This window comes from Leptodactylus fuscus, chromosome 10, assembly GCF_031893055.1.
Source record: "Leptodactylus fuscus isolate aLepFus1 chromosome 10, aLepFus1.hap2, whole genome shotgun sequence".
NCBI classification, from domain to species: Eukaryota; Metazoa; Chordata; class Amphibia; order Anura; family Leptodactylidae; genus Leptodactylus; species Leptodactylus fuscus.
The window spans coordinates 33,604,361-33,748,539 of NC_134274.1; the positions used below are offsets into that span (position 1 = coordinate 33,604,361).

At 42.6% G+C, this 144,179-nt stretch overlaps 1 protein-coding gene across 1 annotated transcript; it reads left to right on the plus strand.

Annotated features, from left to right (window-relative positions):
* The first annotated feature begins 1,457 nt into the window (after positions 1-1,457).
* On the plus strand, positions 1,458-82,024 carry HECTD2 (HECT domain E3 ubiquitin protein ligase 2). Its single transcript, XM_075257934.1, has 21 exons — positions 1,458-1,773; positions 15,373-15,502; positions 23,633-23,771; positions 37,463-37,565; positions 38,233-38,322; positions 39,337-39,401; positions 40,437-40,482; positions 40,571-40,680; positions 55,086-55,234; positions 56,072-56,195; positions 60,717-60,813; positions 64,633-64,740; positions 66,606-66,738; positions 67,965-68,053; positions 68,423-68,581; positions 69,436-69,510; positions 72,290-72,377; positions 72,453-72,559; positions 73,044-73,159; positions 74,310-74,453; positions 75,660-82,024. Exons 1-21 carry the CDS (start codon positions 1,639-1,641, stop codon positions 75,778-75,780), a joined length of 2,328 nt encoding a protein of 775 aa, XP_075114035.1. The 5' UTR covers positions 1,458-1,638; the 3' UTR covers positions 75,781-82,024.
* The last annotated feature ends 62,155 nt before the right edge of the window (positions 82,025-144,179 follow it).

Below are 144,179 nucleotides of genomic sequence, written 5' to 3' on the forward strand. Positions count from 1 at the left end.
ACATTCACATCACAGCTGTTTAATCTGTTCCGTCATATGAATAGAAAGGCTGAGGCCCCATGTTGCCGAAACGCAGCTTTTATAGTTGCAGATTTTGGTGCATTTTTTTTTTTAGCCAAAATGGCTACAAAAGGAATAGGAAATATATAGAAAGGACTAATACTTCTACCTACTGCTCAACCCACTCCTGGCTTTGGCTCAACAAACCGCAGCAAAATCTGCAACAAAAAAACTGTCTTAATGCAACGTGGGGCCTAAAAAGTAGAAAGGGACCCTGTTGACTATAATGGGGTGCACTGGATTTCTCCCTCATGTGCTTCCAGGACTTTTTCATGTGGGACTTTTGATGGAATCTTTGGAGACACTGACACAGATGTGAACAAAACCTAAAGGGTGCAAGAATGTGTGACACTACAACTCCCAGCAAGTCCTGATATAACCATTAACACTGTGGACTGGAAACCTTGTTTATTGTAATGTAGTGAAACTACAACTCCCAGCATGCCCTGCTAATGTTCAGTAGAACAGTCAGCAGTGAGATGTGCTGCAGCTGGTGTGATACTACAACTCCCAGCATGTCCTGCTCAGTAGAACAGTCAGCAGTGAGATGTGCTGCAGCCGGTGTGATACTACAACTCCCAGCATGTCCTGCTCAGTAGAACAGTGAGGAATGAGATGTGCTGCAGCTGGTGTGATACTACAACTCCCAGCATGTCCTGCTCAGTAGAACAGTCAGCAGTGAGATGTGCTGCAGCGGGTGTGATACTACAACTCCCAGCATGTCCTGCTCAGTAGAACAGTCAGCAGTGAGATGTGCTGCAGCTGGTGTGATACTACAACTCCCAGCATGTCCTGCTCAGTAGAACAGTGAGTTATGAGATGTGCTGCAGCCGGTGTGATACTACAACTCCCAGCATGTCCTGCTCAGTAGAACAGTCAGCAGTGAGATGTGCTGCAGCCGGTGTGATACTACAACTCCCAGCATGTCCTGCTCAGTAGAACAGTGAGGAATGAGATGTGCTGCAGCTGGTGTGATACTACAACTCCCAGCATGTCCTGCTCAGTAGAACAGTCAGCAGTGAGATGTGCTGCAGCTGGTGTAATACTACAACTCCCAGCATGTCCTGCTCAGTAGAACAGTGAGGAATGAGATGTGCTGCAGCCGGTGTGATACTACAACTCCCAGCATGTCCTGCTCAGTAGAACAGTGAGTTATGAGATGTGCTGCAGCCGGTGTGATACTACAACTCCCAGCATGTCCTGCTCAGCAGTGAGCTGTGCTGCGCTGATACTAGTGCTATGAGCCTGCTGGGCGTTGTAGTCCCCGCACACAGATGAGACCGGAGAGATCAGCTCCTCACATAAACACAGCAGCGCAGCAGAGCCAGGCCCCGCCCACACGGTCATGTGACTGATCCAGTGACCATGACGTCACCGGGGCTCCTCTAGCTGGCTGGATGGCTCTTCCAGTCTAGTGAGTTGTGAGTTCCTTTCATGGGCAACTCAGTGCAAGCGGGAGAGAGCGCTGGCTGTGCCCCATGGGGGAGCTGCGGGCCCCGGTGACATGACTGCTAGGGGGTCTCCTCCTTATCCTCTGTGCCCCTGGATTGTAAGCTCCTGTGCAGGAGACCTGCTGTGATGAGGATGTCTCTGCAGAGCTCACTGTCTGCTGGATCTGCCGAGAGCCAGATGGAAGAGGAGCAGCAGCAGGGAGCCCAGGAGGAGCGACAGAGGGACAAGCTGCCCCCCATCCTGTGCGCAGCCTCCTCCGGGGTGAGTACCCATCTCTATTACCCTGGGACACTCCTCATCTACGTCTATGAGAAATCTTATTCCTTATCTGGGAAAGTTGGGTGACTGGCAACCGTGTCCCATAATATTGTATTTTACTACAATCATCATCCTGATCATTGTATGTGATACTAAATACATTTGTGTCGAAGATGTAGCAGTGCTGAGTTTGTTACTAAGTTTTATGTGTTGTCATCCAGCTTTCCTACAATTCTGCATGTGGAATCTTACTAGGTATACAGATACATGATAGCAGGGATTATATTCCTGCAGAACTAGGTAGATGTGGGAAAGCTGGGTGGCAACCTTTATTGGAGCTGCAGAAAAGTTCTGCCAGGAGGAGAAAGGGCTTTATAAGAATTGTCTTCTGTCTGCTATCACATGTCCTATCTCTGACAGTATAGTGCAGGCTATTGGCTATTGCTATCTGGTATCAGCCATTTACACTGACTGTAGTGTCATTCAATGACAGAATCCTTCCCTGTGTGTATATATATATATATATATATATATATATATATATATATATATATATATATACACTGTATGTGTAGAATTACCTAGTAACACTTTAATATGTCAGGGTGGCTTGAGATACTTGAGAATGAGATCCATCACCCAGGTGAATGGATATCAATATCTTAGATGTCTTCCAATAGTCGGAACCAAGTGGTGTTTATGTTCCAGAGGAGAAAGTGGACCATATAGCTTTACTGCCTGTGTATAATGGCTGCCATGAGCCAGTGGAATAATGGATCCTCAGTGATCCAGTCACCAGTGTTCTGGTCCTGGGATGAAGAATAGCTTTGGGTTGTTTTGCTACCATTTCTAAATAATTATCTATATTATTTCAGATGTTTCTATTAAATGATACAGTTTGTAAATACAGTGCTTTAATGCAGAAGATGTAGCAGAGGTGAGTTTGCTATTTGGTACAAAACACTGGCTCAGATTTAGCAATCGCTAGACAGTGTGAACTTTAGGCAGGCTGGTACTACACCAGATTTATCACAGTGACTGATGCTGGATGGTAAGTCTGGTTTATCTGCGGACTGTTTATTGTATGTTTATTCCAACTTATAATTTCCTTACGCTAGCTTCACACCTACGTTTGGGTTTCCGTTCGGGAATGGCCCCCCTGAATGGAAATTTAATCCGATTTAAAAAGCGTCTACCTGCGGACCCCACAGCCTACAATGGGGTCCGCCTGCGAGAAGTGCACTGCTTCTCTCCACATTTTTCAAGCAGAATGGGTAACGGAATCCCCAGGCGGAGACGTGAACCTAGCCTTACTTTGAGAAAGTTATGATGCTATTGTGATGCATTTAAGCCAAGCCCCCTTTTTCTGAAAATCCACACCCACCCCAAGTAGGACTCACAATCTACATTCCCTATCAGTATGTCTTTGGAGTATGGGAGGAAACCAGAGTACCTGGAGGAAATCCACGGAAACATGGGGAGAACATACAAACTCCTTGTAGATATTGTCCTTGGCAAGATTCAAACCCAGGACTTTAGTGAGGCAAGGCATCAGTGCTAACCACTGAGCCACCGTGCCTCCTAGTAAGTCAAAACATTATTTTTTTTTTTTAATGTAGATTGTGAGCCCCACATAGAGCTCACAATGTAATTTATTTTTTTCCCTATCAGTATATCTTTGGAATATGGGATGCAAATCCATGCAAACACGGGGAGAACATACAAACTCCTTGTAGATATTGTCCTTGGCAAGATTCAAACCCAGGACTTTAGTGAGGCAAGGCATCAGTGCTAACCACTGAGCCACCGTGCCTCCTAGTAAGTCAAAACATTATTTTTTTTTTTTAATGTAGATTGTGAGCCCCACATAGAGCTCACAATGTAATTTATTTTTTTCCCTATCAGTATATCTTTGGAATATGGGATGCAAATCCATGCAAACACGGGGAGAACATACAAACTCCTTGCAGATGGTTTTTTGCCCTTGGAGGGATTTGAACACCAGGACTCCAGCGCTGCAAGGGTGCAGTGCTAACCACTGAGCCACCGTGTGGCCCCAGGTCAAAACATTTTACCCCAATCTAGATGCACAACACTGTGCCAAAGATGTGTCATGTTTATGCTTGTGTCTAGTTGGACTGTTGTGTTTTAACAGTAGATTTCATAAGAATGGAAGAATGGAGGTCGCGTGTGCCCTTTGCCGCTCTATTCCAAGTCTATGACTGTCTACAGCATCACAGTTCTTTGACAGGAGCAGCAGGGTGCATAGTAGATCACCACTCCATTACATTTTCCCAAGCTGTGGGGAACAATCAGCAGGGGTCCCAGCAGTCCCCCATCCAGTTAATAAATGTTCCAGGTAATGCAACATGGTGGCCCGGTGGTTGCTGCCTTTCAGCACTGGGTCCTGGGTTCATCAGTATGGAGTACATATGCCCTTGTTGCGCTTGCGCCTCTTGGTACTCCACTTATGTAACAGCCTCCAAAAAGATACCTGGAGTTTAATTTGGAGTTTAGCTTTTGAGTGTAAATGGAAAGTGGAATCAATATGTGAGTGATGAGAACCGTCTGTACAGTGCTGCAGAATATGTTGGTGTTATATAAACTTAAAGGGGTTGTCCCATCACAAGGATCCTATCTATACTGCTTGTTAATGTGGATGTAAGACTTTTCCTAAATACATTGCTTCAGCAAAACTGCTTTGTTTGTCCACTATCTTACTTTATTTACTTCTCTGTTGACACATCCCTTGACTTATCTGGTCAAAAGTCAAGTGATGTATCTGCTGCTCTCAGGGGGGAGGGAGTGCACGGGAGCGAGCCTGGAAGGGGGGTAGTTTACACTTTGGGGGGAAGGGGCCACCAATACAAACCCAGTATCCGCTGTAATAGAGAGGAGGATGCCGGGGAGTGTAGACGCCGGTACAGGTGCCTGCAACATCGCTACGCTCCTGCCCTGCATGAAGCCAGCAGCGGCAGAAGCGATGCTGCTATTCCGGAGGGGAGGGGAGGGGAGGGCAGAGGAGCAGGTCTAAATTGCATTGTGAAGGCTGTACATCTGATGTCTAACTGCATTGGGAGCGCACACGCAGGGCCAGTGGCATAGAAGCGACGACTTCTCGCCGCTGGCTTTGCATATGTGACTCTACCCACCAATGACGCAACAAAGCCGGAAGAAAGAAGAATTTACATAATTGAAGACTGGTGAGTGTGCGACGTGGGAATACCCCTTTAATAATGTGTGCTTCTCCTACAGTTGGAAGTCAACAGACCTTATATAACAGGTGCTTACTAAAAAAAAAACAAAAAAACTTTCACACTAGCCTTGCTGTGCGCACAGCAGTGTCCGTGGCTATTGTCCTTTCAAGATTTTAGCAACTGACACGAACTGTGTCCATTTTATCTATTGCCTTTAGTCTCTGTTTGTGTCCTTTAGTGTCCAGCGGACCAAAAAATCCTACATGCAGGACTTTCCTGGCCATTTGAAAAAATGTCAGTTTTTTTTAATTTATATTTTTAACATCGAGGTCTATGGGCAATGGACATATAACAGATAGTAACTGATAGCTATCAGTTACTGTCCATTTATGTCCGTTATGATGGGTGTCCTTTTTTTTTATTATTTTTTTTTTTTTAACGGACACCTTCTGTTCTCCAATACTGTATACAGAGAACCAAGCTGTCTGCTTCCTGCTCCATTCTCTGTATATGAGCACAGCTGGTTGATGGGGGGTGTCAGCCCTCACCGATCTGATAGTAATAACCTAACCTTAGGATAGATCATTGATATTTTTGGCCTGTAAAACCCCTTTTTAAATCGTTGAGGGTCTAACTATGGGGAGCACAGCAGGTCAGCTGTTACTGGACTACAGCTCTGGGCATTGCTTACATGAATATTGTGTACAAGTGTATGCAATAACTCACAACCACCACTATGAAAGACCAGATGGAAGCATGGCAGCTCTCTGCCAGAAGCCCCAGTCAAGTAACAGCTGATCTGCAGGGGTACCTGACTGTTGGACTCTTCCCAATCTATTAAATGAAATTTATGAAAGTGGATAACTCCTTTGATATAGATGGATACAAATGGAACGTGTTCTGTTTGTATCAATCAGTATATAAAAAATAAATTTTCCGTTGTTCTGATCCTCTGAACATTAGACTTTTAATAGCGGTGGTGTAAAACTACCTTAAAGCCTGCATTCATATTCCCATTCATTTGTCGCCTGTATCTTACTGACACTTATTCAGTGCAAGAGAGAGACAGACTACGTGACATATGTTTGTAGTCTATTACAATGGAGACCCATGTCTGTATACTATCTATAGTCACAACATTCTGAAATTATTATTATTATTATTACTCTTGATTTTCAATGGAGACATTTGACATAGCTTCGTATTGGTTGCAATGAAGCTATGAAAAATATGTAAAAATTTCCTTTCTCTTTGGATATTGACAAGTTCCATAACTTTCTAATATACCAAAACTTCTGCTTACTGTCAATGATAGTAAACTGTGTATGGGGACAGCGATTCGTACAGGGCTGTGTATTATGTTGGCCCTATATATACAGCAGGAAATAAGTAAATTCGGACAATAGTGCTGACCTAGTCCTGCTCACACAGCTGAAAGTTTAAAGAGGACCTTTCACCATATCTGGGCACATGCAGTGTTATATACTGCCAGAAAGCTGACAGTGCGCTGAATTCAGCGCACTGTCGGCTTTCCCGATCCGTGCCCGGTGTAAAGCGCTATCGGTCCCGGTACCGTAGCGCTTTACAGTCAGAAGGGCGTTTCTGACCATTAGCCAGAGACGTCCTTCTGCCTCGCGGCGCCAATCGCGCTGTGCTGTGGAGCCGGGAGGAACGCCCCCTCCCTCTCCTGATAATGCTAGTCTACGGACAAGCTGTGTGAGCAGAGGGAGGGGGCGTTCCTCCCGGCTCTCACAGCACAGCGTGATTGGCGCCGCGAGGCAGAAGGACGTCTCTGGCTAATGGTCAGAAACGCCCTTCTGACTGTAAAGCGCTACGGTACCGGGACCGATAGCGCTTTACACCGGGCACGGATCGGGAAAGCCGACAGTGCGCTGAATTCAGCGCACTGTCAGCTTTCTGGCAGTATATAACACTGCATGTGCCCAGATATGGTGAAAGGTCCTCTTTAAACTTTCAGCTGTGTGAGCAGGACTAGGTCAGCACTATTGTCCGAATTTACTTATTTCCTGCTGTATATATAGGGCCAACATAATATCAACGGAACTCAGCCTGGTTCTATTTCTGTCTGGTTCTGCAACCTTGTTTCTGCGTCTCCTATTCGTTGAATGAATGGAAAAAAAAACAAAAAAAACCCTGAAATAGTCCCAAACCTTTAGGGACTAATGTCACAAATATTGCCAGAATATCAGGCGTTGTTCCAAAATTTTAGGTACACTTTAAGTAAGCTTTTACATATATTTATTATTATATGGCTGAGCGTCTCTTGCATAATGGAAACTGCCATTGTGTGATATCACATCTGTGAACTAACCATAAAACCTCTTAGGCTTTATCATGTCCAGCCATCTTACTGGGCCGGCACCCAGAGATAAATGACTGCCACGTTTGGCCATGTCCCCCGCGGGTATCTTTGCCCTTTACCCCGCTGCTTCCTTGCTCTTTCTATATTTTCTCTATTATACTTGAGTTGCCTTTTTTGTTTTGTGAAAATAACAAGTTATTAAAAGAATCCTCGGAGACAATGAGCTGCCACTTGGTTATTGAGAACACATGCTGGAAACGTGGCAGATTGTCGTATAGTCGCTAAGTAACAGCTGACTATAGGAAGCTATACAAGTGCTTTCAAGTGAATGCAGGCAGAATTCTATCTAGTGATGAGCTAAAGACATGTTATACATTTATCAATGGGATTAGAGCACTAAGACCGCTACTCTTTGCTGCAACTTCCTAGTGGTCACCTATCAGGCACTTATGGGTACAGTATAGTCTGACAATGTGGCATTGAAGTGTCTGGTGGGGAAACCCATTATATTGAATATTATATATAGACCAATGACAGGATATGGTCTTATATCTGATAGATTGATATGGTTTAAAATATCAATGCAAAACATGAAAGGTTTATTAAATGTCTTAAGAGTTGAGATGCCACCACTGGCACCTCAACAGATGGGGAGAATGGCCACCCTGTATGTGAGCTGCTTCATTCAGTGTGACAAAAGACCTGATCCCATGTATCGAAACTGCCCAAGACCCGCTTCACATCTGCATTCTGTATTCTGTATTCACATCTGCATTCTGTACAGTCTGCTTGAACTACTTTCCTCTCCACATGACTCATGCGGACACCGAGCAGAAAACACACGGACCCATTATAGTCTATAGAGTCCGTGTGCTTTCATTGCTCACCGCTTTTTAATGCGTTCGGTATTCCTTTTGTGAAGTCCCCAAGCAGACTCCCGAATACCGAACACAGATGTGAACCAGGCCTTACAGTGTTCTGTTTGTCTGTAACAACCCTACAGCTTTTATTTCCCACTGCACTGCTGATAGATGAACTTGTGTTACTGGGTCCTGAGGACAACAGTGAGATTTGTTTTGTTTGAGACTCATCTACATGAAGGATATTATATCAGTTCTAGAAAACTCTGGATTTCAGGCAGATACATTGTTACCTACACTGGTATATTGTAGGAAACTGTTACAGAGAATACCTGCTGCTGATGTGTTTGAGTCCCAGAAGATTACCTAGACTGTATACAGCCTAAACAAGCTCTTAAAGGGAGTCTGCCCACTAGAAAGTTGGTATCAAACTAATGACAGCACCTTGCAGAGTTGTCTCTACATTTTCCGAAGTTGCCTTTCCTGTTCTTCTTTGCAGCTCCATTTTCATGAAAATCAGCAATTTTTTTTCTCCTCTCTTCCCTACATTGTCCCTAGCTGCTGTTCTGCTCTGTCCCTAATTCCTTGAGTGACATTGCCCAGTATGTCACACTTTGTTTGCAGTTTTGGGTGGTTAGTTAGAGCGGAGAACAAAGCCCTATCAGGAGAAGAAATGTCCCAAAGCAATTTTCTGAGAATTTACATAAGAATAAAATGCTGAAAATGGAGCAGAAATGTGGAGCAAGGAAAGGCATGTTTGGAAAGTGTAGGTTACCTGTTTTTTTTTTTGTTTTTTTTGCTGAAAAACTCCCTTTAAATGGGTTTATAGATGACACAATTTTCCAGTCTACTTGCTGTATCCATTTCTCCTTGTTCCTAAGTTCTCTGCTTGGATTGTGTAGTTTTCTATAATATCTATATAATACATGTAATAGTATGGGATACAAGGAGTATTAATCTCCTGACCATGTGTGTGCAGGGTATTCTGGTTAATATACAGATTTCCGTGTGTGCATGGGGCCTATCTAACTGGGTTTTATAAAACTAGAATGTTCCTATTCACTAACAGCAAGCAGAGTTCATGTAAATTGTAAGGATTTAAATCGCAGTGTGGATGAGAATGTTGCAGACATTGTCCCTGGGAAATTGTAATCCTGTATGTGAATTGACAGGAATGTGCCGCACACGCCAGACCTATGGGGTATAATATGGATTGCTAGCTTTTAAGGTGGTTCTGATTCCACCCTATTATTGCTTATGGAAATCCTATAGGTTGTGACTGCTCCTATCCATGGCTCACATCCATAATATGAAGTAAAAATGTCACCCTTCTTCTCCTTCTGCTCACCATGTGTAGCAGGAAAGTTATGGTGGGTTGCTATGGGAGGCAGTGATGGAATTCTCCTGCAGTCAGTACGTGATTTATGGTGTTAGCTCATCGCCCTAACGTGAAAATGTAAGACGGCAAAGCTGGAAAAACAAACTATGCAAAGAAAGTCTTATTGGCCAACGCACCCATAAAGACTCACTTATCAGCCGGCTTCATTCCTCCAGCAGCATATACGGGAAGAATAATGTTGTTTTTTTTGTTGTTGTTTTTTTAAATCATTTATTTAAACTTCTTGGATAGTTTGTTTATGTGGAACATTAATATTGGATTGCTCTTAAATAAAGCTGTATATACTGTGGAGAGGGTAGTTCGGTAGCAGCAATGGTGCGAACCCAACCAGTCAGAGACAGGGACACAAAATCTGGTGCAAACAGGTTTATTTAGAAAAAACAGCAAAATAAATAAACCAGAAAAAAAATAAATAAAAAAAATAAGCAAAATAAAATACAGCCTTAACTTCAGGCAAAAACGTTAAATAAAACCCTGCTCGTCCGAGCACTAACTAAACAGTGTGAACCTAATTATACACGTGGCTTACTACCAACCAGACAAACAAACAAAATCACACAGTACGGTCTCGCCAGACTCTCAGTATTGCAGGACAGACCCTAGCGCCTCCTCCTCCCTCCCAGGATCTGCCCTGAAGTACAGACTCTACAACCTTTTATGGCCCAGTAATGAGCCAAGGACCCACACCAGGGGCTGAGGCCTACTGAAGATCTGCCCTGGACTACACATATATCAGAAACCTGATGAAGATATACTGTGATTCCAGCACTCTGCCTGTCACCTTCTCACAGAACATAAGTTGCATCATGTAGGGAGGCTCACTGCGGTCTTCATGTAGCACCATATAGTTCTGCATGTGTTGGACTACTACCATTGAAATAACCCCGCACTACAGCATCCAGTGGAGCATGCCACAATTTATTTTTCTGTCCAAGTCATATGAGGCATGTGGAAAAACAGTCGCGCTCTGTAGGAGTCTAAAGGGGCCATATTAGGGTTCACTAAAACTCAGAGGTTGCCTGGAGCTGTGATATACTTGTATGTGTTAATATTAAAGCAATACATTCTCTACAAAAGTTGTCCATCACCAGGAATTGTGGTGAAATAAAATAAACTATACTCGTCCATATACCTGTGCCATCACTGCTCCTGTACCCCCCCCCCCCCCCCCCGCCTGGCTTCGTTCACTGGGCTGTGGCAAAACTAGAGGCAGTGGAGTCGAGGATTTGGCCTGGTGACCCCACAACCCTGATATCAATATGCCTTCTCTTATGTGCAAATGTGTCTAGGTGGGCCATGCTATGATCATATCTGAATTTTTCTCCCCCATCAGAGGACCACAAGAACGACAAGAAAACAAAAACTAATATGTTCTATGATGGATGTGCCCAAGGGACCCCATTGACTATAGTGGGGTTTGCCAGGTGTCTGTTGTGTGCACATTTTTTTTTTCAGAAATAGCCAGATGAGAGAGTTTGGTTTCCAGCACTTTTTCATCTGACAATTTATGACAGATCTGCATCAGACACCCGGTGCAGATGTGAACTTGGCCTGACTTTGTTGCCTAAAATCAAACTTTACAGATCTCAGCAAAGCATATGGGAATCTCAAGATTTCACTGGCGTTTGTCTTTAAGCAAAAGATGTCCTTTGTAAACATCTTTTGAGTTTTCTCACGATGACTCTTTTCCTTTCTGCATTACCAGGTGGCGCTGCATGATATGAACGCAGCGTCCCCTGCTGGGCCGAAGCGAAAAGCGTTGCGATTCCATTTATTCAATTGCTTCCCAGTTCGAAGTTTCTTGTGATTTAGATTTGCACAGTATGGATTTCATAGCCGCCTGTTTAATGTGGTTCTGAAAAGAAGACTTGTTCCTGTAATTCCTCCATGATTAGTTTTCTTCATCTGTAACACGTGCAACCAGGAGCCTTTGTGTTCTTCTCAGTGTTCTTCACTACTCCGCAGGCAATGGAGCACATGATCTTCACCACAATATACCATACAGCTCGAGGAACTCTGGCAAATAAAAGACTTGCTCCGTTATTGTTGTTCGGGCATGCTGGAAACCGCGGTATTCAAGAAAAAATTGATTTCTCGCCATAGGTGTTGGCTTTTTAATGGGACTAATGTATTTTATTCTGTTTTTGACTCTTCCTAGGACACAGAGACATGGGCTGTCTCTTAATAGCGCTCTAAATATACCCCAAGGACAGTATAACTATACATAGACAGGCAAGCTCCTTTATGGGCTAAGAATTGTATCAAGAATGAATAGATTGTTGGCTTTCAGAATGGTAATCTATCACTTTTTGTGAAGGAATTTGTTATAGTTTTTTATATAAAGGAACCCCAAGCTTACTCTTTTGTGTTGGGTGTTACATCACCTCCAATTTTTTGGATGGTCAGAAAGGTTTTTTTCATGTATTGCTATACAAAAAAACCTTTCAATTATTATAATATAATATTTGAATACTTGCACCACCTGTTCCTTGGCCCCCCATGGTCTATATAGTGTAGCAGTGACATTACCGTCATCGCCGTTGGGACAACGTCTATTGTAGTGTACAGAGCCTGGCGGGGAGGACACACTGTAATAATGGATAATAACTAGTATTTCTATACAATTCTAATGCACAGAGTGCTGAGAAAAGTCTTGTGAAAGGTTTTACTATCCTCAAATGAAACTTCTCCCCACCCCAAGTGCCGCATTTTATAGCAAACATCTGATCTTTTTGGAGAAAGTACAAGTTGGTGGCCACTATAGTGGTGTTATTAGTCATATAGAGAGCCATTATTGTCCAAAATGCACCAAACAAGACCCAGTGGTTTTCATCTTGGCTTTCGGTTCCTAAACTATACTGTGGTGGCTTCATAGAAGACTAAGAATACCTTCAGAAACTACCTGTAATAACAATACTGTGAACCTACCCTTACTGTGTTTAATGCCAAGGAAAAGGATTCTCCATAGCGGTCTCTTATTTATGGTTAGACTAGGGTGCAGAGACTGATGAATCTCCAGTTGTTCATCCCAAACACTCTCAAGGAAGTATGGACTTTCCCAATTGGAGTTACCTTCAATATTCCATACCTGTAAGACATACAACCTACAACCATATAGGGCCATCCATATCCCATCACAATATCCAGATGCCCAACAGACTATAACACGTCACAGGGCATTTCATATACTTGTTTGCCTCAAAATCACTTCTTCTTGAGGGTTTTCATGAGGACATTCAGCACTGGATAAGATATGGGATTTAGCCCTTTTTCCATGTTGAAGTTATGGCTTCTGGTCTACAATTCTGCCATTAAATTAACTTTATGGTAATAGATCGTCCATTTTCATCAATTACATACCCATGCCAATATTATCCAATGCCATGAATAACCTTGGCTTGTTCTTTCATCATTGCTTACTACTTGTTGCCATACGTTCCTTCTACTAGCAACCAACAAGCGAGGGCATATGGTGAAGGGGTGGGCGGGCAACTGGTAGCAGAGCATTGTTGATGTCAATAAGGTTTTTTTTGCCAGAGATCAAAAGAAAGCAGTTCAATTGTGCTATTCCAATTGGAAATGGAAAGTTGGGTTCATGCCATAAATCTTGTACTCTTCATTATTACCCTACAGTACAACATGGTATTAAGTATCGTTTAATAAAGAGCTGAAAGACACATTGGCTTCCTTCAGCCTTATCAATGCTATGGCTGGTGAGTTTCTTGGGCACATTTCCCATAGGCTACAATATGACTATGTAACTCTGGGACTTTGCAACTGTAATTTTCACATTATGGTCTACAAAGGAGGCTGGAAATAAATTGAAATTCTTATTCCCTTCCTCTGTTTTGCACTATTTTTGGAAGCGGGATCCTGATGATTAATGTGTAAAATATACATGTATTAGAGAAGGATGATGTTGTGTTTTGTATTATGTCACCCTCATAAAAAGGGTTTTATGTCCGATCCAGATTGCGGCATACTCTTCTTCAGATCCAAAGCGCCTGTAGCCAACGGTTTAGTTACAGACATAACATCTGGTGTCTTCAGCTCCACAACGGAGACAATCAGACTGTATTTCATAGCAACAGGCGATGTGAAATAGAGACTTGGAGGAGAGGAAGTCATTTGCAAATTATCTGTCTTGTTTTGGTTTTTTTCCTTCCTTGTGCTTTTTTCCCATAAAGGACTTGAAGTTGGAGAGATAAATATGGTGTTAGAGGTTTATTTCCCATGGTCCGGGCTCATTTGTGTTAAAACCAATTGATCTCCGTGTAAAGAATAATAATCTTTTGATGTGTTTGGCTTTAGTGCTTCCATGTTCATTATTATTCCTCTCTCTCCATCTTATATTCAAGTCATTTACATGGCCACTTTCATGTATACATGACAATATAGCACAGAACTATTATTAGCGATCGTACTTTACAACCCTATGCAACAAGGCAGTGAAGGTTATGTAAATTTAGACCTGGACACATACAATGTCCCTATATCCCCTGTACTGGTGGCTCATGTTTGCCGGGAGCACTTTCACCCGCGGCCTGCACTTGCATTGATGGTTATGCAATAAATGTCATAATTGATCAGAAATCTGGTGTGAGCGCAATCCGATCTAAGTATCACCCTATTGAAGTTCGAATTAATAAAGTTGATGTATAAGCTAGCTTAGAGAGACACACATACACACACATAGCTATGGTGTATATAGTGGGTTATGCTTTTATGGAGGGAAAGAGGTAGTTGCATACATTGTATAGACAAAGAACAGGTTGGACTAATATGATTAGCATAACATGATCGGTGGCAAGGTTGTAAAATAGTTCTGGCACATGGCTATTGGACAAGAAGCAGGATAGGAGTCACATCTCATTAAAGCTGAGGATGTAAGGTCTCTAAACAAAGAGGAGTGTGAAATGGCTACAGGCATGGCACCACATGGCCCTGGAGTCCAAAATGAAGGTTACAGAAGCTGACATCCTCCACACTGGCAAGTCCCTCGACATGACTCCTTCCAGGAAAGTGGGAAGTGTGGAGCAAAAAGATGACTTTTTCTTGCCTTTTACGCCACAAAAGTGGCATACAAAGTGTGATAAATCTGCCCCACTTCCCCAGTAGTCACAGCTGTTCCTTCCTCTAGTGATGACCATAGGGTTAAACCCCCACCTACTCTGCAAGCAGTTATAGAAGGACTCCTTTAGCCCACCTCCCGTCCAGTAGTCAGTCTACAGTGGATAGCTCAGTCACCAGGGCCAATTCTCCAAAGTCAAGTTACCCTGGCAGCTTACTAGGCTAGCTTTGCACATGTGTTTAATTCTTTGGTTTTTCTTGTATTTTATTTATTTACTTTTTGTTATTTTTGCACCCTTATTTGTTTTTGTTATCGTTGCACTTTTTTCTTTTATCTGGTTGTTTCAGCTAATGGCATCGGTTGATTGGGCAGATGATGGATACATTTATACCACTTTGCATCAGTAGTTTCATAAAATATTCAATAAGACAATGCTTTACCTTATTCTTTCTCAGCCACATGCCTGACATCAGCATTATCCAGCAGCAAAACTGCCAGAACCCTTCCGACATCAGGCATTGCAGATGTAATCCCAGCATTACAATGCCTTTGTGCGGAGTCATCTAACATTGCATAAGTAATAGCACCCCTGAATATTACATCACACTATCAAAATGACACTATGTGAAGGTGTCAGTATTCTCGTAATGATACTCTGTGTGCCACTTTGTTCGGGTGGCAGCACAGTACTAGTCATGGGGGAGATGTGCCGTAAGACCTATCCTGTAGTAATTGCTTCCTTTTAATTGCAGGGGATGGAGAGAGCAGCGAAGGGCCAGTTCTCAACGTTCAGCAGTTTCATTTCAACTATCAACCAAAAGAAAGAAGCCGCTGGGAACAGATGCTCACCTACGCAGCTTGTTATACCCAACAACAAAAATGGTAAATAAAAGTATTATGTACGCAGCTGTTTCCGCAAAAACAACAGCATACACCATGGTGGGAGAACTGTTCTGGATGAATAGAGCTGTGATCAAGTCTATAGACTGGCTGTTTGGGATTGTTCTTACATTTTTTTTGTGTGCGCGAATTAAGTTGGTTTATTTTTCCTTAGTTAAGTCCTAATGATAGTTGTATTAAAGGGGAACTCTACATTTGGAGTTGCTTTAAAGACATTTTCTGGGGCTAAAATCGTCATGACTTGTCCTTAGGACAGGTCATGAATATAACATCACTGGTGGTCCGGCACCTCCACTGATCAGCTGTTTGGATGAGTGCTGCGGCATCTTCACTGCTTAGGGGGGAGTTCACACTAGTATTTGTTGTCTGCTCATGGGTTTCCGTCTTATTCCCCAGAAAAACTGATTAGGGGATGGCTTGCCGGCGGTATGTTTTAAAACCCATTCATTTGAATGCGTTTTTAAAGCAAACTGCCATAGTCCTTATGTAGCCTCTCCGCGGTGAAGGCTTTTTTTTTTTTTATAGACACCGTTTTTCTGCTGCCAATATCCCCATTATGGCTGCAAACCTTTTTTTTTTAAATCTATGAGCACAGTCAGGAAAGCTTCTTGTTGTCTATGAATAATATGCCAATTGTAACCACACAAGGAGCCAGAAGTAGTTCCAGTCCCATAAATAGTCTTTTCTTACACTAAGATGTGAGCTTTGCAGAATGTTCACTCCATGCATAGAGAAAGCTGTTTACAGATGTAAATGTGCAGGCTGTGAGGAAAACAACCTCTCCCCTCTCTATTCACTTCTATTCTATTTAATGTATCTGTGGACGGGAATTCCTTGGTAACAGGCAATGAGCTGCCAATGAGCTAGGATGGAGACCCTCAGTAGCAAGAACTTTTAGAGGTTTTCAAGCAGAAAGCAGCCATATTTTTGACTGAAGTGCATTACATTTTGGTCCAGAGTCTCTATGCATGCTCTATGAAATGAGACTAAGCTGTCTGAAAATTGAGTGACTATTTAAAGATATATTGGTGTTAATGATTCACATGAGCAGTGTCGTAACTAAAATCTTGAGAGCACCGGTGCAATCTTTTGTCCGGGGCCCTGTACCTCATCCCTACCGCAAATTCTCGATAGTGATGGTTACGGGATCTAAGAAGTTTAATCAGCCTTAGTGTGGTTTGGGGAATCTGTGGGTTTCCTTGGTTTATGGGCCAGATGGAAGCTGCAATCTCAATACTGATGCCAGTGCTTAAGGGCCCACGTGCGACTGCACCCTCTGCAACCCATCAAGTTACGCCCCTGCATGTGAAAATAAGTAGAATGGGGGCCACACGGTGGCTCAGTGGTTAGCACTGCAGCCTTGCAGCGCTGGAGTCCTGGTGTTCAAATCCCGCCAAGGACAAAAAAAAAAAACCCATCTGCAAGGAGTTTGTATGTTCTCCCCGTGTTTGCATGGATTTCCATCCCATATTCCAAAAAAGACATACTGATAGGGAAAAATGTACATTGTGAGCTCTATGTGGGGCTCACAATCTACATTAAAAAAAAATAAAAAATAAGTAGAATGTTATAAATAGATTGTAGGCAAATTAGTGCCTCTAGTGCCCCCTGTTGGAAAGGAGAAATCCCAACCTTTTAATCCGCTTTAAAACATAACTTGGATGTAAGAAAAGCATCTAATCACATGCAACACTTTCTGATTTTTTTTTTTTTCTTCACTTATACTTACATACTTACTCCACAGTCCACTCCCAGACTTGCAGTTCATACATGCACTTGTGCAAAAATTGTGGTTAATTTAATTCCATAGAAGATTGTATTACCGGTGTCAGTATATTTTTGTATTTAGCAAGTCTGTCATAGCTGAATTTAGCCGTCATTATCAAGCCATTCAATACCAGTCTGCAATCATGTTCTTCCAGGTGCCAGGATAAAGTGCACAACATATGGTAATGAGCAGTGTGCTATCTCTGCCAGCCCGCTACAGCAGGTTTTAATAACATGCTGACAGATTTACTAGGAGGAAGGATTTAGGGAACAGATTATGAACTATTGATTGTGTGAAAGTGATCACTGTAGTAAATGGCGCTGATTCATGTACTTATAAGAGGGGACACTTCAAAGAGGACTTTTCACCACCTCCACCAACTCGAACTCTTTTTCTTCTTCTTATCAGTCTCCCCTCCACTGATTCTGGGGCAGATGGTATTTTTCCTGTAGCCTGCACTGTTCCCAAGTAATCAGTCAAGTTAATTTCAATGCCTGATATGCTACCTAGACTCTCTATGGTCAAGTGGGAGGTGCCGGGCAAAAACAGACAGTAGGGACGTGATTGAGAACCGCATCTAGAATTAGACGCCTCCTTACCTACTCCTGGCTTACACTACCTACTTGACATCAGAGAGCCTAGTTAACTTATAACTAACTACACCAATTGCTCAGGAATGGTGGGAGTTAGAAAGGTGAAAGGTTCTCTTTGACGTTGTCTTCATTAGCTCCGTAGACTATAAATAGTGGGCAGTGAGCATGTTTGACCACTTCACCACTCAAACTTCCCGTTATTACAGTTATGCTGGGAGGAGAATACGAAGATCAGAACCCCCCGCCCGTTCTAGTTATTAGTAGGGGTCCCAGCTTTGGAGCCACCAGTGGTCAGACTTTGAACAGTGAATGAGACAACCCTATTCATCTTATTAGTTTTTGTGATTAGGTCACTTTATAGCAAACTCCAAAAACTTTAATAGTTGATCCTCAGGATCCCCATCAGTTAGCAGAACCTGGCAAACTGCTCTTTTATCCTTGCACTGTGGTAGGTCTGTACCTGTGGCTAGTGGCTACGCTTGGCTCTGCAGCTAAGACCCATCTCTTCTAATTTTTGGCAGTAGTTGTGGTTGGGTTGGACCTGCACTGATGAATTAATGGCCTATCCTAAGTAAAGACCACTATTGTGTTTTCTTAGAAACCTGTTTCAACTCCATTTTGCCTGGAACAGTTTCCCAAACCACAAATGAATGATCTGTGGTATACACTATATATCTGTGGTATACACAGTCATTTTTGGGGTTATGTTGGACATAACAATCCTCATAGCCAGAAAAGAGCTTCATTGGTGGTGCCTATTGGCGTCTATCACACAAGTCATGTTTGTAGTATTACAAGCAAATCTTACATTTACAAATCCTGTACTCTATAAAGATGAATACATTCTGCTTTTATTGATATTTAAGATACTAATTAAAAGTAATTATATTTGCCCTATGTTAATCTAATGGGGTTATTATTACGGATTCCCTTTTACAAATTCTCCACTCTTGAGATGTCTCTTCTTAGACATACAGTACTATGTTTCAATTTTGGAGTATTATTTCTTGTTTTGCTATCATATATCCTACAAGAAATTTACGAAAAATGTAACTTCTGATAACGTCTTGTAAGTGTTAGAGGATTGTATACTGTTACACTTTGACAGTGTTACTTAATTTCCACTGCTCTTCAGGGGCCCGGGTGTTGGACCCTCACCGATCTCTTATTCTTTCATTATCAAACTGAGAGGTCATCAATGAATTGTTAGCTTGACAACCCCTTTATATAAAGCACAGAATACAGTTTATCACAACATGTGAATGGCTCAGGTGTCTCGCTCACTTTGGTTTACCAGTACAGACAACTGAGTCTTTGATGCAGAGGAACTCCTTCCCCCAACCACTTCACAGCTGGCCACATTACTCTGCTCAGTCCATTTCCTGCCCATATAATGGCCCCAGTTAACTCCAACCCATGGCACTTCACTTCTGGATCACTTCTGGCTATCACCTTGAATTCAGGCTTATACCCCCTGCCACCTCCATCTTGAGCCACATCATATGTTCCTCTGCTGTCCTGTGGGAAGGAAGACTCCCTTCCCTCACCAGTTATCTTGCTTTCTTACTATCTTGTTTTCACCCTAGTTGGTGGTCTGGTTGTCTGAGCCTGTTCTGCAACCTATTGAATGGAGGGAATTCCCTTTCTTCCCATACATTGAACTCTTCCATCACTCCACACCACTCGACATTATCAGATGTTCCTCTTGATCTCCATGGCTCTTCACTTGCATAAGGGAGACTCTTTCTTCTGTCCTGTAGGCCTTTCTCTGTTATTGCAGCCATTTTCCTCCTTTAATACATACAGGAGATGTAAATACCTCAGGGACACTGGTGATCAATACGGCTCAGTACAGAATTTTTTTTTCTTCTCTCTCTAAGGGCCCCTCGCTTCTCCTGAGATTTGCCAAGATGTTCCTCACTCTCTTTCTCCATTAGTAGTGCAGCAGTCATGGACAAGTGCTGGATAGGGGCACAAGGGGTAATGTTGGAGCGACTGTGCCAAGTTTAAGAGGTCAGCTCAGTCCAAAGGAGGGCTTTGCATGTCTTACAAATTGGTATTGTCAGTGCACACCTCTTTGACAGAGGGAACAAAACAATACAAAGCTGTGAGCAAAGATATTACAGAATTCTAATGTCATGGGCAATGCAAGTATGTACATGTCAGGAGTGGTGACCGATCCACGATAATGGAAGATCCTTAAATATGGATTATTGATTCCTGTGATAAACTATTAATGGAGGCCACAGATCTAATGATAGATATGGGATGCAGGAAAGTGCTCGGGATAGTGCTGTGTGCAGATGGCGGTAATATCTGACTAGTGCTTGGTAATCTCTTTCAGCTCGGGTTATATAAATCCTGATTCAGCAGCTCCAAAGCATCGAGGGGAAAATACACGGCTTTTAATAGAACGCCATAGAATACATACACAAGCCGCAGGCTCTGCCACGTGTATATTTAACGTTTCCTGCTTTTCCACATTAGCCTTTCTTAATACAAAAGGGGCAAGTGGGTTAAGGCTGAAAAAAACCCAATGTTTACTCCAAAGTCTTTTTTTAACTTTAAGTTTAATCCAAATCCCTGTGATGTTTTTCCAATTTCTAGCTGTGAAAGCAGAGGGGGAGCTTTCTGTACGATCAATGGCGCTGATGGCTGGCTGCTAGTGTGTGGGATTGTGTGATTCATGTTCTGTACTCTGTGGCTGTCGGCCTCCCATCTGTAATATTGCTCTCATTCACAAATTCGGAACAGTCTATATAAACCATCATGATCTCCCACTCGCCATCACAGCGTATTGCTCAATGCTTGCGTGAAAAAACGCTGGAGCCATCTGTACCGGCAACAGTTATGGGGAATTGAATGAAAACAAATGTGCAACGTTAATTTTTTATTTATTTTTTATTTTTCCAACAATTTTTAAATTAACCCTTCAGGGTCAAGTCTCCTTTATTCTTAAATGGAAAAAAAAATCCAAAAAGTAAGTAAAACTTTAGCTCTTCGGTAAGCGCCACTGGATTGTACCACTTGAGTCCTGAGTGGGAATCTGAGCAGGGCAACATCTGAATGGTATGCTCTGGTATCCTTCCAAGTTATAACGTAAACTATTAAACTGATCAGGTGGCTCTGGGCGTTTGCTAGGTTTAGTTTGTGCTTAGTGAGAGGATAGTCTGTCCCTTGGGGGGGGGGGGGGAAATATATTTAAAGAGCCCCTCGGGTTCCATTTCTCATCTGATCTGACACTAGTGTGGGGCAGCACAGGGGGGGGCATACAGGGTGGAACAACAGCTGTAGGATGCCTGCTGAGTCTCATGCATGGGTCCTATTAATTTTTGTAGTCATTTTGGGCACTGTGTAATTGCAGTGCTAGATGTGGCTACTTCATATCCTACTTGCCAAGTGTGGTTCAGACTATGAGGATCACGGCACACGCCATGCACTATGAATGTTTTCGACCAAAATCACAACCCTTCTGGGAATAGTAACCCCCTTTTGTTGTATGATACCGTGCCTATTTCTTATGACTGGGCATTAAATGGGCTATGATCCCTCTTTGTATGTGATTTGGGCAATTTACGTGCCAGTCATGACCAAAGTGACAGCTGTCCTGGCGATTTGCCTCTTTTTTTCTGGAAATCCAGGAAGTCACCCTGTTTTTTGGTCGCCTTCTGTACCTTCCAGGGAAGTTGGAAAGTATATATAGGACTTGTTTTATTTTAGATTTCGGTTCTCAGTAGCGTTACATTTATTCCAGTCAATGTTGCGCTGTCGGAAGTGCAGCTGTTGAATCATGCTGCTTCAGAATCTATATACCCCACTTAAAGAGGAACTATCACCACCTTCACCAACTGTAACTCATTGTATCCTGCAATAGTTGTAGTTCTAAGGATTCTGAGGCAATTGGAATTTTTTTTCTAGCCTTCACCATTCCTGAGAAATCATTTATTAGTTTCAGCGCAGTTCTGCTCTCTACTGTAATGTGGGCGGTCCTGGGCTGGAGCAGAAGGTAGTCTGGGACTGCCCACCTGACAGCAGAGATCATAACTGTGCTGAAACTATCAGCAAAGATTGCTCAGGAATGGTGAGGGCTAGAGAAAAAAATTCCAACTGTGCCAGAATCCATGGAGCTGCACCTATTCAAGCATGCAAAGAGTTGGAGTTTGTGGAGCTGGTGAAAGGTCCTCTTCAAGTGTTATTTTGTAGTTGTTTCACCATTGTATTGTTAAATCATACTCTAGTAAAGCAGTGCGTTTGAGCGTTTGTTTCATCGGCCTACTCTGCTTATGACTACATGTTTTGAGCCCAACAAACTGGATGCTGGCGGTCCTTCACAACTGCATGACATCTGATAGACAGTACTGCCTAGCAAGCTCCAAGGCTCAGCCTTCCAACTTAGTGTCAGAATGGGATACAAATTGGACCCGCATGTAAGGGCATCATTCCTTGGACTACTAGGGAGCTCCCTGTATCTCTCACCCAATGTCTGGCATTAGAATGGGATTGGAACATTTAAGGTGATTACAATCTAGTATACAATACCCTGTCCTCCGTTACAACAGGAGACTTTCTAAGTTAGTCAAAGGGATGCGCTCGAGGTCTTATCTGGCATGTTGATCACCATTGATCCAACTGGTCACCTGCTTTTGTGAAGTCATTATTTTTAGTTTTGCACACTTACATCTATTCATTCTGGTTAATTTTTTAATCTGGTTTTAGAAATTCATCAAGTGTCTTATTACATTCTATTGAAGCCACACTTGCGAGAAAATAATAGATTGTGGTTTAGTGAGCATAATGGAAACCGTGTGGGGTTCATGTTGTGCTTCTTAAAAAGAACATTTAATAATAAATTAATTTTTCTGTACAAAAATTAATTCAATATGGTCTAGAGGTTAATAAAATAGTTTGTGCAAATGATTTTGAAATGTGGGTTATCCCAGTACTGTGACGTCGCTATACAAGTTGACTGAGGCTATGGGGCCCCACGGTTACTTGTTATGCCCCTAATAGAGGCAGCAGTAGTGCTAATAAATCTTAGTCCTGGTGGCCAGGATGATAATAGCAGAAGCCAGTACAACCCACAGTGACCTTTGTGATGGAATATATTAAATGGGCTTTCCAGGAAAATATCCCTAACTTGCCTCAATAGGAGTCCTAATATAAACAATATTTATGCACTTTCTCCAATGCCCAGCTGCTCCAGTCCGTGCGCTGCCTGGGTCATTGCTGCTCTCAATCTCCTACTGCTTGGCACAGGACATGCTTGTAGATGGCGGCTCAGCCTATCCCTGGCTAAGGGGGGGCGATCATCACTTTGGAGGGTGATTTCCTAAGCAGGCATTTCCTATGTCAGGAGACACCAGAAAATGAAGAGCAGCAGGACTGGTGCAGAGGAGAGGTGAGTAACTTTTTGTTACATTAGGGCCCCCATATTTTATTTCTGTTTCCCTGGAAAACTCCTATAATATAATGCTTTATATAATATCAATTATTTAAAACACAGCATATTGTCAAAGGACGAATAAAATACTGTGAGCATTAGAAGGAAATAATGTAGATGTAGTAAGAACTACCATAGACGACATAAGAAAACTACTCGAAAAGTTCCAGTAGGCACCAACAACAGATTTCTAGGTGCATCAAGGAACCTGTCTCTTGGGATTTGTCCAGGCTTGGTATGTATCAGGATGAAAACGTACAATTTCCTGTAAGATAAAGAGTCTAATTGAATGTTCTCCTTTTGCTTTTCAGTAAGAGACCTTCCACCAATATGCCTTGATGTTCGACAAAAGCAGCGAATCTCCATTGATACGCTACCTGCAGAGATGAAAGCCCCTATCTTGCCTGAACCTCCCATTCCAGTACGGAACAAAACTCTTAAGGATTTCCAGTGAGTTCATTGCAATTGCAAAATCTTACATTTTATTTTAGTATATACCATATATACTCGAGTATATACGGTATATATTATACCGTATATGTGAAACACATACACATTAGGTATCCCTGTGTCTGAAAGTGCCCGGTCTATCTGTTCTGTCGGGAGGGGTTAATAGGAGCACTGTAGATACCCTATATTCAGCCAAGCTGAATTCCAAGTGGGGGAAAAACCCCAGTCCTCAAGCTCAGGGAAGGGGCAGACAGACAACCAAAACACCCCCTCTGCTTTCCCAGCACCCAGCAACTACTGCACCCAAAAACTCCGACCATTTTAATTTTTGAAATTTTCCAGTAGCTGCTGCACCCCCCCCCCCCCTTCCCCAGCTTATACTCGAGTCAAAAAGTTTTCCCAGTTTTGGTGGTAAAATTAGGGGCCTCGGCTTATATTCGGGTCGGCTTATACTCGAGTATATACGGTAGTTGTGCGGAGAACCTCTAAGGGTATGTTCACACAGTGGAAACGTACAAGAGGACAACGCTGTATGATTCAGGTGACTCTAACCTAACTAACCGCAGGGTTGGGTTCATATTGTGACTTCTGGCGACCAACCCTTTTAAAGAAGACCTGTCACTTCTCCTGACATGTATGTTTTATAGTAGGGAGTACAATTGGTTACTAAAATAGTCAGGAGAGGCGACAAGTCCCCTTTAAATTTGTCCCTGCCTTTAAGCATCTTGGACAAAACTCTCCCAAACACGCAGTCCAGTGCGTCACTCGTGAAATTGTGGCTGAACTTTGTCATAACAATTTGTCCATTTTTATTAGTCTTTGTTCTGCATGTAATTCTCTATATGCCAAGCTCCATTCCTGTATCCAACTAAAGACTTCAATTGTAATATGAAATGTCACTGCATGACGGTAATCCGTTACGCGGGAAATGAAATATAAGGTTCCGTCCGTACCCTTTCATAAAATTTTACAGTCTCACCGAAAGGCAGACTTCAGTCCAACAATGTGATTGTCTTTGAGAACTCTCTGGATTGTCTTTCGCCTTTAGTAAAGGTAGGTGAGGCCGTATTGGGATAAATGTGGCTGATGTACAATATGGCAATTTCGTCTTATGAATTCTTTTTGTGTTTACCATGTAAATCAGAATTGGCGCACACAGTGAAAGTTATTATTTCATTGGCATCTTAGACTGTAGGCTTCTTGTAGTTTTCTCTCTGTGAAGTCAAAGCATTTGATATTGGTTTGCAGCTCCCTATGTTTTACTGATATTAGTATTACTATGTAAAGATAGTCCATCACCAGTTTATCAATCCAGCCCTGCAGATACATATGTTAGGGTCACCTGAATCAACTGGAGTTTTCCCCTTGTGAATTGGGGCCTCCGTTGCCAAGATATCGCCTTTTTTGTCAATGTGTAAATCGACTATCTGGAACAACAAGGGTGTTGCCATTGCTCCAAAGGGGTAAAATGCCACGCCTTAGTTGCTCCAAAGAGCTTATTTCCATATCGACAAAAAATGGCAATATATCAGCAATGGAGGCTCCAATTCACAAGGGGAGACTGTTTCAGGTGACCCTAACCTTTGGTATATGTGTTAAGACTATAATGCCAAAGAGTGGTGTCAGGCCGGGGTGTGATTCAGAGCACCAACCAGAGGAATCCAGCGTCAGAGCTCAGAATCACACCCCCTTGTCTTCTCCTGCCTAACACCGCCCACCTGACAATACAGAGCCTAAATAGTACATCAGGCACCAATATTAACAGCACTTATTGCTCAGGAATGGTGAGGGCTAGAGAGAAAATTCCATCTGTGTCAGTGGAGCACTACCAATTAATTGATGTGATGTGCTGGACATGGAGGTGGTGAAAGGTCCTCCATAAAGTAAGTGTTTGGGGGGGGGATGTCCTCTAACTCTAGGTGGTCATCATGGCAGAATGGCATGGAACTCCATGTCTCAAGTACAGCAAGATACTTCCAGTCCACTGTCCACGGATCATGCGGTGTATGAATCCTTTTCTTAATCCCCAAAAATACGTATATGCTTTGCAGTCTAGCTCTATAGGGAACTTTTTGTTTGTAGCGACCATAGGGCTATGTTTTTGGACTGCACCCTTTCAGAGCTTGATATGTAAGTATCTTAAACAAGTGGGTGCAAGAGTCACAAACCGCATTATCCAAATTATTTCAAGGGGTTGTCCTGTGTTCTCCATGCGTTCGGCATGCACATTTGGGTCCTCTGGAAGGAGGGTCTGCCTTTTGTAAGTTGGGCTAAATGATGTGGTTGTAAAGCCGTCTCCCCTTGCTGGTCCCTCTATAGCAGGGGTGCTCACACTTTGTCAGCATGTGAGCTACTTCTTTAAATGACCAAGCCCTAAGATCGACTACCCACTTCTTGTGGGTGGGGCTGGGGCGTGCCTATAGGTGGGTTGGGTGGGGCATGTGGGCGTGGCCGGGGGGATCGTGAGAGGCGGCCGCTCAGGCATCCCAGCTGTCTGCTTCTTCGCAGCGCAGGCTGAGAGTTATCTCTGGACACTGGCAGGCTGGGGTTGCAGCTGCCCCGCCTGCCAGTGTCCGGAGATGACTCTCAGCCTGCGCTGTGAACAAGCAGACACCGGGGATCCCTCCAACCCTAAGAGCAGCCTACAAGTGCTTGTTCACAGCGCAGGCTGAGAGTCATCTCCGGACACTGGCAGGCGGGGCAGCCGCAACCCCAGCCTGCCAGTGTCCAGAGATAACTCTCAGCCTGCGCTGTGAAGAAGCAGACAGCGTGGATGCCTGGCTGCATCCTGTGATCGACTTGTACGTCCATTGCGATCGACCGGTAGATCGCGATCGACGTATTGGGCACCCCTGCTCTATAGGGTGGACTTATCGAAACAATTTCTATAAGGACTCTCTGAGCACTTGTCGCACCACAATATAGATGGTGTGGTCACGAGGACATCGGAGTTCAGGATTCTGTGTGTCTGCTCTGTAACCATGAGCCTACTTAAGTATAAAGTAACATTATTATATATCCAGTACATAACCTTTTGTATAATCCATTCCTAGTGGCTTTTTATGGTTGTAGGGGGACAGACATAAATAAAAGTTAATGTCTCTCTCTCAGTTCGTGTATCAAAAAAATAGTAAAAACCTTTCCCTGGGAAACGACTGATCTGCTGTATTGCGGCTCTAAGGTCTCATCACATTTTATGATGGAAAGCAGAAAATCACGACACAAGCATTTATCCATAGGGTTCTTTTTTTTTTGTATTTCTTTCTTCTTAGAAAAGCCATTTCTGCTCCCAGACACTAGGGACACAAATTACCGATAATTATGGTCAGCTCAGAGGACACACACGATTCGGCGGTGAAAGAACCGCCACTGTATACTTTTCACTGTGTGACAATCTATATATTCCAAGAAGAATAAGCGACTGGATGGAATATTTAGTACTCGGTAGTAATTTGCTTTAATGATAGCCACCGCCGTTATGATAATTCTTAGAAATTAACATAGCATACATAGAAAAACGAAGTCTACCGCAGAAAAGCCTGAAATGTTTTTTAACATATTTTGGGTTCCTAATTCCAACTATTTAAAGCCTAATAGTGCTGGTTATTATTACGCTTTGTATAGCACCGTAATAGGTGGAGACGCAGGGATGGCGAAGTGGAGTACTATTGTGAAATGAGAAAAACGGAAGATATTACGGAGCCATGAGCACTTCATGGACCGCCACATGCTGTCTGTGTGAGGAACCGTATCATGAAGTAAAGTTTCTAGTGGCAAAGCCATCCATAATACAGCAGACAGTTCTGCCAGTTACAGTTTTATTTTGGCATGGAATCTGTATAAGAAAGTTTGTTTGCTTCTATGTACAATGAAAGCCAGAAAAAGCTATGGGTCGGTAGACTTCTGTGTGTTATATTCCAGAAAGGGATCTTATATATGGCTGGGTGAAGGAATTATAAGGCCGAGCTTTGGAGAGATATTGACCTGGAGTGGAAGATTTTGGTTGGAAGGATTCTAGGTATATACTACTTGCACATAATCTACACTGTAAATTGTGGGTGTTTGTGTGTGGTGGGGTTTAAGCATAATTTGGCCAACACGACATACCAGTCTGTCAGTACCCGGTTACCCAATATACTTGACTGGGGCCCGGTTCACATCTGCGCATGGGTTCCCATTCAGGGAGTCCACTTGGGGACCCCCGAACAGAAACCTAATCTGCATAAAAAAGAAATTACCTTAGGAGACCCGTGGACCCCATAGACTATAATGGGGTCCATGTGGTTTCTGCTCAGTTTCCGTACGAAAAATGTGGCGAGGAAAGTGCTGCTTGCAGCACTTTTCTCTCTGCATTTTTCGTGCGGAAGTGGAATGTGAAGCAGATGTGAACCGGGCCTTTCGGTATTCCGTTCGGGGAGTCCACATGGGAACCCCCCCAACCGAATACCAAACGCATTGACAAGCAGTGAGCAGTGAAAGCACACAGACCTCATAGACTATAATGGGGTCCGTATGCTTTCCATGCAGTATCCGCACAAGTCATGTGGACAGGAAAGTAGTTCATGAAGTACTGTTCTGTCCACATGTTTCATGTGGACACCGCGTGTAAAACACATGGACCCCATTATAGTCTATGAGCCCTGTGTGCTTTTATAAGCTCACCACTTGCCAATGCGTTCGGTATTTCGTTTGAGGTGGTCCCATGCGGACTCCCCGAACGGAATACCAAACACAGATGTGAATCGGGTCTTAGCCACAAGTGCATGTTTTATTAATGGTGGATGGGCTTGGACAAATGTGTGGGGAAGCACAATTTTTTTTTTGTAAATTGTACCAGACTCCAGTATCCATTGGAGGTGTCAGTCAATGTTTAGAGCTGAACAATGGGAACTCCTAAGGGATATACATGTAGTACCAGTATAGATACTCAAAGAGAAGAGGCGCCTTGCCCGTGTAAACAATGAAAAAGATGTAGCACTCCTGCAAGTGCCAATTTCTTCACTGCGCCGCTGTCCTTGGAGTTTAGACTTCAGACCTAAAAAGACAAGTCCATCAAGTCCTCAACGAAGGACTATGGAGTGAGTAGGCCAAGCCACCGACTCCAACTCCTTTATTTTTCCACAGCTCAACTTCTGTTCCGAAATGACTGGCAGGCATGGTGAGACAGGCACAGTAAAGCTCCTATAATTCATTAAAAGCCAGCGATTGACTTCCTACAATTATGCCACAAACTACACAGTTAACAATTGTATGACTATAATTGTATATTATAATTAAAATTACTTATTCATTTTATTTTTATTTTTTTCTGCCTCCACCTATTGCTGGTCTCGACTCCTCTGCTCTGGGTGTGGGTACATTTTAGAACTGTCTGCTGTTAATCCGAGAGAGGTTGAACAGAAAAAATAAAATAAAAAAATACTTTAAAAATCTTCGGTTGGGTACCATTGGTATGATCAAGGTCCAATTTACTACACATTGCATAGAATTGGGGTAATGTAATCAAAAATAAACCTGTGGTGCCACCTAGGGGTTATAGAGTTGCATTTCTATATCCCATAATAATTCAGGATCCTCACTACAGTATCCTGTCATATTATGGGGCATATTTACTAATTTTCTAAGCGGCATGACCTATGTTCTTAACTGGTCCCCAACTTTTCTATAGAATTTTCATAAATTTATTAGTATATTGATTATAAGAAACTCTGATCTTATCTTATAAGAAAATACCTTTCTGTTCTTATCAGACTGTTTCACTGCTCTCCTTCCCTCTGCTAAAATTCTCTCCCTGAAAATCCGTTATTTTCCTGTGGAGGTGGACTGCAGGTCACATGACTGAAATTACATATCTCTATAGAAGGCTATAGAGAGGGGAGGGGGAGGAGTGACCAGGCTGTCGTCTGCTGGTGATAAATAGGAACTTTCTAGCACAACCAAAGCGCTTCAGTCACATCAGTACAGGGCTTCTCTATAAATGTACTGTATTTTTATGGGGCTTTTTCTAAGTGAGCAGATTCTCCTTTACATGCTGTGGGCAGCATATGGCTGCTAATATCCAACCACGGAGGAATGCAAACTACAGATCTAGCATGCAGAGGTAAAAATTGCAAAATATAAATCATGTAATGAGCAGAAATATTGTTTATTGCCCACACAACACTGTACTATTGACTTATAGAAAATTTATTGAAAGATTAGGTATGCGGTAAGTAATGTGCAAATAATGAATTGCAGCAACTTTCCCCTGAAGACCGTTCTACCTGAGTAGAAGAGTGGCAGTATTGTCTTAAAAATAAGTCTATGCTCACATCTGTGCCGGGTTGTACATTGACTTAATCCAGCTATATGGAAAAGTAGAAGCATATGATACAGTATGTATATCCGCCATAATGATGACAACCATGCAGTCCAACAAAAGTTGAATGTGAAATATCCAAACAAGAAGCTTAAAGAGAGTCTGTCATCAGATCCCAGCATATCAAACCAGCCCCACAGATAGGTCGTTTATGTCAATGTGAAAGTGAGCTTTATGAAGCAGCAAAGCTGCTGTCATTGTACCGAAGAGGTAAGTAGAAATAACCTCATTGGTTCAATCAACTCATTTGCATAATGCCAAAATGGCTATATCTCAGCAATGGAAGCATTGGTGTGCAAGAAGAAAATACCATTTGAGGTATTTATTGAAGAATAGATTAAAGGGGTATTCCCATAACCCTTTTTCACCAACCTTCAGGTTCTGTGCTCTGTTCACTTCCTGGTTTTCTGGGCACATTGGTGGGCGGGGTTTCACTTGCTCTGCTATCTGCTGTGTTTGCAGTTAGTAATGAGGGATTGGTTGTAAATGCATTACCACAGTATGAAGCTGATGTAGAGGCGGATGAAGCAGAGCTGGATTTGAGTTAGCTTGCATTAGATACAGAGGTACGGGACTCCCTGTCTCAGCCCTTATCAGCCAAATTCAATTAAACCGGCTGATAAGTGGAAGAGCTGAAGATAGAGTTCAGAAATCCTGGAGCTCTCACCTCCCCCCTCCCCTATCTGAGGAGTTACGTTACTTGTCAGTCATAAGCAGTACTCAGCCCCCCCCCCCCCCCCCTGAGAGCAGGCAGCTACCTCACTTGGGAAATGAGCAGATAAGCCCAGTGGCCATAGAAACATAGTGTCAACAATGAAGTGAATAAATTAAGATAGCGGCCAAACAAAGCAGTTTTGATAAAGCAATGTATTTAGGAAAAGTCTTAAATCCACATAAACTAGCAGTATAGATAGGATCCTTGTTATGGGACAACCCCTTTAAGCTTGTTAAGCCACTTCCTGTCACCTTCTATCTGGGGAGCCAGCCTTTTGTTTATGTCCGGATATCACCTTCAGGCTATCGCACACCTTCGAGACCCTACCTTCCCCCCTCTGTAGTTCCATCTTTCGCCTGTAGTTGGCTTTCCCTTCTCTGATCAGTTGTCTCAACTGTTTTTGCACCTCCCCTAGGCCATTTTTGTCCCCAGATCTAAAGATTCTCTTTTTCTGCTTGAGAAGGGCTTTAATCTCAGAGTTGATCCAAGGTTTGTTATTAGAAAAACACCTCACCTTTCTAGTTGATACCATGCTGTCCACACAGAAATAGACTCCCTTTTAGTGTAGTCCTTCAGTCTAGTGAAAATGAACAACATGAGGAGCTCTCAGAATGGTCTTCTGACAGCACTTACAAAAGCATGGCTGTCTACCGTTCGTGTGCAAGTTCGCGAGCGTTAAAATGCCCACGAGACACCCATTTTTGTAATGGCTATCACTTAGCTGTTTTTTAGAACACCTTAATTTCAATGTCTGTATTCACATGACCATTTTTACAACTAGGCTTAATGGACTGTCCAAAAACTGGGTTTAATGGTCGCCCCTTGAGTACAGCATCCTCTTCAGACGTCTTCTTCTTAGCAGTCCTTAGTCCTAGCCAGCAGATTCCTGGTGATTCAAGGTCAATGCACTTTACAAGATCATTGAACATGGTTATATAACACAAAAGTTGTTCAGTACAAGGAAATTTCGCTGCCTGGAAAGTAGCATGCGGAGCATTATCATTAGCGAAAAAAATATGCATGACTCTGGTAAACCCTGTTATCATTCTCTGCTATTGCTCCTGGATGGTATAATTTGATGCTTTGGGGGGTGACTTTTCCGAAATGTCAACAGACCTTACTAGGAAGAGAATTACAATTTAGTCATGCTTCTTCCCGATGGTAACGGCTTATTACATGAGACAACTATGGGGATTTCAGCCATCTACAGACAGTTAAATCATCAGTTGTATCCGATGTGCCATTATGTAAAGGATGTTGGAACATTTTTACCATTGTATAGTCTTTGACCACTGTTAGGGTAACATGGCGTGATTTAGAACCGATTTTAGAGGTGGATTAGGCACCAAATTCTTCCCTGATTCTGCTTCCCATTGAATTCAATAGATGGTATAGATTGAAGACACAGAAAAAAATAGGCACCCTGCTCGATCTCGCCGTGGCTGATTTGGCTGCAGACAATATTTGCTGAGCGTGAACCATTTCCCTACTCTCACTTATAATTTATATCATTTGTACATTTTTTTTTTTTTATTTATTTATTTTTTTTGTGTGTGACATTGCTGATGGTTTCACTCACACTCCAGGTGACAGTCACAGATGAGAGAACCCACCACATTGAGACATCCTAATAGTGAGAATATGTGACAGTAACAAAGTGTCCGCTACAGAGAGAAGGCGACAGATCACCGGAGAAAACCACCAAACCTCAACGTCATCTCTGCTACCTGTGCCTTAGGGGTGTCATCTACTGCTCAGAAGAAGACTATATATCCGGTGCTTCCAATTAAAAACTGACAGATTTATCATCCATCATCAGGCACTGTGCTAAATCTGGTGCAGTGTAAGGGTGCATTCACACTGAGTAAACGCTAGCTTATTTTGTAGAGTAAAATTACACTTGTAAATTTTGCTATCCCATTGACTTCAATGACATTTTACAGGCGTATTTTTACAGGCGTATTTTTTACAGGCGTATTTTTTACAGGCGTATTTTTACACTTGTAAAAAAATATCATTGAAGTCAATGGGATAGCAAAATTTACAAGTGTAATTTTACTCTACAAAATAAGCTAGCGTTTACTCAGTGTGAATGCACCCTAAGACTGTCTGGACTGTGTTTGCTTTGTCTAAAACCTAGACAGTGTTGTGTTAGGAAATCTTCCCCAGTGTTCTCAGTCATAGATATAGTTCATGTACACAGGAGCAAACAGTGTCAGACTGAGGCTTCTTGGGCCCATCTTATGAAGTGATTCTGGGGGCCCACCCTCCAACAACCCCTGGGAAATAGATCTCCCCAAAAATTTGAGCATTGTCTGCTGGGCCAGTATTGGTTTGATTTTGCCCATTAGAGAACCCTCTAGGGGCTCAGGCTATGATACTGAATACAAATGGGGAAAGTATAAGAGTGACATCATCATTATCACTAAATAACCAGATGACCCAGTGTTCTGTGTCCCTATATAAAATAATACAAGGAACAGAACTCCTCCTCCCGGTCTCTGCTGGGGGTCTGCTCTTCTGTATAGTGTCTGAGGACCCACCCTGCTGGTAAAGTAAGCTTTAAAAAAAAAATAAAAAATTCTCCATAATCCTCCATGGGGTTTTGATCCCAGTGATCAGCTCCTCCACCCTCCACTGCCACCTTATTCTTCAAGCCACCCAATAAGGCATGCCCTGGTAATGGTGTAGAAGTTCTTCTTGGGTCAAATCTTATAACATCATATCCCAGGACGCATGTGTACTTGTTGTATTTCATTAGCTCACTAAGCAAGTGCTCTGTTTTATCTGGTGGACTCTGCAGGTTGCAGGTTCATATCCCTGAGATAGATAGCAGTGCTGTGTAGGGCTTGCTGTATAGAAGATCTAATGTTTTTCTAAGACTCTCTTTGCCTTTAAAGACTCTGCACCCCCTGATCCCCAGGCATCATGGTTCTTCTTGCTGAGTCCTCCAGAATTCCTAGACCTCCTCATTTGGTCCTATAGTCCTAGTCCTGTATAAAATAAATTCATCCTGATCTCTCATTATTCCTCCATGGGGTTCTCGATCCTGGAGATGGCTTCTTGTAGTCACCAGGTCAGACATGCTCAGGTTACATTGTTGAGGTTCTTCTTGCGTCAGAGGTTTCACAGGATTTATAGCATCATATACAAGGACACTCATGTGTATGTTGTCTTGAGGAGCTAGCTCACTTGATAAGTGCTCTGGTTGTATACAGAGAGCTCCTCAGGTTGCAGGTTCAATCCCTGGTGCTGGCTCCTGGTGACCTTGGGAAAGTCCCTGCATGTCTACACTGAGTGCAGAGGGCTCTGGTGGAAGCTGCTAGCTTATTCAGGTAATACTTTCCAGAATTTGTAAAGGGCCACAAAATATCTCTTTCTGGGCTGCAAGACCCCCCCATGTATCCTCTGATCTGGTCCACTTCTTTTGTGGTCTCTGACCTGATCCACCATCTTCTTGAGCTGACATTTGTCTTCTGCATCTCTGGGGGATTGAACCAGGGTCCATCTGTAGCTTCACCATCACCTGCCCCGTAGCCTCTACCTTCTGCTCCACCTTAGGACTTGAAAGCTTAGTTTGCTATCTGTATTATACCATACAAAACGGTGTTCCGTGCACCACCAAACTTACCAGGTAAACGTAACAGTAGATGTGTAGTACGTGACAATACACGTCATCTACAAGATTGCTACAGTCCTTCTCCTCTCATCCAAACATTATAATGGAGGCATATAATATTAGGGAGACTGCAGGAGCATTATACTGTGTGGAGGCTCATAGAAAAGGGCGGAGTCAACGTAGAAGTAAGTGGAGTGAAACTTTTTGCGGCGCGCATAGTGCGCTGCACGTTCAGCTTCTCTTTCTATCCTTTGAAAGTTATGAGGTATGGTAGTAATGCAAGGGGCAGAAGGGAGCAAACTGTGTTGTATTGCACATACTCTGCCTCAGAGAGAAATGCAAAATGTACTGCAGCCATACATATGTAAATATCATGTATGAAGACTTGAATGAAAACTCAGATACCCTTAATAGGCTACCAACCCCTTGAGATACTATCTTGGTGACCAACATTGATATGCTGATATAACTGCATGTACTAAGTGGTCACAAGACAGTGGATGCATTATTTAACCAAAATAGCAAATGTTTCATGCTACCCCTAATGGATATATGTATTTTCCCTAATATACCAAGTGTCAGTTTTAGTTGTTTCTATAAATGCATTTATTCCCGTGGTATGAAATGTACATCTGCCCGGCAGTATTTGGCCACAGTGGGGGCGTCCGTGGGCTGCAGAGGCATTTCCGTTTGTTCTAAGTGTCACGCCATGTTCTAATAGATAACCTATTAACGAATCAAAAAGGACAATAAACAAGTTAAAAAAAGAATTGGGTGAAAAGAGAGGTCAGCGGCGCCTGCAAAGTGCTGGAGAAAATAACAGTAATTGTGCGGGTCTTTTTATCTTTCCGAGGAAATGAAGCATTTGCATCACCTTGTGCCAGTTCGGAAATAAACTCAACATGCTGGGAACTATTTTGATTTCTTGCTTTCCAACAAATTTCGCCATAAGTTTAAGGACGGACACTTTTGCAGAAGTGAAGGAAGTCTGTCATCGAGTTCGGGCAGTCGGCTCACTTTAATCTAGTGCTGTGTAGGGGCGGTAACAGATTTTGCACATTATAGGAAGTTTGGAATAATATTGGAGTATGTTGTCGGAATAGGTTTGCAGCAGATCTTCAACTAGAGTCCTTACTAGGAACGGCTGACCCACAGATTCCTGCTTACTGACTGGTTTCCACCTCGAATAAAGAATATGGACTATGAGGCATAACCTTGTAATATGGCATCTTAAAGGAAACCTGTCACAAAGGTTTAGGAAGCATGTTATGGACCAGAAGGAATGGAATGGATTGATATACAGGATTGTGTGAAGAGATACCTTTAATTTATCCATTGGAGTCTCTGCTGTTTCTAGGCTAAGAAGTCCAGGAGGCGGGGCTATCAGTGATTGACAGCTATGTCTGTATGCACAGTCACTGATAGAGCCGCCTTCTGGACTTCTCAGCATAAAGCAAAGATTGTATTAGATGAATAGGTTATATTACGTCTTTTCCTATGAAGTTATATATCAATGTACTCAGCTCCTCCTGCTCTATAACATGCTGCCTATACATTGAGCTGCCTGTTGTATGTGACAGGTACCCTTTAATTGGATATAATTGTTATATGCTGGTAGGAATTTATATAGCAATGGCGGGGGCGTAGCTTAAAGTCCCTGGGCCCCAGTGCAAAATATGTAACAGGGCCCATACTTACCATGTGCTATGATGTTCAGGGCAGCACAGTGGCTCAGTAGTTGGCCTGATGTCTTGCAACGCTGAAGCCAAGGACAACATCTGCAAGGAGTTTATATGTTCTCTAGACACTCCAGTTTACTCCCACACTCCAAAGACACACAACTTAGATTGTGTCTTAAATGTAGATATCAAGTGCTACCTCTGCACCCACTATAGCGGTGCTCCTGGTACAAGTGTTGACCCCAGAACCCATGGCAGGTGGTGTCCTGGCAATAGAGACTCTGCAGTAAAGTAAGGGCCCCATTAATTCGGGGTCCACATTTACTCCTGATACACTTTTACTATTTCTGAAATAGGAGATCACATTGTTAAGTCTCAGTTTTTCTTACTTTTGTTCGGCATTTTGTTATGCTCATGTGTACTCAGACCAGGTTTCATGCTAGACTTCACGATGAACATTTTGTTTTTTGACACCATTCTATATTGTATTGGAAATATGTTATGGAGTGTGTCAGGAATATTAGGAATGCGTCCTAAGAGTGCATGCACACTACGTAACGCCGGGCGTGTATGAGAGCCGTACATGCCGGCATTACGGCAGACTGCCGAACACTTCCCATTCACTTCAATGGGAGCGCTTGTAACAGCGGCGTTTACGAGCGCTCCCATTGAAGTGAATGGGAAGTGTTCGGCAGTCTGCCGTAATGCCGGCGTGTACGGCTCTCATACACGCCCGGCGTTACGTAGTGTGCATGCACCTTAAGAGTTTATTTTTTCCCCACTTATAATCACTATATACCCCATAGCTGACCGGGGATATTACTCAGGTCAGTCATCTCATATATTATAGATATATAGTGAGAACATGACGTTGGGTGAGTCTATAAGATTGCGCCACCAGTCATTTGCAAAATCTATAAAACCCATAGAGCACAATAATCCATGTAACAATGTACACCTACATCTGTGTATATGGAAGGCTGTCAAGCGCTGATGGGAACACTTCCTCACCTTCTCGGTATAGGACGTGGATATCTTACTGACTCTTTTCCCATAAACTGCTGCTAAGCTCCTTGTACGCTCTGACATACCACCTATGGATTGCGCTGCCATTTATATGTGACAGGCTCCCTATAGAGGATGACTGTTGCAGAACTTCCACCAGTGCATTGTATTAAATAGTCTTCTAGGAATCTTGTTCACATATGTCTAGTAACTGAAGCAATGGGTTTTTTTTTCTCCCTTATCGGAGCAATAGTGAATTATACAGTAATTTATAATTGCCTCACATGTATTCTGGTGTATATTGTGTTTTTGCAGGATAGACTTGGACAAAGCAAAATCCACAGGGGAATGGAAAGCTGTGCACGATTTCTATCTAACCACCTTTGATTCATTCCTGGAGTTAAATGCTGCATTCAAGGTAATCTATAGCATTCTGCGTAATCCTTTATTAGCATAGGGAATAATAGTTTATTATAGATTCTTCTAGACTGGTGTGTACAGGGATTGTGGCACGAAAGAGAATATAAGAGCACAAAACACATTGCTTTGTATGATTTATAAAACATTGCCTTTAAATACCTGGGAACACAATGCAAGTCCTTGGATCATTCTCACGTGCGAGTCCTTTATTATTGTATGTAGTCAGTCTACAGTTGCCTTAGGGGGCATTCACACAGAGGAAGTTGGCGCTGATTCTGCCACGATAACTCACGGCAGAATCAGCGCTGATAAAAAGACTCTCATTGAGTTCAATGGGTTCCGTCTTCCATGCGGAACACATTAAAATCAATGGGAGGCTTTTTAACCCATTGATTTGAGACACACCGTGATTTCCAAAACTGCCCACAATAAGGAAAACATGGCTGGATTTCAGAATGTAGAAAGTGCCTGCATTCATGGTCGTGATCAAGACAAAAGACGATCTTTAAAACTCTGCAGCATTTTTAATTTATTTGTATTTGCAAACCCATTTTCCTTTTAATAGTCTAGAAAATGAAATAGGTTTTATATTTGTGGGAAAATTCCTTTAAATACTGCAAATGTAATGTCATTTATCTCTCTGTATTGTCGGGGTTTCTTTGCAGAGGGATGTGAACGCTTCTCTTAACACTGTTGAAGATTCTAGAATCAATACAAAGCTATTGAACACGGTCTACGATGCCTTATTAAGTACTGTAAGTATCAGAAATGCCCCCTGTATGAATCCCACAGCGCGGGAATCCAATTTGTGTGTCTGTATAGTTGTGGTGCAATGCTGGAAAAAGTAGAACTGAACTTGTGCGTGAGTAGGTTTCCCCGTGCAGTGGCATAACTTAAGTCTTCTGGGCCTCCATGACATCTTTTGTCCAGGGCCCCTACCCCATCCCTACAGTGAATTCTTGATAGTGATGGTTATGGGTGCTAAGGAGTTTAATCCACCTTAGTGTGGTTAGGGTTAACCTGTGGGTGTCCTTGGCTCATGGGCCAGATGGAAACTGCAATCTCAATACTGGGCCCCGATGCAACTGCACCCTCTGCACCCCAAGTTACGCCCTTGCCCCTATGTTCTTTGTACTGCCACTGTTGCTCCTGTATGCTGCCCGTACACTTTACATCCAAACAATAAATATTCTTAGCTATTACACATAGAGATTGTTGATGTGGATGGGACATACCCCTTTAATCTGGATGGGACATACCCTTTTAATCTGGCCACATGGCAAACCTAACCATAGGTCAAAGCTGCAAAAGTAACTTTCGATGATCTAACTCTGGGAAAGGTGGGGTGTTCATGAAGAGAGAATCTAGTAAATGATAAATTATTAACTATTTATGGCCAATTACCGATCAGGATAACAAAGTTGTGTTAAAGATTGCCCTTAGACGGTGTGTCCTGGTCACATTCTTCATGTGCAAATTACCTGGATGCACTTATGCAATTGCGATTTCTTCATATAAGAAATTACAGGCACGTCCTGACTTAAGTGCCTGATGGATGCGACTGGGACGCACCACCCTTGGCCTCGTAGGTGCACAATATTCTTTTCAGCTGCCATCATGTCTACCCAACCTGTGACCGGTGAACAGTTTGCTAGAGGGACTTGTCAATACAAATGGGGAATAGATGGTTGAGCTGGCATTATAATAAAAGAGTAAAATAAGGATTGCTCCGTATGTTAAACTATATTTTAATGTATTTCATTTCTTAGACTCAAGATATCCAGAAAACAGTATTAAAAGGAATAATTAACAGTCTATTAAGGGAATGGAAAGGGTAAGATCTAGTTCTGTATACTTTATATACAATGTTGTAAAACTACACCTGTTTGTGGACTGATGAAGAACGGATTTTATATACAATTGTAATGGAAATCGCTGAAAAAAAATCTATATTCTGTGTTACTACTCTGTCCAGTGCTGATAGCAGAAGCCAAGATCTGTGTGTTCTCCAGTTTGCTTGTCAGGGGAGAATCAGAGTATCAGTGGTTTACAGGGCAGATAGTCTGCAAGGGGATTTAAGATGGGACTATAACTATATTGTGAGCTACCAGAGGGGGAAGGAGACTCATTCTGTCCAGACCTGCCACCATCAGCACAGATTAGCAGCAGCTGGTAGCAGAAGCCAAGAGCTTTGTATTCTCCATTTTGCTTGTCAGGGGAGATGCAGAGTATTGGTGGTTTACAGGGCAGATATTCTACAAGGGGATTTAAGATGGGACTATATTGTCAGCTACCAGAGGGGGAAGGAGACTGATTTTGTCCAGACCTGCCACCATCAGCACAGATTAGCAGCAGCTGGTAGCAGAAGCCAAGAGCTTTGTATTCTCCATTTTGCTTGTCAGGGGAGATGCAGAGTATTGGTGGTTTACAGGGCAGATATTCTACAAGGGGATTTAAGATGGGACTATATTGTCAGCTACCAGAGGGGGAAGGAGACTGATTTTGTCCAGACCTGCCACCATCAGCACAGATTAGCAGCAGCACCAGGAAGGATACTTGGAATCTATAGAGCATGAAAAAGATTGACATTTCCTGTCTAATTACGTAATAATTCTTTTTCCCATAATATGGGCTCTACATATGGCTAAAAACATGAAAAATGATGGAATAACTGGGTTACTCAAAATAAGGTATTTCTGAAGCTGAACCCACAAACCCATTTACCTGGGGGGCTGATTTTTTTTTTTGTGCATAACAATCTATGTAGTGAATGTGGGGCCGCCATTTTTGGCGTAAAAACTTTGTAGCCTATTTAATATATTCTATAACACAGTACGTTATTTTTTTTTAAAAATTTTTTATTTCTCAGACCAAGAACTAAAGACGACCTTCGAGCCTACTTTATCCTGACACAGGTAAAACCATCAGGAACTTTGCTTTGACACTGCCCAAATATTTTTCATCTTGAAACCTTCTAATCACCTTTCTTCTCCGTTTTTTCAGAATCCGCAGTTCAGCAGTACCTCTACTTACGTCATCTACGCTCACCTACTCCGACAGATCGCCACTTTGTCCGATGCCGACCATAATTTATTAATTCACTGGTTCAAAAAGTAAGACAAATACTGCAAAATCTCCAAAGTTACACTATCGAGCAGAGCGAGGGCACAAGCCATTTACAACCATGAAATTAGAATTTTTCTACTTTTCACTTTCATATGAAAAACCGTGACATTTCTGTGGCAATTTTAATTTCTTTCGTGACTGAGTAAATGAGGTTATATTTAATTCTATTTTTTAATTAAAGGGTTATTACGGTTACAGCAAATAGAGGTTTGGCTTTGTATTCTTTCTAAAAGTTTTCAGTGTACTTTCTGTACTAATTCCTCTCTGTTTTTATAAAGATCTCTGAGTGTCTTTAATGGGACCAGGACACAGGAGTATACAATGACTGACCTTATTTGCTGACACCAAAATACCTCTGTAAGGTTAGGGACACTCGTGGTGTAGTTGCATTGGGTTAATTGCTCCAATATAACCGGTGTCTAACTCGCTGTGAACTACAACAAACAGTGGGACTGCTTTCAGCCTTTGCTGAATGCAGACTTTAATAGGGACTGCTCCTCTGCACCGATAGCTGAGGATTGGCGAGAGCTAGAGAAAAAAATGCAACTGTATCAGAATCAGTTACCTTTGGTTCATGATATGATAACTGGACTCTCTAATGTCAAGTCAGAGCTCCAATCAGAGGTGAGCGGTGTAAGTTACAGATTCACGACTCCTTACCTTACTCACTTAACACAAAGTCTAGTTAACATATCAGGAACCCAAGATTGTTCAGCCCTGAACAAGCCCTGATTGTTCAGGAATGGTGGGAGCTACAGAAAAAATTCCAACTGTACCAGAATCAATAGAAAAGCACCCAATAAAGGATGGAAAGAGTTGGAGTTAGTGTATGTGGTGAAAGGTCTTCTTTAAGCCGATAGATGTAGATCCCACAATTGGGCCTTTTCTCTATTAGCTAACAGCAACTCACTCCTCTAGAGCAGTGGTTCTCTCAGGTACGGTATGTGTACCCCTGGAGGTATGTCCAACTATCCCTGGGCTTAAGTGCCAAAGTGAGAGAAATATAATGTGAGTAATCTGAGTATAATTAGTGGAGGCTGCGAGGAGGTAATTAAACATAAAAACAGTGTTACTTACCTGCCCTGGTCTCTGGTGCTTCTCCCTCTTCTCCTCCGGCCTACAGAGATATCAGAGTTTGTCACACACGAACTAGAACTGTACTTTAAGGGTCTGAGTATAATTAGTGGAGGCTACGGGGAGGTAATTAAACATAAAAACAGTGTTACTTACCTGCCCTGGTCTCTGGTGCTTCTCCCTCTTCTCCTCCGGCCTACAGAGATATCAGAGTTTGTCACACACGAACTAGAACTGTACTTTAAGGGTCTGAGTATAATTAGTGGAGGCTACGGGGAGGTAATTAAACATAAAAACAGTGTTACTTACCTGCCCTGGTCTCTGGTGCTTCTCCCTCTTCTCCTCCGGCCTACAGAGATGTCATCTCTGTAGGCCAGAGGACTATGGGGAGAAGCACTGAAGCCTAGGACAGGTAAATAACACTGTCCTTATGTTTATTCACATCCCTGCATCCTCCACCAATTATACTCAGATCCTTCGAGTACCGTTGTAGTTAGTGTGTGACAACCCCCCTAAAATATCGGATTCAGCCAAACTCGATATTTTAAGAAAATCCCTATGTATGTGCGATTGTATTAATGTAAGGGCCACTCATGGACTTTATACTGCATGAAGGGGCGGCTCAGGGACATTATACTGTATGGGAGGGCTGTTATGGCACTGTTAGGGTTCTTATTTTACATGTGGAGCACAGATGTGTGAGGGCCATTATATTACATGGGGGGCTTTACATAATAGTTAATGCAAGCTCAAAAAATCAAAGCCTTATTTTAGTAACATTTCTAAGTGATCACTACTTTGGAAGTCCTCTGAGACATTTTCTCTTTATACTTCACTGAATAAGGTTGAGAGCCACTCTGTAGAGAATCACAAGCAGCCATTGAGCACAATGGACATTGATTGTTTGGAGTACTTGGAGTGCAAGGCTTTGTTTCCCCTGCAGAGGTGTGTGTTGACTGCCATTATCCATTAAAAACAATAGGAGCTTATTGATCTCAGGGGGTAACTGGGGGCATTGCTTTATTCTGTGCAGAAATGTGGGATGACTGATCTATTAATAACAATCCCGTATGTGCAAATATAACATTATGTTGTGTTCTGAATGATCTTTTATGTATATGGCATAATTTGCTTTTATCACCTCTCCTTGACTTGTCCATTCTAGACATAGAGGATTCTATTCTTCATATAAAAGAATGAATAACAACAAAAGCATGGCATAATTGGGAAAATAGGGGAAAAAATCCTCTATAACCACATGTGGCCCAAAAACAATGTATGTCGGTATAATAACAAAATCGCACTCCGAGAACCTACCGAATGCATCAATCACACAAAGAAAAAAGGATGGAAGTGCTCAACATAAGTAAAAATATACAAAAATATTTTATTGATCAGTAAATAAATACAAAGACAAATGAATTTATGTTCATATACTATATTATACTGCAGGAGATTTCAGCTATTTGCATGACCGTAATACTCCTCCCCCAATCTCTAAGATGGAACTGAGAACAACAAAGACTTTTGGAACATGAATGTAACAGATGGACCGTCACCCCATCACATTTGCATGCTTTCCCAATGTGCATTGCCTTTTACACTCCTTTGGGTAAATAGATTTTTTTTTTTTTTTTATCGAAGGCCTCACACAGTGCCATAGTAAACACCCAGTGCACGAAAAAAGTGGGAGTGCCACAAAAAAAAAACGTGCCCAGGATGCTGTCTGTCAAAAACTTACCCTTCCCCAAAAAGGGGGGGTTCCAGACTTACCCTTCCCCACAAGGCCCAAAAGGCGCCAAGCAGAGTCGAGTACTGGTGAGCTAACAGCCGAAAGCCTGCAACTGTCCTTTTCCCCTTGGGCTGCCACCACCTAGGGTACTACGGACTGACCCTTGTCCAGTTTCTCCTTGGGCTGCCACCACCTAGGATACTCCTGGAGTCAGACCAAAAGACCTGCGTCCTCCCCAGTCGACCCAGGGAGGATCACCAAGAGACAGGAGGGAAGCCCATTACAGACTTCACCTCCAGATGAGCGTCGGGGGTGTCCCAATAAGGTACAGCATCCCTTCGTTGAACACAAAAAAGTGACAAAGTGGACAAAAGAGGTGAAAAACAATTAAACAATGTGGTAAAGTGCCAGTCAAGGCCCGGTTTACCGCCAGATATATAAAAATTCTCCCGCTCTGGTAAACCAGGCATAGGGAGTGGGGTGCTCAAAAAGGTGTAAACTTGTGCCACGTAATGTGCCAAAAACCAGTGGGTTTCCCATGCCCAGTGGTCTAAGGCACCCCGGGGTCCACTCAGCCCCCAGGGCACAACACAAGAGGCCTTCGAGTGCTCCTCGGCCCCCAGCCAAGATCCACTGGCACCGAAGGGCCAGGTGGTCGTGTTGCCAGCTTCAACAGTGTTCTGTCAGTCCCCAACGGCAGCCCAGTGCAAAAACCATTGGCAGAACTGATTACTAACTGCATCCCCCAGCAACATGCCCAAAGTGCTTTCTCCATTCTCATCTCCACAGCGTTCGGTCTGCTCCTGCACGGTGGGCCCTAGTCCAGCACCTCCGGCAGTTTCACGTGCTTACTTTGGATAAATAGATTTCCCAATGAAGTTACCCATGTATAAGGTTGTTGGCCTCATGGTGCCTTTTCGGCTAGAGGTCAGGGGGAGCCAGGAGCCCATTTTCTTTGGAGATGGACTTTCGTGACAGACAAATCCCGTATGTTTTTTTTTTTTTTTTTTTTGTTTTTTTTTGTGGCACTGGGTGTAACATTGGCACAGTTTTGGGCACAAAAAAAAAAAAAAAAAAAAGAAGAGGGGAATGTAGTGATAGATAACTGGGTGTCCTCATAAACTGAGCTAATCACTTGTAAGAATGCATGAACATGGACAGAAGCAAAGTTAAGGAACTTAAGCACAAGAAGGCTGATGGAGTCATTGGGCCTTGCTCCATGGTGCACTATAAGTAGTGAGATGACCTGGGAGGAGGACTTATGTGAGACTCCTCCTCAGTAATAAGAATAGAAGACCTTCAGATTTACATAAATTCCCATAATGCACTGCCTGAGTTAAGTTCACTCTCCTTAAGTTCAATGAATGTTGCTCTGAGGTGGTCCCTGTGAGCTTGCTGACTCTCTCTTTTACTTGTGGAGTGTCTTCTGCACTCCTGAGGTCAGCGTGGACTGGGCCATGTCTGCCTGCTAGTAGAGGCCTTGTGCTGCTGCTAAGTGTGGTGACTGAGACTGGGCAGTGACACCTGTTCTTTACAGTCTTGGCTGAATCTCAGAATTTTACTGTAAATTACAAAGACCATGAAATGAGGGTCCATATCATCCAAACGTATCTGAAAGGTTTTCTTTTTTAATTGCTGAAAATTTTAGCTGCTGGAATTCTGACGCAGCACGCCTCCATTTCGCTAGATAACCAAATCAGTAGGACGCGCCCACTGACTGCACAGACCAGCTTTTTATCCATTTTCTTAGATTTTGCTTCATTTGATTTATTATTTTCAATGTTCAGTAAGCTTAGGGAGAGTTCCAGCAAAGGATTCTGGGAAAATTATGCAAATTCTCACATTCCTATTGGTCAATTTTTCAAAATGGGTGCCAGGTAGGCGGTGCATGTCAGAAGGTAAGCTCCAGAGGCATGATGCCCTGTGATACTGGCTGGCCATCACTCAGTTCTCAACTGGTAATGTCAGCACAGATCACTGATCGCCAGGATCACCTAAAGGGACACCTTCGTCAGATCTTTAAGGTGGTTGTTTAGGTTTAGAGAAACACGGCTGCAAACAACCAGCACCACTCCCGGCTATGGGTTGTGCTTGATATTGCAGCTCAGTATCATTGACTGCAATACTTGTGAAAATGGGTTATTCTTTCCACCATTCAGTAAGCTTAAAGAGAGTTCCAGCAAAGGATTCTGGGTAATTATGCAAATTCCTTAAGTTCCTATTGGTCAATTTTTTCCCAAAATGGCTGCCAGGTAGGCTCTTATAGGTCAGAAGGCAAGCACCAGAAGCATGGTCTTCTGTGATAGACAGGCTGCCCCATGCTGGCCATCATATGGTAATGGTAGCACAGATCACTGAGATCACTTAAAGGGACACCTTTGTAAGAGCTTAGGGTGGGTTCACACCTACGCCCCGGTCTCCGAAACTGGACAGGAGATGGAAACCTGCAGTCATTTTTCATGGGTTTGAAAAGTGTCCGGCTGTGAGTGTTTTGTGCTCTCTGTGGCAAAACCATTTTTTTTTTTTTTTTTTTTTTTAACCGGACACAAAGTACAGGACTTTGTGTCTGGGTAAAAAAAAAAAAAAAAAAAAATGGTTTCGCTACAGAGAGCACAAAACGCTCACGGGTGTTCACGGCCAAACACTGTCTGCAAGGTTTCCGTCTTCTGCCAGCAGAAAATGGAAACCTGGATAAGGGAGCCTTCACATGGAGTAAACGCACGTGTATTTTTGCAAAATACACGTGTAAAAATAAGAGTCCCATTGAATTTCAATGACATTTTACAGGTATATTTTTACACGTGTAAAAAATATAATTGAAATCAAAGAGAGTCTTATTTTTACATGTGTATTTTGCATAAATACACGCGCGTTTACTCCATGTGAAGGCTCCCTTACGAAGATCAGGTGCAGGTGTGAACTTGCCCTTAGTCTGAGCAGTGATAGATCTTTGAAGTGTTGTTTAGGTTTAGAGAAACATGGCTGCATACTTCTAAAACCAGCACCACTCCAGTCTCCGAGTTGTGCCTGATATTACAGCTCGGTTCCATTTATTACAACAGTTGTGAAAATCCTTGAGATTTGTCTGAACATGGACAGAAGCAAAGTTAAGGAACTTAAGCACAAGAAGGCTGATGGAGTCATTGGGCCTTGCTCCATGGTGCACTATAAGTGGTGAGACGACCTGGGAGGAGGACTTATGTGAGACTCCTCCTCAGTAATAAGATTAGAAGACCTTCAGATTTACATAAATTCCCATAATGCACTGCCTGAGTTAAGTTCACTCTCCTTAAGTTCAATGAATGTTGCTCTGAGGTTGTCCCTGTGAGCTTGCTGGCTCTCTCTTTTACTTGTGGAGTGTCTTCTGTACTCCTGAGATCAGCGTGGACTGCTCCATGTCTGCCTGCTAGTAGAGGCCTTGTGCTGCTGCTAAGTGTGGTGACTGGGCAGTGACACCTGCTCTTTACAGTCTTGGCTGAATCTCAGAATTTTACTGTAAATTACAAAGACCATGAAATGAGGGTCTGTATTGTCCAAATGTGTCTGAAAGGTTACTTTTTAATCACTGAAAATTACAGATGCTGGAATCCTGACCCATCTCATCGCCACCATGTGGGTAGAGGACCGAATCAGTAGGTCCCGCCCACCGACTGCACAGACCAGCTTTTTAGCCATTTTCTTACATTTTGCTTCATTTGATTTACTATTTTCAATGTTCAGTAAGCTTAGGGAGAGTTCCAGCAAAGGATTCTGGGAAAATTATGCAAATTCTCACATTCCTATTGGTCAATTTTTCAAAATGGCTGCCAGGTAGGCGGTCCATGTCAGAAGCTAAGCTCCAGAGGCATGATGCCCTGTGATACTGGCTGGCCGTGACTCAGTTCTCAGCTGGTAACGATGGTACAGATCACTGATTGCCAGGATCACCTAAAGGAACACCTTCGTCAGATCTTAGTCTGAGCATCTACAGATCTTTAAGGTGGTTGTTTAGGAGTAGAGAAACACGGCTGCAAACAACCAGCACCACCACTCCCTGCTATGGGTTGTGCTTGATATTGCAGCTCAGTATCATTGACTGCAACACGTGTGAAAATGGGTTATTCTTTCCACCATTCAGTAAGCTTAAAGAGAGTTCCAGCAAAGGATTCTGGGAAATTATGCAAATTCCTTAAGTTCCTATTGGTCAATTTTTTCCAAAATGGCTGCCAGGTAGGCTTTTATAGGTCAGAAGGCAAGCACCAGAAGCATGGTCTTCTGTGATAGACAGGCTGCCCCTTGCTGGCCATCATATGGTAATGGTAGCACACATCACTGAGATTACTTAAAGGGACACCTTTGGAAGAGCTTAGGGTGGGCTCACACCTGCGCCCCGGTCTCCATCATGCAGGTTTCCTTTTCCTGCCCCAAAACTGGACAGGAGACGGAAACCTGCAGTCATTTTTCAAACCCATTCATTTGAATAGGTTTGAAAAGTGTCCGGCCGTGAGCGTTTTGTGCTGTCTGCGGCAAAACCGTTTTTTTTGTTTTTTAACCAGACACAAAGTTGGACATGCAGGACTTTGTGTCCGGTTAAAGAAAAACAAAAAAACTTCTGCCGCGGAGAGCACAAAACGCTCATGGGCGCTCACGGCCGGACACTGTCTGCCAGGCTTCCGCCTTCTGCCGGTAGAAAACGGAAACTTTGAGAACGGAGATCAGGCGCTGGTGCAAACTTGCCCTTAGTCTGAGCATTGAAAGATCTTTGAAGGGTTGTTTAGATTTAGAGAAACATGGCTGCATACTTCTAAAACCAGCACCACTCCCGTCTCCGAGTTGTGCCTGACATTACAACTCGGTTCCATTTATTACAACAGTTGTGAAAATCCTTGAGATTTGTCTGAACATGGACAGAAGCAAAGTTAAGGAACTTAAGCACAAGAAGGCTGATGGAGTCATTGGGCCTTGCTCCATGGTGCACTATAAGTAGTGAGATGACCTGGGAGGAGGACTTATGTGAGGCTCCTCCTCAGTAATAAGATTAGAAGCCCTTCAGATTTACATAAATTCCCATAATGCACTGCCTGAGTTCACTCTCCTTAAGTTCAATGAATGTTGCTCTGAGGTTGTCCCTGTGAGGTCGCTGTCCCCCTTTTACATTTAGAGTGTGTTGTGCACTCTTGGGGTCAGAGCGGACCGCGCCATGTCTGCCTCCTAGTAGCGGCCTTGGGCTGCTGCTAAGTGTGGTGACTGAGTGTGGGCAGTGGCACCTGCCGGTCTACGCCGTCTCGGCTGTTCCTCAGAATATTATAGTAAAGAACAAAGACCATGAAAACAAACTACGGGTTATTCAAATGTATCTCAAACATTTTTTTGGCTCAAATTTTCAGCTGCTCAAATCATGACCCGGCGACCCTGCCGGTAGAAGACCGAATCAGGAGGCTCCGCCCATCAACTGCACAGACCAGTTTTTTAGCCATTTTCTTGGATTTTGCTTCATTTGATTTATTATTTTCAACGTTCATTAAGCTTAGGGAGAGTTCCTGCAAAGGATTCTGGGTAATTATGCAAATTCTCACCTTCCTATTGGTCAGTTTTTCAAAATGGCTGCCAGGTAGGCGGTCCATGTTAGAAGGTAGGCTGAAGAGGCATGATTCTGTGATTCTAGCTGGACCTCACTCAGCTGGTAATGGTAGCAGAGATCACCGACTGCCGGGATCAATGCTGGCTGGCCATCACTTAGCTCTCGGCTGGTAATGGTAGCACAGATCACCGTTTGCCAGAGCACCTACAGATCTTTAAAGTGATCTTTAAGGTGGTTGTTTAGGTTTAGAGAAACATGGCTGCAAACACACAGCACCACTCCGGTCTACGGGTGGTACTTAGTACAGCAGCTCAGTTTCACTTATTGCAACCGTTGTGAAAACGTGTTATTCTTTCCACCATTCAATAAGCTTAGAGAGAGAGCTCCGGCAAAGGATTCTGGGAAATTATGCAAATTCCTTAAGTTCCTATTGGTCAATTTTTCAAAATGGCTGCCAGGTAGGCTCTTATAAGTCGGAAGGCAACCTCCAGAAGCATGGTCTTCAGTGATGCACAGGCTGCCCCATGCTGGCCATCATATGGTAATGGTAGCACACATCACTGAGATCACTTAAAGGGACACCTTTGTCAGAGCTTAGTCTGAGCATTGATAGATCTTTAAAGGGTTGTTTAGGTTTAGAGAAACATGGTTGCATACTTCAAAAAACAGTGCCACTGCTGTCCATGGCTTGTGCCTGATATTGCAGCTCCATTCCATCTATTACAAGAGTTGTGAAAATGTTTGAGATTTGCCTGAACATGGACAGAAGCAAAGTTAAGGAACTTAAGCACAAGAAGGCTGATGGAGTCATTGGGCCTTGCTCCATGGTGCACTATAAGTGGTGAGACGACCTGGGAGGAGGACTTATGTGAGGCTCCTCCTCAGTAGTAAAATTATAATAGAAGCCCTTTAGATTTACATAAATTCCCATAATGCACTGCTTGAGTTAAGTTCACTCCCCTTAAGTTCAATGAATGTTGCTCTGAGGTTGTCCCTGTGAGGGCGCTGTCCCCCTTTTACATTTAGAGTGCGTTGTGCACTCTTGGGGTCAGAGCGGACCGCGCCATGTCTGCCTGCTAGTAGCGGCCTTGGGCTGCTGCTAAGTGTGGTGACTGAGTGTGGGCAGTGGCACCTGCCGGTCTACACCGTCTTGGCTGTTCCTCAGAATATTATAGTAAAGAACAAAGACCATGAAAACAAACTACGTGTTAGTCAAACATTATTTTTTTGCTCAAATTTTCAGCTGCTGAAATTATGACCCGGCGACCCTGCCGGTAGAAGACCGAATCAGGAGGCTCCGCCCATCAACTGCACAGACCAGTTTTTTAGCCGTTTTCTTGGATTTTGCTTCATTTGATTTATTATTTTCAACGTTCATTAAGCATAGGGAGAGTTCCTGCAAAGGATTCTGGGTAATTATGCAAATTCTCACCTTCCTATTGGTCAGTTTTTCAAAATGGCTGTCAGGTAGGCGGTCCATGTTAGAAGGTAGGCTGAAGAGGCATGATGCCCTGTTATTCTAGCTGGCCCTCACTCAGCTGGTAATGGTAGCAGAGATCACCAACTGCCGGGATCAATGCTGGCTGGCCATCACCTAGCTCTCGGCTGGTAATGGTAGCACAGATCACCGTTTGCCAGAGCACCTACAGATCTTTAAAGTGATCTTTAAGATGGTTGTTTAGGTTTAGAGAAACATGGCTACAAACACACAAACGCCACTCCGGTCTACGGGTGGTACTTAGGAGAGCAGCTCGGTTTCACTTATTGCAACCGTCGTGAAAACGTGTTATTCTTTCCACCATTCAATAAGCTTAGAGAGAGAAGCCCTTTAGATTTACATAAATTCCCATAATGCACTGCTTGAGTTAAGTTCACTCTCCTTAAGTTCAATGAATGTTGCTCTGAGGTTGTCCCTGTGAGGTTGCTGTCTCCCCTTTTATATTTAGTGTGCGTTGTGCACTCTTGGGATAAGCGTGGACTGCTCCATGTCTGCCTGCTAGTAGAGGCCTTGTGCTGCTGCTAAGTGTGGTGACTGGGCAGTGACACCTGTCCTTTACAGTCTTGGCTGTTTCTCAGAATTTCATTGCAAAGACAATAAACTGTGAAACGAAGGTCTGTAACATCCAAACACATCTAAAAGTTTTTCTTTTTAATTGCTGAAAATTTCAGCTGCTGAAATACTGACGCAGCGACCCTGCTGCCATGTTGGCAGAGTACCTAATTAGGAGGCCCCGCCCACCGACTGCACAGACCAGCTTTTTATCCATTTTCTTACATTTTGCTTCATTTGATTTATTATTTCCAATGTTCAGTAAGCTTAGGGAGAGTTCCAGCAAAGGATTCTGGGAAATTATGCAAATTCTCATTTTCCTATTGGTCAATTTTTCAAAATGGCTGCTAGGTAGGCGGTGCCTGTCAGAAGCTAAGCTCCAGAGGCATGATAAAATGTGATACTGGCTGGCCATCACTCAGTTCTCAGCTGGTAACGTCAGCACAGATCACTGATCGCCAGGATCACCGAAAGGGACACCTTCGTCAGATCTTAGTCTGAGCATCTACAGATCTTTAAGGTGGTTGTTTAGGTTTAGAGAAACACAGCTGCAAACAACCAGCACCACTCCCTGCTATGGGTTGTGCTTGATATTGCAGCTCAGTATCATTGACAGCAACACTTGTGATAATGGGTCATTCTTTCCACCATTCAGTAAGCTTAAAGAGAGTTCCAGCAAAGGATTCTGGGAAATTATGCAAATTCCTTAAGTTCCTATTGGTCAGTTTTTTTCAAAATGGCTGCCAGGTAGGCTTTTATAGGTCAGAAGGCAAGCACCAGAAGCATGGTCTTCTGTGATAGACAGGCTGCCCCTTGCTGGCCATCAGGGGTGAACCTGCCCCTTTTGCCGCCCAAGGCGAAGTGCAGAAACTGACAGATGGCGTGGCATGGACTCACTGTAGGGAACCTGCAAAAGCTATGGATGGTGGCAACATGACCACCAGGAGCTAGCGCCAGGGCTCCTGGAGATCTTGGCTGGGGGCCGGGGAAGCGTCTCGAAGGCTTCTAGTGCAGTGCAGTGCCCTGAGGGTGCCGAGTGCTCCCTGGGGTGCCTTAGATCACTGGGGATGGGATCCCACTGAGCTTTGGCATATTGCTATTGCACTATACACACCTTTGTGACACCCACTCCTTATGCCTGGTTTTCCAATCCTGGGAAATTTCTATAGATCCGGCTGGTCTGATCCGGCCTGAAAGGGCACTCTATCACTTGTTTAGTCTTTTAGTCACGTTTTGATTTGTCACTCATTCACGTCTTTTTTGTGTGGAAGAAGGGATGTGGTGCCCTTTTGGGACCTTCCCGACATCTAGTGGAGGGGCTGCGAGTCTGTAATAGGCTCTCCCTTCCTTCAGTGACCTTTCTCTGCTTCGGTGAAGGTGGGCGAGGGATTTGAGGACAGGTGTATCCCAGGTGGTGGCAGCCCAGGGAGAAACTGGATGTAGGATTGGCTCTTAGTACCCTAAGGTGATGGCAGCCCAAGGGGAAAAGAGCAAGCGGGACCTTCTGCTTCGGCAGTCCGTCCCAACTGTGAATCTGGGTCGCTTGGTGCCTTATGGCCCAGCAGCCTTGAGCGATGTCGGGAGCCTATATCCTTTTGGGATGGGCATTCATGGCAGAAAGCATCCTGAGCAAGTTTTTTTAGTGGCACTCTCACTTTTTTCGTGCACTTGGTGTGAATGATGGCACAGTTAGAGGCTGCTACTATGTGTGGCCCATGGCTGCCTACTGGTAGAGGCTTGGATCTGCTGTTCTGTGTGGTAGTTGAAACTCAGCAATGGCATCTGCCAGTATAGGTTCTGTTTTTCTGAATGTTATTGTAAAAAAATATTTATAAATTACATAGAAAATAAACTGTAATATGAAGCTCAATATTATCCAAAACCTGTACGAAACTTCAGATGCTGGAATCCTGACCCAGCAACGCCGCAGCGATGCCAGGAGAGGCCCAAATCTGGAGGCTCCACCCACCCAATGCACAGACCAGCTTTTTAGTCATTTTCTTAGATTTTGCTTCATTTGATTTTTCTTTTCAATGTTCAGTAAGCTTAGGGAGAGTTGCAAAGGATTCTGGGAAACTATGCAAATTCTCAAGTTCCTATTGGTCAATTTGTCAAAATGGCTGCCTGGTAGGCGGTCCATGCGAGAAGTTAAGCATCAGAGGCATGATCCCCTGGCTGGCTGGATGGCAGTTCTCGGCTGGTAACGGTAGCACAGATCACTGATCGCCGGGATCACCTAAAGCATACCTGCCAACTTTTGAAGAACTGAAATAGGGATAAAATGTCCGGCGCGCGTAGCGTGCCGTGGGAAATTTAGCCCCGCCCACTTTTGTGTTGACTCCGCCCACTCATTAATTTTTCATGTGCCCGCACACAGTATAATCCTCCTACAGTCACCCGTAAATTATATGTCCCCCCTCTATCTCTCCCCCAGTTTCATATACACCCTTCATCTGCCCCAGTTTTATGTCCCCCTTCCATCTTTGCCCCCAGATTCATGTCCCCTCCATCTCTGCCCCCAGATTCATGTCCCCTCCATCTCTGCCCCCAGTTTCATGTCCCCTCCATCTCTGCCCCCAGATTCATGTCCCCTCCATCTCTGCCCCCAGTTTCATGTCCCCTCCATTTCTGCCCCCAGTTTCATGTCCCCTCCATCTCTGCCCCCAGTTTCATGTCCCCTCCATTTCTGCCCCCAGTTTCATGTCCCCTCCATCTCTGCCCCCAGTTTCATGTCCTCTCCATCTCTGCCCCCAGTTTCATGTCCCCCATCTCTGCCCCCAGATTCATGTCCCTCCATCTCTGCCCTCAGATTCATGTCCCTCCATTTCTGCCCCCAGATTCATGTCCCCTCCATCTCTGCTCCCAGATCCATGTACCCCATCTCTGCCCCCAGTGTCATGCCGTCCTCTCCCTCACGTTCACGTTCCACCTCCACATTACACTTACCTTCTCCTCCGCTCCCTCGCTGCTCTCTGCGCGCCTCTCTCGCTGACACATATGCGGCTGAAGCGAGGAGCTGACCTGTGTCAGCTCCTCGCTTCGCCGTTGCCGCTGGTCTTGCTGACACATATGCGGCTGAAGCGAAGAGCTGACAGGTCAGCTCCTCGCTTCGCCGCTGCCGCCGGTCTCGCTGACACATATGACCGGCGGCAGCGGCGAAGCCAGGAGCTGACACAGGTCAGCTCCTCGCTTCAGCCGCATATGTGTCAGGGAGAGAGGCGCGAAGCGAGGAGCTGACCTGTCAGCTCCTTGCTTCAGCTGCATATGAGTTCAACTCAGATCTGCGTCCAGAGGACGCAGTTGAAATCGGGACATACCTCCCTCCAACCGGGACCGCGGGACATGTCACCCAAATCGTGACTGTCCCACGGAAATCGGGACGGTTGGGAGGTATGCCTAAAGGGACACCTTTGTCAGATCTTAGTCTGAGCATCTACAGATCTTTAAGGTGGTTGTTTAGGTTTAGAGTATGGCTGCATACTTCTAAAATCAGCACCACTCCTGTCCGTGGCTTGTGCCTGGTATTGCAGCTCAGTTCCATTTATTATAACAGAGCTGCAATACCAGTCTTCTTACTTGGTGTGAATGTTTTTTTTTTTGTTTTTTTTAATGTAGATTGTGAGCTCCATATAGGGATCACAATGGGCTTTTTTTTTTCTCCTATTAGTATGTCTTTGTAGAATGGGAGGAAATCCATGCAAACATGGGGAGAACATACAAACTCCTTTCAGATGTTGTTCCTGGCGGGATTCAAACCCAGGACTCCAGCGCTGCTAAGCACTGAGCCACCATGTTGCCCTTACTTGGTGTGAATGTCAGAGGCCTTCTAAAAAGAGTGTATCATAATTATAATAATACATTGAGATTTTTATATATTTATTTATATTAGATTTTATTACAGGTACGTTTTCATATGATAATTAAAAAAACATAAAATAAAGTAAATGTGTGAATTATCTGTTATGTTTCTTACCAGGATGTCACAAAAGCGTTTTAAACAACTCGTAGACAGACTGCTCCAGTTCATCTCCTTGCGCCTCTTTCCTGCTAAACCTGAAGAGTTTCCGCCTCTTGCGAAATGTACCTGGTGGATTCCGTCTGCAACCAAAGTGTTGGCGTTACTAAGTAAGTTTACTTGCTAAACGGACATTTTTTTTGGTTTTTTTAACAAAATTATGGTTGATCTTTTGCTTATTCTTTATAAAGGGGTTGCCTGGGAATGTGATATTGGGCTCCATCTTCTCAGGCCATTGCAGGGCAGTCTCTTGTAAATGAATGGAGCTGAGCTACAAGTACAGAGCTGTGCTTGGTAAGATCACAGTCCCAGACAACCCCTTTAAAAACGTAACTAAACTAAAAAAAAAAATGGCTGAGAACCATAGTCAGACGTAGACACTATAGATCCTCTAGGGCTACTTCCCTATTGTCCTACCAGCAGCACAATAGAGGGGTATTTCTGCCCCTGTGTGCTGGTAGGACAGGCGGAATATTTAATCGGTATCTAAATGAATATGCATGACTACACCCTATAAGAGGGCACAGGGACCTCCCCCCCCGCGTGATTTTAATTATTTTACTTTGGAATCTGGAGTCAGAAACCTTTTCCCCGACTCGCTCCCTATCGTCCACAGTAACACCCAATTGTGCATGTGGAATTTCAACATGGTTGATCCTTCTTCAAAAATTTGCTTTTGGGTCAGCTGAATGACCTCTAATAACCATGTCCAGTTCGGGAAAGATGGGGGCGGGGCGGTGCGGTTTGGTGGGAAGAGGACACCTCAAATTAGGGTTAACTCTTTATCTGATGATTTTTAGGTCCCTCAACAATTGTGACCACAATGATAAAAGGGAAACCTAGCCTGCAAATATACCCTCTAGGATACTTTGCTCGCAGGACAGCGGGACGGTTCATGTACTGTATGATCCTATAATAATACTCTTACTTTCTGAATCCCTTTGCAGATTCTGCCAATATGCTTTGTAACCCGCCATTAATTTCTTACACTGATTTCTATAACTCCACGTTGGATCATATTGATCTCATGGAAGACTATCAGACCTGGCAATTCTACGGGAACACGCACAGGTAAGAGTTATTTCTTATCATTTCCTCTATGCTTCCCCCCCCCCCCCCCCATAGTGAAATAGACACTAGATGGCAGCATTTACCAGTGAGAAGATTCCAAGTGTCTTTCAGATTTGTATAGACCCTCTATGAAATCTATTGGAGTAAGGAAGTATCTCAGATGGCCCTTTAACCTGTAGAGCTGTTATAGTTCAGATCTGTACTAAATGTAGATGAAATTCAGAGCACGTGTGGCAAATTAAACTCCGCCTCTGATGCACTTGTGTTTTATTTGCAAATCAGTATAAAGATGATTATCTCTGCATTGCTTTGTGACCACAATGGTATGTTTCTGCTCTTATTAAAGGGACATATATGGTGCAATTATTGGTTTGGGAGACATTTTGGACATGACAGACTCATGTATATGTAAATAAATGGCAGGAATAATTACTTTTTAATCTCTTGTGTATTTGAAATCCAAAATGTGTCCTAGTGTTTTATAAAACTGTAGTGACTAACAGTGTCCACTAGGTGGCAGAGTGTAACCAATGATTGCTATACTGGTAATACACGCAGTATGTAATCAGACAGGTTTAGCTAAATCTGGCATAGACATGTACAGTATGTGGATCAGGACAATACACAACATAAGTGAAGCACTGTACAAAATATAGTAACACATAAAAGAGGATTTTCCTTAAATATTGTTATTTGAGTGCTGGTCTCCTTCCAGTATATAAGACAGTCTAGGAAATAAGCCGGTATCCCAAAGAATTAGCTATTTGGAGCCTATGGGGCTCTTAAAAACACAATAAATGCCCAATAGGCGTATCCCCTATGCTGTACCCAGAAACATGGGTGTGTAACCATCCAAATTACGAATACTGCCTTGTTCTTAGGCTCTGTTCACATAGTGTGTTCCACTTTTGTTGAATCTATGTGGTTAGCACATGTCAACAATGGTGGGAGACAAACAGACCATGCATGAACGGCTTCTGTGCGCGGTCCACGGTTTTCACAGCCCCATTTACTTGAATGCGTCCGTTGTGTCCAGAAAACGGTCATACAGAGTTGTAGGCTTCCATGGATATATGAATACACACATACAATTGAATAGGTCTGTATGTTGTCCATGTTTGGTGTTGAGTTATTGAAATTGAAAAAGTCAATATCAAAAGGAATATCCCCAGTTATCATTCATATCAATATTGTGGACAGGGTTAAAGGGTTAACTCCTCAAACCCAGATTTATTATTGGTTATGACCAGACACTAACAAGTTGTAAAACAATTTAGCCCAAACTAGATATGCCACATTTTCTGGAGTATGCCAGTATACTGGAAAATTGGACAACTTTTCATTATACAATGGTCTGAAATTGGACAACCCCTTTAACATCTGGCAACAGTAACTGTGATAAATCTGGTGTATTTTCAGACTACCTACGTTTACCCTGGAGGCATGGTGTAATACTCTCTTATGAACAAAAGAGAGACCTATCCTTTAAATATAACCTAGAATGTAAATGCAGAATCTCTTTGTGACTAAGCACAATAACAAGTCTCCAAGTTCCTTCTAATACAGTGAGGAGTTGCTATAAGATTTCTTCTTTTTATCTTTTGGAGCCTTCCCTGGTATTTCTTGTCGGTCCTGTTGCTACAAACCATTCCGTGACCTTTTCATCTAATCAAGACAAGAAGACGTGTGACCGGACAATAATGGCGCAGACTCTTCTCCTCATCAGTCTGACATTTGATGATGGAGAAAAGCAGCCAAAACCGCAAACTCCGAGATCTGCCGACTCCTTATATGGAGACCAAGAACCATTTCTGATGTACTAACTGGAGCGAAGAAAACTGTGATTAAGACACAAGTTAGGCTGGGTTCACATCTGACTTCTGTGAACGTTTGGGGATTCCATCCCCCATTCCGCTTGACAAAAGTCTTTTCTCTCCACATTCTTCAGGCAGAAACCAGGCAGACCCTGCTAAAGTCTATGGGGTCAGCGGGTAACTGCTTTTTAAGCAGATAGGGTTTCCGTTTATCGGGTCCGCAAATGGATCCGAAGAACAAAAACATGAACGCTAGTGTGAATTTAAAGGAATCTCTTTTAAAACTGCTGAGGAATGAATGAGGCAATAAATCAATCCCCCTCCCCTCTCCATAGACTTCTGTGTGCAAGGTCTGCAAACTTGTGTAAACAAATGTCTGAGTGAAGATCAGGAGGAGGAATAAGTGGAAAAGGAAACAAGATCTATTACAAAGTTTCTTATATTCCCATGTTGAATGTAGACTTTAAAGAGACCTTTCATGTCCTCGGGCACATGCGGTTTTACATACCGCTAGAAAGCGGACAGTGCACTGAATTCAGAGCATTATCGGCTTTCCCATTATGTGTCCTGGGAGAAGAGATATCGGTGCAGTTACCGATAGCTCTTCACTGTCAGAAGGGCGTTCCTGACTGTCTGTGAGTAACGTCTCCCATGACAGTAGTGTCCATAGCGTTGTACTGTCAGGGGGCATTTGTGTTCTATACATTGTATAATATCAGCTATAGTCAATGCCATATAACAAGAGGACGTGATGTATTTGCATATTCCCTGGTTAGGATAATAGTAAAGTAAAACACAGAAGATATAAACAACCCCATGCGTCTCTTATCCCCAGGAGAGTCACTATGTTTGTACATTTGTGCAGATCAAACAATGTGAGGATACGATACAGTAAAAATCGGAATTCCAGCCATGTAGTCTCAGCATGGATCTTTATTCTATAAAAGACAGCACAGCATGTAGCAGCCAAGACATCGCTGTATGTTCAATATTTTATACTGCTTTGTTACTTTCTTGAAGAAAATACAATGCAGGTGTAAAAACAAAATTCATACACGTGACATATATTGTAATGCTTCTTTGTTTTCTATAAGACAGCACAATATGTAGCAGCAGAGACATAGTTATACAGTTTTATATATTTTACCGCCTATTAGATCATTTGTGGTGTGCTGAAAGCCTTTGTTCAATTTGTATGGCTTTTTATATTTGGGTATCATGTGTTGCTTATGAAATGAATTGTTTGGGACTTGTGATTTATTCAATATATAATCATTCATATGGCCCGGGATAGATTTTATCCACCTATAGGGGGAGGGGCGCCTGAATTTTTTTGGTGGCCTTTGGTTTTCGTTGGTTTAAGTCGATTTTAGGTCTCTTTGTATTTTGTGTGAAGTATTAATACATTTAAAGTAAGGCCAAGTTCACATCTGCGTTCGTGGAAGTCCACCCGGGGAACCTCCGAACGGAAACCTAATCTGTATAAAAAGCGGTTACCTTAAGAAACCAACGGTCCCCACAGACTATAATGGGGTCTGTGTGGTTTCCGCACAAAAAAATGTTTGCAGCACTTTTCTCTGCTCATTTTTCATGCGGAGAGGGAAAAGGAATCCCCAAATGCAGATGTGAACCGAGCCTAACAATTTCAGGAAATGGCGTGTGGAGTACTCCCATAGACTTCAGTAGGAGCTGAACTGCAATATCGGGACCTGGACACTATTCAGGCCACGGTGGCAACTGCTTCTAGCCCAGTGTTGTGTATAGTATGGGCACTTGAAGCAGCCTCGTACAGCTGATCGGTGAGGGGGCCAGCCAGATATTTATAAGCATACAATCTGAATTTCTGGACAAACCCTTTAAACTAGCCTCACACTTTAAGGACCTATGCTCTATACAGCCATGATAAGGCAGAGACTCATACGGTAGATCACTACAATATAAGGAGTCCCATCTCCTGACTACTAGGTTTGGACCTGGATATTGAAATCCAACATGTCATTTTTCTTTTTCCTGACTCCAAGTGCACATTGGAAGGTTGTGAGGTTTTACCTTCCTCTAATATGTATGGGGTGCCTTAGTAATGTGTAGTTTTTAATGTGGGATTTAGGCAGAGACCTTCTAAAAGGAAGACCTCAGTGAACACTGTTACGCTATATTATAGATATTGCGGGGCCTGAGGGGTAGGTGTACTACCTATTATTCGGAAAGCACCAGAAGTAGAAGTCTCGCGTTCCATCCCCAGGACTTGCAAGAAGCATAACACAGTAAATTGATGTCTTTTCCTTTAAAGTCGTGTTATTTTACACCCTTTAAAAAAAAAAAAATGCAGTTGTAGCCAAAGCCATGAGTGCACTAAGAAATGTGAAACCTATCAGAGACTGTAGTGTTTTTCCAAAAAATGCTGTAAGTGAGACCAACCTAAAAATAGACCGAATTGTGCATTTATGTCAAGTGTCTGGGCTGAGACGTGTTAAGGGTTAATGAAGTACGCCACATTTTTTCTACACCATATTTTGTACCACTACCAAATTTATTTTTGATTTTTTATGTGACTGGAATGTAAGGATTTTAGCTGAAATGGGAGTCTTCACCCCGTACAGAAATATATAATGTATACTGGAGTATATGTGGTTGTAAACGTTACGTTTTATTCTTCGGTTTGATCCTTCCGCTGTAGTAATATTGTGCACATTTATTTCTCTTTTAGATTTTCTTTCTGTCAGTTTCCATTTGTCATATCCATCGCGGCAAAGAAAGTCATCATTCAGAGGGACTCGGAGCAACAGATGATCAGCATTGCACGGGTACCACCTTCATATACTGTATATGGGGATGGGGGTCTTGGGTTATCACTTAGTTCTGGTTGCTAGGAGTTATTTTTTGTCTGTCAATGGACCACATTTGATACCCGACTGCTTATGGCAGGATGGAGTCTGGATATACTGAGGGATTTGGCAGAAGAAGGGTCTTAGACCGGCCATACACAAAAGATTTTTTATGGCCACCCACCTGAGTCTGCACAAGTTGGCCATTTATTGGCTGATCGTGTCAAGTATGGCCGGTTTGCTTTCAGTAGACTAAGGCTATGTTCACATCAACTTTGGAGACTCCATCGGCAGAGGAAAATGGCCCGCAAAGAGGACTCAACAACAACAACAAATGAGCTTTATTAGCATTACCAAAGAATAGAACGTTTGGTGTTGCCAAAGCAGAAAGAAGGTTGGGGGTGGTGGAAGGGGATGGGTACGGGGTTCGTGGGTTGGGGGTTTGAGTGTCTTTAGGGTCTCCTTGTTCTTGTTTGGGGCGTTTGGGTGTCGGTGGGTATGGGGTAGACAGGTGATGGGAGAGGCTTAGGGGGGTTTAATAGTCCATGGGGGATGGGTGGTTTGATAGTCCATGCGTCTCTTCTTCCTCTTGTTTGGTGACAGCTGGACACGTATTGGGCAGCGATCTCCACAGTGGCCTCTTCTTCTCCCAGTAGGATGTAGAGTTTCCTCTTCTCGTCTGCAGATGTGAAGTCTGGGATGTGGGCAGAGAGTCTTTGGTAGTAGACGGCTCACAGCTGAGTATTTGGTGCAGTGTAGGGGCGACTTTCTCCACCACCAGTTTCATAACAACAGACTCCATTACAGTTTATGGGTCCGTTGGACTCTGTGTGTAAGTGATTTCTTTGCAGTCCGCCATTGGAGGACCAGAACAGTTAGGCAAAGCTAGTGTAAACCTCACGCCAGATGAATATTTACGTCTGCTTGACCATTTCTAACTACGAACTCAGTGTGTAAAATGCAGCAGAGACTCTTCATAAAGTGAACGGGATGTACGCTACGGGGTCGGATATATTGCTAAAGACACGAGAGGGGACTGACCTCTCTGGCAGTCAATGAACAACATTGTGAAATCTGGGTTAAATGGACGTAAACAGTTTCTTTTTTTATCCTGAGTCTTGGTTAATCTCTGATCCATTACCTGGTTATCCTCTGCCCTCGCGTCTGATGGTTTCTCTGCTGATTTTTTTTCCTTTCATTAATTTTTTTCTTAAATGTTATATAATAATGTATAAGGTTTATATTTTATATAGAGCATCCACTTGTCAGTCGTCAAAATTATAGGAGTTATATGGTACAAAAATTCTAGCCTATAGAGACACATGCCATACAAAAACATTACTAACCTAAGAATTCCCCTCACTGTTCCATTGCCGCTGCTCCTCTCTGTCTTCTTCCACCTTGAATGGCTGCAGAGGGCTTGTGGACTAGTGGAGAGGACCGGAGCACCTAGGATATACCGGATAATTAATTGGGGGTTTGAGGGGGGGGGTTTGGCATTATCCTTTAACCCCGCAATGGTGAAATCCACATTTACATTTTGCTGCAAGTCATTGAATCCACAGAACTTATTTTTATAGTCTACATGTGCTTAGATCACTCCAGGTATTCTACATACTTGGCCCCGCACCAGATTCGTCTACATGCAATGTGCTATCAAGAGTTGCATCATCATAATGTAGCTGTAGTGCCAAGTCTATTATTAACATTTGCACATATAGGATCACATTAATCAGTAATGTCACCAGGATAGACGTGCCCTGTAACAATTTAAGAGAAAGTTATAATGTGCCAGTGAGTGTAAAGAAATGCTGCTGCGCACACTAGATTTGCAAGGGGTGCATTCTTTTATTTACAAGTAGAAAAATAGGGGTTTCCAATCATCGTGCCAAGGACATAAGAAAAAACGGCAATGCAGAGAGCAATAGATCAATAGTTCCTTTTAACGTTTCGGTCTTTAGACCTTCATCAGAATTGATCTATAGGAGAGGAGCCGGCCGGTATCAGCTGTCCAAGGCCAGCTGCTTTCGGTACAGATATCCCTGCAGTGTCAGAGGAGTCGGACTTATAGCTCAGCATCAATACTGGATGGTGAAGGACACTCCCGACGGTACACTTCTATGACTTGTACCATAGAAATCGGCGGAGAGAAAAGTCCTCTGTGCAGCGGCGAAGTCTACTACGGAGACTCCAATGCAAATGTGAATTTAGCCAGAGTCGAATATAGATCGAATAAGAAAACAAAGTCTATAGGAGCAACTGTATTCTGGTTTATATACCCTTCTAGCTTTGGCTCTAAAAATTACATAAAAAAATGCCATAGCAAGGTGACCCTTGGTTCACATCTGCATTCGGTAATCCGTTCCTAGGAGTCCACATGGGGACCCTCCCCAAACAGACTACCAAATGCATTTGTAAACGGTGTGCAGTGAAAGCACACGGATCCCATAGACTATAATGGGGTCCATATGCTTGCCACGAGATCTTCGCACAGGTCATGTGGACATGAAAGTAGATTATGAAGTACTTTCCTGTCTGCATGTTCTCTGTGGAGATCTGGTGGCAAGCACACGGACCCCATTATAATCTATGAGGTTCGTGTGCTTTCACTGCACTCCGTTTGTTATCTCCGTTTGGTATTCCCGATGCGGACTCCCCCGAACGGATTACCGACGCAGATGTGAATGAGGCCTCATACTGTATGTGTGATTCCAGCATAAAAGGCTAAGGCCACAACTTGTGCAAACGTAGCGTGTTTGGCTGTTGCAAAAAGGCTGCATTTTACACAGCCAGCATAGTGAATGTAATTTCATTTAATCTCATCCATACAATTCACAAAAAAAACTATCAAAAACAGACACCAGTGCTTTTCCTGCAGAGTGGTGCAGGAATTATATCTGCAAAAATGCTGCATTTTTCCCTACAGACATATGGGGTGATGGAAAAAAAACACAGCAAACTATGCAGCTGAATGGCAAAAATTGAAAAATGCAATTTTTGGCTGCCTTTTTGTGGCCTAAGGGTGTGTTCACACAGCAGAAACCAAATTCCACCGTGTAAAATCCGCGCGGCTAGCCGGCTATGCAGTGCACCGTCATTTAGTCGCGGCATTCTGCTCCTGATTAGACCTGAATGAATGGGCCTAATCGGGGGGGAGTCTCGCGCCACGGACGCATTGGAAGTCTCAGTTGCGGAATCCGAGGGAAGAAGGGGAATCTCGTTTCTTTTTCCTGCTAGCGGGAAAAAGAAAGCGTAAAATGAATGGGAACCTTTTTTGCAGGCAGATTTTGAGGTGGATTCTGTGTCCGTGTGAACATACCCTTAGCCTATCGGGTTATTTTTAATACATTTTATTTGTGCAAGCTTGAGGCACACTTGCATATTACATGGCCAAACGTTGCCTTTGAATTGTGTAAACCGTAACATAGAATCCACTATTACATTAGTGAGTTTCAGACATTATTACAGCCTAAGCAATATACGGGAAAAATTACAAAACAGAAGTAAATTTAGTTCATTGCAATCGAAAAGCCCATCCACGGAGCCAGGCCTGGGCCTCACAACACAAACATGATGCAAGACCCTGAGGTTTGCACAATGGTGGCAATCAATGCGCAGTGCACACATTACAAATTCCACCTGTTGATAGGTAGGCTAACTTGATATAAACCGCAGTTTCATCACTCAAGTCAATGGTAGTCCAGGTTGGGTCAATGTCGGTTTGATTGACTTGTACAAATACTGATAAAATAAAACATTACAGACCTGAACCCTGAATACAGTGTTTAATCCTTTCAGCAAAGTCTTGTGGATAAAGTGTCACGGAGGCAGAAACCAGATATGAACATGCTGTTTCTTAATATCAAAGTCAGGAGGCTACAACTGGTCAGCGACTCACTGGACGAGGTAACAAAATGGTTAAAAGTGACCGAGCTAAGATTTATAAAATTCCTTTGTTGCTCACTTGAGGTTGCACTCCGATTTTCTTTGATCTGTCACTGTCATAGGCGGCATTCACATGGCAGTGCCATCTACAGTGTATATACCCAAGGGTAATGCTTTTTCACAGGTCCCTCATAGACATAAGCCTATCAAGGGCTCCGTGACATAGCATGTTCTTTGTCTTTGTAGTCCATGTGAAAAAATAGGTCCATGGGCCGTGTGCTGGCTGTTACTACAATGGCTAGCACATCGCCATAAAGTCCGGTCCTGTGTATGGGCCCTTATTTGTTACATACCCGAATATGAATTTAAAGAAGACCTTTCACCTCCTCCACCAACTCTATTCATCCTTTAATATGAACCCATCCACTGATTCAAACACAGTTGGAATTTTTCACTAGCCATTCCTGAGCATTCAGTGCAGTTAGTTTTGGTGTCTGATAACCTAACTAGACTCTCTAATGTCAAGTGGGTGGTGTCAGGCAGGAGAAGGTAAGAGGGGAGATTCTGAGCTCTGATATTGTCTGCCTCTGATTGGAGGAGGTATGAACCACACCCCCTTGCCTGTTTCTGCCTAATACCACCCACTTGACACTAGATAATCTAGTTCGCCTATCAGCGCCAAAACTATGTGCACTGGGAATGGTGTTGTTAGAGAAAAGGGAATGGAGACAGTTACATAGAGCATTCCTGTTCTGGCTTGTCCATACATTACAACAATAGCTCATTTCCATCCGTAGAATCAAAGTTTATTGGTGTCCAATGACTTTTCATTGTCTGTGTTCACACGGTTTTTCTGTTGGACCTCCTTTTAGGCTTTTCTGCAGATTTTAGGTAACCTTAGACAGAAGGGAGTCTGACATTTTTCCTGTTTTCTTTTGGTGGAGACATCACTAAGGCACCTCCTGACCTATTAGAATAAAATCCATGCTCAACGAAACAAAATATGAGAGGACAAATAAAGGGATTGTCCAGGGTTTTATAAAATGCATAGAAGTGGGGATTGGTATAAAATATCCAGTACTTGCCATATACATTTCCAATGCTGCCGTGGCCATCGGTGATAATGGGACAGATCTCATTACGTAACTTCTCCATCCAATGAATGGCTTCGGCAGCGATATTCGCATGTACGGCGCATGATCATGGAGAACAAGGATTGGCTGAAGTGGTTACATGAATAAGAGACATTACCAGTGCAGGGCCAGCTGGAACCACCAGAGTAGTGGTTGGATCAGGCTCAGTAGGGGGAATTTAATGGGTATTTTGTATTTGATTGTATGAAAGTTATCCTGCCTACATTCATTCCACCTGTATCTCCATTTTACTTTAGAAGTGAAAAGGCGGTGATCGCAATATGAAGGCCCAACAAAGTTAATGGCACAAGTTACCAATCTCATAACTTATGGAAGATGGCGCTCCTGCCCATATCTAATGTAAATGCCCTAAATGTCTGCGGCCAGAATATCCCTTTAATACATACATACTGCCTTACTCTTGTAGGTGTAGCTATTGTTACGTCCATACATCTGTACACCTTTGCACAGTTTTTTTAGCCGTCTGCTACTTCCTGAAATAATATTGGATTCCGAGCCAAAGCTACTTTAAACAAATGGAGATTGATGATGTGCCAGCTTCACTATCAACATGTAGGGGTTATCTTATTAGACAGACACGCAGCTTTGGGTCAAAGTCAGGGTTTTATTGAGCTGGACATTTTTATCTTACTCGGGCCTCATTTTGGCAATCATTTATCCTAGTTAAATAACATTTTGTGAAAAGCTTTCTTTTGTAACATGTAAACTCCATTAAACCATCTATTTCTACAGCTTACGCGAAAAAGAGCTGATCTGAAGAAGAAGCTGAAGGTTACTTTTATGGGTGAAGCTGGCCTGGACTTGGGTGGTCTGACAAAAGAATGGTTTCTTTTACTAATCAGACAAATTTTCCACCCGGACTATGGTAAGTCTGAAGATGGCCATATACGCTCAAGACTGATAGCTATTCCTTCCGATTGGTTCGTGCACCAAAAGTAGCATCAATTTATTCGTAATATGCAGAGAAGAGTACGCCGGTGCCAGACAAGACAATGTCTCCTATGAAAAGGAAGGATTGGGCATATTACAATTCAGCATGCCTGATCCTTCTTTTTCCCCAACATAAATCAGAACAAAACAAAATCTACTAAACCTAACTAAATTACCACCTAAAATCTAAAGTATTGAAGATGGGGAGAGTAGAGTAGAAGCTTCACGGTAAAGACTAATTGAGGCCTATGTAAAAAAAAAATGCTGTGTCCTATAGAAGTGACTTTGTTGCACCTAAACCGACACTTGATATATTACCCGTCAGGTCATTGAAACCAAACCTTGGATTCCTGTGGTCCAATACCAAGTACAGTGCCCTCCCTGGTCATACCATAGCTCATATCGGAGCCCTGCGTTTAAAGGGGTTCTCCAGTCATAAAATAAAAAGTTAGGGTTCTGCCACTGCTCTTCTGGATGGTTCCCTACTGTTGGGTAGGTAGAGTCGGGGCAGTGCTCCATGGTATGGCTTCTGTTCAGGCTGTGTAAGGGTTGTCCTGCTCCACCATCTACTGGAATAAGACATCCTATTGGGCTGATGCACAGCCTGAGCGGAATCCTTCCTCTGTCTAAGGGGTAAAGTCCTGACTTATTACTAGAAATGAGCGAACACTGTTCGGATCAGCCGATCCGAAAAGCACGCACCCATAGAAATGAATGGAAGCACCTGTGACGCTGACTTTGCCGGCGGCCGGCGTCACAGGTGCTTCCATTCATTTCTATGGGTGCGTGCTGTTCAGATCGGCTGATCCGAACAGTGTTCGCTCATCTCTACTTATTACACATAGCCTTACCAGTGCCAAACCTTAGACACTATTTATCTCGTGTTGGCACCCTTCTCATGTTGTGGTACCCCAAGAATGGCCAATCTTGGACCCTCTGCCGATCAGCTGAGATGGTGTTCAATGTCTGTTTATGGAAACTTACTAGCACATTTTTAGTCCATTGCATCATTTTGCTCCAGGGATAAATAGCAAGAGGCATTCTTGTCACCACTGAGTGATGTTTACTACCATGAGCTATTACATGTTAATATAACACCTTTGGTTTCCCGGTCTTGGAATGATATTGCTGGTGGTTTAATCCTGCTTCCATCTCTTCCAGGTATGTTCACATATCACAAAGACTCCAATTTCCACTGGTTCAGCAGTTTTAAGTGCGACAACTATTCTGAATTTCGTCTAGTTGGAACTGTATCCTTTTTATTGCAAGTTCCAGTACCTTATATCGCTTTACCCGATATGAACAATCCAAAACCGTATACAAAAGACATAAAAGGTTTTCTGGTACCAGTTAGAGAATATTATCTGATATGATTCTAAATGCAGAATAAATAATACTGTTGCATGAGCCACTCTTTGCAATGACTTTCCATTATAGGTGGTCTTAAAGGGGTTGTCTAGTCTTAGCAAATTAATGCTATTGTTTTGAACTTTTCATTACACAAGAAGTATAGAAGTTACTTTATAATATAATCTGATCCAGTTCACCAGAAATCAAAATAATACGTATGCAGAGAACTAGTTGATCCGTATGGCTGGTGTTATCCTTAACAATACCAGTTGATGGGTCTGGCCGTCTATAACAGCATCACTCTAGATATCCGCTTTCCACCCTGCTGCTACAAGAAGCTACTCAGTCCTCCAATAGTACCTTGTGACCAGAACATACCCGTTGGCATTGCATCTGTCACTCTAGACGACCTGTATCAGATCATGCCAGTGAGTACAATTTGGGTTTGTTGTATACTTTTTGAAGTTTTTTGCATGACACACAGAAAACTGGCATAACCAGGCATAGGGTTCCCTAATGTGTTTACAAGGAAATGTTTTCCTCCCTGAAAAAAAAAAAATTGTGGCTCTGGAGGGTTGAAGGGTTTACCCATTGTAGACAATGGATAGGGAGTAAGTGTCTTCTCACACGGTGTCAAGCCCCTGTAAGTCCACAACTGCCCCATGTGACTGGAGTGGTGATGGCGTGTGCATGGACACCACTCCATTCACTTCTAATGGGATACAAAAGAACACTGCTCCTGCTCCATAGGAGTTAATGGAGTGAGGGCCACACGTGTGCACCATTGACATGAAGCACTCAGTGGTCAACACGCCATGGCCACATGAACCTAGATAAGACTAGCTCTTGCTGAAAGCACTAAAACAGCAGTAGGTAAGAGCCCAAAGGGCAGTTTTCTCCTGCAAGTGTTGGAATGGCACGAAAAATGTCCTGGCCTTGAGTAAGGCTGAACATGACAGTTTTGCATGTGAGCTCTTTCCATAGGGTGAGGGTCTACACTTAATGGTTTTCATTCCATGGAAGCCTATAACATGTATCATAGCTGGTGTGTTATCTATGTGCACATGACTATGGGTCACTTATAAGTCTGTGATAAGAGAAAAGCATCTTTGTGCATCCTATTGACCCATGTACGTCAATGTTTGAGCTTGGTTCACGAAATGAAAATCATGGACATGTGCGAAGAGCCATATAAATGAATAGGATGACGTATTAGTTAATAAAATGTACATGGAGTCCAATGGTTAAGATGACTTTATTAATTATCGATTGTTGCATTTAGGAACTTGCCCATGGATTGAATGAACTACTAACCTATGAAGGCAACGTAGAGGAAGATTTCTATTCAACATTCCAGGTTTGTATGAAGAACATTCTCCGTCCATATTTAGAAAGGACCATACACATTAGACAGGAGTAGATTGGTACAGTCAGACTTTATTCAGACAACAGAGGTGCAAAACGGTTGTGATAAAGGGATATTTTTCATTGCCGTTTTGCATCCATGGCCCCTTCAGCTTTCAGAGATCCCTCACAGATTTGAGTCTATTGAGGGATTCATAAAAGTGAGCAAAAATAGAACACATCCTATTTTTTTTTTGTCGGTCCATTTAGTCCATATTGGCTATTACAATAGTCCAATCTGACCTTACTGGTTTAATGACACCATGGAAAGGATCACCACACATAAATCTTTCACTAGGAACGTTCTTCCATAGAAAGATGGTTCTTGTGATGACACACTGCACTATAGTGACTATTGGATGAAAATTTTAAATATGGCTGACTTCTTTCCAGATAATGAGTGTCTGTCATCTACCAGATATTACATATGTGGCCTTATGGAAATGTATAATCATCAACTGAAGACAGATGTGGAAGTTTCCATATCAGCCCATATTCTTCATTGTATGCTGGTCTGTTCACAATATAGGAATACAATGTGAATAATGGACTCTGCTAATTTCACCCCTTCCCATTGAATCTTTTGCTATTTTTTTTTATTTTTATACATTCTTTATTTATATATAAACAACAATGAAATACAAAAGCAAGGCAAGACAGGACCAGAATACATGGCCCAACATGCCCCAAGACATAGCAATAAGCGAAACAAGAGAATAAAAAACTCAACTTTACAGTCAGAGACACAAAAATCGAGACAATAACAATCAAAGGGGCAAAAGGAAAGAAAGAAAAGAAAGGGGGGGGGGGAACACACCAGAACTCCAAACTCCACGCCAGACCTTTCGACCGGCTCTGGGCCTCAGCCAATCAGGTCACTGCACCTCTGGGTGCCCTGAGGGAGAAGCCAATGTACTGATCCATTGACGAAGGGAAGGGATGTTGGAAGATTTCCACAAGCCAGGAATGTAGGCCCTGACCACATAAAGCATATGTCGCGGGGAGGATTTTGGTAGGTACAGAGAGAGAATTCCGACTTAGACTCCGAGTAGTGACTATAGTGTGCATCAGGAAACCTAGGGGATGAGATGGTGAGAGCTGCTCCTGCACAGAAATGGGTTATCTAAAAAAAAAGCAACATAGGACCTCTCACCAACAGGAGGGGAACAGACAAATCAAGTAAACAGTTCCAAACCCAGCTAGTCCAGGAGCGGACAATATCGAACAGTGAGAAAACCCACTAAAGCAGGTCGCGAAGGCATGTATGTGCTCCGAGAGCTGCGAAGCCTAGCTGACAGTGAGGGGCGTGGTAGTACAGAAATGCGGAGCTATCCATTCCCCAAGCAGCATAACTGGATGTCAAGAAAGAACTAAGAAATGGGACCAGAACCCGGGAAGGTAAGAGACACTGAAGGAGGATGGCATAGAACGAAGTCCGCGATGTCCACCACCAGGGCAACAGATACTTAACAACGATACAACTAAGGAGAAACTGAACATCAATCTAGGTTACGAAGAAGATAAGGCACCAAGAAGTCCAACAGCAAGGGCACATCCCAAGGAGTAACAAATAATGCAAAGGATATTCCTCATTACAATGGAGTAGGTAGAGAGCCCTCCGCTCGGCGCTGTCGGTGAGATAGGGAGGAAGAGGGGGAGCAGTCAGCTGGTGGAGAAGACGGTAACGGATCTTCAAGCCAATCCGGAAGGGACAGGTCGGGCAAGTCCAAGAATTGTGCCTAGGAGACTGCCTGATCAGGCGAGTGAAGGGTGAATACTGCTCTGTTGCGGCGGACCTGGAGGTGGAAGGGGTGGCCCCACCAGTACATGGCTCCAGAGTCCAGAATGAGCTTTAGAACTGGCCTCAGAAGCCGCCGCATGCCCAGGGTGCGGCGGGAAACATCAGGGAGAAGAGACATCTGACTGTCCAGAAAAGGAACTGGGCCATGAAGCCAAGCCGCTTGAAGGATCTCCTCCTCCTTATAGAAGTGGATTCTGCAAAGGATATCACGGGGATCTGTGGAGGTAGCGCGCCTGGGGCCAAGCACACGATGCACTATGTCAATCTGGATTTCCATGTCTAGTGGACGAGAGAGGACAGTATTGAAGATGGACGTCACAACAGAGCAAAGCTCGGCAGAGGGAACAGCATCAGAGATACCACGCAGCTTGACATTATTTCGGCGGCCTCTATTTTCCTGATCATCAACTTTCAGTAGCATAGGTCGGTTGAGAGAGCGTTGAGTAGACAAGGACTGTTCAACAGCCATCAATCGTTGATCAATGGAGACGGTATGTTGCTGCTGGACTGAGACTTGTTCTGATAGTGACTGGAGTTCAGACTTAAACCCCGACAGGATCTTCTCCTGTCTCTCTTCAACTCTGCGAACCAACACTTCCAAGAGAGGAGAGGTGAGAGTTTTGGAGCGGGTTAGCCCCGTAGACAGGATAGGTGCCGCTGGAGCTCTGCAGAGAAACGTCCTTACTCCACCATGTCTAGGCCACGCACCTCTTTTGCTAGTTTTATGTTACAGTGTGGTCAGCGGGGGAGTCAGACCCATGTCAATATTATATTGATGATCTATCCTAAGCATACGTCATGACTAATATACTGTTGAACAACAACTGTAATAACTTTGCTACTTCTGCTAATATAACTTACAGGATTCTTCTTCAGGACGCTCCTATGGCTATTTCATTGTACATTCATATCTATCATTTATATGTTTTAGGTGTTTCAGGAAGAATTTGGAGTCATTAAATCCTATAATCTTAAACCGGGTGGTGATAAAATCCCCGTCACCAATCAGAATAGGAAAGGTAATACCATGGAATTAAAGACTGGAATCCATATAAAACTGATATCTATAGTACATGTTGTGTTTCTCGTTTCAGAATACGTCCAACTTTATGTAGACTTCCTCCTTAATAAATCCATTTACAAGCAGTTCTCCGCGTTCTACTATGGGTTTCACAGTGTCTGTTCATCTAATGCATTGATGGTAAGTAACACTATATCGTAGTCTTTTCCCAGACCCCTTTTTAGGAGTAACAGGACACAAAATCCCTATGAACATTACAAAGTGTCCCCTCTATGAGGAAAAAGCTGCAATGTAAGGGTAAGTTCACACGGAGGAAAGTGGAGTGCAATCTGAAACGTATACACGTGCCGGCAGATGATGCGCTCAAAATGCTCCCATTCATTTCAATGGGAGTTAGGAGCGTATACGCGGCGTTATTTTGCGGCCGCGGGTGCATCAGAAGGCTGATGCACCTCATCGGCATCCAGTTGCAGTTAGTCCACGCGAAAATGCCAGATTTTCTCTTCATTTTCCGTCATGTGAAAAGACCCTTACAATGAAGCTAGATTTTTTTGCTCCTAGTAGTACTATACATAAAAGGTTGATTTAAAAAATAAAAATAAAAAAGGGAATGTTGAGGCTCTTTTACTTCAGATCTCTATGAAAACTGATATTTTCTTTCTAGTTACTTCGCCCAGAAGAAGTCGAGATTCTTGTGTGCGGGAGCCCTGAACTAGACATGCATGCACTCCAGAAAAACACACACTATGACGGATACCAGAAAACAGATCTTACTATCAGGTATGTGGAGTTTATTTGTGTAAGAACTTGGCGAGTAAATACGCCCCATATTAATGAGGTTTCACAGAGTAACGGATGTCTCTATGGGCACATTCACAATGCGATTTAGACAGATTTATTTAGGCTACGGTCAAAGGTCTGTGTCCGAAGAAAAAGTCTGGCCGTTCCCACTGCTGTGAGCTAGGGCATTAGCCTTCAGTATGTGGGCACCGCTGATGGTTTACATTATGTTCACTAGGAGCCAGGCCAGGAATATTTTTCTTTATAAAACCAGAATCCAGAAGAGTTCAGCAATTTTTGGTTTAGTAATTTAGTAATCTACTGTAGGCTTTTCCATTCTTCAGGATTAGCACTCTCTTTTTTTGGAGTCTTTTTCCTATGCTTTGAGGTCCTCTAAAATGTCCTCTTCTACAAGGGAACAAGTAGATGAAAGAGATCTGTTAAAGGGGGTGTCCACTGTTTAGGCGTCCAAGGGCCAGCTGTCAGGGCCCCCTATGATCAGGTATTTATGGGCTATCTTGACAATAGGCCATACATACTTGAACCCTGGACAATCCCTTTAAGCCAGTCTTCTAACTCAATGTGAATAACACATTCTGTGTTATCTTGCTTACATGCTTAAGGTCCATCTACAGCAATTTGTTCAGAAGATAACAGGGCACTTCCCTATAACAGCTGATCTTGTTGGCCACCTGAAATGATAGTTTGCTATGGGCAGCTTCTTCACTTATCTTCTGCACTGAAATGTTAAAATATTGAACCAGGATTGACATGTTACTGATATAGCTTTGTTTTGCCACCTTATCATAAGGCTATATTCCCTATGTGTCATGCACACGCTCTACACGCCCTGTATTTGGTTTATATCAGAAGCAGGTTCTTTTTGCCAATATTTTTACTCCTGTTTGGTAAATACTTACTGTAAGGAATAACGTGAGTCACCTTCACTTGTTGTCTTACTGATATCTGGAGTCCAAAATGTCACTAGCGTCCTGCCGAATATCACTGCTCCTACAAAACATACTGCCAATGACTTATAGTATATCCTCTTATAGACCCTGCCCATTTGCCTTTTAGTCTGGCAGATTAGCTTGTAGCCACATCTTCATGGAAAAAAAGACTATTTTTCATATCCCATTTCATTTTGCAGGTATTTATGGGATGTTGTCCTCGGGTTTCCTCTTGATCTTCAAAAGAAGTTTCTACATTTTGCTACAGGAAGTGATAGAGTTCCGGTTGGAGGCATGGTGGACCTGAATTTCAAGATATCCAAAAATGAAACCTCTACTAACTGGTAATAATGGAAACTCTGTTCTGCAGTGTTTTGTCTTCTGCTATGTGGGGACTTCGCCTTAAAGTCTCATTAGCAACGCTCTAATTGGGCATGGCTAGGGACAGTCCATCCTGCACATGGTGTGTACTGTACCTGAGAACACACTGCTAACATCTAGTATTACATGTATATATAATGCGAGCCGGACCTTTAGAGGCAACCTAAGCAGTCTACTGCTATATAACCGTTACCCCACACACACACACACCATCCTAGACAGTTGTAGAGAGATAAATAAATTATATAGATAGATAGATAGATAGATAGATAGATAGATAGATAGATACTTGAGTATAAGCCGACCCGAATATAAACCAAGGCCCCTAATTTTACCACAAAAAAACAGAAAACTTATTGACTCGAGTATAAGCCTAGGGGGGGAAATGCAGCAGCTACTGCAAAATTTCAAAAATTAAAATGGTCGGAGTTTTTGGGTTAAGTAGTTGCTGGGTGCTGGGAAAGGGGTGGGGGTGTTTTGGTTGTCTGTCTACCCCTTCTCTGAGCTTGAGGACTGGGTTTTCTCTTCCTCCACTTGGAATTCAGCCTGGCTGAATATAGGGTATGTGCAGTGCTCCTATTAACCCCTTCCCGATGGAACAGGAGACCAGGCACTTTCAGACACAGGGCTACCTAATGTGTGTGTGTTTCACAGTCATTTTCTACTTTTATATGTATTCTAGGGAAAGGAGGGATTTAAGAACATGTTTTTGTTTTTTTTGCTTGACTCGAGTATAAGCCGAGGGGGGCTTTTTCAGCACAAAAACTGTGCTGAAACATTCGGCTTATACTCGAGTATCGAGTATATAAATAATAATGAAATGACAGTTCCTTTAAGTTCACACCTGCACTTGGGTTTCCGTTCTTTGGGTCCACTTGGATATCCAAAAAAAACAGAAATCCAATCTGCTTAGCCTATAATAGGGTCCATTGGGTTTCTGCCTAAAAAACGTAGCGGATATGGGAACTGAATCCCGAACGGAACCTAAGCGCTTGTGTGAACCCAACACTAACTAAAATCAGCCAAGTCTGGTCCCATCTGTATAGAGATTACATTGATGTCAGATTTAGAAATTGTTCTCCGTCATGAATGTATTTGCAGGTGTAAGACTTCACAGACTTTTTTTTTTTTTTGCCAAAAATATTAAAAAATGATTGTGTTTGTTCCAGGCTGCCAACAGCGCACACCTGCTTTAACCAGCTGTGCTTACCTCCCTACAAAACAAAGAAGGAGCTGAAGCAAAAGCTGACCATTGCCATTTCCAACTCTGAGGGTTTTGGTTTACAGTGAACTTTCTGGTCTAGATTTTGGAGACTGTGTACCCATTGAGAACTCCGGTTGTAGCAGGAAAGCGGCAGTAGTGACTGCTCCGCCATTGTACTGCAGACACAGCCGGTGCCAACATCAGACCTGCAACAAAGGAACTTTATCACCGAGCGAGACACCTGGAAGAATTGCAAGAACGGCTCTTGTTGTAAATATCACAGTTTTCACTTTCTACCAACAGACTTAGGCGTTTGCTTGGATTTAGTAGCAATTTTTAGTCACTCTGTAATAAACTTTGTGCAGGTCAGCAAATCTTACCAAGCGCTTTATAATCCTACTGTTTATTTACAATGCTTTATTAATGTAAAGACTTGTGTAGATAGGATTTTACAATTTTCTACTTCGTGGCGTTGAATGGACTAGACGACTACAGCAAATGTTGTCAGCGTTATGCTCTACTATGTATATTTATAGACTTAAAGCACCCTGCTGGAAACATTCTCCCCATATGAAAGGAGCCTGTAGTGTAAGGTTATTGAATAGCCTACTGAGCGCTTTATTATGAAGTTATGTGCGTGCTACAATAAGCAGAGAAGGCGTTAGTGCTCCAGAAGGGAGCACATAACTTCACAATAAAGATGTCAATAATATCGCACTAAACAGGCTCATTTTCAGTCATCAAATTGAAGAGATTTATTTTGCTTTTTGGCAAGAAAATTATTCATAAAATATAATGTATGTGTTTTACAGGATACTGTGGGAACTAAAAATGTAAAATTTTTCAAGAAAATGTATAGACGTGTCACAGACACAATGTAAAGAGGTTTATAATGGACATCACTAATGTGTATATATTAGGGATGGAAATATTTTTGTGGTTGATGTATACCATTATTGCATATACATCATAAAGAAGACTACATGTCAGAGATGTAGATATAGGAAACCCTTTAGATGTTCATTATGGTATGTGAGGAATTGTAAACCTTTAGGCCAAGGATACACCACGACTTTTTTGTAGCACTATTGATTAACTACTGAGTTACAGCTGAAGTTCATAAAACTGCAGATACCTGGACTGCCACTGTAGCTCAGTAGTTAAAAAATCACTTCGTAGAGCTGCAAAAAGATACCGCGTAGCCGTGGCCTTAAAGAGGACCTTTCACCACCTCCACCAACTACAACTCTTTTGCATCAAGCAATAGTTGCTGCTTCACTGATTCCAGCAAAATTGGAAATTTTTCTGTATCCCCCACCATTCCTGAGTAACCAGAGCTGTTAGCTTCTGCACCCAATATGCTAATTGGGATCTCTTTCAAATGCATGGGTCTTGGCTGGAGCAGATAGTTTCAGGATAATTTGGCTCTCTACTGTCAAGTGGGTGGTCCCGGACTAACAGAAGTGATTGCTTGGAAAATGTAAGGGCTAGAGAAAAAATTCCAACTGGATCAGAATCAGTGGAGCAGTGTCTATTAAGTGATGAACTGACAAGAGCTGAGGTTGATGGGGGTGGTGAAAGGTCCTCTTTAAAGGGAGTTGATTATTTCAACAGCTTAAAATGGCTGTGGCTGTATCCAATTGACTATAATACAAGCAGGGCAACATTGGGGCATTTGGTTTGCCACATTTAGGTCTCATAGACCATCACTGTCCATATTCCCTACCAGAACTAGATAGGATGAACATCATAGAGCGGGGTTCTGTGAGCCAGAGGTCACAGCAGGATGCTGAAAAAAGTAAGCTGCTTGATCTTTCCGTGGGTGCCACTGCTTGAGACTCCCTGTGGTATATGCCCATACATCTGGAAAGCCACGACTGAATGCAAATGCCCTTCACAGGTAGCTGGAAAACGAAGCGGAATTTCTCTTCACTTTCCACCAGATGAATCAGTGTAAGGGGTAGTTCACATTAGGCCCGCTTCACATCTGCATTCGGGTTTCCGTTTGGGGTGTCCACTTGGAAGCAGCACTTTTCTCTCCGCATGTTTCGTGCCCGTGGAACTCATTATTGTCAGACCCCCTCACACAGTCCTATATAAACACTTACATTATCTTCTCTATTTGCATAACAATACGCAACCAACAACAGCAAGACTAAAATATATTAACTGGGGGAAAGCAATATGTATAGTCCGTGGTGTTAGTGGATGTCTAGAAGACTTGGCCATCTTGGCTTGTATATACATGTAACATAGTGTTTCAGTGGCAGAGATTTATTTTTGCAGGAAGATTTCATGACCATGGAAACTTACTATGTATCTCTGTGGAAGGTTTTTGTGATTTTTTTTAATTTTATTTCTACTGGGTAATACCGATCACTGAAGACGTCTGGAGTTGGAGACTTCAGTAAAATATTTAACTATTCAGTTAGAATATCTAATGTATTGCATGTAAAGTCATGCTGGATATAGACGATATACCAGAGCGATGAAGACAACATTTCTGCGACAAGGAAATACTTTCCTGGTCCTAGAATGGCGTTCGTGTGTTTATGGCATTGATTCATGTAGTTTTGTATGTGACAGAAGCAAGAGCACGAGTTGCTACGATCTTGCTGAAATATCACGTTGTCTAGTTATATATTATTTGTACGAATTTCAGCTTGCCATACTGTGTATTGTGCCCGTCTTCATAGACCTTGGGATTTTGCTTCCTCCCAGAGGCTTGTTTCTTGGACGTTCTCTTCCGGTTTCTACCACAATAATTGTGTTTTATTATAGATATATGGATGTATAGAATACCAGCCAGTCTATTTTGTAGCAGGTTTTTCTATGTATTCGATTCCAGGGTAATATTGTCTCCTCCATTAATGAGTTTCGATCTTCAGATGATAGATCTTTAACTGGTTGGACCTCTGTATTTTTCTATGTTGACTTCTAAATTCCTTGCTAGACGTTACGTTGAAGGAGTTGGCCACTTTAGATATGCCAATTCTAGGGGTGCGTCAAACATTAGAATAGGCAATTTATGGAATACTTTATAGAGGTTCTAGGACGGTTTGCACCATAAATGAAGCTACACCTACCCCCCTTCCCAAGCTTGCCACACTATCCATTATATGGCCACAGATAGAGGATTTTTATCAGGAACCTCTGATGAAAACCCAAAGCACATGCGCTAAATTCCTAGCTGTTCCGAACTACAAACCAGCGCATTGGAGGTTGCTGATAGCGGTCTCTTGAGGTCTCCCTCCATGTGTGGACTTTATGGATGGATTGGCATGCTGTCAGGGTGAGAAAAGGGCAAGAGAATGGAGGGCTATGGCTTCATCGATAAAGAGGACATCTCACATCTTCTACCAACACCAACTCTCTACTTTCTTTAATAGGAGCTCCACTGATTCTGGTGCCGTTAGAATTTTCTGTTTTTGGTACCGCTTCTAAGAAACCAGAACGTGATTAGCATGTTGAGTTCCAACACTGTCAGGTGGGCGGTCCATGGCTAGAGCAGATAAATCGGGACCACCCACCTAACAGTACATTGCCTAATTCATATATTGCATGCTGCCAGTAACCGTTGCAGTTGGTGTAAGTGGTGATATGTCTTCCTTAGTGGCAAAGACGGCGCTGAACATGGTACAAGTATGGCGGCTTAAAGCTTACCATGTTACTTTTTATTGTTTATTCTGTGTATAAGCCGTGTTACAGTGCTGCTTATTAGCCCTTAAAGGGGTTCTCCAGGGAGCCTGAACAGTTACTTCCTTCTGTGTTTTTAGGTGTCAAACCTAGGGTTTCCAAGCCGTCTCAAACCTCAGCTCATGCCATTGGAACCAACACCTCCCTCTGCCTTTGTGGTGCACCCAGGGAGTTACCTGTGCTATGGGGGCTTACAGAATAGCTTATTAGCTGGCCCCCGCAGTACAGATAACCACCAGTGAACACAGGAGGAGCATCAGTGTTGGTTCGAATTACATGATTTTTGGTTGGAACGGTGCCTGGAGGAAGTAAATGCTCGGACTCCCTAGAGCAGGGGTGTCCAATACGTCGATCGCGATCTACTGGTCGATCGCAAAGGACGTATAGGTCGATCGCGGGATGCAGGGATCCCCGGTGTCTGCTTGTTCACAGTGCAGGCTGAGAGTCGACTCTCAGCCTGCGCTGTGAACAAGCACTCCGGACACTTGCAGGCTGGGCAGCAGCAGCTCCGGGGGATGACGCGCTCCCCGCTCTTAGGGTTGGAGGGAGCCGGGGTGCTGCTTGTTCACAGCGCAGGCTGAGAGTCATCTCCAGACACTGGTTGGTGGGGCCGCCACAGCCCCAGCCTGCCAGTGTCCAGAGATAACTCTCAGCCTGCGCTGTGAACAAGCAGACACCGGGGATCCCTGGGCGGCCACAGAACGCCGCTGTCTCCTGCTCTCACGCTCCGCCCACCCCCGCCCACATGCCTGCCCCGGGCCCGCCCACAGGCCCGCCCACAAGAAATGGGTAGTAGATCTTTTGCCTAGGTCAGTTTATAAAGTAGCTCACATGCTGAAAAAGTGTGAGCACCCCTGCCCTAGAGTCCCTAGAGAGGGGCAGCCATCATAACACAAGGAGTCTACAGTACTAGCTAATAAGCAGATTTCTACAGCGTGTATTGTAATGCTTATACATACAGATTTTTACAGAAATTTAGAATGAAACCCAATGACATTATTTTTAGCCCAAAATACCTGCAGAATGTTACACTTATTGAGGTTTAAACCAAAAATGTCGGCCTTTACCATGCAAGGAACTTGTACGCTATTCCTGCTTTATAGATTTTTAGAGCAAATCAGATTTGATTTTGGTTTTCCTCTTGCCAAACACACTGTGGACTTCAAAACATATTTGGAGTGGAAAGCTACTTCTTTTTATGGCAGTATTCCCATATACTGTAACACTGTGACTTGCTGTTTGTCCAGTGTAGTGGGATGTATTTTGTTGTACTTTTTCCCATAGAACTGCGTTGTCTAATTTTGTGCTGGACGGGGCGATCACTCTCGGATGTTTTGCCATCTTGTTACACACACACCATAGCGGCATTCATGGGAAACTGCCCAGAATGGAGCCTGGCTGTTATGAATGAGAGATCCTAACCCCTGGCATCAGTCATGTATTCGTAGCAATGCTCTATCCTGGGCAGCGACCACTGTACATATCTGCAATAATAAGGGAATGCCAACGCCGAGATTGCTGCCAGTGTGTAAGGTTTAGTTTATTGAGCGATTAATCCTCTATTATGTGTCTATTATGGACTTCTAATACTATACTGTGTTATTACATTGTGCCAAGTATGAATTTATCATCTTTTTTCATGGAAATTATTTTAGAGAGCCATTGTTCGATGCTTTCCACCTCCGCAGTGCCTGTTTAGTATAAGCTGCCTTACTGCGGTTAGACTCCAGGGGTCACAGATGGACAATACTGTCAAATTATCCCCTGAATCAGATTTAAGCAGATTATCAGAGTTTACGTCATCTCTGCCGCTCTGTGTTTCGTCCCATCTGATCTACTATTATGTAAACCTGTGATCTTTCCTGTCCTGTGCATCAGTATTGTTAAGCCAACAAAGTTAACCATAAATTACAAGCGTCTTGCTTTTATGCATGGTCCTACAAAACAGCCAGAACTGTATCAAACATGCTTGGAGATTTATTCATTGAATATATATTTTCCTTCTATTAGTCTGGTTTTGGCTTGAGAGTATTGGGGCTCTTGCACACGACAGGGTCCTGTCCACAGAGTCCATTTGCTTGTGCAATACATACAGCTCTTTCTATTATGGAGTCATATAGTGTGGGCAGGAGTGAACCTACCTTTTTCGCTGCCCGAGGCGGACGACAGAAAGGGGGGGTGGAGCGGTGTTAGCAGGCAGAGAGCAGGCAGGGAGAGGACCTGCTCTCTGCCTGAGCGTGAGGGGAGGCCGCTGGAGCAGCGCTGTGTCCACAGGACCTCCCCAATCCACCGCTCGGTGACGCTAAGCCAGTCCAGGACAGCTTGTCCTGGACTGGCTTAGGTAAGCAAAAATGCTGACCTCCCTGGGGCCCTGGCGGCGCTGAGTGTGGGCATACACCTTTGATTTTGGTCATCCAAAATGTATGATTTCAGCCAACAATCGGCTATGTAATTGCTGCAAACCAGTCAACCGCACATTTTAAATTTGCTAAACCATGCTGTTTTTTTTTGGCTGGCTGGCTTATGGTATAGTTAATACAGTTGATGGCGAGATCTTCTAAACGATGCCACCATTGATAGGACAGCTACACGATGGCCTGCTTTGTGCATGCTTCTAGGACAGTATACCTTATGTATAGAATCTTACGGAGCATATTACACTATTATTATTATTTGGACTAAATCTAACTTGGATTGTATGAGTACTCGCTGCCAGATTTATCCGCAGGCTCGCTATTGGGATCTTGTTTTGTGGGATCCTTCTAAAATGAAGGGGTCAACCAGAGCAGGTATTAGAAAGCTATATGGGATAATTAGAGATGAGCGAATAGTATTCGAAACTCGAGTTTGGAATACCTCGGGAGCGACTGTATGGCACGGGGTTAAGCGCCGGCTGCTTAACCCCTTGCTGTACGGCCGCTCCCATGCATTCCTATGGGAGCGAGGTATTCCAAACTCTAGTTTCGAATACAATTCACTTATCTCTAGCGATAATCCATTGAATCTTGGTACCATATATTGTAGGTCATAAACTGCTGACACTAGGAAGTACTGAAGTGAACCCGATGTAGGACATAAAAGCCTTGATCATTATAGTTTATTGTTTGCGTTCTCAATGTGCCGAGCACTTTGGCGCTCACTTCGAAAGACCTTTTATATTTATGTACGGAAACCTTTTGAGTATAGTTTAAGCTGGCGCTCACGACATGGAAGACAACTGCTGTTGCCTATAATCCTGGGAAGAAAAGCTTTATTGTTGACTTGTGTAGAGATGGAATCATTGCCTTAGGATGCTTTAATTTATTAAAGAGATGTTCTGTTTACTGTAAGAGTAATACCTCAGAAAACCTGCTGTTTGCATAAATTATAAGTATATAGGGACATATTTTATACTTTGTACAAGAAGGAATAAATCTGTCTGCACTTTGAACGTGTTGGTTTTAATTTGTGTTTGTTTTAATGGTTTAAAAGACTATCTGCCCTATGACAGGTCCTCTGTAAAGGGGGTTGTTCATGACCAAATATCAGATTGTGGGGGATCAATACCTGGCACCCCCCATTAATCGACTGATATCTGCAGAGTCAGATGGGCACTTCATACACTACTGCTCTATTACAGTTCAGCTCCCAGCTGATATCAGCTGATCAATGGGGGTTTAATTGGGTTCCCCTCAATCTGATAGTAATGACCTACTCTTGATCAATGGGGATGTCAGACTCCCACTGAACTCATAGTCATAAACAATACTTTATCAGTGGGGGTGCCAGACATCAAACCCCCCACGTATCTAATATTGATGGTCTATCCTTGATTGGTGGGGTGTCCAAGACCCAGAAACCCCATCGATCTGCCATTGATGAACAAGAGCAGATATTGATGGCCTGTTCTGAGGATATCTCAACATTTAAAGGGGTTTTTCCATCTCCTTCTTTCAGCAGTTTGTCTGCTGTCTCTCCCCCCAACCTCACTGTAGTATCACAATACTTATGCAGATCACATAATATATAGATGCTTGTAGAGAATGGACTCAGTGTTATCTGTGTGTTTACTTAGAGAGATAACAGACTCGTTTATCAGGAAACTGCAATTAGCTGACTAGATTGTCCTGCCGGCACTAAGTGACATCACTTGTCCTATCTCACAGGTCCATAGTTATAGCAATGCAGTGTAAACAATGAGAGGAATAAATTCACATAGCAGGCAAACAAAGCAGAATTTCTAAAGCAATGTATTTAGGAAAAGTCTTCAATTTACATAAGCTACCAGTATCGATAGGATTCTTGAGATGAGACAAACCCTTTAAATGGATTTCTCCACCATTGGGAATGACGACACACTGCTAAAATATGCCACCACTTCAAACTTTCAGAACCCTCTCTGACACTCAGAATAAAATGTTGCAGTGCTGCTTCAGTTTATTTTTCCTTTGCAGAGTGGTGTTCTTGTCTATCCACTCTGCAGGGAATCTCTCAGGTTTCATCTCCAGTATGCCTGGCGCATCTGCAGTGGTTCACTGAAGACAGGGAACTATACCTTGGCTTCACTGTGCATGCACCTGAGGTCTGGCGCATGCGCACAGAAGCTGAAGCATACCGTTGTGGCTTCAGTGAAGAACAGTACAAGAGCTGGAGCCCATTAAATGGAGAAGTAATTCCTAACATGGTAAATGAATGGGATCGCCAATGTGTAGAGAAATAGCCAAAGGGTGTTCATACCTCTAGGCCGAAATGATGGCATATCCTAGCCATGAACCATGACTGTCACAAGATCAAAGAGATGTGAACAAAATTCCCTACAGCCAACCTATCCCAAACTTAAATATTGTTGCTTACATTGGACTCTACGATGCTGTGATGAATTTGTCTTAGGCTAAGGCCCCACATTGCGGAAACACAGCTTTTTTTGTTGCAGATTTTGTTGCAGGTTTTTTTAGCCAAAGCCAAGAATAGCTACAAAAGGAATTTGAAATATATAGGAAGTTCTTAGACTTCTCTCTTCTGCTCAATCCACTCCTGGCTTTGGCTCAAAAAAACGCAACAAAAAAAGCTGCGTTTCCACAACGTGGGGCCCCAGTCTTACAGTGGATGTAGATGTTGACCTGTTGTCCATTGGCTTATCAGAATCTGTCAGATTATTTTTTCAGTTAAGGTTAATTTTATATTGCACGAATAGTCCTGCATATTGCAATATTATTACATTGCAAATTGTTAAAGGATAGATGGAACGCTCAGTAATGTGAACGAAGTCTACTACACTGCAAGATTATTTCTCGGGAACAAGTGTTCACAGGTACACAGAATCCCAAATGGTCTGGCAAACAAGAAAAAGCCCTGATGTTTTACGCAGCATAAAAGATGCAAGATTATCATCGGTATGTTGCCATGTGTAAACGGGGATGTAATGCCAATATTCAATAGAGCTGAAATGGTACTTTGCATTGGGCAGTATAATATATCACCAACCATGTTTTACCCATGGCATGACATAAAATGTCATATTCAAAAGGGGTTTCATAGGTTTAAACCATTGGAAAACGATCCTTAAGCTAGGCCATAAATATCAGATTGGTGGAGCTTTGACTCTCGGCGCCACCACTGTTCTACTATGTGAAGGAATCCCAGCGCTGTGTCCTCACCATTGTACAACATGCCATATACTGTTGGTCTGGATATATAAACCATATAATAAAGTCAGATCTTAAACTAAAGTTAAAAGTTACTAATTAAGTCACTAAGTGATCAGTGAAGTCACTCATTTAAGTTTCCAGTCACCTTACCAACAACTGCTGAGCCCACTGTGGCGCAGGACCTTCAGCAACTAGGGCGCTAGACAAGACATTAATTTGGGAGTCACAAGAGATTTCAAGTACGCCCTGTGTGTGAATAGACAAGGACCTACGGCAAACTCTGTAGGCATGATGCCAACACAGCGTAACTCAATTGCTGTAATGCTTAAGAATGCTACATTATTGCGCAAAAGTTTGACAGGATTGGCAAAAAATGGTGTAAAGTTAGAATGCTCTCAAAAAGTGTTTTTTAACAGACAAAACTAAGCGAATGGACAAAGGAAATCTAAGAATCCTGGAAGAGATGACATGGCGCCCACAGGGTCCCGATCTCAACAACATCCAGAAGATCTGTGCTTACGAGATGCTTGGAACAACCTCCCTGCAAAGTTCCTTAATAATAAAGCAATCCATCTATCCCCTTCTGTCTACTAAAATGGCCTCCAATTCCTGTTCTGGAGCACCCCTCCTAAGTGCTGCATCCCAAAGTACCTTTGCACACCAAGATGCAGCCCTCACTCCCTTCTCCATGTGCTGGTGCCACCTCCTTGTGCTTAGTTCAGCAAAAGTTAGTGAACTAAGAGACCGTGCAAGCCACATACAATAACTTAGAGGCCAGGACTTTGTTTCTTTACCTCCAAAGCCTACTCAAATGTATTTGACTTTTTTCTGTTTAATTTCCAAATCTCAGACTGCCTTCTGCTTTGGAGAAAGTATAAAAGTCTAGACGTCATTCATCAACGAAGATCTCCAAGCTACATAACTTGTTCATCATGCCCACCAAATTGAGCAAACCAGAGTACCTTCATTCCTGAGAGAAAGAACTTGGGATCGCTTTCACACACAGTGGCTCTTCTTTTTCCCAGGCTACTTGTGTCAGAGTTCAGGAAAACCATTTCAATCTTCTCTCAAGATGGAGTACAATCTCAAAATGGTTCTACTGGAGTTCATCAGTGGTCACAGCCTGGTCCCTCTGGAGGTTCCTATGGTGGGTCTGTCCAACCAGTCAGTTCTAGCTTCACCCAAAATACTAAGTCACCCATGTTTTTTCTAATCATTAAAATTGCATTTATAAACAAATTCTCAAGAGGATTTAAGTTTTTCGTATGTGTTAAGTCAATGCTTACTGCGCCACCAATCTGGGCAAGTTGTCACTTGTTTATGGAATATTAAGTCATTAACTTAGCAGAGTCTTTTGTTACTGTACCTCTTATTACGGGCTAATATTTACATACTTGAGGATTGTTATTTCTGGATGTAGAACTGAACTTAAAGTTGTGCTCCTCAAACAGTATATGACTGACTATATAGCATGAATGGATTTAGAGTCGAGGAATGTTCACAATCCTATTCTCAAGTTTCCAAACAAAGATTTGTATACATTGAACACCACAATACATAGAAGGTACACTCTGACACTTTCTATATGGTACAGTTGGAAGAAGGAGTTGATTTGATAGGGACATTTCAGAGAGCTTTGGGGACTGTCCTTCTCAGGACAGGAGTCACTGGGGACATAGGTAAAAGTCAGAGTGTAAGATATCAACCCCCACCTTCAAGTCCCCCTGTCCCCCCTTGACCTCTCATTAGGTTTGGGTAAGACCGTTCCTTTGCTAAACTTGAGCATGGTTTGACATGTGCACTATTTTGGATGCCGTTTTACTATAACTGCCTATTTTACTCTAATTTATATTAAAGGTTAAGTTTTATCCATTTAATGGTCCTTTGCTTATGGTACTGTACTGTTGGATCATGGACGCTACCCAAAAATTTGGAAAATCCATGCTCCTTTACATGGGTTTAGAAAATAAAATCTTGCTAAATGTAGCCTGGATGCCAAGAAAGGCCAGATTTTTCTTAAGCATTAAGCTTTACTTGATTTGTGATCGGTTTCCACCTTTGAGATTAAACAAGGTCATCTCCCGCTAACCCAACGCTGCCATTTGGGCAGGGTGTGTGACTATAGCATATGTGAGCATGGTATGCAAGATATGAAAGGTGTGACTTGTGAGAACCTGCTAGGTCTTCTCCGCTGTCACTTTAGCTAACATCAAATACACCTGTCACAATGGTTTAAGTCAAATTTTATTAAACTAAAATACTTCATATTGGAATGGAGTCAAAGGTATATAGAAAATTCAATTAGATCTTTGTGCGGAATTTCAGATGGTTTAAAGAAATGGACATTACTTAAAAAGTCTTGAGGGTTACCAGATTAGCTGCAAATGTCATGTTGTAGCATAACTGGCACCCATACACTGAACAAGAAGACCCAAGACTTTCATACAGGTTATGGTATTTGGATCAGACGTAATTATGGAAATTCTTAAGACGCGAACATTTCCTTAACACCTTGAAAAGGTCCAATTTTTTTCCCCATTGTCTTATCTTAAAAAGTCAAAAGATTTTGCTTTTTTTAAAGTGAATTTAGCTGCATGAGTGCTTCTTTTTTGCAGGGAGAGCTGTAGTTTCTATTGGTACCAGCAAGGGTTATATGTGATTTTTTGAGCACCTTTTATTCATATCTGTTTTGAAAGTCATAGAACCTAAAAAGAGTAATTGTGTCTTTATCTATCCTATACAATTAACACTATAAAGATAAAAAGAAATGTGTTGTTTTCATAGAATAGGTCATTACTGATCCAGTTATACCAAATATACAGAATTTTACAGTTTTTTTTAATTTCTGGAATAAAAGGTTATTTATGTTGGAGGAATTTTATTAAAGTGTTTAAAAACTTTAGAAGTGTTTGTCCAATGTCTTTTTTGTAAATCCTTGGAGCCAGCGCCGCATCTCCCTTGAGGCGACCGCTTCAGGCGGCGCTATGTCAGGGCCACGGGGAGGGTGGCATTTTTACTGGTCTAAGCCAGTCCAGGACAAGCTGTCCTGGACTGGCTTAGGGTCACCGTCACTGAGTGGTGGATTGGGGAGGCTGCCCCTCACGTTCAGGCAGAGAGCAGGTCCTCTCCCTGCCTGCTCAAGACGCTCACTACGCTCGGCCCCTCCCCCTCCACTTGGCCCCGCCCCTTCCGCTCAGCCCCACACCCTCCTCCGGGGGGGGGGGGGGGGAGGGCTTTCTGATGTCTGCCTCAGGCGGCAGAAAGCCATGGTTCACCCCTGCTTGGAGCTCATGGTCTTTGGTTCAGGAGATCCTAGCCCTAGTCAGAGATTGGTTATTGGTTAGCATATACTAAACTTTATTTTCCCTGAGTCATAATTTGCAGAACAGAGGTAAGAACTAAAAAACTGAGGATCCTTTGCAGGAAAAGCGTGCTGGCTACTAGACTCACTGAAAGCAAGCTGTCTATCCTTCAGGGAATTAATAAGACTGGCCGTGCCAGGTGGCCTAAAATCAGCTTTGATAAAACAACATGGTGGGGTGGTGCTGATCTACAAGCACCACCATGCTCCTGCTTTGGGATTTCGGGAGAGTAGAGACAGATAGTAGCAGACTAGCCCTGCAGGAGTACCGTATGATCCTCTGTTGAGTCCAGGCTCTAATATACATGGTCTTTTTTCCTAGGAATTGTTGAAGGGTGAGCTCTCATAGTGATTCTGTCTGATGAGCTAAGGAACCTCAATCCAACAATTGTGAAGGGATCGGTTTGAGGACAGTCTTCAGACGCTACCTGGAGAACCCTGGGCCATAACCACATTCAATCTTATGTTTTTTTTAATATTGAGATGTTATTTAGGAAAGGGGCATATACAAGAAGATATTTCCTACAATAACAATAGAGGATTAGAAAAAGTTATCAAATTTATGGCCAGGGGTTTTCCCATCTCAGTGTCTCAGCTGCTTTGCCTGCAGTTTCTTCTTCTCACTTCCTGTATTTCTCTCCCCCCTCCTCCCTCTGGCTAAACAGGACACAGAACACTTATGCAGATCAGATAATATGCAGATGCTTGTACAGAATGTGCTCAGTGTCATCTGTGTGTTTACATAGAGAGGTAACAAACTAGCTTTATCAACAAACTGCAATTAGCTGAACAATTATCCTGCCGGCAAGAGCAATGAGTGACGTCACTTTTCCTATAGGTCCCTGGTTATAGCTACGCTGTGTAAACAATGGGAGGAATAAGGTCACACAGCAGAAAAACAAAGCTGAATTTCTAAAGCAATATATTTACATAAGCTACCAATATAGGTAGGATTCTTAAGATGGGACAACCCCTTTAACCAATGCCGGGTAGTTTTTGTTCTCCGATAGAATAGCAGGCCTTAGTCACAATAACTTACATCAGAATGTACATTAATGGCTTCTCTCTGTAACCAAGTCCTCCATATAAAACACCTGTAACAACATCTCTCCATTGTCTAATATGCCCTCATGATTGGCTTTCCTATCCTCAGTGAATGGAGACGCTGCAGAATCACAGCAGCTCTTTTTCACCGTGTTGGCCTTCCATCTATTCTGGCATATGATAAAAATCATGCGGAACATCAACTTCGATTGACTGTGAAAAGGTTAAAGCTGGGGGATCATTATTGAAAAATAGCTAAAAAAAGATCTACCAGAACTAGAAATGGCATTTACAAAAAGCTGTTTCATAACCTGTCTGGTTACATGAGCTTCACGTCTTGTGATTTACATCACATCTGCATGTTATTTGCACTTGCCCTTTCGTTTCTATACAATAAATATATTGCAAGCTTTGAACCTGTAATATATACATGGCATGCCGACTGAATTAACATACCACGGATACATTAATGAATATACATCTTCTTTTAAGGAAACCTTCCAGGTTACCTTTCTAAAACTGGATGTCATCGAGGAGGTTTGTGCAATATGACAGTAACATAATAGTCAAAGATTTATAAGGGCTGAGAGTATTTTAAGATTAGATACTGTATATACATTTTCTTCTGAGGTTATCTGAGGATATAGACAGAAATACCCCGGAGGACACATCATCCATCACAGAGCAACAGATGATATATGGAAGTTTCCAATGCACAAGGACATTTATATAATGTGCAATAAAAACGGGAATGATACTCGTACTATTATTACAATATTATAAGAGAGTTGTCACGTCTCCTGACTTGTTATTACTCCTAGGAATTAAAGGGGTTGTCCACTTTCATACCAATATGGAGAGACCAATGTTATGATTTGTGTAATAAAGTTGTTTAGTTTTCCAGATCTCTGCTTGCTGTCATTCATTCTGCTTACGCCCAGTGGATAAAAGACAGCAAGAAATCTAGAAGACCTTGAGGAATTGATACAGAAAGTATATCATAATATCCAAGTGTCCCGTTTGTCCTCAGATTGCAGGATCTGAACAGGAAGAGATTGAGTAAGGGGTTCACTATAGTGAGGACTGTATGACAGATGGTTTAGGCTCTATATCTTTTATTGCTGAATCCTGGGTGTGGACCAGGGCCGGCGTCAGCGCACGGCATAGTCGGGCAAGTGCCGGGGCCCACAGAGCCTCTGGGGGCCCCCCGGCACTTGCCTGTCACAATTTCAGCTCATCGGCGTCCGTCCGCCGATGAGCTGAAATACATACGCGATGCAGGAGCTGTGAGATCAGCTCCTGCTTTAAAGCTCCGGCCCCGGCTTGCGTGTGTAGGCGCGATGACGTCATCACATCACGCTTACACACGCAAGCCGGGCCGCAGCTAAGCAGGAGCTGATCTCACAGCTCCTGCATCGCGTATGTGATTGGAGGGAGAGAGAGAGGAGCGTCGGGGGAACGAGGGAAGGTGAGTGATAGAAGATGAGTGATGTAAGTGTTTGTTTTGTATTACATTACATATTAAGGTGAAACATAATGAAGGGGGCCCATGAAACTGGGGGGCAAATGAAGGGGAGGGGGGGATCGGCATGACACTGGGGAAGATGAAAAGGTGGGGAGAGAACGGCATGAAACTGGGGACAGAGATGGAGGGGGCCCAAAGAAACTGGGGGGCAAATGAAGGGGAGGGGGGAACAGCATGACACTGGGGCAGATGGAGGGGGGGAGAACAGCATGACACTGGGGCAGATGGAGGGGGGGAGAACAGCATGACACTGGGGCAGATGGAGGGGGTGGGGAGAGAACGGCATGGAACTGGGGACAGAGATGAAGGGGGCCCAATGAAACTGAGGGGGCAAATGAAGGGGGGGGGGAACGGCATGACACTGGGGCAGAGACGGGGGACATTAAACTGTGGGCAGATGAAGGGGGAGAACGTGATGAAACTGGGGACAGAGATGGAGGGGGGACATGAAACTGGGGGCAGAGGAAGGGTGTATATGAAACTGGGGGAGAGATGGAGGGGGGCATATAATTTACGGGTGACTGTAGGAGGATTATACTGTGTGGGAGCACATAATAAATGAATGAGAATGGGTGGAATCAACATAAAAGTGGGTGGAACTAAATTTGCCGCGGCGCGCAGAGCACACCGCACATTTTGCCCCTCTTTCTACTCTTTAAAAGATTGGGAGGTATGGCGTTGGTGACGCCACACTCCTGCATGATGTCACTCGCTTCATCTGCAACGCACAGTGTCTCGACTCCCCCACCTCCTTTACAAGAGGGCCCACTGAGGCTCTGTCGCCCAAGGGCCCATAAAAACCTGGAGCCGGCCCTGGTGTGGACAGTAATACAGTGATGTCACAGTACAGGGATAATACACACAGTGATGTCACAGTACAGAGATAAAACACACAGTGATGTCACAGTACAGGAGTAATACACACACACAGTACATGGATAATAGACCCTGTGATGTAGCAGTAAAGGAATAATTCACACTGTGATGTCACAGTACAGAAATAACTATGAAGCTGCGCTGCAGCCCTAAGACAAGGAGAAGTAAGCAGATTTCAATTGTTAGAAGTTTTGAAGTGTTATGGTGGAATCTAAGGACACTAGTAATACAGGCCTTTTAGTAAGACCCTGCAGGGCCACAATACGAGCAAGGAAATCCTAAATAGAGAGAGTGGATAGACCGGTAGACATGTTGACAGAAAGTCAGATTACAACATAGGCTGCTGGAATCACCATTACCTCGCTCACCCCGCACCTACAGGGGACCTACGAATAAGATCTGTACCTTCATTTATTGTGGATGTTATCGGTTGCCCTTTTTTATCAGTTATCCAAGAAAGTTGTGAACTGTTTTTCTTGCAGCTATGTGTCTCCTGAGTAATTTACCTGCGTTACCATAAGGGGCAATCCAAGCCAGGAGAGCTGAAGACTAATAGATCATGCCCCAGTCCACAATGATAGTGGTCAGGGAAAGCTGTGTGCTCCACCGCTATACATATGGTTAATGGAAAGGGCTCCGGGATGTCACCACTTATACTCACCTCTACTGGGTTGCTGACGATTTCCAGCATCCTGTTCAGGGCTTTACCAGCCAGTGACTGAGGTAATTACATCATCACGCCCCAAGAGACCGTCGCCGAGGCCCAATCACAGGCTCCAGCAGTGACGTTTGGGGCACATTTCTCTCAGTCACAGGCAAAAGAGGACCAAAGAAGATGCTGAAGACAGTGTTATTTTTAATCTCTTCCTCTAGGGTTCCGATCATTATACTCTGGGGCTCTTGGGAGCATATTACATTGTGTGGGAGCCACTGTGGGGAGCAGATTATACTGTGTGGGTGACTGTGGGGGGCATATTATACCGTGTGGGTGACTGTGGGGGGCATATTATACCATGTGGGGCCCCTCACTATACCCATCACACACCATTTGTTTTATAGTAGTCGTCCAGGCTGTAATAACATTTCATGGAGATTATAAAACAGATACTATGCAATGTAAATAGTGAAGGAGTCACATCACTCATAAAAACATCACAGTATCTTCAAAGTCGATCAGCAGGGGTCCTGGGTGTTGGATCCCCATTGATCTCTTACATCTCTTAGGACCCTGAAGATCAGCTGTTTCCTGGAGCACACAGCTCCCAGTATTGTTTACATGCCGGACACTACACTGCTCACTCACCATATTCTTGATAACCACAGTTGTGGGTACTAAAGCTTTGTTCAAGTATGAGATACCACTGCAGTACCTGTAACCACCACTATCAAAACACTATAGGGAATGGGGTAGGGGGCCCCGGACAAAAGATTGCACCGGGGCCAACAAGTTTTTATTTACGCCACTGGTACCGCACCGTAGAATCAAAAGGTTTCTTTTTTCTTTTTTTTTTTCGCTATTGTGGGTGTACACAGAACAGATCTGCACAGCAAAGCAGTTTTTAATATAACAATGTAGTACTCTTCCTGACTTTTGTAACAGTGCAAATGCAGAAGGAAGGAGTCAGCCATCTTGTACAGCTGACCATTTATGCAAAGACGTACAGGGATGTCATTGTAGAGATAGATGCCAGCCGGATGTATATAGTCAATATTTAAAGGAATACAGTGCATGTTAAGGATAGGCCAACTTGTACACACATAGATGTGGGAAAGGATATTGCTCATGAGAATTTCCTTTCTTCTGTACATCACCAGCCTACAAGTCACTATTTGTTCACCATTACAAGTTACCAGTTGTGCAACTCATTTTGTAAGTGCTTCACTTTTGTGCCTGCACCAGCTCATAGCCCCGGTATTTGGGGACACTTTCACCAGGCTCAGGTGTGTGCAGACGATTTCATGTCCAGCTTGCATGCAGGACATGCAACAGGAGACGGATTGTTATAGTGACATTCCTGACCTATCCCTAAGTCAGCCCATGCATGACGAAACATTGGGTGCAGAGGGTTTTATTGACAGGTTTTATCTACAGACATGTTTTACTGTACTTGTTATCTACTTGTTTGTACAGTATAGATCGGAACATAATGCTACGTTTATAGTACAGTGACCTACATATATGTATTAGGCTAAGTTCACACCTGCACCAGAGTCTCTGCTGCAGAAACTACCAGAAACGTTGTGCATGGAGGACTTTTTAGTAGGAAAATGGCTGACACTATATTGGGGTGCGCTGGGGTCCGTGGGTAACTGCTGTTTCAGCGGTCTGGCCCTTCGACAGAGAGACTGATCATCTAAAAACATAATTTCCCCATCTGTTAGGAGGATGTTAATGCATATACAACTGATTTAATGTCACGGGCCTTGTGGCAGCCGTTAGTTACGCCCCTGGTAGTCATCTATGAACCACTGTCACTACCAACTGGACAGCAAAACCTGAGTGAGTGCAGTAGAATTTGGGCCCAGGATCTTTAACAGGGCCTATAAGGAGTTTCTTTCCAATATGAATACTATAAATAATACATTATAGTTGGGGCACCTTTTAGAGATTTCACACTGAGCCCCAGGCGTTTTAAGTTACACTTCTGTTAACAGCCATGACACCAGACATGCAGTGTTGCCGCCAGTGGCGTAACTAGGAAAGGCGGGCCCCATGGCGAACTTTTGACATGGCCCCCCCTGACCGGCACAGACGCCAAATACCTCGACCGACCCCCTCCTACGCATTCTCTATTATGCCCCATAGTGGCCCCTTCACAGAGTATTATCCCCCATAGTGGCCCCTGCACACAGTATTATCCCCCATAGTGGCCCCTGCACACAGTATTATGCCCCATAGTGGCCCCTGCACACAGTATTATGTCCCACTGTGAACACCCATAAACAATTATTATACTCTGGGGTCGTTTCAGACCCCAGAGTATAATAATCGGAGACCCAGGGGAATAAAAACATAAAAATCTACGGTTTCTTACCTGTCCACCGTCTCCTACACTGTTGTCCTCCGCTGCAGTCCTTCTTCAATGACGTCGGACGTCACATGACCTGGGACGCAGGCTGGGTTCATGTGACGTCAGACAACTAGGAAGGAGGCCTGGCCAGGTTCGTGGAGAGGTAAGTAACAGTGTTTATTATGTTTCTTACCTCTCCTGGTCCGCCAATCATTATACTCGGGAGTCACCAGTAGCAGCTGTCATCGGGCCCCTAATGTCCCGGACCCTATGGCAGCTGCCTCTGCTGCTACGGCGGTAGTTATGCCACTGGTTGCAGCCCCCATGCATGTGTTTGTTACACCCGTCGGCTGCATTTTCTATCTCTTTTGCCACAGCTCAGGAGCCTTCTGTCTGCAGATGTTTGCTCCATTACAGTAAGGGTTTTGTTGTAGAGACTTCCTCCTCTTGTTTCATGCTTGGCATTGAAAGTCAATGTGAAATTCCTTGAGGATTTCAGGTGCTGAATTTAGCTAATAGAGAAGCTCTTATTTCACATCTTAGCTTAGCCATAGGAAAAGTACAGCATGTAATTAACAAGCCATAACCCAGCGCTCCCGCACGGCCGGGCCACAAGAGTATAGGAGCAAAGGGACGTCTATTTACTAGTACAGCGCTTGAGGCAGAGGGCAAAGATTTTATTGCGATTTTAGAAACTGCTTGTCTATAGACTCAATAAGGCAGGAGAAGATAAAGAGTGATTTGACTATGGACTCAAGACTTTAAAGAACACCTGATCATCTCTGAAAAGCCCAGTGACACACACCACCTGATACTCTCCGTCACCCTGAACATTTTGATGTTTTGTTTATCCAAATCCGTTCAGCCATTCTAAAGATATAAGTCATTTTAGAGCTGATGCAGATGTGAGTCTATTAGCCAAGTGGGCGGTAGCATTGCATGACTTACATCAACATTAAAAGGGCTTCTAACTTTGGAATGGCTGAACGGATTTAGATAAGCAAACTGAAAAGTGCCGCGCCTGGGAATTGACAAAAAGGGGTTACTGGGTGACTCCTCGTTCACATCTGCATTCGGTAATCCGTTCGGGCTACCAAATGCATTTGCAAGCGTTGTGCAGTAAAGGCACACGGACCCCATAGACTATAATAGGGTCTGTGTGCTTGCCACGAGATCTCCGCACGAATCATGTGGACAGGAAAGTAGATTGTAAAGTACTTTCCTGTCCGCATGTTCCCTGTGGAAACCTGCCGGCAAGCTCACAGACCCCATTATAGTATATGGGGTCCATGTGCTTTTACTGCACAACGCTTGCAAATGCATTTGGCGTTCCATTTGGGAGGGTTCCCATGTTCGGAACGGAATACCAACGCAAATGTGAACGAGGGGTGAGGGTGAAGTAGATGGGATCAGCCCATCATAAGCATTTATGGTCTATCCTGTGTATAGGTCATAATAAATGCTAATGATAAGAATTTCCCTTTAGGGCAGAGGTCTATTGTAGGATACATGTGTTCAGCAAAACAATCAGTTAATATCCTACTAAACCTCACTTTAGACCACGCTGTGTAGTTGTGACCAGTTCTGATAATGTTCATATTGACTCTACGTTGTGATAGATAAGTAACGGGACCAAGTAAACCAATGCCAACCCATGAAGACACCAACCTGCAGCTCATTCAGCGATCACGTGCGCCTTATCAGGTACAGATAAAGAATGCCCTATCAGCCTTTGATGGGAAACCAGACAGAATTACTTAATAAAATATAGTTATTTGCTAAATATAATCACAGATATATAAATAATCCTGAAAACACTTGTACGGAATCCAACATGGCACTGGTCAAGGTGAAATTTATCCCATAAGAGACCCAAATAGACGTTCCCATTATAAGATACTGTGGTGACAGCGAGTCTTTGCTGTAGTGCGGGATATGGTCAGACTCTATGTAAACTGTCCCGAAGAATTGCAGGATCAGTTGTTAACCCGCAGTGTCCACTTAAGTCCTCATAGACTGTAAGCTCTTGGGACTAGGGCCCTCATTCCTATTGTTTGATAGGTCTATTTCTTTGTCACATTGTAATAGCAAATACTGTCTGTTATGTAAATGCTGCAGTATATGATGCCACTATAAAGAGAATAAATATGATAATAATACTAAATAATAATAGTAATATTTTTTTTATTATTATTATTATTTATTTAATAAGAAGAAAAATTTCACAGCATGTAAACCAGACCCGCCACCAGGTCTGAAAGCAGTGGCGTAACTGCCGCCATAGCAGCAGAGGCAGCTGCCACAGGGCCCGGGACATTAGGGGCTCGGTGACAGCCGCTACCACTGCTATCAGCGGTCTTGTCGGACCCCCAACTATAATGATTGGCGGATCGGGAGAGGTAAGAAACATAACAAACACTGTTACTTACCTCTCCACGATCCGGGCAGGCTTCGGCCTAGTTGTCTGACGTCTCATAACCCCGGCCTGCGTCCCGGGTCATGTGACGTCTGACATCATTGAAGATCGACTACTTCGGAGGCCGACAGTGTAGGAGACGGGAGATAGGTGAGGTTTTTTAAGGTTTTTTCACCCCCTGGGTCTCCGATTATTATACTCTGGGATCTGAAAAGACAAAGTATAATAATTGTTTATGGGTGTCCACAGTGGGAAATAATACTATGGGGGATAATATTGTGTGCAGGGGCCAGTATGGAGGATAATACTGTGTGCAGGGGCCACTATGGGGGGATAATACTGTGTGCAGGGGCCACTATGGGGGATAATACTGTGTGCAGGGGCTGTTATGGGGGATAATACTGTGTGCAGGGGCCACTATGGGGCATAATAGAGTGTGCAGGAATGCGGAGGAGGGGTCAGTTGAGGCTTTCGGCGTCGATCGGGGGGGGGGCCCCATGTCAAAAGTTCGCCACAGGGCCCCGCCATTCCTAGTTACGCCACTGTCTGAAAGCCCAATGGCATACACATTAAAAAAATAAAATCTACACACACACACACACACACACACACACACACACACACACACACACGATTGCTACCAAACACAGAGAAAATTACTGCTAATATATATATATATTTATTACAAAATTATTGCATAACAGGCAATGTTTTGATAGATAAGCTTCTTTCTGCCTTTTTGAAGCAACATATATCACCTGATGTCAACATTAAACATTTTGGCGTTTAGTTTATCCAAACCTATTCAGTTATTCCAAAGATATAAGCCCCTTATTGTTGATACAGATCAGGTTATTCTAGTCAAGTAGACAGACACTACATGACATAGCACATACAGATCCTGCCCCCCAGAGAACGTACACTGTTTTACCGCCCACTTGGCTAGTATACCCTAATTTACATCAACACTAAAAGGGCTTATATCTTTGAAATAGCTGAACAGGTTTGAATAAAGAAAACACCAAGATGCTCAGGGTGACAGCGCCTATTTGATGATGTAGGTCACTGGGTTTTATCAAACCTGGTTACTGGTCCTCTTTAACAGTGGTAACTTCAAGACATACAATAGGTACACACCCCAAATAAAGAGTCCCCTCTGTCCTCTATATGGTCCAGTCACAAGAGATCTCCCAATGCAATGAAGCTACTAAACTATACATAACGTTAGATGCACACATCACTATGTAAGTATACAGTACCAATACTAGATCAGTGCTGCAACATCCACAAAGACCTGATGTTATTTTAGGCACACCCTACAGGCCACGGACACCATTTGTCCACATGATCCCATTTTCCCTGCCCCTTCTAACCATAGATAGCGGCTTACAATCCAAGTAGACATGACTCTGCACTTCTAATACTAGTGAAAAGTAGGTTACACAAATCCATGACACAGCGCCCACGGAGGTCACACAGGTCACCTGTCAGTGACTCAGCAGGTATATATCACATATATATCAATCTCTCCATTTATCACTGCTGGCTAGTATTAAATAGACTGTATTTAGTTATAAAGCTGTGTTACAATACAGAGCAGCCAGTATATGGCTTGGTAATCTCTGCATGTTGGACTTTACATGAGCTTACCTGGGTAATCTTCTTGCCCGGGTCACTTTAATAGGATGTTTATTCTTATGGAGGGTGAATCACATCCATCATGCTCTCCAAGAATCCACAGACAGAATATAATTGACATTGGCAGGTCTAGATCCAAGACGCTGCTACTAAGTCTACAGCCATCACCTCTATTATTATCCTCAGGTCCATCATTGAAATCTCTGCCAAAATCATCAAACTTTACAAGGGTTGCTCTATACACTGTATACTACCTTACCCTAATAGGACATTGTGACGAATGCAGAGAACCATTTCTAGTCGCTCCTTCCAGGTCTATAGACATCATCTGCCTTATATGCCTAGATCCAAGAACTTACTAACTGTACATAGTTATAGATAGTATGTTGATTAAAGGGTATCCCCCATCCCCCCCCCCAAAAAAAAAAAAAAAAAATATATAACTTTTCTTTCTCTATCTATGCAGACAGGAGGTCACAGCTTAAGCCAGCCATGTTGAGGTTTAGGATCAGCTCTCACACTCGTAAATTTTCTGTCTGACTGCTGTGACAATTGGGGGTAATTTAGCATCAAAGGTAAGAGGGTTTTCCTGGATTTACAGAGGTGTTACACTTTTTTTCATAGCTTAGGGGGTCAGTGAGAAAAAAAAAAAATTGTTTCATGCAACAATTTTTTTTTCTCTTTTCTCTATGTGTCTCAGCTATCCAAATTTAAGGTGCCTTGAAAAAATGTAAACATTAATTAATTAATTAATTAATTAATACAAAATGAATACTGACATCTGTCCTATCAGCGCTGTCACCCTGAGAAGTTAGACGTTTCATTTATCCAAATCTGTTCGGTCATTCTAAAAATATAAGCCCTTTTAGTGTTGATGCAGATCAGGATGCTAGAAGACCTACTTGGATAGTTACATCAGCACTAAGAGGGCTTATATCTGAGGAATGTCTGAACAGATTTGGATAAACACAACACCAAAATACACAGGGTGACAGCGCTGATCAACTGATGCAAGTCATTGGGTTTTTCATTCCTCTCTAATTTAACAATGAATCATGTATAATTCATCTCGTAGTTGTGCAAATTAGTCCAGAATTTAGATTCTAAAGCAAAGTATTTTTCTCATCATTGAAAGGGCCTATAACTGTGGAATGGCTTAACGGATCTAGAGAAAGAAAAACTCCAAAATTTCAGGTAATTTATGTCATTGGGCTTTTGCGACACTGTGACAGGTCCTATTAGGATAGGCCATCAATATCTAAGGATGAGAACATTAGAAGAGTTTGCAAAGTTTAGGGTCAAAAAGAGCAGAAAGAGTGCTTAGCTTTGCAGATTCTTATTGGAGGAAGAAATTGACAAGATAATCTGTTCTTTTACAGAAGTCATACGAATTAGTGCTGCGACCTTGGAAATCTCAGCTATATTTTCTCCTAATAATCCATTAATGTCAATGGACTGGCTTATCGGAACAGATTTAGGTAAGAGAGATATATATATCTAGATGAGTAGTAATGGGACAGTCTGCTGGTTACAGAAGATGCAATGAGTCGTGAGCAGCTAAATATAAGGTTTACTGAAGCTGCAGTTCATACCCTGGAACGGAATCACCTGACACCTGCACTAAACTCTATGGCTCTTCCTGGCAGGCAAATTTATTTTTCCTTCCTTAGGGAGGCACCAATGTAGCGGTTAGCAAAAATGTGGCTATCTTAATGACCAATATTCTAGCATGCATGGCAAATTCAGGGGAATAAAATTAATTTAAACTGTACTTCATGCAAGATCATGAATCTCTCTATTATTTGTATGTCCGTTTGCTTCCTGTTATATATATATAGAAATTTTAAAAAATAAAATAAAAAAATTAATAAATAGTATATAACGCAAAGTATCCCATACTTAAATCCAGGGCAGCCAATCCATTGGTCCCTGCAGCGATGATGTCACACATCATCCTAGTGACCACTGTCACCAATCACTGACCTCAATGGTGATGCTTGCATTTAGGCCCCATGCACACAGGGAAATCAGGGCCAGGGGAAGCTGGGATTCCTTTTTTTTTTTTTTTTTTTGTAGATTGTGAACCCTACATAGAGCTCACAATGTACATTTTTTCCCTATCAGCATGTCTTTTTGGAATATGGGATGGAAATCCATGCAAACACGGGGAGAACATACAAGCTCCTTGCAGATGGTTTTTTGCCCTTGGCAGGATTTGAACATCAGGACTCCAGCGCTGCAAGGCTGCAGTGCTAACCACTGAGCCATCATGTGGCTCCCAAAGCTGGGATTCCTTGCATCACAGTAATCTAGGGGTCCATGGCCTCTTTTCAGCTCTGCCAAGTACAATATACATTACGGGATAGTAAAGCCACACTATAGCAGGGTTTCTGGCATTATCGATCATGATACAAGGAGTCTCTTTCTCTTGGCTGGGTTCAAACCAAGAAACCCAGCCAATGTATGAACCAGATTTTCCGCTGTACATTACAGTGGAGACCCGGTATGGAAACCGCTCTGCAGTTGAGCGACCGCCATCCGTTGTAATCGCATAGCAAATGTTGGGAAGGGGTTAAATTAGCTAGGGCTGGAAAATCTAGCTATGGCTTATTTTCGGGGTAGGGCTTATTTTTGGTGAAACTTCTCGTAAAGGAGCAAATGCTAGAGATATGAAGGTAATCCATGTAAAACTTCCTTTTCTATAAAATCCCATCACTGTTCTTTTGCTACAAGTACAGTATTCCAGGTTTATTTACTGCAAGTCCATAAATCCAAACTGACAGTGTAGAGCTACTGCAGACCCAAAAATAAACCCAAGAATATAAAGTAGGTCAGACCGCCTGTTACACATAGAAAGCGAGTTTAATCCTGACGAGGGACAAAGGACAAAAGGGACATCTGCAGACCAGATCAAGCTTAGCTAAATTTAGTTGACAGATCACATAGAGAAGATGCTCGGCTCTGTAATGGCTGCTTTATGTATTGTGTTATCTGTTTGCTGTAAATAGATATATGGTCCATCCTCGTCCTGATAAAATAATTGTGTTAACTCTTAATGTGAAATGGTCATTTTGTCGGAAAATTAGATTTTAAAAAAACATCTGTCTGTAAAAAACAGGTACACCTCGAGGGGACATGTCCAACAGTCTAGTAAACAGCAGATTGAATGGGATAACAAAAATCTTATTGCCTCTTATGTTAAAAAAAAAAAAAAAAACCCTTTCACCACCTCCATCTACTCCAGTTTTGGGCATCATTTGATTTCTCAATTTTTTTCTCTCTAACCCCCCACCGATACTGAGCAACCGCTGCTGTTAGTTTTGTTGTTGAATGTTATATAGGCTCTGTACAGTCAGGAAGATGGTCTTGGATAGGAGCGGGCAAGGGACATAATTCCAAACTCTGATATGGTTTGTCTATGATCCACCAGGGTCAGGAGCTCAGAATCACACGTCCTTGTCTGCTCATGCCTGACACCATCCACCTGACAATTCAGCATAGCATATTGGGTGCTGAACCTAACAGCAGCAATTGCTTGGAAAAGGTGGGGATAGAGAAAAAACTCAGACCGCCAGAATCAATGTCCATTAAAGGTTGCAAAGAACTGGTGTTGGTGGAAGTGGTGAAAGGTCTCCTGAGTAGTTTTACATTTTAGGTCACCCAAGTCTACCTTCAGACTTAAAAGAAGAAGCAAGATGTTCTACTCGGTAAAAAAGACTAATGTTGAGATCAGATCAATGGATGGGAGTCAAAAAGTTAGACACTACAGATTTAGAAAAAAATTAGTGAACCTTTTAGTTTTGCACATTGTGTAAATATAATTCAATTACCATTAACTGAAATATCAGCCATGTAGTAGAAGAAACATCTAGACTCAAATTTAGAAGAGGTAGACCAATTGTGGTTAAACATTTTAGATAGTTGTCTCACCCAACTCAACCACTGGCAGCAACTTATCTCCCCAAGAACAAAAGGGTTGTGCAGCTGAAATCTAAGACTAACAATAGAACGATACAGTAATATTTTAATGCTGGAAAAGTATATCCAAATGTATACTCAGAAATCTCTCCATCTGAAGAGGTCATATTCAGATGCGATTGATAGGTCTCATGCGTAGGTTTTCATAATTCCTATTGATTTCAGATGGCCACGAATGAATGGTAATCTTTTAAAAGCGTCTACATGACCTATTTGTTCTCAATATTAGCCTCCTGGTTTGACCATCACCGACTTTACTCTAATAATTTAACCACTTGAGAAGTTATTACAGGGGATGCCCTCATGGAATAACCTCATAAGGGAACCAAACAATAGCTGGTCATGGTCATAGCGTGAGAAAGGTCCTGTAGTCTTAGGATCAACACGATGCAATGGAATAAATCTTCACCCATTTGAGTCACATTTTTGGAGTGCTGTCCAATTTTTGCATTACTTACCATGGATCATATGCCGGATCTTGAGGACCTACACCCACCAGCCGAGTCAGGTTATTTTTTAGTGCTGCTCTGTACTTGGAATTTGTGGTTATGGTCATGGAGTGTCTTAATGCTCAGATCCCCAGTGATTACCTGAAGTGGATACCAACAACTAGAAACGGAGATCTGCCCTCTCTGGTCCACAAATGAGAAAGTGGTGGATAAAATGGATGACCTTTATTGGACCAAAATGTACTGCACAAAGCGTTTTGAGCTTCACAGACGCATCTGACCTAACCTGGCATGAAACTGTGCACCTGAGGAAGAGCTTGTGGAGCTCGTTGTGAAGTACATTTTGGTTCAATAAAGATCATTCATTTTATCCACCACTTTGTCATTTGTGGACCAGAGAGCGCAGATCTCCATTTCCAGTCGTTGGTATCCACTTCTGATCATCTGGTCCTTAGTGACCAGTCTGTGGAATCTACTTTCACCACTACCTTCGTTGCCTACACCGGTGTTGTGACCGAATCACAACACCCGAAGGTGAGGAACCATCTGTTCCATTCTTTGTTCACTTCTATTTCCAGATACTTATCATCAATTACCTACACTATGGGCATGCTCGGTGTTCTCCCCTATTTTTTTGTCTCAGTGATTACCTGGGAAGAGTGCCATGATGTCATGTGGCACTAAACGCAGGCAGAAGTGCCCTGTAAGATCTCATGTTGTACTAACACATAAGTTCCTGTTGCCTCGATAACTTCAACATTAACGTATGGCTTACTAGGATTACAACGTAATACATTACATTTCTGCAAAGCAGATCCTAGAGGACTTTCACTACACAATCCTTTTTAATGCTACCATATGTCTCATTTGCTGTGTTAGTCAGGATTCAGTCCTCCAATGTATCCGTGCGAAATACTGGACCTGGTATGCAGGTACCTTTGTTGTTATTGTCCCTCTAGTTGAATTATATACACGGTGCGTGTCTGGTAACTTAGCAATGGCTGAATGTTTTTCTCACTTATAATGATTGATGGAATGTAATAAATGAGAACAATCCCCATTACATGACTAGTAATGGGTATTGTTCAATAAACCTGTGCCCTGTGCCAGTATTCAGTATCACCAGGTCAACCCTGAAACACATATAAAAGAATTATAGAAGAAAAAGACCATCTTATATTCATATAGACGTCTATACCATTTCATACTGTACGTCTGTATGCCTCTGATTTCATAATCATGCGATGTTCCATTGGATGCCATATGGAAGCACCATATGTGATACACAGTATCAACTGCTTTAAAATCCAGGTCCATAGAGACGCTCATGCTGAACAGATTCCATTTACTGGCTCTACTGTGTGCTTAACGTCTTATGTAAATGTGTGGTATCATCATAAATAGAATGTGAAAATTATTGATAATACTATATGTTAAAGAGGACCTTTCATGTCCTCGGGCACCTGCGGTTTTATATACCAATAGAAAGCCAATAGTGTGCTGAATTCAGTGTACTATTGGCTTTCCCATGATGTGCCCCCGGTGAAGAGCTATCGGTGCCCTTATCGGGCTCTTCACTGTCAGAAGGGAGTTTCTGACCATCTGTGAGGAACGCCCCTCCTGACAGTAGAGTCCATAGCGCTGTACTGTCAGAGGGGGCGCTCCTTACCGCCCAGCCATGGCGCTCGCCGTGCATGAATAGTACAGGTGAACATAAACTTTGTAATATATTTTAGTAAAGAAATAATATTCATTGATTTCGGTTTATTGGAGGATTTATTTGCCCTTCCAGGCAATATACCGCACAATACCCATGTCCGCAGTGTCAATATTATTTTATAGGCAGGTCTTTGGTATATACTGTAAATATCTGTGCGGGTCTCATTGCATAAGTTGGGTGGCTCGTTAAAATTTATTCATTACAGCATTAAGGCGATTTAGCTATGTGTGAAAGTGATAATCCAAATTAGTTTCCATCCTCCTTGAAAAGCCATTCTTCCTAAGGATATAATGGAATTACACGGCACTTGAAATAAACTCTAAGCTATTCCAAAGATGAATACCCAGTTAGAAATAAATTACAATACATAAGAAGTTGTACATGTTTGACTTGAGATCTACCACCTCTAAAGAGTATGCCATCATTTGATGGACTACAAGGACATGACAGTCAAGTCAAACACGAATAACAGACATTGAAACACGAATTAGGACCATCGTGTCCAATGGAAGGACATCAAACAGAAATGCCAAGAAACTCTACCATAGACAAGTCAGATTAAATTGATAGTATCAGGCTTGCGTGGGCCCTTGGGTGACTGAGCCTCACTGGGCCCCTTTGTAGCATCTCAAGCTCACCGCAGCAAAAAAACACTCCGAAAAACATGTAATTGATTGTTTTTTTTTTTGCTGTAACAGACCAGCTGCAGTGCACTGTAATACAGTCCATGCCATAAAAGTAGATAGAACCTCTTCAGATGTTGGAAAGTAGAGAGGAATTTAAGGCGGACATTTGCCCCAGAATCCTCTTTATTTTCTGCCCCCGACTCTCGGTGGTGGATGCAGAGCATCAGTATTCCCATTGCAACTTTCCACCACTGATTAGGTCCAAATGAATGAGCAACCAGTGGGGAGTCTCAAAGCCGCGGCCTCCAGATCAGCTGCAGAATCTGTGGCAAGATCGGGTAGGAAGCTTTTTTTTCCCCCAGCATCCTACTCCAGTTGTTTTCAATGGGAGGCAGAACAAGGGAAAACTTTACGGGAGAAATCAGTGGTAGTTTCCACTGTGTAAATTGGGCCTGACACTGTTAACTGAACAATGACCTTTTTAATTTGTATTAATGGAAGCACTCATGTTATATTTACAAGGTTGTAACTAGCAAAGAATGGGCCCCATAACACCCCCACATGGCATAGTATCCCCTTTACTGGCCCCTACATGGCATAACGCTCCGTTTGTACACACTATAATATCCCACAGTGGCCTCCAGACACCATAATGTCCCATAGCGGCCCTTAGACACAATTTAATGTCCCGTAGCTTTCCTATGGTGTTCTTGCAAATATTGCAAAAATTTTGGGTTCAGCAGGACCCGAAATTATTGGGATTCAACACCCAAGAACTATTAATATACTCTGTGATCTTTTTAGAATACCGAATCGTATGATCAGAGGCCCAGGGTAGGCGATCAAACATAAAAACAGTGTTACTCCCCTCTCCTGAGCTCCTCGCTCAGCCTTAGGCCCTCTACAATGAAGTCACAGACGTGGGTTACTCATAATACATTGTGACGTCAGCCTGACCCATACTGCACATCGATGAGGAGGTGTAAGGTTCTCTAAGAAACCATAAAACAACTGGACAATTGTTTAGCGTTAAGTGTCTAAATAGGAACCATGACATACACTATAAACTGCTGGAAGTTAAAATATGAATGGTAAAAACAAAAAAATAATCAAAAAAGTTAAAAAAGAAGTTTGGTCTACTTTTATATTTGTTGGCGCATAATTTTAATGCTGTACCACGTCCGCAATGTACTGTCAGCAAAGCCAGTGTTCCACATCATCTACAGCCTCAGAACGAAGAAGTCATCTGTATTTATTGCATAACTGCTCTGTTTGACGCTGGGTCGGTCACTACCTTAAGAATTAATGGGGGAAAGAGAATGCCACATTCACCAACTATTAAAATATGCTATAAAAGTCCATCCAAAAATGAAGAATTTCATTATACAGCCGGTTACGCTTTCATACAAGCTTCCTTTTGAGTTGACAGAAGCATTTAGTGACCTTGGCCACCACGCCAGTAGATATCTCCATGATCTGGCTGCCAGGCTTATGACTTATTAACTGGTTTCCTATTTATTTTATTTTACCTTCATTGGCTCATGACAAGCATTACTATGTAGAGCATGAAAGCATAACGGTAACCTCCAATACACAGTTCATTTACATCAATTTCACTCCTCGTGGCTCACCAAACAATGAAGTTGTGTTAGACTACTTGTCTTATTGCAGAACTGATTATATTAGGCGACAGAGGAGTCATCAGTGAGGACTGTAGACACTATGTTGACCTCTTCATTATGGAGAGACGGCATTATCGGAGCAGTTTATGTTCCCCTGAGACGTCCTATATAATGTAAATGACAGTCATGGCCATTTTACTCTTTAGCGGAGTCTAACTAATGGCTTTCCATGTTCTTTGGCATATTAGTAACTTAGCAACTCCTAGAGACGGCGACACTCTAATGTTTACGGAGGATGCTATATAGAACTTTCCAGGACATCTCGTATCCTCTGTTATTCCAACATATGTTTCAGTGTATGGTTAATCTTTTTGTGACAAAGCAGCACAAAAATCAAATTGACAGTAATGTTACTTTACTGAATGAGCCACGTACTATGTAGGTGTATACATAGCCATCAAGAGAGGTAGGAGTATGGATCCTATATATCAACTAACAACAATGAGCTGCTGAGTTCAAGCCATACATGAGTTGAATATCCCAAATTCTTGGGTTTTTGGTGAAGCAGTCAGGTCCCCAGTGATGGGACACTTGTACCATGCTGTGGATAGTGGACAAGTGTCCATAACAATACAACCCCTTTAAAAGGCCAAAATGTGTGGGTTGGTTCCACCACATTACACCTAGACAATAAGACAACCTCAACCTTTCCCCATCTAGACCCCCCTTTCACCAGAAATAAGCTGTAACCTGTGTCGCTTTCTTCCAGAATCACTTGCATATCTGGCCATGGGTTGTTTGTAGTAATGCAATTGGGCCCAATTCAGTTTAAAGGAACTAAGTTACAACACCAGACCAAACTCAGACAGATGTGCATCAGTTGCCAGATTGAAGTAGCTATGTTTTTCTACGTCTGGACACCTCAAGGAGGTTCAGAAGAGGCAAGGGATGCCTCAGGTCACCTTCCCTAGGCCTTCACTCATTTTGCTCTGGGGTCTGAAAAGACACCTGAAGAAACTTTCAGTTTGCGATGAACCAATGAATCCTTGGGTCAAACTGTCTGAACCAGATATATTATATATATATATATATATAGGTTTGTTTGACTGAGACTCTGTCTTCCTAATTACATCATGGAAGTTAGACTTACACATACTCAGTGAGCGCCCTCTATTGGTGTGCAGACTTGAGGCACTGACATCCTAATTACATCATGGAAGTCAGATTTGCATATTCTTCCCATGTTCCAGATATAAATCATCAGAGATTCGCCCATCTCCACATGGGACATTTGTGTACCTCACATGATTTCATAGACTCAATTATGGTGATCCTGGGGTCTGTGATGTCACAAAGGAGGCCTAGAGAGCAGTGAAGACACTGGGGAACGTACATTGGACACTATGAATGAGCCCAGGAGATTTGCGGGAAGACAAAGGTCAGCATTTGGTTTTTTTTTTGTACTGCGCCTCCGTATATTGTACTCTGGAGTCTAAAGAGACCTCGGAATGTGATAAAAGCAATTTCTGTTTGGGCCAAACAAGTTCTATCGGAAGAGGAACAGACAGGTGAACCTTGTAAATATTCACAAAATGCCCACTTTAATTTTATTATCAACTGGAAGTAAATATGGAAGGTCCTTTTGGAATGACTGCAAGTCTAGAAATCCATAAATTTATAGGATGGAATCTTGAAAGATTGTATACATTTTAATTCTAAAAAGAATAGACAAACTTTTAATAGTTCTTTAAGCAGATTTATAAAATGTGCGGCCTGGCTTCTAATGTTTTATGTAGGTAGCCACAACATTAAAGCTGGCCGCTTCTAGAAGACTTCTAGCCGATAACAGAACGGAATGGCTAAATGTCCAGAAAATGTCATTTCGTCTTATAGTAAATGATGTTATGAAACATTTCAGATTCATGTTCATGTTTTATCTGCTTCAGTTGCTCTGAGTCATTGGACAAGCTAAAAGGGCACATTTATGTTACATAACACCTTGGTTTTCATTGGCTATTTATCAAACTATTTTGTAGTCATTTACTAAAGCAAATATCTAAACTGAAGGCGAGAGGAAAGGAATGTGAAGGATACAAGTCCCGCAGAGTCCAAAAAGTTTTAAATGGTCACTAACTTTTCAGACAACATAGTCTCATTCAATAGAGCATGTGATTCTGGACCAACATGTAATACACCTTAAAGGGAGTCTATCATCTATCTCATGCATTTTACTGTCATAGTAATGTTGGCGCTCTAAATACAAGTCTGGACATACTTTTTATGTGGAGATTAGCCCACCAAGTTTCGTGGTTTTTGATTTGTGACGACGTCATCGCAAATGGCGCCCCTCCATCGCCGTAATCAAGCCCCCTCATCCTCTTCAGGTCTGCGTCATCCACAGCAAGTCACAGAGCTGAGTGCGGAAATCATGCGCATGCGCAGTATGCTCTTCTACTTTAGGTAATGGTTAACAAAAATCTGTGTTTCTGCAACTTAGCACCTGAGCCTGAACAAATTTTTGTGTAACCCAAGAATATAAAACACAAATATGATGTGTAAAGCTGGGAAATGGACTCACAATATATCACTTCACAAATCCTCCACCATCAAAGGCAGTGCAGGAAATTGCTAGGGGGCCCGTGGAGGAAGGGGGCCCACAGAATCTTCTCAGAACGCTTTGATCTTTTAATATCCATTTACTGAGATTTATGTTATGGTCTCATACACGCCCCTTACTCAAGATGAAGGTGTGAGGATAATCCAGATTATCGGACCAATTCACAAGGACTGCACAGATCCAGAACGGATATAACACTAATCTTTATTGCAGGGAAAAACAAATTACACATGGCGCGTTTGGGGACTCATGTGCCCCTTTAACAAGTGTGTATCACGCAACCGTCCTGAAGTTTCATAAATATCTGTAAACTGAGCTTGTCCAAGCCCAAAGAGGAGTGGCACTTAGGATACCTCTATCTAAAAGTGGGTACTCCAGACCTGGTTGAGGATGTTCCAGTTTTCAATGCCTTGATTCTACCAGCGCAAATCTTGGTAACATTTGACTAATACGCTGCATGCATGTAACAGGGTGCCATGTCTTCTTTGCTATTTACCTATTGCTCCCATTTTCGGTGTGGATTCTGAATGCTGTTCTATTCATTTTGGGTTATTTCAGCTCTGAAGCTGTGGAATTAGGTTTCCTCGTGTCTTCCACTTTACTCTGTGGCAATGAAAATCCAGGTTCTTCTCCAGACCAGCAGAGCACAGCAGAGTTTCAATCGAGTTCCTTCTTTACCCTGACATTTATTCTAGAAGGGGGAACCAAATTTTGACATTTGCTATAGGGCCCTATGATTCCTATGTAAGCCTCTGTCCACCATCATGAGATTTCAGCAGACTTAATAGCGCCTTTCCTCAGTTCTTAATTTTTTACTTTTCCATAATTATACATTATGTAATATAATAAGGTTATTATTAGTAAACAGTTGTCAGAGGTTGTCAGTATGTCCCATCAGCGTATGAACAGGAAACCTGGATCCAATGCCAAGTGAGATGCTTTTGCTTTGGAGCGACCATCCTGTCCATGTTCATATGAGACATGTAATAATAATTTCCACGCAGTAGCAAAAAAAAAAGTGCATTGACTGTACAAACATGGATTGGAGCATAGATTTATTCCAGAGTCACACGGGGCAGGCCGTCTTGTCCCAATAACACTATCGAACATGTGAGATTCATTTCCGGACGTGATGCTCGGTCTCACATAACCAGAATGTCAATACTTCATGCGGGGAAAAAAACTATGGAGACCGTAATGGCCGATACCAGAGTCATGTTCCATGATCCTTAATGGTTCGGAGATTGACATACAGGCTGGCAACCCATATTCTATTCCAATTTCTGAGTTTTCAACAACTTTTTGTTAAAGACATATGTTTTTTTTAAATACTAATACCCCAACAACTAATATGGAAGGAAGTTGCAGTGACTGATCCTTATGGGATTCTACATCCCTAGAACAAAGAACGCTTATTACCGAGATCCTGAACAGGGCCATTACCTGGAGCCATACTCTACATCAGAGGTTCTCAAACTTATTTTGTCTACCGCCCACTTCGAGAATTAATTATTTTCTAGCGCCCCCCCCAAAAAATTTTTTTTACATGACTGGCTGTGACATGATGGCGCGTGCGCTTTTATATGAGGCAGCGGGCGGGCCTAGTACTTTCGAGAATGGACTAGAAACTTCTCGCTTCGCATTGGAGCTTACCGCCATCTATGGTACAGTTTGACAACTTTTGGACAGGAAATAGTTACTGTCTAGTCCCCTAGATGGCGTTACACGAGGAAACGCGCGTTAAGCGTAAAAGAGCGGTAAAGTTTGTGTTAAAAGCAAAAAAACAATTTTAAAGGGGTAGCCTCATGAAGCTTGATCTGCCTTCTAAGCTGCCTAAAAATCTTCTTTCTTCCTGTTTGCTTGCGTCAATTAGCCCCGCCCCCAAATTAGCATGTAGCTCCGCCCACCACATAGCGTGATCCTATGGGATGACTGAAGGGCCTGTGATGTCATCAAAAGGTCCTGTAGACTTGGATTTACCTTGTACGGAGTTTCCTAAAGGACCTGGCTCCTCTGCCCACTAGCAGCCTGCTCTATATACTAAAGCTTTATCCTAGTGAACAGAGAGTCCAGGTCCTTTAGCCCAGTAGGATTTAGACTGCTTTATATAAGAAAGCAGCACTTATTCCACACACCCCCCTCTATCTCACAGCAGGGAGCTAGGTGATGTGTATGTGATGTGTATGTGTGGTGCAGACACAGGCTGGCTCCGTACACTCAGCCCCCACACAGCAGGGAGCTACGTCATGTGGCTCCCTCAGCAATGAGCAGGGGGCCAGGTGCTAGTGTCCATAATGAAGTGAATAAAGTAAGATAGTGGACAAACAAAGCAGTTTTGCTGAAGCAGTGTATTTAGGAAAAGTCTTAAATCCACATTAACAAGCATTATAGATAGAATCATTGTTATGATACCACCCCTTTAAATTAGCCATCGCCCCCCTAAACCGCTTCAACGCCCCCCAATCTTCTCTGTGCCCTTTACTGCCCCCCTATAGACCTCCAGTGCCCACAAGGGGGCGTTATCGCCCACTTTGAGAAAGACTGCTCTACATGTAATTATAGAACGATAAATTATCTCATTGTGCAATGTCATTTACCCATCAAGAACAATGTACAGTAGTTTATTCCTTATGAAAGCACAGACAGGTCCAGGACACTGATGACTTGCGGGGATCAATAATTGAGCAAATAATGCTAGATAAATATTTTATTACGATTAATAATGTTGGCAAACAAGCCAGTCTGACATTAATATTTCATCCTATTAATAATGTAGGACTTTCACTATAAACTTCTCCTGTAGCAATGTACTTCTCAGCACAAAGCGGCTGCTGACTCTCTAAGTGACAGGATCATGGCTTACCGACCCTCACTCATGATATTTTTTGACAGGTCTTAAAGGGGTTGACATTTTTCTGACAAATATTGAGAAATCAGGTGTGAAAAGCCCAATGACATATCTAATAGGCGCTGTCACCCTTGTGTTTAAAGATTTTATTTGATTAAAATCCATTCAACCATTCCAAAGATATAAGCCCTTTTAGTTTTGAAGCAAGTTAGGATATATTAGCCAAGTGGGTGGTAACAATGCATAATATACAGCACACAGAACCCGCCCCCAGAGAAAACACTGCTCATACCAACTTGGAGACAGGTACGCTAACATTACTGCTGTATATTCTTATATATATATTAAACAAGATTTATTCTTGCTATATTATTCTTTGGGTCCATTGGAAACTGCCAGAAATTGGCAAAGAGAAATGTCCTGCATGGAGAACTTTGCTGTTTTCATACTGAAAGCAGGGACAGAGAAAACACCTGTGTACCCCATTATAGTCAATGGGGTCCATGGGTAACTGATATTCTAATGCTGTATCTCTCCATCGTCCGGGTCCCCTAACGGACCTGAATGGCAGAGTGCCCAGTGCAGATGGGAACCTAGCCTTAGGGAGGGAAATAACACACTTACAGACACCTTTGGCAGTAGGTTTTCAACTCTGAGACCAAAGGAATTGGGGATGCTCAAATTAAAGTGATTGATCCTTCTTACCCCTCGTTCCCATCTGCATTTGGTAATCCTTTCAGGGACTCTGCATGGGGAACCCCCGAACGGACTAACGAACGCACTGGCAAGCGGTGTGCAGTGAAAGCACACGGACCCCATAAACAACAATGGGGTCTGTGTGCTGCCCGCATGAATCATGCGGACAGGAAAGTAGATCACAAACTACTTTACTGTCCGTATGTTCCATGTGGACACCACGCAGAAAGCACACAGACCCCATTATAGTCTATGGCGTCCGTGTGCTTTCGCTGCGCACACCGCTTGCCAATGTGTTTAGTATTCCGTTCAGGGGGGTCCCCATGTGCACTCCCCGAACAGATTACCAAACTCAGATGTGAACGAGGGGTTACCCTCAACTTTTGCAACCAAGGGAAGGTTTGGGGGCCTTCATACACTTTTGATGGTCAGCCAGTCTTGCTTAAAAAGGCAGGTTCAGGAAACAGTAATGTGTATGGCCATCCTTAATGTTGTTTGTCTGTGGTAATCCTATAATCCCTTCCTGACTTCCACCATAATAGTATGGAGGATGATGTGATTTTATATGTGGCACCTGCTCCGGAGCTGAGAGGGTGCTATAGCCACGGGGTCTCTGCTGTATTACACATCAGATATCCTGCAGGTGCCTCTCTGATCACAGATATTAACCTGTCAGTTCTTGTTCTTCCAGAGTGCCACCCTATGGAGAGAAATCTAGAGGAAGAATTAAAGGTTCCCAGGCATGTCATTACTATACCATAAGTAGTCTGTAATAGAAGTGAATTATTTCTCAATATACTACCAAATGGCAGTATGTTTTACTGCCAAGACCTCCTAAGGCCGTGATGGCGAACCTATGGCATGGGTGCCAGAGGTGGCACTCAGAGCCCTCTCTGTGGGCACTTATCTGTGAAACAGATTATATTGTGTGGGGGACACTGTGGAGCAAATTGTACGATGGGGGGCTACTGTGGAGAGGATTATACGGTGTGGGAGCCACTGTGGAGCAGGTTGTACTGTGTGGGGGTCACTGTGGTGCAGACTGGTTGAAGTGGGGGACCTTTACTACTTATACCAAACAGAATCTGTTTAATAGCAGGCATGATATTATTACAGGTCATAATAACATTGTACAGTCACTAGAAAACAGATCTGTGCGGTGTAAATAGTGAACATTAATTGTTCAAAAGGACCAAATGCAGTACAAAGTTGCTTGTATAATTGAAAGCTCAGTAAAGCCCCATTCACACAACCATATTTTGCGGATTCGTAACTGTCCACAATATTAAGGTTAAATTGCTGTGTTGGCACTTTGTGATAAATTAGTGGGTTTTGGGTTGCAGTTTGGGCACTCAGTCTCTAAAAGATTCGCCATCACTGTCCTAGGGGGAAGGAAGGGAAGGGAAGGAAGGAAGGGATGAAAGATCATCACCCCTGCCTTCCCTAGATCACAAATAATTAATAAAAACTACTATAAAACATATCCTACATGGTGAACACCATAGCGAAATGTAAAAAAAGGTTTGCTAAACTGCTTTTTTTGCCACATCCGCCTCGTAAATGTCCGACAATCGCCAAAATTGTATAAACAAAAAGTACAACTTTCCCTGCAAAGAATGTGCACAGCCCAGTACAGGGAAATATAAAAAGTTAGGGTGTTAAAATATGGCAAAAATAATATCAGAGTACATTTCACTGAATACTAAGTGATCTCTCATGCAGTTCTGTGGACAAAATTTAAAAAAAGGTTATGGCTTTTGTTTATAAACTGCAATTTTGTTATAGTATAGGGTCAGCTTACCAAGCGTGTGGGTAGATATTGACTAAACCATTAGAAGGTAGAATCCTATGGGTCTCATGTAGTAAATGACAGATCGGCAGGCACTTGTACCACTTGTACGTGGGTTTGTCGGGTATAGGTGCGCCACCATGTTAAGCAAAGGTTCTATTCCTGGGTCTAGTTATCTATGTGCCCCAGTGTTAGCTTTTAATTCACTCTTTATAAGTCAGCCCTGTGCAAACTTGTTGTCTTGATACAGATTTCAGCTTGGCAATGGCTCAGTTAGGAAAGATATGCTCTTTCCCTTGATAAGTGTAGCTTTTAGTGCACACAGCCAGGCTGTTCCTCACTGTGTATACTGGCACCGTCTCACAATCACTCAGCCGAGTTGCTCATATGAACAGCTGTAAATTTCGCCCTTAGGCCTTGATGGATTTGTGCAGTTGGGAGTGGTTTCAATTTCAATCCTGCAGATGCTGTTACCACTAAACTCTCCATGACTGGCTCGCCTCCTCTGTGCAAGAGATATGCTAAAATCTAACAGTCTTGTGATCTGTAGGAAATACGCTATGTGCAAATATCATTAGAATATTGCAAAAACTGAAGTATAAATGTAAAATAAACGTTACTGTATGTAAAATATACTCTATAATGTAGACATGGAGCTCTGTGAAGTGCATACAGACCCAAACCCAGCTTCTGGTGTCTTTACGAGCAGCACACACAAACCTCTGTTAGTATTAAGGAAATTATTTTCTATTCAGACAGACTGGAACCTTACTGGCAGAACCGATAAACCCAGAACTTGTGCCAGACCGAGCCTTGCTCAGCACTTGTGCGCGCCAAACCCCGAGATATAGATCTACTGTGTCAGAGCACCCCTTGCCAAGCTCTGCTGAGTAGCGACACACCTTCATTAGCTCTGCTAGCTTCCAGACCTCACCCTTCTCAGCTCTGCACAAGACATTTTGAAGCCTGGGAGCATTATAGACTAAATAGACATCAAACCTTCTCTACTTTATTTGGGAATCCTAAATAAAAGTGTGCGGAAGAAGTTATTACGAGACCCTTGAAATTTGCCCTTTATGATGACACCTCTGTATGTGATTAGCTAGTTGGCCAGTCTTGATAAAATTGGCAGGTTCAAAGTACTTGGAGCACAGGAAGCTTAAGGCATTAACTAGTAACATTACATTTATTATGTGCATGGGTAGACAGGAAGCAGAGGCGTAACCTGAGGGGGTGCAGAGGGTGCAGTGGCACCGGGGACCAGGAGCTTTCGGGTGCCCATAAGCAATGGCATCAGTACTGAGATTGCAGCTACCATCTGGCCATAAACCAAGGAGACCCACAGATTCCCCTAACCACACTAAGGTGGATTCAACTCCTTAACACCTGTAACCATCACTATCAGGAATTCGCTATACGGATTTTATTGGGGCCCACAAGACTTTAGTTACGCCACTGACAGGAAGTCAATTAATAACATATTGGCAAATGGGTATACACAATGCTCTCTCCCTCGTCTATCAAGTCAGTTGTCAGGAATCAGTCACAAATATATCCACTCACTGTATATCAATTCTGGGGGGCGTGGGTATTGTTCTAGGAATCCAACGAGTACTCTAACCAGCAACGTTTAATCTGGAAATTATGGCCCCCACAGACCAGTCAAGGGAATTTACTCTTAAAAGTTACTCATTGTTATATAATTTTTTTTCAAATTTGGTTAATACAATAGAAAATAAAAACCAAAAACCTTTAAACCGAATTATGCATGTCCAAGTCACATGTCCCCTAGAATGCTATGACCAAATGTGTGTTCTGGTCAGGTATCGCCAACAAGAAAGCTACATGCAAGATGGCGATAGATTTTCAAAGCAATTGGACTCATTTAGACTGTCATACAGGTGAGTGGCCTACACTCCGCATCATGGCATAGCATACCACCATACCACTGTTGGGTTCTCTAGAAAAGTGGCCTAGAAAGTAAACCTTGAATGTGACCCGTGTCTCAGCTTATATACAAGACTCAGAGATTCAAGCAACCTTCCCTTTAATCTTAGAGGAAAGCCACTGCTTGCGCTAAGAAACCAATAGCCCCTAGGTGACATTAACTAAATGAGCTATAAAGCTGCTTTAGCTGCCAGTCAACATACTTAGTCTGATTATGCGTGAAATCATGCGTGTGCTTCCTCACACTTAACCCCTTCCTTCACACCATGACAACAGGGATACATAAAGCAGGGTTAGATGGCATGGAGTGGGGGTATCGGGTTAGATGGATTTCGATGTGAACACTATACTTCCTCTAGTCTATATATTCCAATACATCAGCCAGTCACTAAATCTCTTCTCAGAGAGATCAGTTGGAACGACACATTCACTGATTAATCCACAAATCACATAAGGAGATCATGAAGCCCGCACGTTGGAGGACTGTGGCCTGCAGTGCGGTATCTAACCCAGTCACAGTAATATCAAACAACAGTACCCACGCCGCTCTATCACATGGGCCGAGCATGTGAAGGACAATGCAATTACGTAGATTGTTTGTGTGTTTGACTTCGGTAACTGAGCGATCTTCAGCTAATGATGGGTAGTTGGGGGAAGATCTACTGCTGACATCTTATAGGATAGCATTTTATGGCCTTTGGGCTGTCTATAAATGTAGGCGACAGACGGCTGCACGAAAAGTCTGTAACCCGTTCAAACATGCCGTAGTAAATTTGTTCTCCCTTATCAAGCGGAGCTTTCTATACAATTATACACGTGCTATATGCCACTTATACCCAGATAAGAAGAGTTTGTTAGAAATTTTCAGGTTTGTCTGAACCCAATATTTTAAGGGTTCACTACCTACGATATACTGACATCATAAAAAAAAGCTATTACAGCTATAACTACTAAAGATGAGCGAATACTATTCGAAACGGCAGTTAAGCAGGGCGTTAAGCAGCCAGACACCAGCTGCGTCCATTCATTCCTATGGGAGCGTGCTATTCGAAACTGCTGTTTCGAATAGTATTCGCTCATCTCTAATAACTACCCCACTAAATGCTGGAGCCTGAGAGGGGAAGAGTAGGGAACCTTTAAAAAAAAAACCAAAACAAACAAAAAAAACTGAGCAGGGCTCCAACACCATAGTCAAGAGGATCCAAGAGGAGAGTCCCAGATTTGAGGAGATGACTACACCTTGGTTTCCAGTCAATGATGGAGTCTGCCATATGAAGATGCAATGTACCTATTCAAGGGAGAGGGCGGCTTCCCTTGCACCGGCCAGGTGGCTGAAGACAAAGAGCATATATGATTGTAAAACAAGAGAAAAACTATTTTTCCAAGTTTGTTCAGTTGTCATTTGTGTCCATGCTCCTGCATGTTACCAGACTACTACCACCACCCAGATGTCCATAGTACTTAGGACATATGTAACCTTTAAGACAGACTTGTCACAAATCACAAGTACATTGGACGTACATGACATAATTTTCCAGCTCATTGGTACCATTTAAGGGAGTCCATTTTAATGGGTGCTATAGGGTTCTATAGACCGCTTCTGACCCATGTTCAGTGTGGAAATACAATAGCTAAAACATTGTATAGTCAAACACTAGCAGGACCCACAATGTATGCTTGCTCGATTTGTAGGTTATGTTACATCATAAATATAACATAGAGGATTGCAGAGAGGTCAGTCATCAATAATTCAATCTCCAGATCAGGCTTCCGAAATCTCAAAAGTAGTAGAAATAATCTAAAGAGACATTTTTTTTTGTGTGCAAATTTTGGCTCTTTGTTAGTGGAAAGAAGCCGGAGCCTGTGCTGGGAATGTTTGTCAGCTCAATTGAGACCACAAACATAATTATGGGCCAAGCCCTGGCAGAGAAATAAAAGTTACTTTATATAGCCAAGTCTCTGTAAATACAAGACGACTTTACTAAGCTTCACTGCAAGTGGCTGTGTATCCTGCCCCAAACCACAGATCAGAAACAAATAGCTATACTGTATATTGCACAATCCTCTAACCTTCCCTAAATTGCATCATATAACTGATCTGCTATAAAAGCAGATAGTATCGAAGTCTAGAACTTTATGTTTATTGCAAGGAATCTTAAAGACTAGCAGACTTAGGTTTACAACATTTGGCTTTAAATGTATCTGGATGAGTCAGCATTTGCAGAGGTTCTCTTGGAAGACATGGAATTATTTAAAAAAAAAATGGACGCTTGGAATGCAGAATGGATGCTTTAAGTTACCATACTGAGACATATACATAGAAGGATATAAAGCTCAGACTACAATACGGACAGACTAGAGAAAACTAAAGAACTGAAGGAATACTAAACATAAACAGAAGATGTAATTTATTAATAACATATAAAAACAGGGAAGGAAAGTAGGTAACAGACAAAAAGAGTCACCTAAACACTGGAAACCGGGTATGTGTAAGCGTCTGGGGTTGCTAGGTGGGGTGGCATAGACACACAAGTCCAGTTTCTTTAGTCCAAAACAATAGTAGAGTTTATTTTCACTCAATAAGGTAGTGCAGCAACAAAAGGAAACAATACAAAAATAAATCCCTGCCCGGCTAGGCTCTAACTAAACATAGAATAGGTTACCTCACCTAGAATAACAGCAATCCAAAAGCCAGTAGAATCATTCAGGGCACAGCTCCAGAAATATGACCTCTCTCTCTGCTCTCCAGCCAAGCTCTGCCCAAAGTGTTGCTGCTGGAGCTGACTTCTTAAGCCTCCTTGATGAGGAGACTCTGCAGCTGAGTCGCTGCCAGAACATCCCCAAAATGTGGTCTGGAGGGGGGTGGAATGACAGTTCCCACTACCAACCTACCTGTCATTCCTAAAAATCCAGCCCAATACTGAGCATTTACCAAAATGCTCAGCAGACGAAAGTTGTCTTCTGAGAACAAACATTCCTGGACTTTTCTCATCTCACCCACCTGAGTAGTCTGGGTGAGATGTACACCCCCTCCATTACCTGACCAGCCATCGGCTTACACTAGATAAATAACTGGCAGCATAAATACCAGGATATAATAGGAAATAGCTGGCTGATTGGAGCAACCATAAGTTCCAAATGGAAGAAGGCATCGCCGAAACGTGCGTTGGAGTAGGGGAGGGGTGCTCACACTTTTTCAGCATGTGAGCTACTTATAAAATGAACAAGTCAAAAGATCTACTACCCACTTCTTGTGGGCGGTGCCTGTGGGCGAGGCCTGGGTCACAGCATTGTCAGATTGACATCGGATCCCGGAGAGGTAAGTAACATTGTTTATTATTAGAGATGAGCGAACACTGTTCGGAACAGCTGTTCCGAACAGCACGCTCCCATAGAAATGAATGGAAGTGGTCGGCACACGGGGGGTTAAGCGGCCGGCCGCCGGCAAAGTCTGCGTGCAGGTGCTTCCATTAATTTCTATGGGAGCGTGCTGTTCGGATCGGCTGATCTGAACAGTGTTCGCTCATCTCTATTTATTATGTTCTCTCACCTCTCCTGGGGCTTCGATTATTATACTCAGGGGTCTGAAAAGACCCCCCGAATATAATAATAGCGGTAGTGGGATTGCGGTCTGGCCCGGGCCTATTCACTACTGCCCGCCACGGCCTATAGTACAAGGGGAAGTGGGGGCGGCAGTGAACAGGTCCGGGACGGTTGGTAAATAGGCCGCTACTTGCTGGGAATACTCCAGCAGGTAGCAGCCTATTATAAAAGAAACAAAGTTCTCATACTTACCGACCTCGATGCTGCTGCTGCTCCTGCCGCATCCTTTTCTCCTGGCAGACGTCTGCGTATCAGCGTAGGCGGCGTGATGACGCCGCCTACGCTGAAACGTAGACGTCTGAACCAGCGCAAGGAGAGCGGCAGTTCTCTTGTGATGGTTCAAATGAAAAGAAAGTAAAAATAAAAATAAAAAATGTGACCCATACTTCCTTTGCAATCGACGTATTGGGCACCACTGGGGTAGGGTCTCCCCTCACTGGTCTCTGATTATGTCATCCACTGGTATGTGTAATTGTTTGTTACCCAGCTCTACCTTACTGACCTCACTTTAAAACCTTGATTTATACCTCAGCCTGTGGCTTTGTTTCACTTTATATACTGCTATTTACCCAGTAAGTCTATATACTCTTACTCACTGTTACGGCTTACTGTATGCAGCCCCCCCCCCTTTTTTTTTCATCACAGGCTTTCTATACCTGATATTGTTAGCTGGCTGTTCACTTGCTACCATGCGGACTTAACCCTTATTTTGGGCCATTGTACTTATCATGTGTACTAATTTTTCCACTGTTATATCAACTTTTGTAGTTGTATTATATACTTAGATTGTCACACTATTTTTATACACTTGTCCTGTTCCATTTGGAACTTATGGTTGCTCCGATCAGCCGGCTATTTACCATTATATCCTGGTATTTATGCTGTCAGTTATTTAGTTTGCAAATTGCTTGCTTAGACAGGAGTTGGGGGGGATGACACTTTAGAACCCTATATCTTTGGACTGCATCAACATATCTTGATGCTTTAAAATGCATATTAAATAGGAGAATCTCATCTTTAATATTATACCAAGAACTTGATGATAGAACTTAAAGTTTTGGAGCGACTCTCTGTTGAAATGCTGTCAGGAATTGAGATCTGCAGTTGGATCTCAATGCCAAATAGCATTTTCAACAGTGAATCGCTCCAAAACTGTAAGTTCTATCATCAACTTCTCGGTATCATTTTAAAGATGAAATTCTCCTCTTTAAAATGCATTTTAAAGCATCAAGATATGATGATGCATTCCAGAGAGATCAGCATTAGTAGGGAGGACGTAGCAGCTACGTCCTCCGCTACTGAGGTGCCACCTTGGGAGAACGTAGAGCTACATGCTTGGCAGTGAAATGGTTAATGGGTTCCCCATTTAGACAAGTCATTAATTCAAGAACAGCTACAAAAAGTGTGTCGAGCTCTCTCTGAAGGGCCTAAACTGCTCAAGCATTACTGGTAGAATATACTTTTGCATGGAACTGTGCATTCCCTTAGTTCGTTGGGCGACGCTGTAGTGGAACATTTATAGCCAGGCTCCCCTACAGCTGATCACTGGGGTCCCAGAGATGGGTCACCATGTCTTATTATGGGTGCAGAAATAAAAACAGCTATGTACATGAGCTAAAAAGTAACGGACTAGTGAGTGGGATTGTGTATTTTTTTTTCTTTATAGTAACAGTAATAGACTAATAATAGTAATAGTAATGGTTGTCTTTCCATTACAATGATATATTTCATTGGTCGCATCCCATATTATTGCCCCATCATCATTAGCCTTCACCCACAAAACATAGTCACTTCTCTTACTGGCCATACCAATCCCCATTTTTCTGTATCCTTCAGTCTTCTGATTTTTTGACCATTTGGCTTCATATAATTTTTAACTTTTTGTTGACTTAGTCCCAGTCTTCTATTTTTATGGATACACCATCTTTCCACCATTTCCACCCCTACGATGCCCATTTTCCGTGTTGTGTTGGCCATCAAATTGAAATGGAGAACGTGAATCTGGAAAGATTCAGTAGTCATGGGATGAAATCTATAGCTTTATACTATGCCAATACACATGTATTCACTTACATGACAGGAAATGAATACATGGCAGGGGAAGGATTGACGTGCAGGCTAGCTTTCCAATATCTAACATTGGACTCCTTTGCCCTTTGCAAAATCTATATCCTATTATCACATGCCATTTATAACACTGCTGTCTGCTTATTTCACAGATGGGCCATAGCCTTGGTGTGACTCTGACCTCTGACTGTGTAACCTAATGTTATGGTAACACTAGTATTAGAATACATGGCTGCCTCCTCCGTCTACATTCCATAGCATTCTAGGGATATTCATACAATTGTATTATGTTATTCACAAGCACGGTTGTAACAATCCTCTCACCATGCTCTTGTGCCGTGTTCATTCACCAGGAGGGCTGGTGTGGTTATCACACATACAACTATTTAATCATAATCCTGGCTTTAGGCGCTTCATTGGATAGTTCCTATCTCTTTACAACTAGGTTAGTAAAAAAGTAAGTGTCATTTACATAGGACACACTCACACTATCCTTATAAAGGGTCTGTTGCTCCCATCAGTCATAGGATGAGCACAACGGACTTTATTGGTGATATAGATGGTTCAGCTGCACAGGGGCCTATGGAGGGTTGGGGGCCCACTCACCTACACAGTAAAGATGATCATGATGAAAAGGGGTCTGCCCGGAGGCCTCCATTCTATACCTTTAGAGCAGATGGCACCAGGAAATGCTGAGAGTATTCGGTGTGGAAACCTTGTGAGATTCATCATATAAGGTTTACCCAGTGGTTTTAAACAAAACTACTATTAAATTCTGGGGTCTCTTCACACCCCAAAGTATAACAATCGGAGACCCGGGGATTAAACACCGTTACTCACCTCTACTGGGCTCCAGTACCAAATCATAGGCCTCAGTGCTCTCTGACATCATTCTTGATTGGGTAGTAGAGAGTGGAAGACCCACACCAGAGCACAGTAGAGGTAAATAACACCATTTTTTAAAAATATTTGATACCTTTGCGCCTCCACTCATACTCTAGGGTCTCTTCAGATAAAAATGATTCATGGATGGCAAATCTCCAAAATTTTAGGGTTCTTCTGATCCTAAAATTTTTGGAAAACATGTAAAGAAAACTGTATAGGATTCTATAGGGTATTCTTGCATGTGGAGCGGCTACTATGAGAGATTATGCTGTATGGGGGCCACTAAGGGACATTATGCAATGTGCCTACAGTGTTGTGGTGTTAAATATTGCAGCCTGTTCAATCGTGCACCATGCCTCATTCCCCAAAAGCCCTGTATCCCACATGACAACTGATGCTAATTAGTAGGAACAGAGGGGGGATGGGTCCCAGACATTATTGGCCCAGGGGGCATCTCCACTCTTGGAATACCCCCTGTGACCCAAGGTTAATGCCTCTTGCAGGGGTCAGTAGTGAAGACCTGAACCTCCCATAGACTGCGCACCCTAGTCTAGCTTGGATCAAACCAACCGCAGCCACAAGTTATAATAAATACATTGACATTTATGTATTATTTTATGCATCATTCTAACCATTGCGAAACTGAGATTTTTCTGTAACTTAGAACTTGTAAGCTTCAGTTCCAGAAAGCATAAAATTACTAACTCAAATACAGTTTTCCTAGAGCTTTATTTGTTCTAAAAATGTGCACGTCATTGGCGTTCAGCCTCATGGAGAGTTATATAACTTTAATTCTACTGAACATATCCGTAGAGTCGAGCTTCAAATACCAAAAGAAAGATTGATTCTGTCCAGTCTAGAGATTTTAAAGGAAATGAAAGAATGTGCAAAGAAGAAACTAAGCTTATCCTTCATGGACAATCCTGATCCCTCTTCAATTACTTTACAGACTCAGATTTCCTGTGTAAGCTTCTATGTATTCTTTGGAGTGTGGAGTAAATAGTGTTCGGCATGAAGAAAAGCTACATTCAATATTATAGGAAGAAATGCTGAGACTACCAGTTTTTGTTTTGTTTTTTAATGTAGATTGTGCTCCATATGGGGATCACAATGTACATTTTTTTTTTCCTATCAGTATGTCTTTGTAGAATGGGAGGAAATCCACACAAACACAAGGAGAACATACAAACTCCTTGCAGATGTTGTTCTTGGCAGGATTTGAACCCAGGACTCCAGTGCTGACCACTGATCCACTATGTTGCCCAAGACTACCAGTTTTATGCAAGTATCCCCTCTTGTGCTACTTATAACGGATATCAGAGGGGTCTTACCGGTGGGTGCTGGTGGCGTCTTGAAAGACAGGTCCCTTATATAGACTGTTTGGGCATATTACCAATATTTCATATGTACATCATGACCATAGCTCAGTAAATAACTGGTCCCAAACATCCAGAGTGTGCGTTTGGCAATATGGTTTTCATCTGGTTTGCAGATAGGCAGATTTTCATTTATAGATATATATAAATATTAGATCCTCTAATACCTTGCACCACCATTACAACTTACATGGTCCTCCATACCAGAACTTCTCAAACTGTAAGGTAGGCCTCACTGGTAGTAATCTCCAGTTGTTGGTGGGGCACAGCCAAGATGGCATTGTATACTGCACAATTTGTGGTAATTTTTGGTTTATCAACATAATACCTTTTGTGCTACTTTTACAGTAGTCTACAACATTGAGGAGACAAATGATAGATGAATTTAACTCAAACTTTTAGTTGCCGCAGGCCACCACCAATGGAGAGTCTCAGGCATCAAATATGTTCTAACTGGTGAGGCCCATTGGGAAACAAAAAACAAGAACAGTATTGAAAAAGTTATGTAAAAATTCACTACCCCCATGGCAAGTTCCAATTTTAGTGCAACCCAGTTCACTTCTGTAGGTTCAGCAAACATTTACAGAGTTCCTGTTCTGAAATACTGTTTGACCTTGAACTATTTATTTTCCACCATCTGAGCTCTGCTATATAACACTAGGATAGAGCGGGGACTGTGAAATCATTGTACAGTATGTGTCAGGGAATCCAGCCAAGTTCATGTGAGTCCTCGTAAAGAATATATGAAGGCTACTTTATTACTAGGCAACTGACCCTGAAATTCCATACTGGATGTAGACTGTTTACATTCACATGGGTCAGCATGCACGAAATTCTATCTGCAAGGTAGAACTGTAAAAGATGTTATACAAGGTAACAGCAATCTACAAGAACCTTCTCAAGTCTCACTTTCAGGACCTATGCAACATAAAATCAAAGACAAATGTATTTTTTAAATATTCATAAACTTAAAAAAAAATTTTTTTAAAATTATATACCGTATTATTCTGACTGTAAAGGCACACTGGAGCATAAGATGCACCTAGGTTTTAGTAGAGGAAATTTTTTTTGAAAAGTTTGTAGACTGGCCATTTTTGGACACAGGGATACCTAGAGAAAGAGGGCGACTTAGAGCATTTTGTTTATAATTGTAATTTCTTTTATCGTTATTTTATTAGCTCCCCCCTAGGGGTCTTGACTCTGCAATAATTTGATTGCAAGCCCCATAGACTGCAATGCAACTGTATTGCAGTCTATGGGAGATTCCATACATTACTATTTAGGCTGGTCATAGACACTGCATGGGAACTGGCCTGCAACTTGAAAGCTACCACCGGGCATGGGGGCAGATTTAAAGTTTTACAGTGGAGACCCGGTAGTTATGGAGACTGCTCAGCAGTAGTACACTTAAAAAATGTCCTGCAAGCAAGACTTCTCTCTCCACATTTTTCCGCCTTTTTTGGGTGGAAACCCGATGGACCCAATTATAGTTCATTTTACTCAGCGGTACCCATGAACGGAAACCCAAATGCAGGTGTGAACCTAGCTTCATGTACACAATGCAATAGTATAAAAAACCCCACCAAATTGTAAAATAGCCAAATGGATAATTAACAAAGCTACTAAACCCCAATAAGACCCACTTGGCAAATACGGTCCCTATTGGCTATTTACCATTGTGGTATTCCTTGTTTTCTATGGTAGAACCAAACATACTTAATTGTAACATTGATCTTAATATAACATTTCACCATTAGCAGTATCCTTGGAGGGGGAGGGGACACTGCAGTGACACTTAATACACCACGTTGGCTAGCAGTCTATTGGAAATGCCCATATTAGTAGATCACCGGGGTCGCCCAACTCCATTTAAGTACATTACACAAAGTACAGACCACGCGTTCTCCCTCAATATCAGCCACATTTACAAAAGGTACTCAAATCTTTGTACCAAATTGGACATATCTAGTTTAGGATGTTAGAAAATGAATGTGTTAGACAATGGCCCAAAGACGCAAGGTTTTGGCTTAGAAAGAAAATAAAAATAGGTACTCGAATGACGCTATTGTAAAAGTGAGGTAACTAATGCTGGAGAAAGGCGCCGGGATTGGTTGTTCTCGGAGATTCGTTCCTAGTCATGAAATAGAGCATGAATAATTCTAGGACATGCCCCAGGAGAAAAAGCATTGCTAACTGAGTGTTTATACCATTAGAATATTCTTTTACGCCTGTATACATGACTCACTGGCAAATACAACATTCTGTAACAGACAATGACAATAGACTGAACAACTCGTACAGGCTAGAAAATTATAGAGTTTTTATTAAATATGATCCATGTCTGTATAATTAGATACACGCATTATATATAAATAGACATACATTATAATAGATTAAAATTTCAAAGAGGTTTATATATAAAAATAATTATCTGGTTGCTAAAGTTATGCAAATACAACCTCAGATGTCCAACAAACAACAGATTCCAACATGTCATTACTCCTGAATTTGGATAAAAAAACAAAAACAAAAAAAAGCGCTTTTTTCCAGAATGTGGGGCTTTAACCTTAAATGGATTGTCCAGGATAAACTGATCTTTCTTATCTAAGCTATACCCCACCCCCCTTCTAATTTACTTAGGCTATCAAGGGCACATTTTCCAATGACATTCCGTTTCCCCATTTCCGGAAATGAAGCGTCCCAAATACTAGCCCCCTACCCCATCATACTTGCCTTTTTTCCAGCCAGGATCTTGTAGGCACAGGATGTCACTTGTTCTGGGCACCTCCTCTTCTTGACATCTGGCAGCTGCCCACGCCTGCACAATAGAACCGGAGTGTCGGCTACTGTGCATGCCCAGAACAAGTGAAGGCCAGAAGATCATGCCCAGGAGACAGGCAAGTATGATGGGGTGGGAGGCGGAGTTATTTCAGAAGGGCTAGTAGTGGGCAGGCTAGCTAGTGAAACAGGGAGGGGGTGTGAGTGAGAAAAGGACATGGTTCGAGTCAGCATTGATTGAAGTGCAAGGCTTCATGGTAGTTGTGGGAAAACAGAACAGGAAGACGCCCATGTAAACAAATGCAAAAGATGCCAGGAGCTCCCAGAGAAACCCCAAAAATCACTCAACACTGCTAAATGGTATTTGGTTGCACTTATTGCTATTAATAGGTTGATAACAGATCTTTTTTTGCCTGGAGCAGGACCCCACAGCATTTTAATGGAGTTGACGTCTGGTCTTTGAAAAAGAGATAAAAATCAAGGTGTTTGCTATGGCCCAGTCATTCAGTTGTAGATTTCTTGGGGATAGTTGTCCTCTAACGTGGCCAAGTTTTGTCTAAGCTTTTTCGGCTATCATGACCAAGTTTCATCTAAGCTTTGATAGATGGCTTCACATTGCTTTGGTATACAGAGGAGTTTATGGTAGACTCAATAACGGCAAGGAGCTCAGGTCCTGTGGCTACAAAACAAGTCCAAACCATCAACCCTCTACCAGATTTAATAATTTGGCATGCGTTGATTCTACTTTGGGGTTTACTAGGTTTGCCACTGTGCATTATGTCCAGACATCTCCAGTTCAGTCTTATGTGCCCAAAGACCATTGCTCGGGAAGTTTTGTGGTTTGTTCTCAACTTTTTAAACTCAATTCGAGTGGCTACGTTCTTTATAGTAAGAAGTGGCTTTCTCCTGGCAACCCTTCCAAACAAACCTGACTTATTCTAATTGTACTGTCAGCACCTTGAACATTTAACTCTATAATTGAAGCCTGTAGGGTCGGAGATGTAGCTCTTAGGTTTTTAGCAATTTCTCTGAGCATTGCCTAGTATGACCTTGGGCTGAATATACTGGGACATCCACTCCTGGGAAGATGATCAAATGTCTGGAATATTTTCCATTTGTGAATATTTATCACTGTAGAATGCGGACTTCAAATTGTTAGGAAATGACCTTCCCAGAGTTATGGACAGAACATTTGCTTCTTCAAGGTCATTGCTAGTCTTAGTCATTCAGGTGTGTTCACAATGGCGAGGTGACATACTTTTGCATTCTGGCCTAGTTTTTGCTAAATAAATAATGATACAGTGTAATTTACCCTGTGTTGTTGTTCCTCTGAGGTTCTAGTTACCTAACGTTAGGAACTTCTAAGGACCATATGTGTATGATTACACATGGTTATGTAAAACCAAGGAATTCAAAGAAGGTGGACTTTGTTTTTCTTAGGGCTCTCAAAAAATATTATAAATAATAATAAATAATAATAATCTGCACAGTTTACAGAAATGGATGACAAATCCAGGATGCATGCCAAAAGTCCCATTTGATAAATATAGGCATAAGTCAGCCCTCTAAATATTGGTGGGAAAAAAAAAGTGAGTAATTTGTTATCCTAACGTGACCTTTCAGCTCATACACCAAGAAAGGTTCATGTATATGGTCTGAAACATACCAAATACGTATTCTTTACTCAACAATCACTGTTACATACAGATGGGGCAACATCTGTGGTTAAGACAAATTACAAAATCACATGTAAGAGCCATAAGTAATACATTATAGGGCTGCATGCATACTGTACATGTAGGGAGATTGTGCAATCGACAACTAGAAAGTCTACATAACTTGTAACCTGTTACAGCAATACACCCAAGAAGTTGTTATCCATACGTAAACAAATTAACTCCTAACAAATCCATTTGAAGGGGTATTAATTTCCCAGATACTAATCATTAGGCTTCCCCAAGGCTTACAGCTCATTGCTTAGGTTTCCAACCACCTCTGCTGTCTAGCAGAGGTGGCCAAGTTTGTAATATTAAAGTTTCTTGGAATGGAAGTTGTGGCTGGATTTCTTATCTGCTCCTCATTACTTGATGCCTAATGGGGTTAGTTGTCAGGCCTGCAAAGTGCTCTTAGCTACTAAGCCCTGATAGGGGCTAAAAAAATTGCCTCTGTTAGGTCTCTCTGTAAGTACAAATAGGACGGTGTGCAGTTTAGAACAAGCACGTGATTAGTCCTGCAGCATGCTGCTGGCCTGAGCTATGCAATACAAAGACTAAGTCACAAAGACTAAGCCCACCAACTTGTCAACGAAGCCAGGAAGTGTAAAAGAGATTAGATCAGGTGAACCTTTAGATGGGACCCCTTTAATGTATGTATGAAAAAAGTATCAACGTTATAGAGATTCAACTGTCACAACCAAACAAGTGAATGACAAAATGTGTGTTGTGCCTTTGGCAGGGACATAACTTGACGGGTTGTAGAGGGTGTGGTCACTCCAGGATCCAGGAACATTAAGCTGTCTCTTCTGTGAGGAGAACACCATTACTATAAACAAATTATAGTTGGGGGGCATTTTACACATTTTGTATTGGGGCCCAGGAACTTCATGTCATAATCGTAAAGACAGATAAAATATTAATATCGCTGAGTCAGCAAGAGGGACATCGGTAGATTGTAAAATTAGAATGAAAATTCTTCACAATGGCCAATTCGGTTGCAGTCAGGGAGACATCCTGTGTTGCGGTAATCCATCATTCACATATCCACATTCTCAGACATTACATATGTAAATTACATCAATATCAGACAATCATTTGATAAGGTTATTTGTTCTTGAATCTTGTAAAGTTAACAGCTAACTATGAGCAAATTACCGGAGATGATCCATACAGATAAGTTTGCTTTTCCTTAAGCCATTACTTCAAGGATGACATATGATAGAATGCCGTCTGTTAAATTGTAACTAAATTACTTAGTGACGATTATTTTTATGCTGTAAGTTAAGTCTTTATGCCCGACATGCCAGTGTTGTCTACATCTCCTAGCAATGCTTCTCAATGGATAGCCATTTGACATTATAAACCATGACATGATTGACTCTTAGGCTAAGGTTCACATCCATGTTGGTGTTAGTATAAAAATGGCAGAAACTCGATGGACCCCATTATAGTCTATGGGGTCTGCAGGTAACCGCTGTTTTAGTGTATGGCACATCCTCACCGCTCCCTGATGCTTTGTTGTCCTCCAGGTCCTTCTGCTCAATGGGTCTCTTTTGGAGTTCCGCTGAAGCCACTGATTGGTCTTAGCGGTCACATGACCACTGTGGCCGATCAGCAGAATTCAGGAACAGACCTGGGAGAAGACGCTGGAGCTGAAGAACAGGGACATGCCGGGAGAACATCAGAGCATTCGGGACAGACGAGTATGCAATTTTTATTTTCTCCTCTGCCCCCAGTTGATTTAAAAGTTAAAAGGGTCTGTGCATTTTCGTTTGGACAACCCCTTTAAGGAATTAGTGAAAATTCAATTTCCTGATAGAATATGAAACTGCTGCCAATTATGTAACCAATAAAATTTTAAAATCCAAAAATCAAACTTGTAAAAGACAATGTCTTGTCCACATTACATAAGGATTCATCACTCATAACATGTCATTCTCTACCAGAATTCCTGACAGATAAGGTCACTAAGCCTACAAGTTTACCCGTGAAGTATGCCAACCTGTGAATGAAAGGAGCAGCAACTACATGTCAATAAGCTTAGTCATCCATCATTACAGGAACTCGGCACAACTCAAGGAACTGCGCATGATGTGAAGTAAGCAGGATGGCAAATTACATCTTCAAAAAAAAAAATCTTGTTTTTAAAAATTCAGCGAGAGTCATGTAGTCATGTAGCAATGAACTTATGCCAATTACAGGGAATACATACTGGATGGGTCCATCAGGGTCAGGGGATTCACTGTATGGGAAACATATTTTTACAAGTTTGTAGGCCAGGTGTATTTGTTTCACTTTATGCACTTTTAATCATCAGTACTGGGGCCTGTGATGGAGTTAAAGCAGTCAAGCGGGGTGCGCCGGTATAATGACGTCAGCATGTCCCATGTGACTACTGAGGCCCAATCACAGGCCCCAGGAGTCACATCTTGGGCGAGTTATGTCAGTCGCAGAAGAGGACCAGGAAGACACTAGAGATAGCCAGACGGAGTGATGATGCCCAGGAGAGGTAAGGTCAAGGAGAGTATAAGTTATTTTCCCCATCACTTCCCCCAGGCCTCCATTACACTGGGGTCTGATGTGACCCTAATGTATAAAAATAGTAGTATATAATAATATTGGACGGATTTCGTGGGGTTCATTTGAAGTGGTTTAAGGGGGGCCACTGTGGACCATATTGTACTGTGTGGATGACTCGGTGAAGCATATTATGTTGTGTGGGGCCCCTTCATTATTTACATAACACCTCATCTATTTTATAGCAGATATGATATTATCACAGGCTGGAATTATATTGCTTAGTCACTATAAAACAGATCTGTGCGAAGGGGAGAGGGGCTCACAAAAGCACTACAGTTGATCAACAGGGGTGCTGGGTGTTAGACCCCCCACTGATCTCTTGGACTGTTAGGACCCCGCAGGTCAGATGGTTACCAGAACATGCAGCTCCCAGTATAGTTTCCATGCTGAGCACTGCGCTGCTCACTCTCTATATTCTCGATAACGGCAGATGTGCGTACTATAGTTGTATGGGCCATGTTAATGCTAATTCCAAGAGCCATGCTGCTCACTTCCCATACATAGTGTAGAGGTGGGTTTAGGTAGTGGTGGGTGAGCAGCATGGCATTGTTATTACTGTAGCTGTGTGGTGTCAGGGTCCTGGTGGTGGTCCCTTAAAAACAATTCCACCAGTGGGCTCTAGACACCCCAGTCCAAAACTGAGCAGTGTCCTCTGGCATCCTGTGAATGTATCTTCTAAGAAGGATGATGTGAATGTCCGACTATGTCCAACTTCTACTCTTATCCATCACCTTCTCCAGACATTTGGAAATGTTTGCAGAAATATCTAATCTGATCAGTTTTTATTGCTGCCCTTTCTTGACCTGAAGGCATCAGTCCACTTGAGATGCTACTACACAACTTACTTGGAGCAGACAGCTTAGGAGTCTTAAGTGCTTTCTTTATTTATTGCAGATTTCTGTCCCTTTATCCATACTTGGGGTAGATTTATTTGTACAAGAGGACGACCTCTATCCAGTTAGGCACAGTGTTGTCCTTATTAGGAGACCTTACTGGGATTTCTATATTGTATGTATATAGTCACAGCCCCATTCACTGGGTAGAGCACTCAACTAACCCCCCTTTTAAACATATGTCGGATTTAGATATTAACATAGCATAGAAATGTTTTTTTTTTTTACATTTATGACCATTTTTGTGTGGAAAGTTCTGTTTACTGAACAAAAATGAAAGTTGTGCTCAGAAAATAGGTTAAGAAGAATTCTATTGTATACATAGCATTATTGAGGCTATTGACCCGAATACTGTCCTGATGGTCACTCGCAAGGATTTTTTTGACGGACTTGTTTATTTGTATGCAATATGGAACTATCTGTCCTCAAAGCACGAATATGTAAAGAACAGTCTGATCTGTATACACTCTTATCTCACCCTGGACTGGACTGTTACCTCTTCTGTTTTCGCAATGAGTTAACTGTATTCGGTTACCAGAAATATATTCATTACCATTAAGAGTTTTATCTGGGAGAAAAAAAAATAATAATAAAATATATATATATATATATATATATATATATATATAAAAAAAAAAATTAAAAAAAAATATATATAATTTAAAAAAAAAACCCTCTGTAAATTGGCAGAAAACAGAACCTGTCAACAGGTCTGAAAACTGTGTACAATGCATAATAAATCTGCCCCATTGTTCTTAAGAACTTCTAGTTAAGTGTATTCCTTATAGGACATTGCAGTATATGTGACAATTGCAGTATATGTGTCCCCTGACGAAACCTGTCAAGCACAGGTGAAACGCGCGTCGGGTCCCTTTACTGTTGGTATGTATGGAGGCTAATCTTGGATCATCCTATGTGGGCAGTCTCATAGCTATCTGTGGGTTATTACACTGATTATTTGTTGTTTTCATTTACAACACTTTATTATTGGACACTTTCAGTTTTAGCTATGGTTGAGCCCTTTGTACTATGATATTAGTGTTGCCATCCAGTGTACATTCCATGGCTGACAAGTTGGTATTTGTAGCATTGTCTACCCCTATATGATTTTGTTTTATGTTTGTTTATATATTTTGTATGTATATATCCACCTTTGTTTGATACCAAAATGATAGACATCTTTGAACAACTGGTAATGAAGGATCTGACATCACTCGGCCTACAAACCCACCCCATTCATAACAATCTCACAAGAAACCAAATTAAGGCCCTTAGGGACTTAGAGACAGATACTTCGGTTGTAATAAAACCCTCAGATAAGGGGGGGAACATCATCATTATGGACCGTGAACACTATAAAACCATGTGCTACGACATATTGAGATACCCTAATACTTATCGAGTTTTGAAGGAAGATCCAACCGATATATTTACCAGTGAACTGGTAACCCTATTAGATCAAGTCTTGAATGAGGGGATTGTGTCTCATACAGAATGGGAATTTCTAGTACCTCAAAAACCCGTAACACCTACTTTCTACTGTCTCCCTAAATTACACAAAGGGATCTCCCCTTTAAAAGGGAGACCCATAGTGTCTGGGATTGCCAGCATCTCCACGAACATCAGTGTATATGTGGACAAAATTTTGAGGCCATTTGTATTCTCCCTACCATCATTTGTAAGGGATACAATGGATGTGTTAAGGCGGTTGGATGAAGTAACCTTTCCCACTGGCATATCTATCGCCAGTTTGGATGTTGAGGCGCTCTACAGCTCCATCCCCCACGACAAGGGGTGTGGAGCTGTAGGGCGCTTCTTGCAAACTCGTGGCAGTCAATTTGCCCGACACAGCCAATTTGTGTTGGATCTGATGGATTTCATTTTGAAAAAGAATTTTTTTACATACGACGGCCGCCTTTACCTGCAGATGGTCGGAACCGCAATGGGTAGTCCCGCAGCACCCACTTTTGCTAATTTATACTTAGGGTGGTGGGAGGAACAGTATGTATTTACGGAATCCATGGAAGCGTGGACTTCGTTGGTCCACGTTTGGCTTAGATTTATTGATGACATCCTGATTTTTTGGTCAGGAACTGAGCAACAGTTCTTTGACTTCGTTGACACACTCAATAACAACGACCTCAATCTAAAATTTACAGCAAATATTGACAAATATCAACTTACATTTTTGGATTTGAAAATTATGATAGATGAGGCGGGGGGGGGTGTCAACGGAGGTCTTTAGAAAGGATACTGCCACTAATAATATCTTGGCATGGGACAGCTATCATCCTTTGTCCCTTAGGAAAGGTATACCCAAAGGCCAATTTTTAAGGATGAGGCGAAACTGCTCATCATTTACAGCGTTTCAAAGTGCTTCACAAGACCTATCCAACAGTCTAAAAACACGTGGTTACCCTGAAAATGTGTTGTCTGCCTCATATTTGAATGCATGTAACCAAAATCGCACAAGCCTTTTAAATCCACGCCCCAGGGAAGATCTGACTGGTCAGTTGAGAGTCATTGGCACATATGATCACCTACATAAGAGAGTGAGGTCCATCTTAAATTCACATTGGAGTGTTCTCAAATTAGATACGGATATTGAACAAATGATATCCGACACACCCTCGATCACATTCCGGAGGGGTAGGAACCTCCATGATAGACTAGTACATAGTCATTTTGCACCAGTGACAACAAACACGTGGTTAAATAGATGTATCCCTAATGAAATGTTCCGATGTGGTAACTGTAAGGCGTGTGAACATGTGAAATCGGGTTCCACGTTTAGGAGCGTTCACACTGAAAAAGAATATGATATCCGTAGTTTCATCAATTGTGTCAGTGAGGGAGTTGTCTATCTGGCTACATGTAGTTGCCCAAAGAACTACGTGGGTATGACATCACGTCAGTTGCGTCAACGCATCCTGGAACACGTGGGCAATGTTAGACGCAGAGAAGATAGACCATTGAGTAGACATATCTGGGAGCATCATGAAGGTGACATAAAGACAATATACTTTCAAGGCATTGAACTTGTAAGACCCAGTCCAAGGGGAGGTGATTTGCATAAGAAAATTCTTCAGAAAGAGGCGGCGTGGATATACAGGCTACAATCTTTGAGCCCTAAAGGTCTCAATGAGAATATTGGATATACTTGTTTCATCTAATATATCATTATGTTATATGTATATCCTTATAAATATTATGCAAATAACATCATTGCGAGATTTGGGAGATAGATCCCTAGAGCATTATGACATCTTACTACACCTATTCACACTAGTATGTGAATAAGTTTCCATCTGACTTTATAAATGCTTTATTTTAAAGAAATCAGTAGTACGTCATTCACATGATGCGTTTTTCCAACTCTGGCGTTATGCCTTTATAATTTGGGAGCTAGACACATTACATGGATACAATGTTGTAATAGGAGGTAATTTGCATATACATCTTGTTCCTACAACAAATAATGTGGTTTAAACTTAGCAACCGGTAAATTCAATATGGATGCGTTTTTTCAGTAGATAAACAATATGTGGATGAAAATCTTGTTTTTCAAAAATTTCTTGACTTGGACTTTTCCGCGGTTGATACATCTGGCAATTCCGTCCTGGAGCCGTTTGAAAGATTATCTCTACTTACCTGTCATCTGCTTGTATTTAGCGATACGTTGGTATCTATCACGATCGCAATACACGGGGTTAATACATATGATTACATGACACAGCAGCTCCAGCCCTCAACAGAGCCAAAAGGGTGCGACCAATGGGATCGCGCCACGACATAGGAGGCGGGAGAAGGGGCGTGTCTTTGGATTTATAGTCGCGAGGAACGCCGCGCTCGGCGGCATACATCGGTACCCTGTCCTACCATACGGGACAGGGGAACTGCGGTTTTTACCGTACTTCATCTATTAACTTACAAACTCCTCCTGATGAATTGTCCTGACACAAGGACATAGAAACGCGTTGAGGGGAATATGATAGAAGTGCAGGCAGGCTATCGGCATTTATTTTTAGCCTTATCGTAGGAGAGTAGCTAGGGAGCTGCTATGCCCAAGACCCTAGCTATACCTGCCAAACGAGTCAGAGCCTAAATTTCATTATACGGCTGGGACATTCTTTAACCCCTTATTGTTTACCATAGGGGTAGTGGTATATTGATGGTACAGGGATATGAGGAAATTGATTAGCCGGTTTATCCAATAGGCGTATTTAATAATCTACCTGGCCCTATATACCTACTTTTGTTGGACTGATATTTTAGAATCCTTTTATTTAAATTCATTAAAAGTCATGTTTTAGAGTTACTCCCTCAGTGAAGTGTTTACAAAGCTTGAGTAGCGATCCCACAGTGATATTTTTTTAGAAAACAGAACCTGTCAACAGGTCTGAAAACTGTGTACAATGCATAATAAATCTGCCCCATTGTTCTTAAGAACTTCTAGTTAAGTGTATTCCTTATAGGACATTGCAGTATATGTGACAATTGCAGTATATGTGTCCCCTGACGAAACCTGTCAAGCACGGGTGAAACGCGCGTCGGGTCCCTTTACTGTTGGTATGTATGGAGGCTACTCTTGGATCATCCTATGTGGGCAGTCTCATAGCTATCTGTGGGTTATTACACTGATTATTTGTTGTTTTCATTTACAACACTTTATTATTGGACACTTTCAGTTTTAGCTATGGTTGAGCCCTTTGTACTATGATATTAGTGTTGCCATCCAGTGTACATTCCATGGCTGACAAGTTGGTATTTGTAGCATTGTCTACCCCTATATGATTTTGTTTTATGTTTGTTTATATATTTTGTATGTATATATGTTGCTACACCTTTTTAGGAGCACTTAATAAAAATTAATTTTTATTCATATATTTTGTGTGGTTGGTTCACTTTGTTGCTTTGAATAACGTGCCGAATGAATACATTATTTATATATTCATACATGGATTATGGATGGTTTTATGTTTTTTTTTCATGTCTGAAACTCTGCAAATTCAGACTCTTTACTTACAAAGTCTAAATTTAACCATAATGTTTATAACTACAGGCTTTATTCCAAGTGGTTGCAAACTGGCTGAAGATCAGAGCCCAAGATACCATTGTAGAATCCCACCAGGAATTAACAAGAAGCTAAAGATGAACGCAGCAGTTGCTTGGACATTTATTAACGTAGTATGACATTGCTAACTAGCCTTCTGATGCTTAGGCCTGGTTCACATCTGTGTTTGGTATTCCACTCAGGGAGTTTGCTTGGGGACCCCCCGAATGGAATACTGAACGCATTAAAAAGCGGACAGCTAAGAAGCCACATGGACCCCATAGACTATAATGGGGTCCGTGTGTTTTCCGCACGAATCATGGGGAGAGAAAAGTATCGCAAGCAGCATTTTTCTCTCCGCTTGTTTCGTGCGGAGTCTTCCATGGCAAAGATAAGCTTATACGTCTCTAGGTTGTTTCTACCCCTCTGCATTTTGATTGGCCATCTTACTGCTTCCCGTGCAGGAATAACAGGGCCACAACTGCTCCTTATACGTCAGGTCAGAATGAGTGTAGTGTGCATGCGCTGATACTGCAAATCATCGCGTGAATGCAAAAATACAGGATCAGGTGACACTTTAGCAGAGATGCCAATCAAAATGCAGGAGGCGGGAGCAGCCCTGGAGACGCCCTCAGTGCTTTAGGCTACTTATTGCAAAATCCTTTTTATAAATATATCTTTGCACCAGAGGACTGAATAAAAAAAAAAATACATTTTAGGTGACCCTAAAGTATCTTACAGTTACTTGACTTATTCCTGACGACAGACTGCAAGTCCCATCCACTAGACCAAGGGTTTCCAAACTTTTTTGCCTCACCAGTCTGTTGTGCTGCAAGGGTCTCACCAGCAAATACATACTATCAGAGCGTCCATAAAAAAAAATCCTACTGTCCTGTACACAATAATATCCTTACTGGAAGTACAGCACACATAATACTCACAGCAACACCAACTGATATCAGTGGGATTGGCCAGGTCTCTACAGAATATGGGGTTCTCCTGAAACACCCCATAAAAAATGGCAGGGGAAATTATTTATTTATTATGCTTACTTGTATAGCTCCATCATATTCCGCAGCGCTTTACAGACATTGACAGTCACTGTCCCATATAGGGCTCACAATCTAAATTCCCTATCCGTATGTCTTTGGTGTGTGGGAATAAACCGGAATACCTGGAAGAAACCCACACAAACACGGGGAGAACATACAAACTCCTTGCAGATGTTGTCCTTGGCAGGATTCGAACCCGGGACTCCAGTGCTGCAGTACTAACCACTGAGCCACCATGCTAAAAACAGAGCTGTTAATATTCTTCTGCATATATGTATGGCATGAGCTTTCTACCTGTTCAGACCATGTGCATGCTCGCCCAGTCAGAGCATACATGTATATGGGTGAATCGAGAAATAGCTATAAAGGTAACATCTAACGGTCTATGGCCAGATTTACACTGGACGTGGAAAAATTTTGAAATAGGTGTAAAAATACCCAATACAAATATTGCTGGGATTTTCTACTTGTTGGCTCCCTGTGCATGGTCAGTGTGCCAGGCAGGTTTTTCTTGGCTAATATACTGACCCATTGTAATGGCCCCATACAGAAGCATGGGCCCTGAGAAGGGTATGCACGATCCCCACTGCAAAACTCAGGATAGGCCCTATACGTGTGTTTTGCGGTTTGGACACTGAAGGATATCAATGGGTATGTCGGCCTCACGGACCCAGCACCTGCACATAGTTGTATGAATGTAGCCTCACATAGTCTTTATTGTTTGCATATTTACCTAAACAGTGGTCCTTTTTTAGGTTTCCACCCCCTCCGCACTACACAAATCCAAGGACCTTGTTTATAGCGATTTATGAGTTTTATAGATTGGACACAAACATCTGATTCAAGAATGGGCATGTACAAATGAGGTACAACACAGAAAAAGGTGTAGCATAAAGGAAACCCATAATATAAAATCATAACGTTTACTTAAGAAATTAAGTGAAGTTGCTTTGTGTGTATCAATAGAAATAGTCCTTTGGGAAGTGCTGGTGACAGTGTCGGGGGTATACAGTACTCCTGCCATTTACATGTAAATCAAAATCATGATACACTTTTATGTTGACATAACCTACTAAGCGGTTCAGACTTACTGTAAAACAAATGTACAGGGTGTATCAGAGGCCAATTGCCAAGTCGCACTGTAAACAGTAATATGATATTTCTGTAGGAGAGCTCGAGTTTGCTGGATTTTTTTTTTTTATCATATTGAAGGCAAATAAGGTCACTAGACAGCACTAAAATATATAGGTTTTAATTATTAACAAAGACACATATTACAGGGAAGAATTTATATAACTCTGTTTTACATTAACTTAAGTTATATTCAGAGTTATGTTCTTTACAGCATATATACAATATGGGCTAACCATGTACCACGAAGCTCTCATTCTTTATTAAAGAAATATAACTGTACGTATAGTGTATATCTCTCTATATAAACAAGATCAATATTACTATGAGAAACATTATATAACGTTTATCTAATTGAGCAAAACAGCCCGCTATATATTAGTACAAAGTCAGCTTATATCAAGAAACCTTACAGAATTATATATCTCAGCAACACTCCACCAAACAGGTGGAGGGGTTAAACAGAAGCCACCATTTAGGCCTTAGGCACATGACAAGTGTGCAGTCCAAAGTGGGTTGCAATACTCCATTCAGTGCCAAAGAATATAGAGTATGCATACCTCACAACTTTTAAAGGATAGAAAGAGGGACAAAATGTGGCTGGGCCGCAGTAAATTTAGCTGCACCCACTTCTAAAATTTACTCTGCCCATTCCCATCCATTTTTCGTGAGGTCCTCCTGCACCCCACATCTCCCCCCACTACACAGTTCCCCCTGCACCCCACATCTAACCCCCACTACACAGTCCACACTACACCCCACATCTGCCCCCAACTACACAGTTCACACTGCACCCCACATCTGCCCCCCACTACACAGTCCACACTGCACCCCACCCTGCATCCCACATCTGCCCCCGACTACACAGTCCACCCTACACCCCACACCTCCCCCCCACTATACAGTCCCCCTCCGCTGCTACATAGTACTTGCAAGCAAAGACACGCCCACCCAGTCACATGACCGTGTGATGTCAGACAGGTGTTCAGCCTTTACCCATAGACTATAATGGGGTCCGTGTACTTTCCGCACAGTCTCAGCTCAGAACATGCGGACAGAAAAGTTACGCACAATCTACTTTCCTCTACGCATGACTCTTGTGGAGACCGAACGGAGAGCACACGGACCCCATTATAGTCTATGTGGTCCGTGTGCTTTCACTGCACACCACTTGCCAATGCGTTCGGTATTTCTTTCAGGGGGATCCCCATGCGGACTCCCCGAACGAATTACCAAATACAGATGTGAACCAGGCCTTAGAAGCTATATAAAAAAAAAAAAACAATAGCTATTGACAGTCCTTTCTCCTAGGGTGTATCCAGTAGGCGCAAGTGCACATTTTAAGACCAGCTATTTTAACCCCATAGTACTGGCAAAACCCACATACACCAAACCACTAAGAAAACAAGGCCAACAATTATTTCAAAACAACGGAGCAAAGTTTACAGTGTAGAAATAGTTGATATCAAGTCAAGAATAAATTGATGTTTCTGCAATGTTGTTTGTTAAAGGCCACTTCTATTTTTGTACTTTCAGATGATCTTAAAACAAGTTAAAAAAACAAACAAAACACCCTGGAAAGGGCAGCACACCAATAAAATAAAGATACCGTAGGTTATAGCACTGAACTCTCCACTATGATTTTGTATCAATCAAATCTCAATATTTGAAAATACAGAATTAAAGATTCCCATTACTACAAAAAATACTGCATTTGCTATGGTGGATACACCATAAATGCACCAGATTCATGGTCCAGTAACAGCCACTGCATTAAACAGTGTAAGGGAGCCTTCACATGAAGTTTACGCTCGCTCATTCTGAACGTAAAACTCGTTCAGAGCGAGCAGCGTAAAAAACAGATCCCATTGATTTGAACGGGTGCCGGCATATGCACGTATCACATTGAAAGCAATAGGTAAAAAAGCCTCCCATTGATTTCAATGGGTAGCGCGCATATGCCGGCACCCATTAAAGTCAATAGGATCTGTTTTTTTACGCCGCTCACTCTGAACGAGTTTTACGTTCAGAATGAGCGAGTGTAAACTCCGTGTGAAGGCTCCCTAAAAAATACACCAGATTTGAATCATAATGGGTATACACCTAAAAAGATTACACTGGTCTGCATAAGGCTTTATTCAGAGGACCTTGATGTAAAGTGGATATGAATTTTTTTTTCATGGCTGTTCTACATTCATTTTTGTGGATCCCTCATAGATTTGAATCAACCGAGGGATCCTCGAAAACAGGCAAACATTGGACAAATCCTATTTTTTGACGACCAAACAACTTATTTGTATGAATAGAGTTTGAGGAGATAACAGATTATACAAAAACGGGCTGGTTGTCATTCAAGCAATATGACAGGTTAATAAAATGGGATCATACTAAGCACCTCATGTAACAGCACTGCTTAATGTGAATTAACACTGTAATGCTAAGGCCCCAAGTAGCTTCCACATCAAAAAAGCACTGTGGGAAAAACTACTGCGGCAAAACATTATTGTGGTTTTCCCACAGTACTTAAAAAAAAAAAACAAAAAAAAAACGCAGCATCTTGCTTGGTCTTGCTACGGATTCTGCGGCTCTCCTCGCTGCTGATTCATCTGGGCCTAATAAGCAGCGGAAAGCTGCACAAAATGCTTTCTGTGAACATACCCTAAGGCCTCATTCACACGACCGAGATACAAATGGATTGTAAATAACAGCCATCGCTCATTCCCCGATTTGCACCTTTTTGCCTGATCCTTGAAAAAAGCCCAAAAAAGTACACACACTTCTAAATAGGCCTCCGTTTACTCTAGTGCATGCAGTTTATAGGACTACATGGCGATATTGCCTAAAAGTACATTGAAATGGAATCCAATAGCTCACCAATCCCAGATATCGCCACCTGTATCGCTGATGCTTCTCCCATCGTCTGTACATTGCTGTTGTGAGGACGCTCGGCTGTTTAAACCAAATGCTGCGGCAACCTCAATGACATATAATCCACAAAGCTCCATTCTGAGTAGCTGTCCTTCCAAAGACCTGGGCACTTCCATGTGTTTCCATGAGTAGCATTGCTGATGTAGTTTCTAAAGCCAAAACCAGGTGTGGATGATAAAGGTTACACCCTATAGTGGACAGGTGTCATTTCTCCTTGGGTTTTTTTTTTTCTTCAATCCATTTCTGATTTTGGCTTCAAAAACTGCATCAAGAAACCTGAAGGTGTAAACTTAGGCTGAGTTCAGACAGAGTTTTTTGGTACGGAATTTGAAGCAGAGGCCGCCTCAGATTTCGGACCAAAAAAAACCAGTAGCTGCGACTGGATGCTGTTGCAGTGCACCAGCATCCAGTCGCAGCACTCTGCTGCGGATTAGGCCCAAATGAATGGGCCTAGTCAGGAGAGAGTGTCTTCAGGTGGACGTTCGAGGCCGAACCGAAAGCGACATCTGCCTGAAGAATGAGCATGTCGCTTCTTCGGGAGCCAGAACAGACCTCTCGCGGAAAAAAGAAATGACCGGCTCTCACTGATTTCAATGGGAGCTGTTTTTCTGGTCAGGATTTTGAGGCGGATTCCACCTCAATATCCTGACCAAAAAACACTGTCTGAACTCAGCCTAAGGGTAAGTTCACACTGAGTTTTTTGGACCGGAACTTGAGGCGGAGCCGCGGAGGCCACCTCAGGTTCCAGTCCAAAATACGGGTAGCCATGACTGAATGCCGATGCACTGCACCGGCATCCAGTCACGCACTCGGCTCTGGATTAGGCCCAATAAATGGGCCTAATTGGGAGGAGGGAGTGTCTTCTGGCCAAATCGCGAGGCTCCCAGAAAAAAAGAACTGACCAGTTCCCATTGAAATCAATGGGAGCCGTCTTTTTG

Bases quoted from the DNA above. Each gene is read 5' to 3' on its own strand.
- HECTD2 (XM_075257934.1), top strand. From the start codon at position 1,639: ATGAGGATGTCTCTGCAGAGCTCACTGTCTGCTGGATCTGCCGAGAGC. The intron at 1,774-15,372 runs GTGAGTACCCAT...TTTTAATTGCAG, and splicing joins TGTGCGCAGCCTCCTCCGGG to GGGATGGAGAGAGCAGCGAA. The intron at 66,739-67,964 runs GTAAGTCTGAAG...CATCTCTTCCAG, and splicing joins AATTTTCCACCCGGACTATG to GTATGTTCACATATCACAAA.